Source organism: Rhyacophila brunnea, unplaced genomic scaffold (assembly GCF_057557595.1).
Source record: "Rhyacophila brunnea isolate RB1 unplaced genomic scaffold, BYU_Rbru_1.0 scaffold_14, whole genome shotgun sequence".
Lineage (NCBI taxonomy): Eukaryota > Metazoa > Arthropoda > Insecta > Trichoptera > Rhyacophilidae > Rhyacophila > Rhyacophila brunnea.
The window spans coordinates 32,797,724-32,919,619 of record NW_028232796.1 but is presented as its reverse complement, the minus strand read 5'-3'; the positions used below and the strand labels follow the sequence as shown (position 1 = coordinate 32,919,619).

At 32.5% G+C, this 121,896-nt stretch overlaps 2 protein-coding genes across 3 annotated transcripts; both read right to left on the bottom strand.

The window, feature by feature from the left end:
- Positions 1 to 1,085: 1,085 nt before the first annotated feature.
- Positions 1,086 to 41,823, bottom strand: LOC147075878 (organic cation transporter protein-like). Of its 2 annotated transcripts, none has more exons than XM_085942206.1 (7): positions 41,568 to 41,823; positions 12,902 to 13,103; positions 10,450 to 10,675; positions 7,781 to 8,036; positions 4,967 to 5,629; positions 3,780 to 3,961; positions 1,086 to 2,648 (listed from the first exon to the last, which is right to left on the bottom strand). In XM_085942206.1, the coding sequence occupies exons 2-7, from the start codon at positions 13,072 to 13,074 to the stop codon at positions 2,472 to 2,474; spliced, it is 1,677 nt and encodes a 558-aa protein (XP_085798332.1). In that variant the 5' UTR covers positions 13,075 to 13,103; positions 41,568 to 41,823; the 3' UTR covers positions 1,086 to 2,471. The 2 variants fall into 2 exon arrangements, with proteins under 2 accessions (XP_085798332.1, XP_085798333.1); XM_085942207.1 differs by lacking the exon at positions 41,568 to 41,823 and adding an exon at positions 30,728 to 30,830.
- Positions 41,824 to 52,921: 11,098 nt separating this feature from the next.
- On the bottom strand, positions 52,922 to 80,215 carry LOC147075877 (organic cation transporter protein-like). Its single transcript, XM_085942204.1, has 6 exons — positions 79,894 to 80,215; positions 68,080 to 68,308; positions 59,697 to 59,952; positions 56,131 to 56,793; positions 54,751 to 54,932; positions 52,922 to 53,100 (listed from the first exon to the last, which is right to left on the bottom strand). Exons 1-6 carry the CDS (start codon positions 80,070 to 80,072, stop codon positions 52,936 to 52,938), a joined length of 1,674 nt encoding a protein of 557 aa, XP_085798330.1. The 5' UTR covers positions 80,073 to 80,215; the 3' UTR covers positions 52,922 to 52,935.
- Positions 80,216 to 121,896: the final 41,681 nt, after the last annotated feature.

Genomic DNA, 121,896 nt, shown 5'->3' with positions numbered 1-121,896 from the left:
ATGTTTATTACATAATTATCACAGATATGTTATAAAAACCATAAAAATACTATATTTATAAAAGCTTAAAAAATATCAGAACACATTATATTTCTAAATTTTATACGTCTTATTTACTATAATAAAATTTATATTCCATGGTAAAATGGTAACAGAGCACTTATCTCTGAAGCCTTAGGTGATCGAATTATTATATTTTATTGTATTAATGTCAGTTTGACCAAAAACTATGATACAATACGTCAGTTAAAATAAATGGTTATAATCCATGGACAAAGGGTTATTTTTTGTTGTGGATTTAAACTCCATTCTATAAATTATATGTCCATATGAAGTTTAGTGGTGAAAATAGTAATTTTATTTTTGTCTTACTTACTTAAACCTATTCCATTATTATTAATTTTGTAGATTTTAATATCAATAATGAATTATTATGAAGTATTTAGTTACTTACTACGAATCTCAAAAACAACGATTTCTAGTATATTTTAATAACACTAAAATAACTATTTTTAAATATATATATTTTAATAACAGCTATGAAAGCTTATCATAGCAAAGTAGCTCTATTTCACGTATTATAAAGTTATAATGAATATTTGCTATTTTTTAAATCAAGATTGCAAGAACAATAATTGTTCGAAAAAAATGTTAGAATACCTCCATAGGAGATGACCAAATAATATACCGAATTATTATAAAGCCAATGAAATTAAAATCAAACAATATGTCAAATATTATGTCAATATAATTAAAAATAAAAACATTATATTCAAATATTATGTCATAATTATAACTAAATTAAAAAGAAAACTAGGAAATATATAATTACCTGCATAAAATATATTATGTAATATTTTTAACATAATAAAAAAATGCTGAAGAATACGATATCAAAATTGTCCTAATGTTTACATAACGGACCACATTCCAAGATGTTGACTTACAAATTATGAATCCTATAACTAACCCTATGTAACAAAATAAAATAAAATAAAACAACATAACATGACAACGACACTTTTGGCGAAAGTGTTTTCCATTTTTAAAATTTTGATTTTCCGTAAATTTTTATAATTTTTTTTAACTAAAATAATGTATAATCATAAAATTATGAAAACTGCACAATATAAATTGAATAATACTGAATAAATACATGGGATATGGACAAAACACAATTTTAAACGTGTCAGCTTATACTGATGTGTTAATTCATTAATATTATAGGTTTGTTGCGATAAAATGATGGACATACATTTAAAATTTACAAGAATACATTTAATATTAACTAATTATTTGGGTTTGAATTTAATTGGTAAAATTCCAGGAATTTATTTTTGAGACGAACTTGCTAGAGTGCGAAAATTAAAGGTTGAAGTGTCATGGCCGCCGTCGTGGCACTGCGATGTATTATGAAAGGTTTGTCAGTATTGTAGTTCTCGAAACAGCCACGCTTCACGTTAAACTTGCCGCAGCTGGAAGTGGTGAGCTAGAACTAACTATTGGAATACTGTTGCAAAAGCAGGAAGCCGAAATAACTATTGATTCAAAAACCAATTCGTAATTCTGAATTATAGTTATATTAACATTAACATTTATTATACCATACATAATTTGAAAACAGCTCAGAAAAATACATAACCAGTAGAAAAAATCGGTATAGTTCGGTTTTGAGGAATACAGAGGAAAACACATTTTGAAAATACCCGATATACTGTATTATTTGTTAGTTTAGGTAAGGTTAGGTTGGGTTAGGTTAGGTTATTTTAGGTTTGGTTAGGTTAAACTCACAAACAATCCAGTATGTCAGCTATTTTCAAAATGTGTTTGCCGCTATATCCTCATAACCGAACTGTACCAAAAAATCTTTTTGAAAAAAATACGACGCTCAATGTACCCTGCTACCTAAGCTACATGCGTCATATTTAATTGCCATGAAATTAACTAGCAGTTTTTACACCTCCCTGATGCGCTTTATTAATTGTATTAATTTTGGCATTCTTCGGCTTTTGTATTTTAAATCAAAGTAGGTATAAACCTTTTCTATGCCTTACGATATTACTATGGCAGTATCTGATAAGCCGCAATTTTACCGATAATTTGTGGCTTAGTATTTCATAATTATTCAAACAGATGTCACTGTCTGTTTAATTATTTAGATTACGCAAATCAATATTGTCAGTGGCCAGTAATTTTAGTTTAAAGTCGGACGAGATAACTCGCGAAATTTGTACGTGCGGCCTGTCTTCATAGAGAGGAGCACCGATTAATTAGGTACCTTAATTACTAACCAGTGTCAGGATTTGTCCAAATTCGTTAAATAAAATAATAGTTTATTTATTATACCAATGGTTTTTGTGTGAATTGGCGTAATAGTGTCAAAGATTTTTTTGTACAAATTGGCAGGCACGTAAAAAATCACAATTTTATTATTGTTTATTGAGTGACGTTTTTGGTCACTGATTTTCATTCTACGTAATTGTCATTTCAATAAACTCTTTTTTCTTCAGTGACGACATGTTTTCTGCTTCCTCGATGGTTTCTGGCAACCGGATATTGAGGGTTTCTGGAGAACCGATCATAAGGAGTGCCGAAAAGAAGCACGAAGCCGAAAAGAGGTACGTGGGCAAGTGTTCCATGTACATCGCCTGAAAAAAAAAAAAACAATTTAAGTAATTTTTAGAAGAGATTCAGTATTAACCTCAGAGTAATGATATATAGAGAGCGCATATTTTTCGGCAAAATGAAACCGTGTTTCTTGCGTATAACGCACAGTAGAACTTCGATTTTATTAATATCAACTAAACTATGAAACGTTAAACCATTGTGTTGCTTCTCAGTACGGCTACCAAATTTAAACACAACATAGTTAAAGATATTTTCTACTAAATTAACTAAAAATAATTACCACTAACTTTATAATATTTAACACAAAAATAATAAATTTCAGCAACACGTGCTCGCAGTTGTTAAATAAATGTTATCAGTCAAATCCATATTTACCGGCGACGTTTATAAAAAATATTTTATTCAGCCGTAGAAATTCTATCTTACTCTAACGAGTTTAACGCATAGTACGGAGATATAAACGTGCCGAATGCTTACTCACTCGCACTGATGGTTCGTTTTTGTTCATGTTTTGGTATTAACTATCTGATTAATTCATGATAGAAATAGACGTTATTTTGGTCCTCGTACTTGATAAAGATCACGATGTGAATAAAAAAGTTCCCGCAAAATTTATATATATATATTGTGGTGAATACATGAATAGACAGTAACTTGAAATACCTCGGAATAATAAACAATAGAAAACATACTTAAAAATACCAGGGGTTCAAACCGGAACTGAACCTAAAACCGGAAAAACCGGTATTTTTATCGGAACAAAAACCGAAACCGAACTGAAAAAAAATATCGTTTTTTTCGGTTCGGTATAATATGTCCAAACACGCACGTTAACGTGATATCACTCCCACTTCAGTTGTCGTAGGCGCAACACGTTTTACGTTTTAGGTGTGGAAAATATTTTTTTAAATTAATCACTCAGAGCTGAACCGAAAACCGGAACTGGAACGAAAATCGAAACGAAAAAAAATAACAATTTAAAGACCTGAAAAATACCAGGTGGGACACTATTTCACATCTATCACTTTCCTGACGAGTTTTCTAAATTTTAAACTATATATTATTATCATTCTCAGTATTGAGTATTGAATAAACAAAATATTTATATTAGTTTTGGTAAAATATAGTATAGAAAATCATTTGAAGCTTACCAGAAGTGGAACTTGGGGTGCCATTATTGATCCAAATCTTCCAATCATTGAGCATGTGGCGAATAAGGAGTGGCGAAGTGGAGTAGGAAATAACTCCGTGGTGTAAAGGTAGATCGAACCAAAAGCTATGGCAACGCAATATTTACCCAACAGATACATAGTTAGCGATAGCCAATCCATACCTGTGATGAAAGAAAAATAATAATTAGAAAAAGAAAACAATCAACCCAAACCAACACAGGCAATTCAGCATGAATTATTTAACGTAAGCCGCCACGTCTTTGTATTTTGCAAGGTAATTAAATCTATTAAAGTTTTACATTTTTGACTCTACGATCCTACGTAGATCTGGGCCACTTTAAATACATAGACATTACTTAATAGTTTTTTTTTATTTTTTTTTATTTTTATTTGAAATGAGCGTTAGTCACTTGCTTAATCTATTATCTATGCTCTGACTGCAAATACACATAAATTTGCCAGATCCACTAAAAGCCACGGCGTTATATTGCGGGTATACACTATTATATACACACTCACGCCCACGATGGCTGTGCTGCTTAAGCGTCGGCCTGTAACGTCGTGAGTCCCAAGTATGAATCTTAGGTCTGGAAAATATACATTTTTTTTCAAGTTGTGTTTGAGTCGGAGTATAGACCTAATAGATTGGGCAAGTGACTAACATCCGTTTCTCGTGAATATAAATCTGTTAAAACATACAGTTTTACCCAAATCTATAACTGACATGTTATTGTCTATGCTCGTTTTGAGAGCATATACAATAACGAGACGGAAACGTCAGTTGTCTAGAGAGCTTCAATAGATAGAGTTTACAAGGCACTCATCCTCTCCTAAAATATCAAGTTAAAAGTATCATTATAAACCTGCACGTGTACATCCTAGATTAATATAATTTTGTGCATCTTACCTTGTATTTATCACCAGAAGTGTAATTATCGTGTTTTATACAAAAAACAAAACAATAAAAATGCACAAGCGAGTTTCTTTTTGCAAAGGCCCAGATATTATCACATCTACACATCAAACGCAACCTATAATATTAACAGGAGTAGTTGACAAACATAACAACTACTACACCCCCCAATACCTTCACTCTGTGGGGGCCTATATTTTGATTTGAGGATCGGATATGGTCAAAAAAATAATAATTAATAAAATTTACTTGCCTTTGGGAATAAATGCAAATGACAGCAGACATAGTCCGGCCATGAAGAAAGAAGTGAACATGGTCTTTCTTCTTCCAAAGTACGAGAGGGCGAAATATGCAGAAATGTCTCCTGGTATCTCAATAGTAGCAGCGATCATGAAGTTTCCATAAATATTACCAGCAAGAGCCACAGCATTAATCGCAAGACCATTGAAACAGAATGTGCATGTGCTCCACCATACGGCACATTTCAAAACCCTTATAAGGATTATCTTGCTTTTAACGGCTTGTCTTAGTGGCGATTCTTTTTTCTCTCCTAGATCTTTAGAAGTCTTTTTGTCTGCCCTTTCTATTTCTTTAAACTTTGCAACATTTTTCATGTTGTAATTTAGATCTTCCATTACCACAGCCGGTAGTGTTTTGTTGTTTGTTTTTGCCATCTTTTGTAAGTTGCTTATCACGTCTTTGTATCGCCGCTTTGAAAGAAGCCATCTGTTGCTTTCTTCCGTCACAAAGTAGAGGACGAACATTAATAGAGATGGAGCGTATAAGACTTGGAGCAATGTTCTCCAGTAGGGGAAGAACATGGCGAATCCTCCTAGCATGGCTTGGGCAAAGGAGAAGTATACGTTTATCACTGTAGTTCCGGCTACTCTTGCTGGAGGTAGAAGTAGCTCCAAAGCTGAAAATAAATAAATGAACAATATTTAAAATACTTTCAAATTCCTAAAAACTATAAAATTTAGATCTAAGATAAGTATTTATTAATCTCGGAATTAAACAAAAACTATAGAAATCTCAGAGAGCGGCAAAATGAACACGTATTTCATGCATATAACACACAGTACAACCTCGATTTTCTTATTATCAACTTAACTATGAAACGCTATACCATCGTGTTGCTTTTCAGTACGGCTACCAAATTTAAACACAAAATAGTTAACAATATTATGTTCTTTTAAAATAATTAACTTTACATTTATCAAAAAATAATAAATTCAAGCAACACGTGCTCACTGTTTTTACGTATATTTTCTTGGTGTTTCACGGAAAATCTAAATAAATTGGTTAAGTGAAATGTAGAAGATTAAATGATTACACAAGTAATTAATTTTACTAGATTCTACATTACACTTTCTCAATATTCTGTTATGAAGTAATAATTCATTTTTACCTTTCTTCCAATATTTTTCAAATACATATTTTTATATTAATTTATCAATATTATTTTTGTATATTAAGACAACGAGTCACTCCAAACTTACTATTCAAACATAACATGGTTGCTATGAAAAGAATATCAAAATTTTATGTCGTCTATAATTCTATAATAGTATTTTAAACGTCCATACTATATAATCGAATATAACGATTATTTGAGAGGCAATGTTTACAACCGAAATTATAAACGGGTTTACAAATAAAGGGTTAAATAAAAACAGCTGTATTTAACTTTAAAAAATCATGGAATACAAAATACACCAATAGCGTGCGATGATCTTAACTCATAGCAATGCTATAAACAATCATATTATCTACTTTTAATTTTATAATTAAACATCAGCTATGAACCGCACGCCACTGTTATACATACATACATAATAATATGTTCCTCGATTCTCTAACCCTATATTATCCATAAATCCCATTTATCTACTTGTGGCGAGAGTTTTCATAATTTATATTAAGACTAATCCCGAGATTGGAAACCGTAGGTACTACCAATTTTTATTGTTATTGATTATTATTATCAATAAATTACGAGTTCATGGACATTGACTAATTCCATCAAAAATTTTAATATCAATTTTCAAGGCAATCACGTATAACCAACGTGCTAACATTATTTTTTGAAGAGTGATTACTTCTTTCTGTATGAAAAATACTATGCCAAATCGTTAATTTTTATGATCTTGTTAATGGCGTGAAAGTCGTAATAGGCATAGATTAAAAAACATTTTTTTAGAATTATTTAACTACTGTGAAATGTTAATCTATAAGGAAATGCTCACTCAAATGATAAAAATAATCATATTTTTTTTAGGAACAAAAAGTTTTCATATCAAAGTTGTGTTGCTTATTTCTTCTTCTTTCTTTTAACCATGTCCGATCCTGATAGGATCATATGGGCCTCCACAGAGTGGAGGTTTGTATTAATAGATTTTTTTTACGAGAAATGAATGTCAGCCATTTGCTCAACCTATTGGGACCATTCTCTGATTCATGCACAAATTGAAAAACAATATGTGAACTTGCCAGACCCAGGATTCTAACCTGGGACCCTCGACACTATAGTAAGTATTTAACTATAGTTGCTTATTTACTGGCTGTTTATTCATTGCTGCTTCGTGTCATTGTACCCAGTAACGTTTTTCTTTAACGTAATTGACGCAATCGATTCGTCCGAAGATTTAAAAGAAGACCACGAAATAGTTCAAGACAGTAGCATACAATTATTAGATTATATAAAAATCCTAAAAAGTTGCGTATTTCTCATAAGATGAGTTCAAAATAATACCAAAAGTTTAACGAAATCCCTGCAACTAACATCAAAGAGGCTTATAATAATTCAATCACTCAAACAGATACGTATTATACCACTGACATATTAATATGTGTTATATTGTTCTCTTCAATAATAATTATTTTTGGTAAAAAAATGTTCTTTTCAATTCATTTTTCATTCTTCTTTGCAAACAGTTCCCCATTATTTCAATATAGCGTTGTCAACTTTTAATTTCATGACATCGAGTATTCATGCTTGGGTGCATTACGCATAACCATAATGCATAAGACTAATCTTTATTAAATTACTTAGGAATAATAAATTTACCCAATATGTAGGCCGAACTATGGACTCCCGATCCAAAAGCCGGTTCAATGAATTCCATTGCAGCAAACATGGTATAGTTCACAGATAAAGATTTTATGAGTCCAAGTATCCCTTCGAGCATACCAGTGATGATGAGAGCTGATCGTCTACCGAATCTATCAGACATGATGCCGACGAGTGGAAGTGACAATAGCATGCCTAAACTGTGCATTGTTCCAATTAGGGTTCTTTCCCATTCTCTACAAGGAATTTTCATCTGGAAGTAAAGAAGGCATACAATTAGTGTTATCTTTATTCGCCAGTAAATTAACGTAAATTCCATTAAAAACAAATGTTTTTAGTCTAATAATCAACAAGTTGCCGTGGAGAGGTATTTATTTTAAAAGGATGATTACGCTCTAGTAGTCTAGTGCATTAATTAGGAATGTAAATAAAAAAATGAAGCTGGCACACCATGCCAGGGTTCGACTGACACATTACCTGTAACTTTCAGATAAGCGGCAAGTGACGTCAATATAATAATAACTTTCTCTTTTACCGTCGCTAGCTGAGGTTCCGGGAGATCTTCTCGGAATATTGGTACATTAATGCTTCAAATACATTATCATCACGTTATGTGCTGTCACATGCTGTCACGGCGACAAATTTAGTCGAAGCTTTCGTCATTCCGCAGAATATTTTGAATGATCACTATCTCTATAAATTCAATGATGGAGAGTACCAACTATAATGTAATTGTATTTTGAATTATTATTCATTATTGATGCTAATTTAAATTAATTTTAACAGTTTCTACGTATGCGTACGTTAAAATAACTTACAATATTGCATGCATAAATAAAATTTTAAACAGAAGCCAACCTTTGGACCATAGTTAATAGACGTAAACACCAGACATCGATATTAATAGAAAATCCCCAGAGAAAACCACTAAAAATAAAAAAAAACGACGCGAGTCGAAAAACTGTAGGCCTTCAGCTACTATAAAAAACCGTTCATTGACTAGTGAGATTCATGATGTAGCGCAATACGTGTAAGGTGACCTCATTGTTGTTCTAGCAAATTTCAGCAAATTTTCCTAACTGACAATGTTCGTTTAATTAAAGGTCCAAAATGTGACATGGGATGGGAGCATCAGTCTGATAACATTTTAAATACCAAGAAAAACGACATCACACATTTTCCCCGTAGCGGCAGCTTACTCATTTGAAGCATAACATTCGACTGCACAGGTGTTATTTAATTATAATTTATAATTCTTAAAGCGAATAAAAATATAAATATACATTCAATTTTAATATCAGAATTATTCAATTTAAGCTAACTCCTAGTATAATGTTACCAGAAGTCGGTTCCGGTCTTAATCCCAAAAAATAAGTAGATGTTATACGCTAGTAAATATTATAAAATCTACCTTACTATAAGATTCTTGCATCTTGCATCCATACTAATTAACACATGCACTCAATTCTAAAAATAATTCCGTGTCTGTCACAACAGAACAATTTTCAAACCTCGTAAATGCCAGGAGTCATTGTCATTTTGTGTTAAGAGGTTTTTCTTTGTTTTAGTTATTTGAATTTTTAAATATCGCTTAAAACGAAAATTTGACGGTTTTAACAATCTCCCGGAAGAAGTTGTGTAGGATTTACGAGGCTTACAAAATAGAATGATATATTTCTTTGAATAAGATTGCTGTATATAGAACACCTCAGAAAATTTACTAAAGAAACATCCGGCAAATGTTCTTACTAATTTAGCTAACTTAATTACAACGAAATTAACGATTATTATATACAGCCTGAGCAAAAACAGTGGCTTAAGCGTCGGCCTGCACTACAACGTCGAGGGTTCCAAGTTTGAATCCTGGGTTTGGCAAATACAAATATCGTTTTTAAATTTGTGTTTAAGTCAAAGTATGGACCTAATAGGTTGGGCAAGTGGCTGACATCCATTTCTCGTAAAAACAAAATTATGTTAATAAAAACCTCGGCAATGGTAAAAAAATTTGAAAAAGAAAAAAGAACGCTGGCTATTTACAAGTCGGCCAGGGGCATATATTTGAATCGACGGAAGAATTGAAAGGGGGGCCTCGAAACAGTTCACACCAAAAATAAATTTGTTAAAACAAAAAGGCTGTACAACAGAAGCGCTGATTAAATTGCGTTAATATTGGCAACCGGCTTTTTGTGGTTTAAATCAAGGTATCAGTAATAAGTAAAAAATAGTTTATTGTATTGATTTTTTTTATATCTTGCTAGAAAGAATGTGAACGAATTTATTTCAATAAAAATCTTTGTTCATTATAAGCATGTAAGACTATTTAAAATAAGTTGTCTCTCTAATATCATTTTTTCCGACCATGTCCGATCCTAATAGTATCATATGGGCCTCCACAGAGTAGATGTTTGTACTAACAGATTTTTTTTTTACGAGAAATGGATGTCAGCCACTTGCTCAACCTATTAGGTCCATACCCTGACTCACAAACATATTGAAAAACAATATATTGTGTACTTGCCAGACACATGATTCGAACCTGGGACCCACGGCGTGATAGTCCAACGCTTAAGCCACGCGGCCAGCTTGGGCTCTAATATCATAAGATAGAATAAACACAAAAGATCGGCTATTAAAATAAAATTATTGATGATAGTTAAATTATTTACCTCTTCAACGAAAGTGTGGTTGTTCTGAAATACAAGTTCAGTGCAAGGGATCTTCTTGTTTTTGTCGAACCAGTTTTGTGGACAACTCTCGTAGGTCTCGTGGCCATGCGTTAAGTTAGGTTCTAGGTAAGCATATCTGTAGCACTTGTCCATTTTTGACGTGGCATTTTCCAGCCAATGTGATTCAAATTCATTTCCCCGACCCTCACACTCTGGTATGAAACATCTAGAAAAAATACAAACCATAAATTTTGCAGTAAGAAACGCAGTTTGACAAGGCTATTTTGCAATATAACTGCAAAATGCAGGGTGTGCGGATTGGACTATATGTATGTACTTATTATACCAATTAATTTTACAAATGCCAACATCCCCACAAAAAATCGTGCAGAACACCGAGTTATACAGAAAAATGTTGAACGCATAATATTAATAGTAATGTCGTCACACATTTTTACTCTACAACAAAACGAACCATAAGTACGAGTGACAAGGCATTTGGCATGCTTATATCTCCGCAATATGTATTATAGCATTGATGGGCATAATAATATACATGTTTCATAGACATCGAGTATAGTGAAGGGATTTTCCAACATGCTGTTTTTAAATAAAAACAATTTATTTTAAAAAAGAAAAGGTCTCTCGGGTGAGATGTATGTGATACACAAGTATGAGACAACTATTAGAGGTCTAACTTCTTTTTTCATATTAGAGTGACTATACCATAATTATAATTAGTTGAATTGTAATAGGCTTACTATTCTATGGTAATGACGGCGGTTTTTTAACAGTGTTATTAAAAACCCTTGGTAGGCAAGTTTGTCCATTGCATTATTTTTAAAACAAATGCCATGCTTGTGCATTGGAGTATGAAGGCAAGCAATATATTATTTATATTCTCTTCGAGGAGTACTAATTTGGGCTACATCTGTTTCACCATGCGAATTAAATTAACATTGTTTATAAACATCGCCGGTAAATATTGATTTGTTTGACTACCTACAGTCATTTAAAAACTGCGAGCACGTGTTATTGGAATTTATTGTTTTTGTGTTAAATATAAAGTCAGTTTTAGTTATTTTTAATTAATTTAGTAGAAAATATGGTTATCTATGTTGTGTTTAAATTTAGTAGCCGCACTGAGAAGCAACACGGTGGTAAAGTATAACGTTTCATAGTTAAGTTTATAATATTAAAATTGAGGTTCTACCGCGCGTTATACGCATTTTGCCGAACAATAACCACTCTCTTTATATTATTACTCTGAGGTTATTCCTGTCCCACGGGTTTAAAAAATCGAAAAACAATTGTCAAAATCCCGAAACCGCCTGCTAGACACGTCTCAAAAACTTAGACACGCGACTTTTTGCACCTGTATTTTAATAATAATTGCTTAGAGCGGTTATTTTATTTTAATATTTATATATTATGAGGTTACTTTCTCTTCTTCTTTCTTGTGTTTCATATTGGTTGTTAAGTGATTAAGTAATTTTATTTATTATTTTATAGTGTTTATAATTTTGAATTGTATTTTATTAAGCATTATAGCACATTGGCCAATAGTTGTAATGTCATAATACTCTTATATAATAAATAAAATAATAAGTCACAGCCCGAAATGTAAAGTTCTTAAAATCATTGTGTGAATAAAATAAAATGATGTTTCATCCCTTACGAAAAAGTGGTCGAGAGAATATCTTGTCAATAATTAAATAAACGTTCACCGGTCTTTTTGTTGCTTAAGAAAGGAAATTTCATCTTATATTTAATTGGCATAAATCCATGGTTTTAATTTAGGTCACAACAACCCAGTGGCGAAGGGTAGAGGTAGGCTGTCAAGATCCGCCATAAACAGTGCACACTAAGCTTTATCAGTCATACATATTTGTTTTCATCGAAATGAAACTACAATAATTTACATATGGTCTTGGTTAGATTTTAAAATTTAATTAAACCCTGCGAAAGCCGAGACAGTATACTTAAATAGTCAAAAAATACTCGTCTATCCATAAAATATCTAAAATTATGCAATTAAATCATACATAACTTTAGATCGAATCGACGGGACTTGTAATTAAGTAGGGTGCCTGTAGTTTAATTTGAAAAGCATACTGGCGCAAATCCAGTGACTACAGGTTCAAGTCCCGTCGGGTGTCGTATTTTTTTCTACAAAAAGATATTTACTAGTGTGTATATACATGAGATGTTTTCAAATTATGTATGTTCAATATCTATTTACTTCAAAGATTGAGGACGTCGTCTTCGTATCATATTTTTCAGACTCTTGATTATAAAAACTTGAATTAAAAATTCTATGTTTGCACACGAAACAAAAAATGATACAGAATAGCGATTAGTTCAAGCATAATGGTAGGTATACGAAAAGTTAAAATTTAATAAACCACTATATTTGATGCCCGAATTCAATTATTTGGAAGACAACACTAACCTGTATTTTGCATCCAGCGCAGTAAAGATGTAGTTATCCGAGTGAAGTGATCCCAGCATAACCGGTATCATGATAAACAAATAAAGTTTAAATTGGTATTTTCCGACTTTTCCAATATCTTCCATAATATGATCTAAATCCACATCCCTAGGCTTCAGCGCTGTCTCCTCCATTTTGTTTTTTGTTTATTTCACAGTTGAATCTATAAAAAAAATAAAAACATTTTTATTAGGTACTGGTGACATTTTGATACTTTCCTGTATTCATTTTCTAATTCAAATTTATTTATTTTCATAATTATAGGGAACATTATAAATTCAAAACGTTCACAGCATGAGAAGACAAAATAAATGAATTTAGAGAATTTTTACAGTTTTGCAGTATTAGAAAAACCCTATAAAAAAACTCTACCGAGTAAAATGTGTAAAAATGAACTACGCCGAATGAGTTAACTCATTGCCGACTGAAGTAGAAAGTCGATACATTCACAACGACTGGTCCTACTTTTTCCGCCCCTCCCATTGTTGTCTATGGATGACCTGTCATTGTTCTATAGCGTGCTCATACTGATGCATCTGTCGTGTTCATACAGGGAATGGTTTGATTCGAATAGATAAGTTACATGATAAATAATACACTAGCATTAACACACCTTCATATATCAATGCTACATATTTTTTGGAAATCGATATTACCACCGGTTTTTGAGTGAAGGACTAGTCTGACTTTAACAGTTGATGAATAACATAAATAATTATTTATAAATAACACTGATAGTTAATAATATGTTTGATTTGAGAATTTTTTATAATTTAATTTGAAACGAGAAATTATTATTATTTATTAAACTGGCGCTAGGGGCCGTTCAGGTCCATGGCCGACTGCACAACGTTTCTCCAGGCATCTCTGTCCAGCGCTCTCTCTTCCCAGTTGACTATCCCCAAATGGCGAATCAATATGTCAAGGAATCTGGGATCTGATTTTGACAGCTGAAGAATGGATCACTCGTTGTTTGTGCAAAAAGTTACGCTTAGGCTTTATTAATCTAAAGATGGTGCTTGTTAACTGTAATACCCAATATTAAGAATTTAATAATAACAATATCGATTTGGTGAATACAGCTAATGCCTGCCCGGCGCCCAATTGTCATTAACAATGGCAGGCGAGTTCTACACCCTGGGAGAACAAACACCTGATGTTCCTGATTTTTAAGAAAGTTATCAGGGACACACAGGTCAACGTTACCAATTTCAAATCGGAAAAATTATGTTGCCAAAAAATAGAAATTTTCTGAAAGAAAATGATTCCGATACAGATAGTATCCACACGACATCAAGTAAAAGAGTGTCGATATATTTTGCCTGAATCCTCTCCATCATAAGGTTGTACTTCAACAAATGCTGTACCCAAACAATATACCCACTCTTACAGGTAGTAGGCACGTAATTAGAACTATTCACAACTCTTAGAATGCTACGCAATGATATACCTATCGTTGTTTTTGATAATGGCGAGGAATGCTAACAACGCGCGACCCGAGAACTACAAAGTTCTAAGTGTCGATTTTTGGCCAAACTAAAGTAATGATGAGGCAGTCTTCCAAGTCACATTATCTACATAATATATCGATATGAGGTCAATATTTCTTATATTTTTTCATTAAACCCCAATACTACCGGGTTCTATGTGCACTTTACAAAATATATGTGGTACTACAGAGTTCTATCATAATCTAAAAAGATCCGCCGTTCTACAAAGTTCTATGTGCTTTGACATTTCGTGATTATGAATATATTTAAAGTTGTTAAAATGGTTTAAATTGCAAAATGAAGAGTAAAATGTTGTTGTTTTGTATTTAAAATTTATTATTAAGACTTCATACAGTGTATTTAACAATAAACCACGAGTATTTACATAAACTAATATAGCTTCGAGATACATAACCTCAAAAAAATGTTTCGTGATATTTGATATCAACAGTAAATTGTGAACTCACTAATAGATGAATAATAATATTATGAAACGTAAGTAAGATTTAATTTTACTATCGTTATTTTTTTAAATTTTATTTCGTTACAGTTACATATTCACAAACTGTCAATTTCAATACCTACATAACTGATTATTTTAATAATGTGAATATCGAACGAACATTGTACACTTTATTCTTTAACCTTTTGTTAATAATAATGTCTAAATATTGAGAGTATTTGAAGGCTATTTCATTCATTGATTTCATATTTTAGGTTTAAAAGTCTTCCTGGAAGTGATATAAATATTTGAGATGTTTCAAATCCTCAGTAGATGGGATGAAGAAATGGTTATGTTGTATTCTAAAATCCCTACTCCTGAGAATTCCCACACTATAGAGATTTAGTATATTAATTATACAATATCATTATGATGTTATGATGGATCTGAAAGATATGCCTTCTAAAACTGACGTGAATAATTTAATAGAAGAATTTTTACACAACTTTCCCTCAGCCATTAGTAACAACAAGCCAGTTGAAATTGAACAATAAACACTGGGCTTGTTTCATCAACAATAGTTTTGTATTTTTATTAAATTATATTTTCAACTTAATTTTCATTTTAAAATGGTATTAAACAAAAATTACAAAAAAATATTTGTTTTTCCGAATTTCCCATTTTCCCAACAATTTCCATACATTTTCTCCGGAAAAAAATATTATATTAGATAAGAAGAAGATACTTTCAAGAATTTTATTTATTTTAACATGAAAAGTGAAACTATGTGTCCTGAATCACCAGGATTTCCATACAAATTTCAGTTAGAACCTTGTAGTGAAGGCGATTTGTTTGAGTTTCAGGTGGACAAAGTTCTAACTGAATTTATGATATATAAAATTAACCATTAAAAACTAGTTTTAACGTAGTTTTATTGATAGTTACAATATAGTAGTACCATCATTGATATATTCAACCAAAAAAATAATTGAAAACATTCACAATTAACAAAATACAAGCGTTCAAAACTTCAACAGCCCATAACTTTTTTGCTGCACTTGTTCACTTAGAACCCTGTAGTTCTCGGGTCGCGAACGATCGTCGTTTTGCTTTTGATGCCTGAAATGTTAAGGTTATTTGGGAACATACTACTGCCTCAGTGGTGCGAAGCATTTTTTTTTAAAATATATTTAGTTTTATTGTTGTGTAATTGATCCAAATACACCTCAGAAAATGCTTCTTTGATTTCAGAAATAAACGATAAATAAATTATAGTATAAATAAGGAATTATTTTCACAATAAGATCTTATGGGGTTATTGTAAGCTAACGCAATCAAATGGAATTAAAATAATATTTTGAAGTAACCGATTGTTTCCAATAGCTGGTAAAAATCAAAACTCCGTGTGCGGATGGTTCGTTTCGCTCGCTCACGTGATCGCCCGCATGATAGAGCGAGAAAGAGATGTTCAATTAATTTTAACGGTACATCAAAGCGGGTTATCTAATTGTCTCATTATCATTATCAAAACGATAAATTAATTACGAAAATTGTTTTCATATTATTCCGATTTCAAAAAATCAATTAGAGTGGTAGCATGTCTAAAAATAATACAATATTTTCATTTATTGACAATAATAATTGATCGCAATTCTCGCCCCGATTTTAAAAAACATCGTAGCAGCCAAAGGGTTGCTTATTGTTTTCAGTGAAGCAGTAAAGGGATATTTGTATGGCTCAGTGGCGAAGGGTGGAGGTAGGCAGTTACGATCTGAAATAAATAGTGTATACTAAACTTTGTCAGTCAAACTTATTTGTTTTCATTAAACTAAGACTGCAATGTGTAGCAATAGATAGTATTTGTCAGTTTTTAAAATTCAATTAAACCCTGCCTAACCATTTTATCGATTATGGCTTGGTTATGAAGCACTTCATGACTTTAAATAAAACTAACCCATCATAATGACACCATCTGTAATGTGTATTTTTAATTCGATGTAAGCAAATCAGTATGATTGAAAAAGTGTGTAAGTACTATTTTTGTCGAATCGTCCATAGCATATTAAATTTAAACTATTATGGTAAGATTTAGGCAGGGTTTAATTGAATTTAAAAAAACTAACCAGCACCATCTGCACATTTTATTCTTAGAAAACAAAGAAGTATGACTGAGAAGTTTAATGTGTACTATTTATGTCGAATCTTCACAGCCTACCTCCACCCTTCGCCACTGGATGGTTGCTAATAACACAAAAAAAACGAAACTTTTGAATCAAATGTCGAAATTATATGATAATACCTATATGAATTATTAAAGTATTGTTCAATAATTGACTTACAATGGTAAAAATATGAAACCGCACAATTTGAATAAAATTATATTATAATCTAATAGCTGCTTTATCGGTGGCTTAATAATTGTAAATACACGCACTGCCAATATTCCCAAATAATTTATTTGATGTTTTCTTAAAATGACAACACAGTGTTGTTCGGGAACATCCACTTTAATTAACCATTCTTGCTTACTTGCAAATTATTTATTAATTTTCGGTTGGTGTTTGCGTAGATAGTCAGTACCAATATAACCTTGATTTATTCGAAACTATGTTTAGTATGTATTTATGTTTACACAACGTTATTATTTGACAGTTGCAGTCAGTCTTGTTTCAATATATCGCCGCCTACGGCACCACCCGCTAATAGTGTTACGTTGCTTAGTTACCAGTTATTGTTATTACTTATATATTATTTATCCGACAATTATTGACTGACTAGTACATTAATTATTAGCCAACTTCTTCAATTAATCCTTACAGCGCGAACGCCACAGCTGTTCTGATTAAGGGGCAATTAGATATAATTAGCATGTTATTTAAATTTGGTAGTTAAAAAGTAATTATGTGCTCTGCAGTGAATCGGTACCGCTATGCATAAGGCCACCGCCATATTTAGATTAATAAAGCCTGAGCATAACTTTTTGCACAAGCAACAAGTGGTCGACTGCCATACTGACTGAAGAGTATAAATAAGTTATTAGTTATTGTCGTTTAGAATCGACTGTCACATTGACAAACGTCCTTATATTATTTTACACAGAAGAAGTTTACTAACTTTGGTCGTCACTTCCAATTATTAATAACACATGACTACTACAACAGATGAAATCCAAAGTCTCCAAAATACGTTAAAATAATCTGAATGAAATCTGAAACTAAGAATACTCCGACAAGTGAACACGACAGACGCGTCAATTTGAGCACTATAGACAATGACAGGTCATCCATAGAGAACGGGAGGGGCGCAAAGGTAGGAACAGTCGTGAAATGTATCGGCTTTCCTCTTCAGTCGGCAATGATAAGGCCCTTTGTCAAAACACAACATCGAAGTCTGGTATGAGAATCTCGTAATGTGACGTTGCTTAATAATTAGTCTGTTTATACTGCCTAAATCCGGAGATGTTAACAATCTTATTTCATATTTTCAACTGCAATTAATATGAGTTCACTGGACAACTAATTTGGTAGCTCTTATTGTCGAGATATGAGGTCAATAATAATTAAAGCATTTGAATACAAGTACATACTTGTGTGTCTTTGTTTTTACATAAGGCTATACTTCAGTTGAGGCAAGGTCTAAAAAGATCGTGGCTATGCGACGCATGGGTTGTGAAAATGACGCGTGCCGAACGAAATATAATTTATCATAAAAATCCAACATGCGTCCATTTAATGTTATGTTTATTATTATATTACTAATAATAATAGTATATTCATTCACACGTTTACTTTTTTAAGTACTTACATACGTAAAGTTTTTTAGTCATCTTTACACGATTTAAGAATATTTTCATCCGACGCCATGACAAAACAAATCGACGCGCAGACAGCTCGACTGTCGGTCTCCGATTGGCGACTAGTGAGAAATGTCGTCGCACCTACTGTTGAAAATTATTTGCCGTTTCACTGAAGTACGCTCTTAACATTTTTAAAAGCAAAGTCTTACAGTACTTATATAACATTTTAATTGACTTACGTTTCTTATTTTTCCATTTGAAATATTTTTTTCCGATCCTTTCGTTATTTTTAGTTACTATACGCACTCGTCCATGGCACATGCACACTGACACAGTTAGCTTTTTTATTACCAAGAAAATATTACTAGGTGGATACCTGTAGGCTAAGTATTTTTCGAATAAAATAAATAACTTAAATAATAAATAAGAAAAAGCATGTTAATCAAGTTTTCAGTGAACATTTTCAGACTGATAAATATTGTTAATTGGGTCAGCATTTATATTATTATTGATACAAATATTGTCTTGCGAATATACATGAGTAAATAGAATATATGAGGCGTCTAATTCCAAAACGCGATAAGTCCACATTTGGTCAAAATCGAGAAAACAATACGCACGTATTCTTTGTATAATTTTACACATTATGTATTGATCTATAAATTCCAAAACGCGACATAACCCTTCGAAAAAAAATATTTTAAGTCTCGATTTGTTACAAAAAGCACCAAATCCGTGTTTCATATTATTTAAAGCTTTATTTGATTTCGCGCGTGTTTAAGTCAACCAATAAGGGAACGTTCGATATTGAAAAGGGTGTCTCCCATGCTATAGCATCAGGTAAACTCATGACAGTGCCACGGAAATATGTGCCTTATGCGGAATAATTTAAAATGTGAGGTACAAGTAGCGCTACGTCCAATTTTATTTTGCCTATATTTATTACATTTAAGAATTTATCGGCTAAAACAAATTGCCATTTGGTTCTAATTTCGACATAGAATACAACGGAAAAAATTATCTCACGTTAAAACAAATAATTGAAGCTTGAAACATAAAAACGTTATTTCCCGAAAATATTGAATTGTGGACTTTTTGTAATTAGACGCCTTATATACGTGATGTTGACGATGAAGTCGCGAGTTATCTCGCTTGTGGCTTGAGAGTACGTACTGACACTGTATAAAATGAGAACACCTCACTGCCACACACTTCACGTTCCAGGAGTTCTGGGAGGGTCGAGGAATTAAGCTCACTAATAGTTTTACACGAATTATATATTTATTTTCCTTTTAACTTAAACGTACACATTACTAAACTTAATATAATTCTCGCCATGGCCCATGAGTGACCCGGACTTTTCTTTCTAGCGTCACGAAAGGTACTACCTGCTGAAAATCTTTTTTGAACCGAGGGTCGCTCGCAGTTGGCCGCGTATAGCCCCGATTAGCTGTCACCCTCCCTCTTACAATACTTATTACTTATATCTACTATCTATCTCTTACCCGCATTTTCACCTACGATCTACATCATGTCTGTCTTATTGGTTAAATGCGACCTTTAGCTTTCTCTCGGCCGAAAGGTGGCTTATTATTATTTTTAAATGTATTTCGCCGACTGATCTTCCGATGCAGACCGTAGGATTTACAAAATTTGTAATGCTATAACTAAACAACTTAGAAACGGGCCTGCGCAGAAGCACACGTACTCTCGTGCGCATATAGTAGGTGTGTAAATGCTGCGCCTGGGAGCGTAAACGCTGCGTCTGTGTGTGAAAAGTCTGTTTTACACGATACAATAGTATATTTACAGTTTTAGAATGAATCGATCGGAGTATTACAAAGAACCTTTACCAATACAGGCACGAGAAATTATTGTTTTTAATGTGACAGAATATTTAAAAGTGATCAAAAAACAGTATTTACAATTATAATGATAGGTAGATATATTTTTTTATAGAAAACGATTTTCACAGTATGCGTTTTATAACAGCTTTACTAAAAATACCAATTATTAAGACATTATTTTTTGAAAATTATAAAAAAATGTGATTGGGGCATCCATATATTTTTATGTATACTGTTCACTTCTACTTATTAAATCATAATTTGTGTTCTCCGAATAATTTAATTAATAAATATCTGCAGCAATATAATCACTTAATGTGGGTTTAATGATGTATTTTTTTCGATACTCAATAATTACTCAGTATTAATTAACCTAACTATCATAATACTACAAATAACTAAGAGGTGAAATTATTTTAATTTATTTTTCTATTGTTAATTATTGAATAATAAATAATTGGGCTTCTAAGTGAATTAATTACTGAGAATAAAATTGTTATAAAATAAAAACTTAATTTCCCTGGATTGGTTTTCTCAAAAAAATGCGCACGCGACTAAAGCGACATCGATTATCGCCGAGATCGTGTTGTGGACAGTAGTTTAATAATGTGTCCATATTGAAAATAACTTTGACGATTTTCTACGTGTAATATGGTCTGTTTCCTTCGTAGACAGTCGTGTACTAACAGCAAATAGCCAAACAAAACCGAACATTCAAATGTTCACTGTTAAGTTGTCGGGTTATAGCTAAAAGGTACGGTGTTTGCGAATTTAGAATTTAGTTCAGTTGACTAATAGGCTGAAGGTCGAAGGTTAGATCGTCTAGTGCTCCAGAGGAGTCGTCCACTCCAATTGGTGTTGGTACATACACACTTTGGCGAGTTAACTCGTTCATGGCACTAATTCTCGTTAATATCACCAATATACATAATAAACTAACGTGTAAACTGTATTACTCAACAAAGAATCAAATAGTATGCAAACCTATGTTGGAAACCTAAAGTGTTCAGAAATGTCATAGTAGATAGATAGATAGATACCTACTATCAATACATTCAGCAAACACGTTAAAATATCGAAGTGTTAATGAGAAATTACAATAAATATATTAAATATAAATAAATACACAAGGTTCAACATAAAATCGTAGTTTCGTTTTATTTTTTCAAATATGATTTTTTCTAGTAGGTAGGTATATATCTGAGGTATTTTCAAGTTATTTATGTTCAATATATGGAATGTTGGATTCTCAAACCTTGTGGAATATTCGTTGAATAACAAAATTGGTTTTTTAAAATACAAGGTTTAGTTGAGGCGAAACCTGTGTGGCAAAAAAATGACTGAAAGTCAATAGTACAAAAATTAAATCAATTAGAATTTTAATTCGAGTTCCATCAAGTACCTATCCTCACTCGTAAGTATTTTTTTTTGTATATAGTCACCGCCATCTTTAGATTAATAAAGCCTGAGCATAACTTTTTCACAAGCAACGAGTGCAACAACTGCCATACTATTTATTGATAACGTACTTGCAAGCAGAGTTTGATATTCTATAATGTCTGAAGAGCAGCGCTCGAAATGGAAAAGTTTACAAACCGGAGCGCTTGACAGTTTTCTGAAGATATTTACATAGTTAAGTATCAAATTTTTATGTGTATTTCATAAAAAAATAAGTGTGTTAGATTTTCTATTATATAGCCTATCTAGCTCAGACGGTCAAATTATTTTTTTCCATGAGACGACGCGATAATTTTACCGATTTCACGAACAGGAACGGTGCTCCGGTGCGCTCCGGTCCATTTCGAGCCCTGCTGAAGAGTATAAATAAGTAATTAGTTATTGTCGTTTAGAATTGACTGTCACACTGACAAACGTCCTAGTGTATTATATTATTATACACAGAAGAAGTTTACTAACTTTGGTCGTCACTTCCAATTATTAATAATACATAACTACTAAGTCAGATGAAGTCCAAGGTCTCCAAGATACGTTAAAATAATCTGAAACTAAGAATACTCCGACAGGTGAACACGACAGACCCGGCAGTATGAGTACTCTATAATGGACAATGACCGACAATGACAGGTCATCCATAGACAACGGGAGGGGCGAAAAGTAGGACCAGTCGTGTAATGTATCGGCTTCCTTCTTCAGTGGGCAATGATATAGTATATTAAACAATGAGATGAATAAGCACTTTGTACTATCGGTAGTTAAGTTAACGATTCTCACATGCTTGTGGAGTTTGCTGAAACCAACAATCTTCACATCATGAATTCCTTTTTTCAACATAAACCTACACGTAAATGGACGTGGAGAAGCCCGACAGGAAGGACCAGCGAAATCGATTACATCCTCACTGACAGAAAATATACATTTTCAAACTGTAAGGTGATCAATCAGTTTAACACCGGCAGTGATCACCGGATGGTGAGATGTAAGATAAGATTGAACGTCAAATCAGAAAGATCCAAACTGCAGAAGAAGTCAAATGCTCGCGTATACCTGCAGAACAATACTGAATTCCAAAATGAACTCAAAAATGCACTATCGGCTTTCTTAGATGAGAACGAAACCGTTTCCCTATCCAACGCGGAGGATATAACGAATATTATTCTACAATGTGCAGAAAAAACAGGCGTAAAAAGCTCAGAAGTTACACCTTCCACCAAGCTTTCGAAGGCAACATTGAATCTTATGGAGCAGAGAAGGAAAACCAAGAGCGATAGACAGGCGCAAAACGATATGGAGTTTTCATCACTTTGCAAAACCCTCCGAAGGAAGATTAGAGAAGACCTTCGTAAATTCAATGTAAACCTCATACAAGCAATTGTGAAAGCAGGCAGAAGTTTAAACAAAAACAAGCAATGCTTGTCGATAGGAAAACGTCAAATCACAGCACTAAAAGCAAAAGATGGTTCTATCGTCAGAAATTGGGAACACTTGTTAAGCCGAGTTGAAGAGTTCTACAGCGATCTCTACAGTGATGACACTGACAATACGACTATAGACTTAGATCTTCAGAGAAATGGAAATTCGGAAGACCATACTCCCGAAATTACATCCTGGGAAGTAACCCATGCTTTAAATTACATGAAAAGTGGGAAAGCCCCCGGGGAAGACGGTTTAACGATAGATATCCTCAAAAAAGCAGGAAAGGATGCAAATGAAGTACTTGCACAATTGTTCACAGCCTGCATATGCAAAGAGGATGTCCCAGAGGTATGGAAAAATGCCAGCATTGTCATTCTTCACAAAAAAGGTGACAGAGAAGACCTAGCAAATTATCGTCCAATAAGTCTACTCCCTATTCTCTACAAGACGTTCACAAAAATTCTCTCAAACCGTCTGCAAAATGTACTAGACGAGAACCAACCGAGAGAACAAGCCGGATTTAGAGGAGGATACAGCACTATGGACCATATCCAAGTCGTCAGAGAAATCATAGAGCGGTACCAGGAATACAAACTGCCACTATGCATGGGTTTTATAGACTATGAGAAGGCGTTTGATTCGATAAAGAAATGTTCAATACTCGACGCACTCAGAAAACAAGGAATCCCTGGACGCTATATAAATATTTTCAATAATATATACAGTAGCGCAACAGCATCTGTAAATCTCCATAAACCATCGCGCAGATTTCCTATCAGCAAAGGAGTCCGACAAGGTGATACAATCTCACCTAAACTATTTACAGCTACCCTTGAAGACTTATTCAGGCAACTTGACTGGAATGACAAAGGGATCCCCATAAATGGAGAATACCTGAGTCATCTGCGCTTTGCCGATGACATAGTAATTTTCTCGCAAGACTCAGAAGACCTCCAAAGCAGAATGCAGGAACTCGCTGAAGTAAGCAACAAAGTAGGTTTGAAAATAAATGTAACAAAGACGAAAGTCATGTTCAACTGCTTTGCAGGCCAAAAAGAGATCCTCATCAATGGCACTCAGCTCGAACAGGTGAAAAGCTACATCTATCTGGGACAACAAGTATCTATAGATGGATGTATATTTGATGAAATTGTTCGCAGAGTAAAGCTAGGCTGGAGTGCTTTTGGCCGCCTGAATAATGTCTTCAAAAGTGACCTTCCACTGTGCCTAAAGCGCAAAGTGTTCAACCAGTGTGTGCTTCCAGTGATGACATATGCGTGTGAAACATGGACCCTAAGTAAAAGAGAGATCCAGAAACTTAGAGTAGCACAACGTGGTATGGAGAGGTGCATGCTGGGCATAACGCGAAAGGACAAAAAGAGGAATGAGTGGATAAGGAAGCAGACAAGGGTTTGCGATGTAATAAAGTTTATTAAAAGCCTTAAATGGAGATGGGCTGGACACATAGCTCGAAGAAGAGACAATCGTTGGACAAATCTAGTCATCCAGTGGTATCCAAGAAGTACAAAACGTCCACAAGGTAGACCTAGAGGCCGCTGGATCGATGAAATGATAAAGTTCTGCGGAAGTACGTGGCAACGCAATGCACAGGACCGAGAGAAGTGGAAGCAACTTGAAGAGGCCTTCATCCAGCAGTGGATAGATTCAGGCTGATGATGATGATGATATCAATAATATAAAAGTGTTTTCTTGTATTTTAGTAAGTATGTGAGAAATAATAATTATTGCTTATGCTGCACGTGCTAATTTTATAAGCACTGGGAAATTGTTGAGTAAAAGTATTTCGCACCCACAGTAAAATTCTGTCATGAGTTTGAAATTGTCGTTTTAGAATTATGCATAATATGGTTGGATTTTTCTATTTTAACAAGTTACTTTCGAATCTTAAACACAAATGACGTTTATGAAAAATATTTCATACGGTATGTATATTATAACACTGTCCAATCTAGTAAAATACGAAATCAAAGAAAAAATAATACATAATAATTACAAGATAAAAAGAACTTTTTATATACAACGTTTTTAAATTCTGTTGAACCATATAAACTTGACTTGACTAGCTTAAACGATAAAAAAAATGTACTTGACATGTAATATTGATTTACATAGTAACGTACATTATATATTAATAATTTAGTTGTTAGGACCTTAGACCCCTAGCAACCAATAATGGTGTCAAAATAACTTTTTATATAAAACAGAATTAACTGAAAATTAATTCAATTCTACTTAAAGATGGCTAAAAGTATTTAAAAAATGCATTGGCATCGTGTTATGATTTATTCTAAAAGTTTCAAATGTCTAGCTAGTCGGGAAGTTAGTTAACAATCGATTGAAAGATTTGTACCGGACAAAGAACCTCCAAACAAATAAGAATACGAGCTAAGAAAAACGTTGTAAAATATGAAATCGCTGCCTGAAAGCAATATTGGGATAAGTCAAATTAGATAAAACGCAATTTTTTCTAGTGCTTACTCCACTTTTAATCAATAAATTAGGACTGGTTTCGTCCACAACAAAATAAAAGGATAAGTCAAAAATTGTAAGTACTTTCAAAATATTGAACTTTAATGTTTGTGTTTGTTATACGAACCAAATCGTTTAACTGCTAAATGTTTTTTTTTTCTTCTGTGGTTTATAAAAGATTATAATGGTAAGGTTTTTTTTTGTCTAACCGTGGGTTATTTCAGTTATTCCACTGTTTGAAGTTGTATGATTTTTTAAAGAAAATGCAATATTGTTATTTTTCTTTTAAATTATATTTTTTTAAATGTCAGAGATTCATTAGGTACGTAGGTAAATCTTTCAACAATCGATTGGCATACATATCTTAAAAAAATACGTTTTTCACTCAATGTCAATGTTGCTTTCAAGTAGCGAACAATATATATTTCTATGATGAGAATTGACAACGCATCAAAATGACATAATACACAGTATGAAACCTACAAATAATAATAACTTAGGTATTTAATTAATAAAATAATCATCCATAAAAATCTGCAGGTGAGAACCAGTGTACCTTAAGTCCAAAAACACAACTGTTATTAACAGCTTTGTGGATAGAAGAATTTCAGTTATGAAAAGTAAATTATAAACATATGGATACTGTATAATATTTAAGGCTTAATAAATCAAAAGTTGCGATTTCATAATGAAATCTATTGTCTGAATTACGAAACATACACATCAGTAAATATTAAAATACATTCTAATACAAATATTGACTGGATGTCGTTATAACTATAATAAATAAAAAAAAAAATATATATAGTAAAGATAAAATCAACAAACTGGAGAAAAGCGGAGTTTATAAAATAACACGTGGCACATATGGTCTATGCTACATTGGTCAATCTGAAAGGCCTATAAAAACTCATTTCGATGAACACCTCTGGTCTTTCAGGAATGGTAAAACAGATTCTCAGTTTGCTAAATATTTGATATCAAATTCACATAGCACCAGTAATAACATAAAGCCAGAATGTTTGCATATAATATGTAACAAAGGTCTAAAATTAAATTTACTCGAACAGATAGAGATTAATCGTGAATTATCCAAAAGTAATCACATAATTAATGAAAATTTGGTAATGCATTCGTCGCCACTATTAAATATAATTTAAGCACACAATTATACTTATAATATTTTAATTGATTAATAATGTCAAGAAATAACCAAAGCACTCGAACATTGTACTTTCGATAAATTTTGTGAATTTTGATGTCCATTAAAAAACCCACTTAGGGGTTTCATAGTATTAATAATATTACAATTAATAATAAGTATGCAAAGTTATAATAGTGTTGGAATAAATAAGAAAATGTATTCTGTCTCTATCTATAGTATTTAAGCAAATATCTGAATAGTCTTGATAATGGTGTTACAACCGAAATAGCTATCGACGAAACCTTTTTAAAAACCTGTAGAGTTTAATATATATTATTTTTATATTATATTTTCATTTCTTATTTCAACCACGCTCACTCTATAGTTTGGAAAATTATTTTTAATTATATGTGAATTATAGACATATTTATAATAAGTGGATATCATTGATTATTGTTTGAAGAATATATTATATTATTTTGTTTCTGCACTACACTAAAACCACTAACTTCACTTATATTAAATTAAACAATTTAGTTTTCTTCTTCAAATTTAATTAAACTATCAAAATTGAATATTGTAATACGGTTTACGTCTGAAAATGATATTACCAAATAATATAAAATACACGACAAATCAGTGTTTAATAATAAGTTAAGTTATTTTGTTTTTATAACTTACCAGTTAACTACTGTGCACATAAGTTGGTGGTTAGATACTGTCACATTGTCGCACAAGTATCCGTGAATGAGCATGAGAAAGGCTCTGGATCTTTAATTAATCAATTGGTTGAAATACAATTATTATTCATTCTACATACTTCACTGTTTACACCGAGGCAATTTATATCTTCATTAATATTAATGTGTAAATCTTGTTTTTATAGATTGTATAAAGACTACGCAATATTATCTAATTACTATTAATAATTCGCGTTTATTCATATTTTTCAACTGTAATAATTTATACTACCTATCGGATTGAGAATTTCTGTCAGTACGAAGTCAGTGTTGGATAAACTGTGAAATAATTAGTACAAATCATACTAATTACTAAACCATTAAAAGGTGTTTGTTATTTCAAATGTACATTATAAATAATTAATATTACATCCATACTATATATAGACTATAGAGTATAGGGCAGTGACAAAAGGTGGAGGTTGGCTGTTAAGATCCGCCATAAATAATGCACACTAAACTTTGTCAGTTATACGTATTTGTTTTCATTGAACTAAGACTACAATTTCATTTACAGGTGGTGTTGGTTAGTTTTTAAAATTTAATTAAACTCTGCGAAAACCAAGCCATAATAAATAATAGCCTAAAATACTCGTAAGTATATCAATAAAATATCTAAAATTATTCCATTAAGTCATACATATTTTTGGATATTTTATAGATAGAATAATATTTATATAATTATATAGTTTGGTTTAGGCAAGGCGCAGTGATTTAAAAAAAAACCAATAATATGTATTCTTAATCAAACTAAAATAAACAAGTTTAGTATGACTGAAAAAGTGTGCACAATTTTGTCGTGTTGAAAATTTCACCATGGAGTATATTTGTACGTATGCTACAACATGTGGAGATGTCTTTACTAGGTTATGTTAGGTTAGGTTAGGGTAAATCTTATTGGAACAGTACTATTTGCAAACTATCGCCGAATTTTGTAAGATACGTACAAATGTATTCCACGGTGAAATGTTCAACGAAGAACTCGTCATTTGATAAAATGTTATACGAACTCATGTTTCACGTACTGCGGCGCACGAATAAGTGCCCCACGATGAACTCCATACGTACAACTTACATGTATCCCATAAAAAGTATTATCAAAATAATGCTACAACTAAATCGTGCAACGATTATTACGTAATGTATTCAAACTAAATAAATTTCCATCAATCAATACTACTAACGGTTACGTTAACAAAACTGCGCATTTTGGGGTGGTGTATGAGAAATCGATACATTATGAAAAAGTTAAGGCTTGGCGTAGTTTCTAGGCAGGAGGTATCATCGGGGCGAACTTTTTTGAAAATGCGATTGAAATTGGGCTGATGATTGATGGGAGCCATTACTGTGACAAGATAACATTTTTTACGTGATTTGGACGAAATGAACAATACATGGTTTCAGCAGAATGACAACATGTTTACTGGTTGTATTATTTTCCGTTTTGGAGGCGTTAACTGGCCTCCAAGATCGTGTGATGATTTTATATAGTTGCATTAATTATTCCTCTGGAGTTTTCTTAAAGTCCACGCAACACAGAAATGATTCCTGATGTCTATCATATTATCCAGCACTTTGTCGACAAATCGAGCCGGATTTATGCGGAAAAGTCATGAAAAACGTGACTGAAAGAATGATCATCTGTGAGATGAGCAAATATAGATATTTTAACCATGTTACACACACCATGTTACACACACCATGTTCATAATTCCCACGTATCAATGTTACGAGTATAATAAATTGAAAAATTCACACAATATTCCCGTAAGGTAGTTTACTTTTTATGTAAAAAAAAAAATAGAACAGTTATTATCGAAACACGATGTTCTTAAGGCTATACTTCAGCTGGGGTACGGTCTAAATGACTACGCAACGCACAGATTGTGCAAATGACGCAAGCCGAACGAAATATAATTTGTCATAAAAATTCAACATGCGTCCTTTTAATGTTATGTTTATTATTATATTCGTAATAATAATAGTATATTCATTGACATGTTTTCTTTTTCAAGTACATGCGGAGCGTTTTTTAGTCATCTTTACACGATTTAAGAATATATTCCTTCGACGCCATCACAAAACAAATTGACGTGCGAACAGGTCGACCATCTCTCTCCGACTGGCAACGCGGCCGAAATTACGTCCCACATACTGTTGAAAATTATTTGCCGTTTCACTTATGTACGCTCTTAATGAAATTGGATTGTCTGTCTGTCCATTTTAGTTTGTTCGATTAAAACTCTTAAAAACCCCCTGACCAATATTAATGAAACTTGCACAGCTTATACACTACACTATTGGTACCAATACAGTAAAGTTTTATACAAAAAGCTACAATATAAAAATTCAAAACTAATGCATTAGGTAAAGTGGTCAGTTAGCAGAGGTGGAATAGTAAGGGGGTATGGGTAGAGAAGCACATGCCTACATCGAACCGTTGCCGAATAACGCACTTGCAACAAATTATCACGATTGAGTAAAGTGGTCAGATAGTAGCGGTGAAGTGGTAAGGTATATTGCGAGTAAAGGGATGCGCGCCGACTTCAAACCGTTGTTTATCCCATTCACTTTAAAATTGTATATTACAAGATATTATACGCGGGTGAAGTTGCAGGTTATTGGTAGAATACTATCATACAAATAAAATATGCCTTATTTTACAATAAATAACTGCTAAACAATAGGGAAAAACAAACAGACAAAACACGCTTTTTACATATTATATCAAATAAACATAATTACATTGATTATTAAGCAGTATGTTGGGTATATTTTCGCTGTATATTTGGAGAACCTAGTCACTTTGATGGCAGCTGTATTTTTTATTTAAAAAATGATCTATATTCTTTTTTGAAAATCCTATATTAAATGCCATTCACATATTTGTTTATAATATTTAACTACAACATTTTCAAACAATAAGAAGTGTTTATTTTCACTTTAAATATTTTCCAAACTTACAATATACGGGTAACCCTTTGAAGATACAGATTTCACTAGTGTAACACACGTTTTACAACATTTTTTTAATGTCCTGATAAGGTAATTTAAAACAATTTGGTTTTAGTATGGAAATGCCAGATTAAACTATTTTGAATGTAGGTTAACGCTATATAACATTGCACTTATTGTTCACTTTTTACTATACTAATACACCTCATTGTCTGATTACTTCGCATAAAATTAGATCAAATGATATTCACTTGTATTAATATATTATTATGCAGTAATAAATAAATAAATATATCATAATATATAATAGAACCGGAGTGGAAAGTTACAAAGTGGCAACTTTAGGTACCGTAAGCATTTACGCACGTATAATTTATAATAAAATCGTATATTTTATTATAATACGTTTGCCGACTAGTTTACTAAAAAAAAACAACTCAGAACTCGTAAAAATCTTTCACGTACTACAGTTATATGATAATATATTGAATTATATAAGTAGGTATAGGAAATAATGTTTTATGTCGTAAAATATTGTAGATTAAAAAATACACTTCAAAAGGTTATCAAATAAACTTTTTTTTTATTTGCGATTTTATTACAAATCGACATTAATAAAAAAACGTACTACTAAAGTAATTATAGATGATATTATTAATAAGAATAATATAATATATACAAATACATGAGTAATGTTTACAGTTTTTTGCGAGGTTTCGCGATGCTGGTGCCAATACAAGTGAAAAATATTATATTTAAAAATACGCACTAGTAACCCAGTAACCATGGCAACCGTTCATCAAAACAAAGAAGCAAAATCTGGACTATTAATAGGTACATTTTTGGCGCTTAAAATAACTTCATAAAATATCGGTTGCGTGCCGAGTTGATTTAAATTTAGTAGAATAGCAATTCTAACAAATCCATAGTTTCTTATTCTGGGTAAAATGGATAACACTAAATAAAAATATTTAATGATCTACCACGGAACCATTCATTTTTACTATTTTAATAGTTTGAGACACTTTCGTTTGATTGACATCTTCAGTAATAGTGAGATATTCATTAAAAAATTCTGAAGAAAATTATAAATCCAATGTAAGGTTAGTTCTGCGTTGTTGAGTATTGGATTATGTTCTGGATTTGAATGATCTAGGTACCGATACAACGTTTTGATTTGAATTGCACGCGACATAATACAGATAAAAATAATTCTGACAGCAATAAGGGTTAAACAAGAGAACATCAATTTAAAATTTGGAAGGAATAAACCGGGGAACACAAGGTTAATGTGAATTTGCTTACCCTCTGGGTGTTGTATAACAGAGTACGGATTTCTAGTGTGGAAAAAATATAGAATAAAATTAAACACGTGTTTAAGAGTATGTTATTTTAAATAGTTACACCTGTCTCATAACAAGTCACATTACGAAATGCGTACAATATTTGAGGAAAGTCGCCTTGTGTCCATTTTTATGGCTAAACCTAACGAAATAAAGCAAACCCTGCTCTGTCCTGTTACATGTAAATTTTACGTAAAATATTTCACCGTGGCACAATTCACCGTGAGATTTCTTATCAGAAAGAGATGACCGTATATCAACTAGGTATACGGTCTCCAATTTTATTAGATTCAATTTTCATAGCTAATTTGAATTTTGCTAAATGAATTCAATAATGAAAACCCAACCTAACCTAACAGACAATCCAGTATATCGGCTATTTTCAAAATTTGTTTCCTGCTGGATTCCTGCAGAGTATAAACCGACAAGAACCGTGTTTTATTTAGACACGATTTTTTGTCAGTACTATACAACCCAAAGAGGTTGGACGATCTTTAATATACAGCCATATATTTCCGATACAGCATTTCACGATGAAGTGTGATACGGCGAACTGTATACGAACAAGTTTCCGGACACAGCTCTGTCCATGGTCACTGTCTTTCACAATTTTGTCTTAATACTTTGGATGCTGAAGACGCACCTGGCGCGTAATGACCAGGCGACCGATCGATGTAATTAACGTGCATTTTAAAGGTGGTAATTAAAAAATCATTATCTGGTCAGCAGCGAATGAGTTTAATGTATTCTGTGGAATAATACTATGAAATAGGTACTTTGTGTTTTTTATATATATACTGGGTGGCAAGCCCATCCAATTGTGTATGAAAAAATATCTAATTATTGTTAATTAATAATAACTTTATGCTAGTATTTATAATTTAGGTACCTGTCTCATGTTATATGACAGAAAAATATTAAATGACTGAATGAATGCAATAGTTCAGTGGTAGGTACTCGAGGAATATAAAACGATTTAAAGGTCGCACCAAGATGCTCGATTGATAATATTGTTTCTGGAAGAGCTGAGAGAACTTGAAACCTTCATCCAGCAGTCAATTGAAACAGGTTAATGATGCCGAGAAAGTAAACAATAAACATGTTGTCATGTATGATTTTTTAAATTTCACTGTATACAGATACGTATCGTTCATAATGCATGAAGAATTAACAAATTATTTTTAGTTTTGTAAGTGTCATTAGACTCATTAGTATCACTAAAATATACCTAATACATAATTAGTATAATAACTGTTAGGAGACACTTAAATCCGTCACAAGATTGCATGCACAGAAATGTAGAATAACATATTAAAACTAGGTACAATGCAGTACGTTCAACTATTAATAAAACATAAATTAATTTTAATAATACAAATTATATCCTTTCAAATAGTAATTATCTTAATGCTTAATTGTTTAATCGGTTATTGTATGTTTAATGGAAGCAAGCGGCAAACAAATTATGAAAATAACCGATTTACTGGATTATTAATTGTTAGGTTAGGTTATCATTTTTGAATTCATAAATTTTGCCGAAATCGGCCATGAAATATAGCGCTGTTCCCACTTGACTTCCAGTAAACAGACTTGAACCGTTTAATCTTTTCGAAACTTTTTGAGGTATCAATATGAAACTTTGTTTAATCGATAGCACCATTGTATTAAGTATATAAACTGTGCAACTTTAATCAATATTGATGACGTAGTTTTTTAGTTATAATGAAGTAAATAGAGAGACACAAAAAAAGTACTTAGCTATCATGAAAATAGTCAAAAGTCTAATATTTAAAAATCACATATAATCAATTTGTTATTAGTACTTATAATAATACTAATAAGGGATTTGTTATTTATAAGAAAACATTGCTTACCTTGTGAGTCAATTAAAATATAAAATTTTTAAAATTTAAAACGTGATGTTTTGTAACTTGAAATTTCATTATCACACTAATTAGCCAACGAATGACAGTCACTACTAATACTGAAACAGTCTACGTAACGCGATATATTTATAGAGAGTTCGAAGACAGTAGTAATCCATTATTTATATAAAAACATTTCTTTTCTATTTTTTCGGTTGTGGAGAACAAAAAAAAAAATAAAACTTTCCGTTATCTACGTTATCAAAACGTCTTTCGGGGTTAAAAGTATTTTCAACTCACAACAGCTGATTTAAGGTCAGCTAATAATAAATACTCGCATGTTATTGACTACTAAAACTGCTGCACAGACAGTGAGCTTGACTTTTAAAGCGAATTTAATTCAACGTTGATTCATTCGTTCTCTTGTATAGCAACAGGGCTTATGGGTTTGATATCACCAAAGTATGTCATTTTTGAAGTTATACTTCTTTAGGCGCGTTTGGAAAATCAGATCAGAGTGTATTTTTGGCGTGTTACATGTAACACATAATTGATTTTTTCACACGAAAAAAAACGCACTCGATTGGATTCGAACCACCGATTATTCGGTTATCAGCCGAACGCACTACCTTTACGCCACAATATGATAATGCAATCGTGACGATTATACAGTATAATATTATAGTTTAGAATTGTTTCGTTGCCTAGGCAGCAAATTTATTATTGTCGGCCATTTACAATTCCTTACGTAAACAAACTATTAAACATCATAGTGGCAGTTGTTACTTTAAAAATAAAAACAACGATAAATAATTATACTTATAATTTAGTAATATAAGTTAAAGTGTATAGAAATAAAAACCAACGGCGTTCCAATAAGCGGTCCCTTTTCTTGAGTGTGTAATTTAACAAGATAATTAAGAGCTAGACGAAGAATCTAGGTTTTCACAAGTTTTGTTTTTGTTTTGTTACGCCAAAGAAGTATAACTTCTAACGCGCGTACATAAATAAGTACACACACCGATTTTTTATTTCTCTGATTATTTCTTTGGTCATTGGTAACTGTCTTTCCGGCTGATAGGTATGGTACGCGACAAGAAAGATGTAGAAGATGAATATCTCAATTAAATTATCAGTAGATTGGTCCCGAAATGGGCATTTTTTCGAGAGTTAGTATTAAATTTTTACAACGTTCTTATTAGCTCGTATTCTTGTTTGTCCGGTGGTTGTTTGTCCAGTACAAATCTTGCAATTGATTTTAGACTAACTTCCCGACTAGCTAGACATTTGAAACTTTTAGAATATATCAGAACACGATGTCAATGCATTATTTTAATACTATTAGCCATTGTTAAGCAGAATTGAGTTCATTTTAAATTAATTCTGTTTTGTATGGAAAGTTAGTTCAGAAAAATCCGTAAAAAAGTAAAAGAATATTTTTGGTTGCTAAGGGGGTTGTCCTAGAAAGTAAATTATTAATATATACGTGCGTTACTATGGAAATCAAAATAAAATGCCAAAATGACATTTCAGTATTCTATATTTGTTTGTTTGTTTGTTTTTTATTTACTTCATATCAAGTACAAGTTTGAGCATATTGAGCATAATAATTCAACAGAAAATTTAAAAATGTATATAAAAAGTTCTTTTTATCTAATTATTATTAATTCATGTGAAAAAATTAAATTAATTGGCAATACATGGATAATAAATCAAACTTCATTCAAACCCAGTTTATTTCTAATATGTTATTAAAAGAAATTTATTTTTAATTTTATTTTCCATAAAAAAATCAATCCGAAAGTTTCGGGATTATGTTTACCAATCCCGGGATTCATAGGTATCGAAAATTGTTCGGGATCCCGGGATTGGAATCCCTACTCCTAAGTAAAATAGTGACACAACGATACTCAATAATTGATTCCGCCAGAAAGCGGATATATTCAAATCGGATACATTGTTTCGGTATGCCTATTGCTATCAATATCATCATTAATTATTATGACGGTTATAATAGAAACAATATTTCAGAAGTGAATGCAAATTCATAACCACGTCTTCATTTCTCATACTAGTTGTATTGGACGTTCGCACACACCGCATCGAATACATGTGACTATACTACCCTGCTAATTAAAAAGACAGTGTTTTTGATTTTAGTGAAATAAAAACACAAGTTTTAAACTGCCTTTTCTATTGTATTATGTAAAATTATTGGATATACACAAAAAAATTATACAGTTTAAGAGAAGATGTTATTTAAAACTTCGGTTCTCATACCTATCACAAAAATAAAAAAATCTGTGTGTGTACTTACATACGCGCGTTAGAAATTATACTTATTTGGCGTAACAAAACAAAAACAAAACTTGTGATAAAGTAGATTATTTGACTAGCTTTTAACGGTCCACATGCTCAGCGTAGGTCAAAATGGAGCTTTTATGCTATTTTAAAAGCATGACCCTGGACATTTTTTAACATTGTAGATAATCTATTTTTATAATTTTGAAGCCTTATATCCTTTATATTTATTTTAAACCTTTGATGACTGCATAAAGTATTTTTATTACATACAATAGTATTCTTTTAAACCTCTAGCTCTAATGTTTTAGAATATAGTCATATATCGGTACATCCATGTGCAGAGGTGTATTATATTTTTTAGATTTATTAATTTTTGAACGCATTTACAAAACCATTAGTAAAATTAATGTTACATTATATAGTGACATATTTACGATAAAAAATTATATTTTATAATCTTTGTGATCCCAAATTTGACAAGAATTAGGCATTTTATTATTCAAAAAATAGGCAAGATTTACACATTTGAAGATAATTCTAAAGATACTGATTATAATCTATGTTTTTGACCATTCAAATGTGATAAACATTCTACGAATAATGTTTACTTTATAAAAATTATTGACCTAAGAAGAATAAGGTAGTGTTTTTTTTAAATACGCCATTTCTTTTGGCATTCCCCAGTGGTTAAGCTACAACATACGGCCGTTGCCATAAATTGACAAACTATAAATGAAGTAGAGAGTAAGATCATGGTATCGCGCGTGTTTGAACGTGTACTGTTTTTAAAAAAATGTTTTTTTTCGGTAAAATTACACACTTAAGAAAAAGGACTGCTTATTGGAACGACGTTGGCTTATTTCTATACACTTTAACTTATATTACTAAATTATGTAATGGTTTCTCGTTGTTTTTATTTTTAAAGTACCAACTGCCACTGTGACGTTTAATAGTTTGTTTACGTAAGGAATTGCAAATGGCCGACAATAATAAATTCGCTGCCTAGGCAACGGAACCATTATAAACTATAATATTATACTGTATAGTCGTCACGATTGCAGTATCATACTGTGGCGTAAAGGTAGTGCGTTCGGCTGATTACCGAACAATCGGTGGTTCGAATCCAATCGAGTGCGTTTATTTTTGTGTGAAAAAATTAATTATGTGTTACATGTCACACGCCAAAAATACACTCTGATCTGATTTTCCAAACGCGCCTAAAGAAGTATACCTTCAAAAATACTGTATTTTTACCAAGGCAGTATATAGATAGCTACGTTGGTTTGCACCTAAACAATCATCACTTTGGTGCGAGCAATAAATACGCGAACTTCAATTGTAAATAGTTTACATACCCATGCAGGGGCGGTTCTACCTTAAGGGTTCGTAGGGATCGTCCCCATATTGTAAACGTCTGTATTGTAATGTCAAAAATAAACGTCCGATTTTTTATCATTGACATAATAATATAACTACCTAATCATCATCATCATCATCATCATCATCAGCCTGAATCTATTCACTGCTGGATGAAGGCCTCTTTAAGTTGCTTCCACTTCTCTCGGTCCTGTGCATTGCGTTGCCACGTACTTCCGCAGAACTTTATCATTTCATTGATTCAGCGGCCTCTAGGTCTACCTTGTGGACGTTTTCTACTTCTTGGATACCACTGGATGACTAGATTTGTCCAACGATTGTCTCTTCTTCGAGCTATGTGTCCAGCCCATCTCCATTTAAGGCTTTTAATAAACTCTATTACATCGCAAACCCTTGTCTGCTTCCTTATCCACTCATTCCTCTTTTTGTCCTTTCGCGTTATGCCCAGCATGCACCTCTCCATACCACGTTGTGCTACTCTAAGTTTCTGGATAACTACCTAATAACATAATTTATTTTATCCATCTAAACCCGTCGCAATTCAATAGAGATATTTATTATTATTATACAAATAATAATAAATAAATGATTGTAAATTATGTAATAACATAATGATGAATACGCGGTGTTAAAATAATTAATTAAATTGAATACGCCCTATTTCACGGTGACACCCATGTACAAATTAGGAAAGCTGTGGCGTCTATTTTTCGCTGACTGGGGTCAATCAAGTCCCATCCCGTCGCCGCGGTACAAATCTCATTCTATAAATCCGTTGTCGATGTCGTTGTCGTTGTTCAAAACTGATTAGGGTAAGTCTATAATAATAATTATTATTAATTATTAATATTTTAAGTACGCTTTTTAGATGTGATTGAGTGACTAAGATAATTATATTATGATTTATTTTGAAAAATTACTCATTTCCTCATTAATAAAATCATATTATTATAAGTAGCTTGGTACAATATGAGAAAGTTTTTAGGTATGTACATTTAAATAGCTAAACCCTACCACCTAGAGAGTCGTCGAGCCGTCACTGTATCCATGATGTATAATTATACAAACGATGACATTCTTTGATAGATGTAGATACGTTCGCCTATAGGTCGTCAAGTAGGCACTAAGCTTCCGTGGAATTTTCATCAAATCATCGTTTTTTTTCAATGGTAACATTGGCAACCATCCTTTGCTGGATACATGCTTCTTCAAATATCTTTTTGCGAGTTTTCTTCTCCGTTATAATGTATTCAATTATTCAATACTTTCCATGTTTCAATATCAATAGGAACGGAAGACAAACTAGATTTGATTTATTCATAAAACAGGTTATTTAAATAATTCAGCGGTACATAACCTGCAATTCCATTTATTGCGACATTCTCACTAGATTTTAAGTCAAACGTGATAAATTACTTTCATTCATTAATAATTATAATCTTTGAAGTATATTCTGCTACAACATATATAATTTATATACGTTGTAGTATATACGACGAATGCGCGTTAAATTGTGAATTAAAAAATAATTACAAGATAAAAAGAACTTTTTATATACAACGTTTTTAAATTTTCTGTTGAATCATATAAACTTGACTTGACTAGCTCAAACGATCAAAACAATTTGTACTTGATAGAAATAATACTGAAATGTCATATTGATTTCCATAGTAACGCACGTATATGTTAATATTAATAATTTAGTTGCTAGGACCCACTTAGCAACCAATAATAGTTTTACTTTTTACGGATTTCTTTCGAAATAACTTTTCATACAATACAGAATTAACTGAAAATGAAATCAATTCTACTTAAAGATGCATTGGCATCATGTTCTGATATATTCTAAAAGTTTCAAATGTCTAGCTAGTCGGGAAATTAGTTAACAATCGATTGCAAGATTTGTACCGGACAAATAAGAATACGATCTAAGAAAAACGTTGTAACGTTGTAATAATAAACAGTATTGCCTGATATGTACTGATACTGGGTCCCATTTTCTAAATTCATCTCTACATAATGCAGAGTATTCTGAGTACCTATTTGGTATGTATATATTTAAAACAATTAAATATTATTGTCATTATCCGCAAAATTTGTACCCAACAATTAAGTAGCACAAAAATAAATTAGTTTTATCGATAAAAAGATTGTGCACCACTGAAATAATCCGATTTGTCGATAGCAACGTATTGATAACGTGTTTTAGTTATTATTATTATTATTTAAAAAAAGAGTTAAAAAAACAGGTAAATAAGTAATAAATATTTATGATTACTATTTGCCTTTAATGTTGTTTGAAATACACAGTTTGGCGCCGATCTACAGTGTTGATTGATTTTGAGGTGCGCCTTTCGTACCATAAATTCATTTGGTTATATCAGACATTACAAGTTTAAGACGTTCACAATACGACATTAACGACAAATTACAAATACAATTAAGCACCTAACATGCACCATTCATATACAATTATATTATAATGTACCTACATAATTAAGCATGAGATAAAAAAAAGTATTTTAATAAGTACACGAAAATAAAAAAAGTGCGCTATATAATTATACCCTATCTTCAGCAGTGATAAAATAACGTATACTTAACTTATTCTCACGCCAGTGGCATATATATATATATATTCATATCCAAAGTAATTTCACTGAATACATATTATATTATCCTCTCAATTGGCATCACCGATGGTATGTTAGTTATATATCTTCTAACAACCGAAAACTGTTTTTCGATACTAAGTATCACGAGGAATACGTCACAATATTGAAGATTATGTATTTACTATTTTGAAATCCAATAACAGATATTATTAGTTTTTTTTACCTATAGTGTCACATATTATGAAATCGATTTCTTTTAAATTAACAGTTTAATTACGAATGTTTGTTGTTTCGTTTATTTTACAATAGGCACAGTTATATCAATTCAGAATCAAAAGTAGAACTAACCATAATTCAATATGTGGCGTTGTCAATGAAAAACGTTATAATTCAGTAAACGTGTTTTCTATAGTTTTTGCATTTGCTGACGAGGTGAATAATTCTAAGGTTTTGTTATTGTGCGTGCATATATCGTATTTTAAAGTAGGAAGTAGTAATTATAAATGGGATTAGTAAACAAAATTACGATTACCATGTATTATTTAAATTAACAAAATACGGTAAAAATTATAAATTGATAAAAACACGTAAGATGATTTTATCATTAGCTCAAAATATTATTATTTTAAAGACAGTTCTAATATTATTTATTTTATTAATTTTTTTCCGGCTAAAGTTTTTGTTATTGTTGTGACATATTATACTATGGGCGAAGTGTAAGAAAATTCTTTCGTTCTAAACAGATAAATACACATAATAATGAAAGAGGCGGAAGAATGAACATTTTCTGGATAACGGTAAATTTCCAAAATTGCGTTATTTTATTTAAGTACGTAAATTTTATTGTTTCTTAATTTAAAATTAAAAATAATTTAATTGATTGTAGTATTTTAAAAGTAAATATTGTTATAAATGTATATAGTATGTACTTAAGATGAACTGTACCTACATCGATATAGGGGTGATTCTTGCAGGTTTATGTCAGAAGTTTAAAACCTCTTCTGGAAAAAGTACCCAATTTCTGTTTAATACAATATAATATTTTGCTATAAAAACTACGTGGTTGAATGAATTGATACAAGAAAAAGCATAATTGGAAAAGAGAAAATAATATTTCAATCTACTTATTCTAAATTAATGAATATGTTAGGTTAGAATACTAAACTGTTCTTTTTAACTTAAAATAAACTGGCTCTCATTATGTTTTTACAGCATTTTGGTAGATACGTGTGCTTATATTAGTCAGTTAAAATATTATTCATATATGACATCAAATATCGACAACTTTCTCTAATATATAATAAATTTATTAATGTATGTTAAGAACTCATTTTAAACTAATTACCTTTATTATGTGATGGACCGTTGTCACTTATTGGCAGAGTTCCAAATGAGAATAATCTTCGTCACAAACGATTTCTGCGCACAATGTTTTAATGCTGGCTATAACAAATCAATCAAGTTTCACTGTCCATTCACCATCAATATATAAGTACAGTTTATCACGAAGCAACGTTCAGTACAAGTAAGCGACATGGCGGGCGACGTTAAAACAACTGAAACTCCACCTGACTGTTATTCCTTTGGCACTCTCACAAACTAAAATTTTTAAAATGCTAATCAAATTTATACCAAGTCGTGAAAAGCCCATCGTCGTTTAATGAGAATCAGTGGCTTCTGATAAATCAGTAAAACCTGTTCCCAAACAATATTTCGCTTGTTCTCAAATACGGGCTAAGTATTACATTTCTGTGGACATTTAAAATTTGCACGTCAGTTAACTGGAATCATGCCAAAGCGTTTTGAACGTCACAACAGAACAATCTTACGTATGTGGATTCAATGAGACATAGAAATTAAAAGAAATATTTATATTTTGAAGTGAAAACATAAACAAAAAATAAATTTACGAAATTCAAGATCTAAGGACGTGGTCAAGAGAGACGTAATCGATTATTCAAAATGACATCACCGGTAGAATAACGTCAAAACAAACGTTATCAATAAATATTGGTGTGATCACGTCTCAAAACAATGAGTGCAAAGAATATATACAAATACATTGGAGATGGCGCGTTTAAAAGAGGTAATTGAAATAAATATGTTATTAAAACTAAAACAATAGATTGTATATCTATACAATTCTTCTAGATTTCAGAATTTCAACAGAACTGGTAGAGTAAATGCTTCATTACCTTGCATTCTAGATCTAGGGTAAAAATGATGTATTATAAGTTATAAGTATTAAACAAATATATTTTTTTACATAATATGAGTCGTATATTATCAAAAGTAAAACTGTCGCAAATATATCGAAATTTAACTAAGTATGCCAAATTATTCTTCTGACCATAATGTACGACTAACAATATAATATTCGAATCAAAATCGTATCTGTGTGGTATAAAATTGTGATGGAAAATAGGGCTTGGTATCAGAATCAGAACTGTTCAATACTTTGGAAACAAAAGTAGAAAGAACTGTTGAATTTGAATTTCTAATTTCCAAATGTCTAAAAAAGAAAACACTAAAAAACCCTACAAAACGTTTTTCGTCATTTTCTCGAAATGATAAATAACGCAAAGATCTACTTTTGATACTATACGACTCATAATATATTATTATTTGTTTGTTTTCTTATTACTACACATATTAATACAAGTGAATATCATTTGATCTCATTTTATGCGAGGTAATCAGGCAAAGAGGCGCATCGGTGTAGTAAAAAGTGCAAAGTTATATAAGTATACCCTTATGCTTACATATAAAGAAGTCAATGAATAGTACATGGTGCCACGTGATGCAACGGAAAATCTGAGGTGACACAAGGTCTGAAATAGGATGACAAAAAAGCCTTAATGCTGATTCAAATAGTTAGCTGAGGACATATCACCAGACTATCCTCTCTGAGAAAATATTCTAAATTATTCAATAATGTACTTTAAGTAATAGAATATATGATCTTAACATTATGTGGAACTCCGTAGAAGCCATTAGAGATGTTTTTGACTCAAGAGCCAAAATATTGATGCAGAAGCAAGCCAGTAAGACACCTGGTCAATCAGTCTTCTTAAACTCAGCACAGCAGGTTAAATAGCTTGGTGTATCTAGGATTCATCATCGCCAAGAATAATTAAGAGCTTATTGAAATAGGACAACGTTTGATAGCAGATAATTAAAGTTATTTCTCATTATTGTCCAGGAATAACTGCAGAAGTACTGCAGGAAACGATAGAACAACCAAGAGTTGCATATGGTAGCAAAGCATGTTATAATTTAAGAAAAACAATTTATAATGCAGAAATGTTGGATTTCATTGAAAAACACAGTCTAGAGAATAAAACAAATTTAACCCAGACTATAAATTCATATTAAACTACTGAAGATCAGTGAGGGTCGGATATATCCACCGTATGCTTTAACACATGTGTTCTAAAAATGATTCTCAACAAACACAAACACCTATCTGATAAACAAAAGCGACTCCTCTGGATGGAGTAAAGAATAGCTTGTTGTAGTACAAAACTGGTTATATACTACTGAGTACCGATGGTTCATCATCATCAGGGGCGCGACAAACCGGTGTGGGTCCTGGCCTCTTCCAACAGCTCCCTCCATCTGTCCCTATCCAGTGTGGCCGCTTTCCAATTTGGTACCCCCAGAATACGGCAGTCACTGGCAGCTCCATCCAACCAGCGAATCTTTGGCCTCCCTCTTCTTCTATGTCTTATTGGATTGCTGGACATCACTCTCTTTGCCGGTTCATTGTCATTCATACGGTGCACATGACCTAGCCATCGCAGTCTCCCAATCTTAGTTGATTGAACTGCGCTGCAATCTTCGTACAGCCCGTAGAGCTCAGTATTATATCTTCTTCTCCAATTGCTGCCATCCCTGATCGGTCCATATATACGGCGGAGAATTTTTCTTTCAAAGATGTTCAGGGCTCGTTACATAACACGGTAACATAAGACACTTAGTGTCTTGTAAAGAGTGCTTTTAGTTCGGCGAGATAGTATGCGGGACTTAAAATGTCTTAACAGGCCAAAGTAGCATTTATTCGCAGACATGATTCTCTTGTTGATTTCTTCTGTAATATCATTATGTCGAGTTACAAGAGAACCAAGGTATATGAAACTGTCAACCGTATCAAACTTGTATGCACCAATATCTAACTTTGGTGCGACTTCTCGTGATGTGACATAGACAGCCATGTATTTAGTTATGATGGTTAATAAAGGAAATAATTAAGGATACTCTAGCTAGCATCATTAGAAGGGAGAAAGGATGCGTACAATATGAATCAAGAATATCGGACAGTTTTGAGGATTTTATTTTGATTTTCGTTTACGATTCAATTATACATAAAAGTGGATTGATAGCGAAAACCACACTTTTTTCTACCATTTGGCCCCATCTCTCTTAGCATTCAGTAGAACATAAAGCATATGTCAATAGAAAACCCGTTGTACTCTTAATTTATAAGATCTATCAGAGGAAATTTTCTTCGTCGTTTTCAATTTTCAAACGGACTAAATAAAACGAGTTTTTCCCCTTTATTATTTTATATAATTATATATAGGTTATAATTCCTGTTACCAAAAACTGGTAATCTGACTCACATGTCAAGCTCTCTGTTGATGGACTCTAGCATCATACTTAAAATATGCCTAATTGTTATTGATACTTTCAAACACAAACTTTGTATGCAATTCTGTGTTGAGGTCAAGATATATATAATACATTCAGTGTATTTCTTGCAATGTTTTTTCACGGATGTAAATTTAAACAAAGTAAGCTGGAGTCGAAATAAAAACTATTTGAAATCCTTTGTTTAATTACGTATTAACACCTCGATTATATACCTGTTTGGTGTTTTGTTTGTCTGTTTATTTTATATGATATTCACGCAGAAAGAAAAAAATAGTGTTTTGCATAAATTTGTATTGGAAATAAACGATTAATCTGTCTAAGGCGATTTGTTTTTTCTTCCATAGGTTTTCGAAGAATCTGACGTACCACCGTGCGTCAATCGATTAAATTATTAATTCAATTCATGAGCTTGTAGTATGCTTTTTGAACTTCTGTGAACTGCAACCCATATCAATTTTTGAGAACACATTTTGAAATGTTTTTAAATTTTAAAAACACGTTTGACTCGGTTTGCGAAGAACACAGCCTTCGTGAAATTTTCTCCGAATTTTAAAATGGATATTAAAATGCGTTTACCTTATTATTTTTCATGCCAGTTTTTTTAAACAGTTTTAAGATAAACAGTAGGTATCACCCACGATGGCTGCATGGCTTAAGCGCCAGTCTATAGTGTCGAGGGTCCCAGGTTCGAATCCTGGGTATGGCAAGTATACAATATATTGTTATTCAATTTTGTCTATGGGTCAGAGTATGGACCTAATAGGTTGAGCAAGTGGCTGACATCCATTTCTCGTAAAAATAAAATCGGTTAATACAAACCTCTGCTCCGTGGAAGCCCACATGATCCTATAAGGATCGTGCATGGCCACGTACACATGGCACAAGTTTCCGAACACGATATAGGCCAATACTAGAAAGAGAGAGTGGCATTTTTGGCATTACCTGAATCTCTATAACCTTGTCCAAGAAAAATGTATATCCATGTAGCAAGAATGGACAGTGCTCAACTGCCGAGAGAAATCCTGCCTAGTAGACCAGATGGACGGAGGTTGATTGGTAGGCCCAGACACCGATAGTTGGACGGTGTCAATGGTGAAGCTATAACAGCTGGCATAGCCTCATGAAGGATACTGGGACCTAAGACAGGGAAAATGAAAGAAGTTTTAGGAGGAGACTAGGTAGTAGGCGCGGCGTAAGCGTCGGCCTAGATCATCGTGGGTCCCAGGTTCGAATCCTGGGTCTGACAAAAACACATATTGTTTTTCAATTTGTGTATGAGTTAGAGTATGGACTGACTATAGTGGAGTGGCTAGTGGCACTAGAGTGGCTGACATTCGTTTCTCGTAAAAACAAAATCTGTTGATACCAACCTCCACTCTGTAGAGGACCGTATGATCCTATTAGGATCGGACATGGTCGAAAAGATAGGAGACGCCTTGGGTTGTTGAGCAATTTGTCATTATGAATTTTTATAGTTGATAACATACCTACTAAAATACCTTACTGTTAGTAAAATACGTATTTTTATTTCCATTTTAAATCATTAAAGCTAAAGGCAATCACAATACAAAAAATAATACATATAGGCACAATCTTTCTTTAATGTTTTCTTTAAAAATTTAAGCTAGGTACATACAGACATGCATTAATAATATAACCGGCCATAATTTCTAACATAAATATAATTTGATATATGTACTTACAATAAATATAATATTACGATACTCTTGATAAAATTTATTTCTACTCAAACATAATTATCACATGATACGATCACATTCTTAAAAATATATATATTATTTAATTTTATACAGATTTATTTGTATACTTAGATATATTTATAATTAAAACTATAGTAATACTAAATAATTGATGTTATAAATAATCTAAAAATATTTAAAATAAAAAAGTTTTTCATAATATAGAATATCAAAGCTTAGTTTGTCGCAAAGCTATTGAAGAAAACCGTTCATTTGTTCTTATGGAGCTTTCATATATACGCAATAATTAAAGATTTAAAAAAAGCTTTGTTAATGCTTATCCTTATAATATTTTCCTCATGTATTTTTGATGACTTGGTGACAATACCGCAGTGGCAAACGGTGGAGGTAGGCTGTTAAGATTTGACATAAATAGTGCACACTACACTTTGTCAGTCAAACATATTTGTTATACTTGCGCTTAGACTACAATGTGTAGGAAGGGTTTGTTAGTTTTTTTAAATTCAACTAAACCCTGCCTAATCGAAGCCATAGTTTGTAATATCTAGTCGAAAAATATTCGCTATATGTGTGGCTTAATGGCATAATTTTATAAATGGATGAATATTTTTTATCGATTTTGGTTTGATTTAGGCAGGGCTTAATGAATTTTAAATAGCTTAACCCACACTGTTTGTAATATGTATGTTTAATTCAAGTATTACTGAAAAAAATGTATAATATTTTGTCGGATTGCTCATTTTTTTTCCCCCGACCATGTCCGATACTAATAGGATCATAAATGGGCCTCCACAGGGTAGAGGTTTGTATTAAGAGATTTTTGTTTTTTACGACAAATGGATGTTAGTCACTTGCTAAACCTATTAGGTCCATACCCTGACTCACACACAAATTTAAAAACAATATGTGTACTTGCCAGGCCCAGGATTCAAACCTGAGACCCATGGCGTGATAGTCCAACGCTTAAGCCGCGTGGCCACCGTGGGTGACTGGGCTGGGATTGCTCATAGCATACCTAAACTATTATGGTTTGGTTTAGACAGGGGTTAAATGAATTTTAAAAACTAACCAGAACCAAATGCAAATTGTATTCTAAGTTCAATGAAAACGAATAAATATGAGTGACAAATTTTAGTGTGCACTATTTATGTCGAATCTTCAGTCTACCTCCACCCTTCGCCACAGCTAAATATCATGTAAGAGGGCGTCTAATAATAAATACCAATAAGTCGTAGGTATGGTCTGAATCTAAATCTAACAAAAATACGTATATTATATTCTATGTACAATTTCATAAAATAATATGTACAGACCTACAAACCTATCTTAAGAATGGATGGGGGAACCACAGTCGAAAACTACCCAATCTCACAACTGGACAGAATCTGACATTCGAACGATTTCAAAATAGTGTCCATATGGTAGTTCGTAGTTCCATTTTTGACCGTTTATTAGATAAGTCTGTAGGACTGTAACGGTATAACTAAAACGAGTCAAAATCATACGAAAAAAAAATGATTCACAAAAACCGATTATTTAAAGTGATATACTTACCTAAATCTTAATATAAATTTTAATATTAAGATAGTTACTAGTTACTTAAGTTGATTTGAACTACCTATTTACAAAGAATATATTTGATATGCAGATAGTGAATACCAACTCGATACAAAACCAGTTACTTAAATAATTGTTCATGTTTTTATACGTCATCATCTTTATAAAATAACATAGTACGTCGGCATGTTAAAACACGTGTTTTTATCATAACATAATAATATTTGTAACAACAAAATAAATATTTTATTAACATATACCAAAGTCAAATAAGCGTTAAATATAATTAATGGTTCGAAACAAAAACAATATTATTCCGATTCGACTCATTATTTTTTAATTTTATTAAGTATAATTAAACAAAATACCAAGAAATACATTAGAAACCTAATAATTTGCTGTACTTAAATAAAGTTTTTGTTAAGGCCGTACATCAGTTGAGGCACGCTCTAAAAAGATCGTTGCTAGGCGATGCGCGGATTGCGGGTCGCGGATGGAAATGACGCCTGTCAAACGAAATATTATTTGTCATATAAATCCAACATACGTCCATTTTATGTTCTGTTTATTGTTCTATTAGTAACAATAATAATATATTCATTGACATGTTTTCTTTTTAAAGTAAATGGGTAACGTTTTTAGTCATCTTTACACGATTTAAGAATTAATTGGGCCGTCGCCATCACGAAGCAAAGTGACGTGTTTTTAGATCGACGTTCTCTCACTGAATGCGAGCGAGTCCAAAATTTCGTCGTGCCTACAGTTGAAAATTATTTGCCGTTTCACTGATGCGTCACCTTAACAATACAATAATTTATGAGATATTGATTTTGACAGATACAGTATAGTATCTATAGTGTCTTTTTTTTTAAGAATTATTAATAATCATGTCTTTGATTTTTCGTAAAAGATGGTTGTTAGTAATTTTGAACAATCACAAACACCCAGGCTTTGAGAAAAACACATTAATGTTTTTGTCATGACCGGGAATCGAACCCAAAACTCTCGGGTGGAAGGCCAGCGCCTTACCCACTGCACCGCGAGAGCCCCTGTATATATAGTGCTGGACTATAAAACTATCTTCAGAACGATTTTTCGATTACTAATTAATATATAATTTTTTGCTCAATTAAATAATGTTAAGATACAGTGGGGAAATGCGGAAAACTCGTCGTTTTGTTTGATACCACTATATTTGAGGCTATAAGTTTCATAGTCGGTAACCTCCATATTCCACCATTTTTAGATAATCGCAAAATACCCGTAAAGCACATTTTTTCTCCAAATTGAATATTTTCTTTTTGCAAAAATATTCAAAAACAATTTTAAAACGTGAATTAAAATGTCCGTAATGTTATTAAAATTAATGAAAAGTGATTGTTAAAGTTGGTCGTGAAATATAAAAATGGCCGATGATGAATATAAAAACGACTTAGCAATCAACTTCTGGTGTAATTTTATTTAACTAACAAACTGAGCAGGATTTGATGTAGAAGTGCTAACAGAATCACAATGAATAAAAATATCAAATAAGTAAAAAATCATGTTATCGACTATGCAACCAATAGTCTCATTTCATGGAAGATATTTTAAGTACAATTAAACAACAGATAATAGATAATAGATAACAGATTCTTTTCGTATATAGATTGTACCAAATATGGGGTAGGTTCCTACTATTGGATAAGTATTCGACTTTCTGGAAAATTAGACAATGTTTTCCACTATAGAATAGAGTATAGAAAAGCTTTCCATTTAGTACAAGTAACTAGCACACATTTGGAACATATATAATACTGTCGTGAAAATGGTGACAGGAGATGGTTTAAAGCATTTTTTGTCTAAATAGTGGCTTTTTACATGAAAAGACTTCTATTAGACAATCGATGCCTTCGAAATGTGGCACTGGCACCAAATGTTTCGTATTTATTGGACATAGCATAGAATGAACCAGTCAATAATCAAGAGACACCAGCTAAAGGAACATTTCACGACGGTGTGTCTGCGATGTATTCTGCGTTTTTTGGACATATCGATTGGCTGAAACCAGTTAAGCTGGAAAGTCTGGTGGTTTTTCGTAACTTCTAGGTAAAGTGAAGCAGAGGAAGAGCGTCAGCGTGCTGGAAAGACGAAATGAAGGATCTTACTAGGGGCAGCCTTCATTCTGTCCTGAGAGAAACAGATGATCGTAAAAGTTGGAGAATCATAAAAAGACTTTACGATCCTCAGTCACGACGGAACTACCCAGAAGAGGAAGAGATAAGCGATTATACTATTATTGGATAATGGCTATTAATTGTCTAATACCCATATCCGATATTTTTGCACAAAGGTTTTGTAAAAAATACCATACATCTATGATTCTTGTTCACCATATTTAATTTGTAAAATATATGGAAATTTTAAATGATAAAGAGCCAGTTCAGTTCCCTTGCCATAATTGTAATGTCTCCCATCACTGCTATATAAGTTTAATAAACATAAAACCTGTTACTATCATGCACACAAGAGTTGCCTTGAATCATAACTCACATTTTGCAATTTTGTCATTTTCAAGTTAAATAAAACCTATGTAAACAAAAATAGTTGGCTATCAAAAGTCACTTTAAACCATGTAAAAATCGTCCTCCAACAATCCTCCTTTTTCAATGAATAATAACCTAACCTAACTTAGCCAAACAGAGAGCTATATTTCTCATAGTGGGGTATATGTCTGCAACTTTAGGAGTACCATATATAAATTTAAAAAAAAAATGTAAATCAACTCACTCACTCATTAATGTTCAATGAGTTCAAAACTTTTCTTTTAATTACAAAAAACAGTGCTCTGGTGGTTTTTTGCGATTACCTCAAAGCTAGATTTTTGGAATATGTGAGTTATGACTCTAGACAACTCACATATTATTATCAATATGTGAATAACATGATTTTAATAAAATAACTGATTATAACCAGAGACATATTAACTCAAAGTGACATGTCTTCTTTTTATTCATGGTTGATTTGTTCTACCTATCTTAAAAGCCCATATATTGTTTTATTAATACTATTAAAATGAATATATTAAAACATAAACCTCAAACATAAGTGGCATATAATTATTCTCCTCAGACAATATACAATTAAATTAGATGGGTACTTACGTCAGAATTCAAACCATAGTCATTAATATTGTTTTCCAAGGAATGATTATTATTTTGTAACTATATTTTCAAGCACCTACACACTAGTAAAGTTATTTTAACTATTTTTTAGTTATTCGCAAAAAAATATGTTATTTAATTTTATTCTTATTCAAATAATTATTATTCTATTTTATTGACTATAAGAATTAATAAAAACTATTCAATAAAAATGATTTTGATACCAAAATAAATATATACATATTCCTATTTTTGAATAGTACACAATTAACTTACTCTATTTTATATCGTCTCTGTGCTGGCAGAAACACTAACTGGAGAATACTAGTTTTGAGTAATTTGACTTTGAAGTTGTTAAAATGTTTGAAATGGTCTATCATGTGAGTTTATTAAGTAATCATAAAAAATGACGTTAAAATAAAGACTGTTTATTTATTAAGAAGACTTCCAGACGGTACAGTTTGAAATAATGAACATTTTGGTATAACTAACTCAATATTGTAATTTTTTCGAATCGATGAGGCACCAAGGCCAAATGGCCTTATAATCTCGTTATTTGTAGTACTTCCGTTTGTATACTTATTAACGCATTCGCTGCTGAATAGATAATGAGATTTTAATTGCCCCCTTTAAAATGCACGTTAATTACATCGATCGGCCGCCTGGTCATTACGCGCCGTATGAGTCTTCCGCGTCCAAAGCATTAACGAAGAGCTCATGGCCCTTCGTCGTGGGTCTGAGAGTAGAAAGAAAAAACATAACAGGGGAAAGTATGGGCTATACAGTGGTTTCTCCTTCAAATTGATGGAGTCAGTACCGCAACATATTTTAATTTTATATCTATATAGTGGTGATGAAGGAACTAAATGGCTAATATTTTGTCTCCTACTGTAGAGAAAAAATATATATTTATATAGACTAAGGACACTTTAAGAGCAATATTGCTCATGCACAATAAACATGTTATTTTTCATTAGGTAAAAGATCTGTCGGGATGGTTTATGCTAATATCTATCTATTTTAATTTGAATGGTTCGTAATATTAATTCATCTTTTAATAAGATGTAATTATATTGTATTTAATCGTGGGGTTCCTACCAAAAGTTGGTAAGTCTCGAAATCATGTTATGGAGAAATTGCAATTTGAAAGCTTGACATGCTCTCTAAAATCAGGCACAATGCTAATTTCTTTGTGCTTTGTATGCATGTTTTATAATACATAACGATGACCTTGATTTTTTCTATATCTATAATATAATACTCATAATTCGTTGTTCTGAATACTTAAATTGTCCACTTACCATTTTTTGGCAGAAATCCCACCCCGCATAATATGTAAATTGTTCTGAATTATTAAAAAAATAATGAAAAAGAAATATTTATGAACTTATAATAATATACAGCATATTGAAAAATGTGATAAGTTTCAAATGCAGCTTCTCAAACTCAATTTTTTTTATTAGAATTATTATTATAAGTACTTAATAATAGATATAAATCATAATTAAAGTACCTACTTACTATCTATCAAAATTATTATTATTAAATACAAACGAGTAATACTGTCTCAACGAATTGTCAATTTTTAGTATATTTTACTTAAATCTTATTTCCTATTTTATTTTGGTATGTTACAAAATCACTGTGATTCGCTCTTGATTTTAAGTGACGGTATATCTTCGGCTTCCTGTACAGTTTCTGGTAATCTGATTCCGAGGGTCTCCGGAGACGTCAGCATCAGTAATGCGGATATCAGACAGGTGCTTGCGAATAGGTATGATGGAAGCGCAGTCACATACAATGCCTAAAATTTATAAAAATAACATATCCTACATATTTAAAAAAAAATTTCTTTGTTATTTCTAATAAAATATCATTCCACCAAAAATTATTTGTAAAAATAAATAATGATTCTGACGACATTTAGGGATCAGTTTAAAATACCTTGATTCAAAGATTATTAATTATGTCATTTATGGGATGTTCGTCAATATTAAAGAAAGTTAAAATAACATCTTGGATGCACAGTTGTTAGTTAATTTTGACTTGATTGGTACGGAAAAATTAGTTAATCCTTAAATGCTTAATGGCAATCTTTTAATTTACATAATATTATTAATTGAGTTAGCATTTACTTGGTAGAATTCCATTTTACAAGAAATAAAAATATAATAATATTAAATTCTACAGGTTTTTAAAACGGTGTGTCGATAGCTATTTCGGTTGTAACACCATTATCAAGACTATTCAGATAGGCCGTTTGCTTTTGCTTAAATACAATACGTATAGATAGAGACAGAATACATTTTATTATTCGTTCAAACAATATTATGACTTTGTATACTTATTATTAATTGTAATATTATTAATACTTTGAAAACCCTAAGTGGGTTTTTAATGGATATCAAAATTTATCAAAAGTACAGTGTTCGAGTGCTTTGGTTATTTATTGACATTATTAATCAATTAAAATATTATTAGTATAATTATGTTAATCATGTGTAAATTATATTTAATAGTGGCGACGAATGTATTACCAAATTTTCATTAATGATTATGTGATTACTTTTGGATAATTCGCGATTAATTTCCAACTGTTCGAGTAAATTTAATTTTCAACCTTTGTTACATATATGCAAACATTCTGGCGTTATATTATTACTGATGCTATGCGAATTTGATACCAAATGTTTAGCAAACTGAGAATCTGTTTTACCATTCCTGAAAGACCGGAGGTGTTCTTCGAAACGAGTTTTTATAGGCCTGTCAGATTGACCAATGTAGCATAGACTACATGTGCCACATGTTATTTTATAAACTTTTATAAACTAAAAAAAGTATATTGTAGATCTGGCTAATTTAAATTGTTTTTTATATAATATTTTTTCTACCATGGATGTTGCATATCCATTACTTTAGGTTATTTGTTTAATGAAAGTTAAATTTTGAATTTTTAAAGTTGATAAGTTAAATTTTGTGAACTACGGAGAACTGTAAGTTTTTAAATAAAATTTCATTCAAACAAAAAACAAAAAAATAGTAATACCGTTTGTTGAAAGGCAACACCATGCGATTAATTAATGTTAACGCACATTGGTCAGAATCAGATGAATGTAGGGTAGTGCTATCTCTATGCATATAAGGAGTGTAGCCATTTTATGTTTAGGTTTTATAATAGTTTTGTCAGCGTACATATAGTTTTTTTTATCTATAGAGACACATCCATTATATTTCTCAAATGATTTCTCACATAATATGTCATCCATAAATGTTAAAATATGTAGGCGAGAGTACAAAGCCGTATCGAACACATTGTTTCACTTTAAATATTTGAAACCCGGTGGCCTTTGCTCGTACCAGTGCAGAGATTTGATTTTATAAACTTTTCGTCAGATTAACTATGTGTCTCTGTCAGAATTTGGCATATCTTGTACAATGAAAAAAAAACACTTACCAATAATGGAGTTTGCGGTGCTAATATGGAGCCGATTCTTCCAATCATTGAGCATGCTGCTAGCAATGAGTGGCGCAATGGAGTAGGAAAGAGCTCCGAAGTGTAGAGGTAAACGCATCCGAATGCAGAAACTACGAAGAACTTTCCAAGAAGATATGCTGTCAATGAGAGCCATCTCATACCTAGAATTAATGATTGAAATAATATGGATATTTTGTGTAATTGTACTAGTAATACATTTAACTTATCTTCCTTGATTTTAATCGGATGCGTTTGGAATCAAGTAAGGTTTGTTAACAATTATTGTAGATAACCGCCACGTTTATGGAATTGCTCCAAGTGGTGTCAGTGTTATTTTGGAACAATAAAAATAATGAAAATGTGTTATTGTGTTAATTATTTAAAATAGCTCAACTGAATGGCATTTATTATCAAGTTAATCCAGATGGTTCTCCATCACGCTCTTAGTGTGTATAATATGCATCTTGTTGCAGATTTTTTCCACGTTTATAAAGAATACTGTTTACAAAAAAAAAATATTGTTTGAATGATGAATATTTTAGAACAAAAAGGTTGCGGTGCATCAAACCGCTCTGATGCCACAAGCTAACTAAGCAGTTGCAGCCAGCAAATGATAAACCATATAAATTATACCAGGGTTACCGAACCTTTTTACGTGCGCGTGCCAAAATATCCCACATATTATTTTTCGACTATCTGATGTACCGAGCAGTTTTTCATGGAGAAAAGGGAATTCTATTAAAAATGACGATATTCTAGATACTACTCACAAAACGTAGCACACATAAATTATAGGTTTATCACTTTTTTTCAATTATGCCATACATTTCGGTCCTCCAATTCTGAAACTGTCCGCCAAAATTATTACTACAAGCTCCAAAGTTTTTGTTTCTTATTTGGTACACCCATTTTCTGGGTAGAATTTTTTTATGTTACTGTATTATTTAGTTTGGGTATTTATGCCCAAATTTACATCAGAATGACTCAGATCAGATGAGGCATTCTCTTGCTACAGAGGTCTCAAGAATTACAAATCGATCAAAATCAGAGGTTTGCGGCTAGGCTTTCCCCGCCGTCAGGTGAGGTTAGTGCGATAATATTATTTTTGACGAAAAAAGCATAAGGACCGACCTATGTAATTATGTATTTACAATAAACGTAACAATTATTTTTGAAGAGTATTTGCCTGCTATTTTTTAAACAATGCAATTTGTCATTCATTATTAATTATTATAGGTATATTTTTTCTCTTCAAAAAACACTAGCCTGTTATGCTAAATCGTCTCCATAGGTTTGCCACCACTTTATTATACAATATTGAATAAAAAATACTTATATTGATTCTACAAAAATTCTTACCTTCGGGAATAAAAGCGAATGACAGCAAACATATTCCACCACACAAAAACGCCGTGAAGATAGTTTTTTTTCTTCCAAAATAGCTCATTGTAAAAAGTGCAGTTAAGTGTGCAGGAATATCCACTATTGCGGAGTATATAAAATTGGTATACATATTACCAGCGAGCAGAGATGAGTTTATTGAAAGACCGTAGAAACAGAAAGTACTTGTGATCCACCACACTGAACATTTTAATACTCTCAAAATAAGGATTTTAGATCGTATAACTTGTTGTAGAGGAGATTTTTCTGGTTCTTGCTGTTTTTCAGTATCTTCGTGTTTAACTTCTACATCTTTTTTAAACTGTTCTGCATTATTAGCATTGAAATATAAACTCTCCATTGGCTTTTCTGGTAAAACTCCTCCGTTTATCCGCGCCATCTTTTTCAAGTTGTTGATAACCTCTTGATAGCGATGTTTTGAAAGTAGGAATCTATTACTCTCCTCCATCAGCCAGTGGTATATGAAGAGCATGAGGGCAGGAGCGTACAGGACGATGGCGAGGTGTCTCCAATATGGGACGGCCCATGCTATTAGACCCATCGTTGCTTGACCGGAAGCGAAGAAAACGTGGATGGTAACACCTCCACCTACTCTTGTGCTCGGTAGAAGAAGTTCCAAAGCTAAAAAATAAACAATACAAATTATTCATTAATGACACCGGTATTGCTATGTTATTTATTAACAATATATCTTGAATATTTTCAACATTATTTAAACACATTCAATTAATTTCGACAATCATCTGTACCCTAAAGCAGTGTTTTTCAACCTTTTAACACTTGCGGCCCGGTGAACATAGGAGAAATATTTCGCGGACCAATTTTAACCAGAAATAATAACCATTAAAGATAGAATTTTATTTATTAAATCTTATGTTTTAAAATTACAACTTTTGGTTAGTGCCACACCTGCTGCTGCTTTTTTGTAAGCAAATTTAATTAATATACGTGTTTGCAGCATTGTTTATGAGAGATGAAGCGCTGCATTAACATCGATTCGATTTCCCTGTTTCATTTTAATTACTGATAATATAGATGAAAAATTCTTTTCACATAAATAGGAAGTCGAAAAAATTACCAATAATTTGATCTTTATAATTTAGAAATGGATATACTTTATCATGGGATATTCAAAGTTGAGACAATGATTGCATTTTATGTCTGGATACCAGAGTGACATCAGAAGATAGCTCGATCAGCTTTTATTTCTCATGAGGATCAAGTGCGCATCTTCCAAAAAGGGATTATTAATACAGAGGTTAGAGGTCCGCCTTAACGTAGATCTTAATTTTCAGAGAAATATTTATTAAAGTTTTCAGCTAACGCGTTTAAGTGTTGGCTTATGATGTTGAATATGATTTTCTGGTTAATGTCAGACGCATTCAAAAATTCTCTTAGCATTTCATCTAGTGCAAAATCCCCCGAATCGTGCAGCAATATAGTCGGTTGATACTCGTAGCATGGTGAAAGCTTTCGCGGACAAGTCATAAATTCGTGCGGACCGGCGCCGGTCCGCAGACCACCGGTTGGAGAACACTGCCTTAAAGTATTATTAATATATCATCATTAACATCAACCAAGGTCAATCCAGTGATGAATGAAAGCCTATCCTACATCCATCCACTCTTCCCAGTTCATATTTCTTCGCTGCCACGTACATACAGCATATTTTATGAGTTCGTCTATTTAAGGGTTGTGAGAAGTTTATTGTATGATGGCATTTTTCCAGCGGTTTTCATCTGCTTAGCGACCTCTCTCACATCGCGTATTCTTGTATTCTTGTTCATCGGATTTTTTATGGTATTTCCGCTTTATGCTTAATACGATACTTCAGTGAAACATCAAATAATTTTCAACTATAGGCACGACGAAATTTTGGACTCGCTGGCAATCGGAGAGCGAACGTCGAGGTGTGAATACGTCAATTTGTTTTTTGATGGCGACGGGAGTAGTAATTCTTAAATCGTGTAAAGATGACTAAAAACGTTATCCATTTACTTGAAAAATTATTATTACTAATAGGACAATAAACAGAACATTAAATGGAAGCATGTTGGATTTATATGACAAATTATATTTCGTTCGGCATGCGTCATTTGCGCCCGCGACCCACAATCCGCGCATCGCCTAACCACGATCTTTTTAGACCATGCCTCAACTTTACTGAGGTACGCTTTAACATGCACCTTTCCATGCCACATTGCGCTACATGCAATTTTTGATTTTTCTTACATTAAGAGTCAATGTTTCACACGCATCGTAACCACTGGTACTACACATTGGTTGAACACTTCAAAACGAATGTTTTGGTACGCATTAACAATATTTATTGTATTAAAGTTAAATAAAAAAGAAATACCAGTCCTGTTGGTAAGCAAAAAAAAATTACCAACTAAATGTCAGATATTTACATAATATAAATTCAGGTTTTCAAAAAATTATGTGAATATATTAAATTTGAATTACGTATATATTCATTATCAAAATAAGTAGGTATGCAAAACCAAATTTCTAGTTTTTAGATTTACTGCGAGCAGATTAATTCAAAGTAAGTATGAAAAAACAATTAATATATGAAAAATGAAGCACATAATCAAACCATAAAACATGTCGCCGTATTTAAATTAGTAAGCATAATCTGACAAGAAATTCTTATTCTACGGCACTGTATACTGCTATGCATTCTATTGAGAGATTGTAGAATTATCATAGACTCGACTCGATGACCGCGCGGCTTAAGCGTCGGCCTATAACGTCATGGGTCCCAGGTTCGAATCCTGGGTCTGACAAGTATATATATATTGTTTTTCAATTTGTGTATGAGTCAGAAAATGAATCTAATAGGTTGAGCAAGAGGCTGACATCCATGTGTAGTAAAAATAAAAATTAATGCAAACTTCCACTGTGTGGAGGCCCATATGATCTTATTAGGATCGGACATGGTCGGACAACTCAGTGGTGACTTGCCAAACCTTACTCATTAGAAATCAAGACAAAAGCAAATCGCGCATACGATGTGGCTTTTGGAGACCGCATTTGCCGTTGTTCAATCTATTAAGTTTAAGCACACACTGAAAAACAACATGTAATCTTTTGCCAGACGAATATTCGAACCCAGAACTTATGACATTATGATTATAGGCCGAGACGTTACAGCTCGGCCATAGTGGGAATCTTTTTTTAGTTACCTAAGGATATTATAATCTCGTATAATCATACTGCAGTGGCGAAGGGTGGAGGTAGGCTGTTGAGATCCGACTTAAATAGTGCACATTAAACAATGTCAGTCACACTTATTCGCTTAAGATCGCTTTAGATGGAAGGAGATTGTAGGCAACGCCTGTAATTTCAGTGTTCACCGCCCTCGGTATTAAGGCAAAGGTTATGAAGAAGAGAAATTACTTTATGACAACTTATTTTGTTAATAATACTTTATAATGTTTTTTATATTGTTTCATAGCCTTAAACAGCTATCAAAATCAGAGAGTCATTTATTTCTAACCATAAAATAATATATTTCTTACCCAATATGTAGGCAGACGTATAAACACCCGATCCCAACGTTTGCTCAATCACTTCCAACAAAATGTACATTGGATAATTGATTGAGAACGACTTGATGATGCCAAAGGTTCCTTCAACTATCGCAGAGATGATCAGCGCTGCCCTCCTGCCGTATCTGTCTGAGAACAAACCGACGATCGGAAGCGCCAGGAGTGTTCCGACGCTGTGCATCGTACCAACAAGAGTTCGCTTCCAATCTTCGCAAGGTATCCCGACCTAAAAAATAATTAACTAAATTTAATTAAAAATTAATTAAAAAAAAATTAAAAATTAAAATTAACTAAACATTTGGTGTTCACCTCAAAAACATATGAATTAGATTTTTTTAAATATCGGTACATAGTTTTACTAATTAAAATTAAGTCATTGCTAACATACATAACGATGGTCTAATGTCAATATCCCGTATCTGATCTATATGACGAAAATGACTTTTTGGTGTACTAAAAACAACATAATTACAAGATAAAAATAACTTTTTGCATACGACGTTTTTAAATTTTCTGTTGAATCATATAAACTTGACAAATCTATCTATTAATAAAAACTTTTTATTGTACTTGATAGAAATACTGAATAAATATTATAGAATACAGAAATGTCATTTTGACATTTCATATTGATTTCCATAGTATCGCACGTATATATTAATAATTTAGTTGCTATGACCCACTTAGCAAACAATAACAGTAAGTAGTAAATTTTCCGAAACATACAAAACAGAATTAACTGAAAATGAATTCAATTCTGCAAAGATGGCAAAAAGTATTAAAATAATGCATTGTCGTCGTGTTCTGATATATTCTAAAAGTTTCAAATGTCTAGCTAGTCGGGAAGTTAGTTAAAAATCTTGGACAAACAAGAAAAAAATTGTACTGCACAAGAAAAAATCTGTACCGGACAAACAAGAATACGAGCTAATAAAAACGTGGAAAAAATTACTGCCCATCGACTTGGAAATTCCCATATCTGTAGTTATTTTAACAAAAATGATACAGCCATTTTAGTAATTTCCCGTATCTGAACATTACAGGGAAAAACCTGTTATAAACCGCACCATGCTTCTAAGCTGTCAAGCATGTTGCATGACGTGTGTTGAATTCAGCTTTAAAATGTCACTTATTAGAATTATTTAAAAGGTTAAACAGTAAGTAATATAACGAATTTGGATGTTTTATCTTTATTTATAAGTCACATTTTATTGGATGTTATTATTTTATATTAGGCTTAATTTTGCGTTACCACTTTTTACGTTACGGGTTATTGGCATGCTATGTAGTTACAACATGTGTGAACTAATATTAAATATATAGTTTTTTAGCTTCCTGCACAATTTGTAAAAAATCGGGATATTAACGTTAGGCCATCGATAATCATGACAACAAACCACTATGTGACTTCAAATTCAATCATTTTTTTTAATATTGGTAACCATTATCATATGATAAAAATAAATACTAAACTTGACTAGAATTAAGATAAATCTTATCTTAATTCTAGGCGGTCATTTAATAAAAAAACAAAATATAATAATTATTAATGACCTAAAAGTTTCATTTGAAAGTCTACAATAAATAATGTCGCATTTTTAAATCTTGTATAATATTGTCTTTAATAAAAAAATACGCCATCTAGGAGTCAGAATTAGTACTAAATAGCTTCATTTAAAATAAAATTAATAAAGTTGGTTGCCATTATTGGTGAAATCAAAAATGCGTCAAATGCGTATCCGTCAGAAAATGGCTATATGCAAATTGTACGTAGGTACAATATAGAATTATAGATGTTTATTCAATGATACGTATACTCTGCAAGATTCAACTGATATAATAGAGAGAATATAATTTTATTACTTGATAGTGATTACGGAATAATAATTTTAGATGTATAATTGGTAAATATTATAGTCAAAATAATATTTTCTACTTCGGAAATATTGAATACATCTTTGTATATAAATATATTGATTTATTATGTATGTACTGTTACTTTCGATTTCATGTAATTGTTCATATTATAAATAAATAGTATATGCATAAGACAGTATACATTCATTACGCTGGCATCTTAACGCATGGCATTTTAAATATCTGAGTGCAACTGAGGAAAACAAATCAGCTTGCTTTAAATCATGGGTGGCCAACCTTTTCAGCAGCCGGGCCAGATTCTAAAAATGAGATTTCCTACCGGGCCGCACAACCGATTTTTTTATTATACAAAACAAAAAAGATATATATATCATATTAAGGGTGATCATATATGACAACTGAGAACCTAGCGGAAAAATACGAAGCTTGCAATTTGAGAATTATTTTTGATAATTTACAATTTCAACTGTATTGATTAATAATGTATCTGAAAACATTAAAAAGATTTTTTTAAGTTAAAAATAAACTTACGATTATTGTAAAAAAAATGTGAATTTGTTATTAAATTTTAGTGAGAAGTTTGATTTTGTGTGGCAGAACTAAGTGCATCAATATCGATATCGAGTGAGGTTGTTCCTACACGCAAACAGTTTTCCAAATGCACATCAGTGATTCTTGTTCTCACTCGGGATTTGATATGCTTCATCCGACTAAAAAGCTGTTCACAGGTGTGTTTCCAAATAGCGAAGTCTTCATTAGAGCATGATTGTAAAATGCTGGATATTTCTCCTTGTCCAAATATTATGTTTTGTAAAACTCTTCCAAGCCGAACTAATGGAATGTTCATCGCAACATATTTCACAATGTTCCATTTGTAAATTTCCCGGTAATCAATTCATGTTTACGGAAAATGGCGTTGCAAATGCAGCAAAAAGCACACGGTGCTTTTTAAAATTTTGAGCCAATATCGAATTTCAATTTACGAAATTAGCACATCTAGCGGCAGCATTTGATATTATTTTAATTTTATCATTGCTCTACGGCCCACAAGTTGACACCCAGTGGGCCGCATGCGGCCTGCGGGCCGCGGGTTGGCCACCCATGCTTTAAATGAATCTTCAACACAAAAGGACTTTCAGGTAATTTAACCTTAGTTATGTACCATTTTTCTGCTACAATTTTTTATAATACTATAAACATAAACTATAAAGGACAAAGTTTCTAGTTTTGTCCAAGAAAGTTTTTAATGTAATTCTAAAAAAAACACATACAGAACGACTAATTTTTACCAAAATAATTCTGACGCCCTTTTTTCTTAGCATCCTCTAAATTAAGCCAAAAATATGTGTATTTTTTACATGATGGAAGAGCAAAATGAAATAATAATTTTAATCATCATCATCATCATCATCATCAGCCTGAATCTATCCACTGCTGGATGAAGGCCTCTTCAAGTTGCTTCCACTTCTCTCGGTCCTGTGCATTGCGTTGCCACGTACTTCCGCAGAACTTTATCATTTCATCGATCCAGCGGCCTCTAGGTCTACCTTGTGGACGTTTTGTACTTCTTGGATACCACTGGATGACTAGATTTGTCCAACGATTGTCTCTTCTTCGAGCTATGTGTCCAGCCCATCTCCATTTAAGGCTTTTAATAAACTCTATTACATCGCAAACCCTTGTCTGCTTCCTTATCCACTCATTCCTCTTTTTGTCCTTTCGCGTTATGCCCAGCATGCACCTCTCCATACCACGTTGTGCTACTCTAAGTTTCTGGATCTCTCTTTTACTTAGGGTCCATGTTTCACACGCATATGTCATCACGGGAAGCACACACTGGTTGAACACTTTGCGCTTTAGGCACAGTGGAAGGTCACTTTTGAAGACATTATTCAGCCTAGCTTTACTCTGCGAACAATTTCATCAAATATACATCCATCTATAGATACTTGTTGTCCCAGATAGATGTAGCTTTTCACCTGTTCGAGCTGAGTGCCATTGATGAGGATCTCTTTTTGGCCTGCAAAGCAGTTGAACATGACTTTCGTCTTTGTTACATTTATTTTCAAACCTACTTTGTTGCTTACTTCAGCGAGTTCCTGCATTCTGCTTTGGAGGTCTTCTGAGTCTTGAAAATTACTATGTCATCGGCAAAGCGCAGATGACTCAGGTATTCTCCATTTATGGGGATCCCTTTGTCATTCCAGTCAAGTTGCCTGAATAAGTCTTCAAGGGTAGCTGTAAATAGTTTAGGTGAGATTGTATCACCTTGTCGGACTCCTTTGCTGATAGGAAATCTGCGCGATGGTTTATGGAGATTTACAGATGCTGTTGCGCTACTGTATATATTATTGAAAATATTTATATAGCGTCCAGGGATTCCTTGTTTTCTGAGTGCGTCGAGTATTGAACATTTCTTTATTGAATCAAACGCCTTCTCATAGTCTATAAAACCCATGCATAGTGGCAGTTTGTATTCCTGGTACCGCTCTATGATTTCTCTGACGACTTGGATATGGTCCATAGTGCTGTATCCTCCTCTAAATCCGGCTTGTTCTCTCGGTTGGTTCTCGTCTAGTACATTTTGCAGACGGTTTGAGAGAATTTTTGTGAACGTCTTGTAGAGAATAGGGAGTAGACTTATTGGACGATAATTTGCTAGGTCTTCTCTGTCACCTTTTTTGGGAAGAATGACAATGCTGGCATTTTTCCATACCTCTGGGACATCCTCTTTGTATATGCAGGCTGTGAACAATTGTGCAAGTACTTCATTTACATCCTTTCCTGCTTTTTTGAGGATATCTATCGTTAAACCGTCTTCCCCGGGGGCTTTCCCACTTTTCATGTAATTTAAAGCATGGGTTACTTCCCAGGATGTAATTTCGGGAGTATGGTCTTCCGAATTTCCATTTCTCTGAAGATCTAAGTCTATAGTCGTATTGTCAGTGTCATCACTGTAGAGATCGCTGTAGAACTCTTCAACTCGGCTTAACAAGTGTTCCCAATTTCTGACGATAGAACCATCTTTTGCTTTTAGTGCTGTGATTTGACGTTTTCCTATCGACAAGCATTGCTTGTTTTTGTTTAAACTTCTGCCTGCTTTCACAATTGCTTGTATGAGGTTTACATTGAATTTACGAAGGTCTTCTCTAATCTTCCTTCGGAGGGTTTTGCAAAGTGATGAAAACTCCATATCGTTTTGCGCCTGTCTATCGCTCTTGGTTTTCCTTCTCTGCTCCATAAGATTCAATGTTGCCTTCGAAAGCTTGGTGGAAGGTGTAACTTCTGAGCTTTTTACGCCTGTTTTTTCTGCACATTGTAGAATAATATTCGTTATATCCTCCGCGTTGGATAGGGAAACGGTTTCGTTCTCATCTAAGAAAGCCGATAGTGCATTTTTGAGTTCATTTTGGAATTCAGTATTGTTCTGCAGGTATACGCGAGCATTTGACTTCTTCTGCAGTTTGGATCTTTCTGATTTGACGTTCAATCTTATCTTACATCTCACCATCCGGTGATCACTGCCGGTGTTAAACTGATTGATCACCTTACAGTTTAAAAATGTATATTTTCTGTCAGTGAGGATGTAATCGATTTCGCTGGTCCTTCCTGTCGGGCTTCTCCACGTCCATTTACGTGTAGGTTTATGTTGAAAAAAGGAATTCATGATGTGAAGATTGTTGGTTTCAGCAAACTCCACAAGCATGTCCCCTCTACCATCCCTTGAGCCATGTCCGAAATGTCCGACCGCTACGTCATCTCTTTGGTATGATCCAATACGTGCATTGAAATCTCCCATTATGATGTTGAAGTGGCATTTACTTTTATTTTTCAAGGATGTTATTTCCTCGTAAAACTCTTCCACTTTTTCATCAGGATAGCTCTGTGTCGGAGCATATACTTGCAAAATCTGAATGCGGTACCTAGCATTGATTTTAAGTATCACGCTTGCGACCCTGTCAGAAATGCAGTTGAACTCGACTATGCGGTCCCTCCAGGCTTTGTTGACAACAAATCCAACACCGCTCGTGCGTCCTTCATCGGTTCCTTTGGAGTACAGCACATGTCCGCTTTGTAAAGTAATAATACTCTCACCTTTACGCCTTACTTCGCTGAGTCCGACAACATCCCAGTGGATATTCCGGAGCTCTTCTTGAAACTCTACAAGTTTGGCATCGCTGGACAATGTTCTTGCGTTATATGTAGCAATGGTCATCTGTTGGCAGCCTTTTCCGGGTCTCCGGGGATTTTTAGCACCCTCTGCCTTCCTTCGCTGATCGCTGCCGTGATCAGTATCAGGTTGGCCTCCGGAGAATGAGGGCCGGGTTCTAGAAGTTTTTGTTTTCATATGAAGGTTTTGGACATAACACACCACGCTGTCCAGACGGGTTGGTGTGTGGTTTTTCTGTCTGGGTGATCCTTCCCGTAGCCAAAGGTCTCTCGTTTTAAGGCGCCAGAGTTTCGCCTTGCACCCTTCTCTATTGGCTACAGATATTATGTTGCGTTATACAGCACATTATCTGCATTGCCCGGGGGACGCCACGCGGAGGCTAGAGATAGGATTTGCTGACTTTCTTGGACAGTGGCGTCTCAACATTTTTTAGAAGTATACCTATTGGCATCGGTATACATCATTGAGGCCATAGTCAGCCATATTTCCAAAAATATTTTCCTGTCATAAAAAGTTGTAACTTCATCACAAAATCACTCTTGCTAAGGAAAAATCTGGAAAAAAGAAAAGAGACGTAATTGATATTCGCCAAAAAGACGTATGCGTCAATTTTATCACGTGCGGGAGAACAAAATTAAATAACAATTTTAGTAATTTTGCGTAAATATTTTTATACCAAAAAAATTCTCTTTCTGAGGAAACATATGCAAATACGTGTCCGATAAAATGTACGTATGCAGTTCGCTATATCCTACACCGTGAAATGTTGTATCGGAAATATATGACCGTATATACTGTCAATATACTGGATTATTTTTTAGGTTAGGTTAGATTGGGTTAGGTTTTCATTCTTGAATTCATGAATTTTGCCAAAATCAGCCATCTATCAGAATTAGGGATTCCAATCCCGGGATCCCGAATTCCGGGATCCCGAGCTATTTTCGATACCTATGAATCCCGGAATTGATAAACATAATCCCGGGATTTCGGGATTGATTTTTTTTATCAATTTTTATGGAAAATAAAATAAAAGCGAAAATATAACAGAAAAAATACTTTTAATAAAAAATAACTACATTAGAAATAAACTGAGTTTGAATGAAGTTTGATTTATACCCATGTGTAGGTAGCCGATTCATTTTATTTTGTCACATAAATTATTAATAATGAGAAAGATTGGAAAAAAACAATGCTTCGCACTTTTAACAAAGTAATTCCACCATTATATCATACGTTTTACGGCAGTTTCATATTTGGCTGACTAATTAGATTTATGAAGCGGAAAGACCATAAGTACGCCATGATTATTTGCTTTACTATTTTAAATCTCGCTAATTCATTATGTCTTTACTATCAGAAACAGCAATCTCATATTAAATTCACATTATTATTTATATTACAATATTATTTACTCCATTAAACTTGTGTATTTCCAAGATTGAACGTATACAATATAAATGTCTTAAATATAATAAATTATACTAGATTTATTTTTGACCAATTTTATCAATGTTATTTGTAAATATAAAAATTTTATATTAACAATGGAAAAAAATGCCAATCCCGGGATTGTCAAATTGTAATCCCGAAATCCCGGGATCGGAATTTTGGCTCGGGATTGGATTCCCTAATCAGAATATAATAAAATTTGTGACCGTATAGTACACGGTCATCTCTTTCCGATAAGAAAGCTCACGGCGAACTGTGCTACGGAGAAATGTTTTACGTACAATTTACATGTAACCCTGAAAATAAACAATAGGAAGTAACTCGTATTCGGCGTAATGTCCATTAGGTACGTTCTTTTTACCACGTTTTTATTACCTCGTATTCTTGTTTGTCCAGTACAATTCTTTCAATCGATTCTTAACTAACTTCCCGACTAACTAGACATTTGAAACTGTTAGAATATATCAGAACACGATGCCAATGCATTATTTTAATACTTTTAGCCATCTTTAAGCCGAATTCAATTCATTTTCAGTTAATTCTGTTTTGTATCGAAAAATATTTCGGAAAAAAAATGTAAAAAGTAAAACACTATTATTGGTTGCTAAGGGTGGTCTTAGCAACAAAATTATTAATATATACGTGCGTTACAATGGAAATCGATATGAAATGTCAAAATGACATTTCAGTATTCTATATTTATTCAGTATTTCTATCAAGTACAAAAAAGGTATTTATTAATACATAGAATTGTCAAGTTTATATGATTCAACAGAAAATTTAAAAACGCGGTAAGTGTAATTATGTATTTGTATGTATAGGTACTATCGTCATTTAGGGACATTAAGGGATCACCTCTTCGATGAACGTGTGATTGCGTTCATAAACATAACTCTCGCACGGAATCTTCGTCGTATGATCGAACTCTTCTGCAGAACAGGAAACGGAACCATCGTGTTGAAGAGAATGAGTAACGTTTCTAGCGACAGCGTACCGATAGCACTTATCATTCTTATCGATAGCGTTCTGCATCCATGGACTCTCGTATCCTTGGCCGGGATCTTCACATTCCGGTACGAGGCATCTGAAAAATTAAAAATTACGGTGGATATTATAAATTAAATATATTTTGTATTATTATTTTAGTGAATAATACTTCGAGCAATGTAGAGGATTTAATTACTTCTTATTTACCACATTTAAATATCATCCTAATTATATCTAATGGCCCCCTAATCAGGACACAACAGCTGTGGCGTTCGCGCTGTAAAGATTAAATAATATACCATTCCATTGCCGACTCAAGTAGAAAGCCGAAACATTCACAACGACTGGTCCTAATTTTTCCGCCCCTACCGTTTTTGTCTATAGATGACCTGTTATTGTTCTATAGAGTGCTCATACTCACGCGTCTGTCGTGTTCACACAGGGAATGGTTTGATTCGGATAGATGAGTGATATGATAAATAATACACTAGCGTTAACACACTTTCTACAAATGAAACGGATAGATCAATGCTACATATTCTTTGGAAATCGATATTACCACGGTTTTTGTGTGGAGTGTGTGAAGTCTGACTTTGACAGCTGATGAATAACAAGAATGTATATTATTTATAAATAACACTGATAGTTCATATATTATTTGATTTGAGATTTTTTTATAATTCAATTTGAAACGAGAAAGGGCGAACCAATATGCCAAGCTATCTGGGATCTGATTTTCACAGCTGAAAAGTTGACCACTCGTTGCTTGTGCAAAAATATATGCTCAGGCTTTATTAATCTAAAGATGGCGCTGACCACTATTAATATATGTATATAATATATAATGGAGATTCCAAGTTATGGCAGTGTGCGTACAATTTAATTATTTAAAACAATCAACCGGGGCTAGTAATATAAGTCAAATTCATGTTTACCGATTTCATTATGTCACACACACACACGCCAATGCAACTTTATGTTTAAATAATAACTGATGTATCCGTACACACCAAGTAACACAGGAACCTCATTTATAGTATGAATAAAATTTATTTTACTTTGTAAAATATTTAATTATATGTATAATTTAATATATAATTTTATTTGACCCACGTGAAAAGAAAAGTTGCTTACCGCTGATATAGGGTATATAATTATTATTACCCCACTTAGATGGCAGTGTTAAAAAAATATCCACTTTTAATGTAGTGGTTATTATCAATTAGTTTATGATACAGTTTAGTGTCTACAAATTATGTGCCTAATTAAAATGTATGTTTCCATTCTGAAGTCAATTTGTCGTTTGAAAAGTTATTGTTTAATCTTATCACTGAATCAATACGACTAATACCTACCACTGAACAGTAAGTTATTAACCTGCATGTTTACATTTCTTTATCTCTATGTAGACATATTTATGTGATATGCGCATTACGCTATAAACCAAAGTCATAAAGTTGATAAAAGATGACCGAATTTAATGTTACTGTTTGTAGGAAATTTTATACATTTTGTCCTCCATCTTTGTACTTTATTTATACTAACTTCATTCGGGTTATATCATGGGTGGCCAATCCGCGGCCCGCGGAACGCATGTGGCCCGCTGGGTGTCAACTTATGGCCAGTAAAGCAGTGAGAAAATAAAAATAATATCAAAAAATGCTGCCGCTAGATGTGCTAATTTAGCAAATTGAGATTCGATATTGGCTCAAGATTTTAAAAAGCTCCGTATGCTTTGTGCTGCATTTGCAACGCCATTCTCCGTAGACGTGAATTTATTACCGGGAAATTTACAAATGGAACATTGTGAAAGGAGAAATTTCATCAGGTTGGTTTGGAAGAGTTTTACAAAACATATTTGGACAAGGAGAAATGTCCTGCATTTTACAAACATGCTCTAATGATGACTTCCCTATAAATTAGAAACACTTACACGTGTGAACAGCTTTTTAGTCGGATGAAGCATATCAAATCCCGAGTGAGAACACGCATCACTGATGTACATTTGGAAAACTGTTTGCGCGTAGGAACAACCTCACTCGATATCGATAATTATTCACTTAGATCTACCACACAAAATCAAAACTCCTCACTAATTTTTATCTTTATTTTTTTACTGTTTATTTTTTATTATTAAAAAAAGTCTAATCTAATAAATATGTTTGATTCTCATTTTTTTTTATTTTATTAATATATATTTCTTTTTTGTTTTGTATAATTAAAAAAATCGGTTGTGCTGCCCGGTAGGAAATCTCATTTTTAGAATCTGGGCCAGCTGCTGAAGGTTGGACACCCATGGGTTATATGAAAACCGTTATATGTTAACCGGTGTTTCCAACTGTTATTCACAAAAATATCCCAGATAGTATTTTAAATACGCTATTTTTGGAAACGCTGGTGTAAACTGTTATCTCTTGGTGGAATATACTGAACACAGTATACATTAGGTACTAATTATAATAATTCTATGTATCCATAACTCGCCTCTATATGATTTCTCCTCGATGGCAATAAATTGTCTTTTGTTTAATTCATCGACACCCTAAGTTACTAATTGTGTACCATTTTTAAGAACGGTGTGATTTCGACTATCGCAATGTACCTACTCCATATTATAATATTGATCAACCCCAATTTATCCACCCTATTTAGCTGTGTTACTACACACATATAAACCCCTATACATGAACTAGGCGGCACCAATATTACTTACTTACTATTTCTTTATAAATAACATTATAACACCGTAAGTGATTCTAATATCATTCAACTCGGACCATTCATCTTATTCAAACGTAACTCAGCTCTACTCTCCGAGTTGTTTCACTGTGAATTGAACTCTCCTGGGCTCTTTCCTTTTTATTTTTACACCATGTAACTATACTTTGAGAGCATGATGAATAAGCATCACTGAAGACTAACATCCATCGAGTCTCATTACTGACATACATCTTTCACTGGACCACATGAACAGCGCTCGAAATGGAAAAGTTTACAAACTGGATCGCTCGACAATTTTCTGAAGATATTTATATAGTTATCAAATTGTATGTGTATTTTATAAAAATAAGTGTGTTAGATTTTTTATTATATAACCTATCTAGCTCAGGCGGTCAACATATTTTTTCCACGAGACGGAGCGATAGCATTACCGATTTTACGAGCCGGAACGGCGCTCCGGTGCGCTACGGCCCATTTCGAGCCCTGCACATGAAGGATCGGGGCCCATTGGGATGGATTTCCGTTGCCGAAAATGTAACAATGTTAACCAGGATCGGGTTCTTTCGCTTTAAAGCGATATCATCATCATCAGCCAAGGTCGATCCACTGCTGGATGAAGGCCTTCCCAATCTCTCTTTCACTAGTTCTTTGCACCCACGTACATTCACCGAACTTTATGAGTTCGTCTATGCGATGAATTTAAGGGTGCCCCCGTGGATGCTAATTGCCTCTTTTGTGACTTATGACGGTATTTTTCCTTCGGTTGTCAATTCATCTGCTGAGCGACCTTTATTACGTCGCGTACATACTCTTGTCTGTTTCTTTATTCATTGGTTTATTTTGTGATCTTTTCTCGTTATACGCAACATTTCCTGTCACGTTGTTCTACTCGTAATTTTTTGATTTCGCCTACATCAAGAGACCATGTTGAAGACTTTACGCTTAAGAAATAACGGGAGGTTCTATTTTTTAAGCGTCAAAATGCACTCCATGCCAGTTTGGTTATTCGAGCAATCTCGATACCAACGTCATTGACATCTGTGTTGTCATAAATTATACCTAACATTAGTTAAAACTAATAGTCTTACATTGCTCTAGCTATTAGATATTTACATATTCGTAATGAATTTTGTACGTGTAAATAAAGAAATATTTTAAGTTAGGTATAAGCAGTGTTGCCATATTTTTATATGCTGATTATAGTACAAAGGCGTAAAAGTTATAGTATTTTTGAAAAATATATAGTATAGGAACATTTTTCGTCTTGAATCCTTTAAAATTATAGTATTTTGGTATATTTGGCGTAAAATTATAGTATTTTACAATTTTTTGCGAAATCAAAATTATAGTACGGTTGGCATCACTGGGTATAAGTACTTATATTTGACACGTCATCTCGGGTTATAAAGGTGTGGGTCTCGGGTTCAAATCCCGAGTCTGGCAAATTCACATGTTCTTCGATGCTTTTTTTTTGGATAGACACAGATTTTACACAAGTGGAACCATAACTTGTAAAAACAAAATTGTATTTATACAACCTCCACCGAGTAGAGGTCCATAATATATTTTATATAATATAGAGGAAACCTATATATATTTTTTATTTGTATTTTATAAGAAATTAAATGTTTTATTTATTGTTATTTATAATAACACTTTTTTTTAATTCTTAGTATATTTTTGAATATTTTTTTAAACGTTTTAAATAGATACGTTTATTCGAACATTTTAACCTGAATATTTCACCTATCGATAATTAACAAGTGTTCTAATTAATAAATACCTACGTATATAAAAAACATTTAGAAAAAACATTCCTTAAAAGATCCCATCTTGTTAATACATATTATTTTTTGGTCATGTTTATTATTAAAATTTGGTTTATTAAGTTTTCTCTGCATAATGATAAAAAGATATTAGACAATTTCTTAATTTAAAAATATTTTATATTCATTTAAAAAAATATTGATTTTTATTAAAAATAAAAACGTGTATAACATGAATTCATATCTATCTATTTTATTTTCTATCTATTTACGTTTTTTAAATTGTAAATTTCATATTATTATTTTATCGCTAAAGGCAATGGGCTCGCGATTTAGGGCGGCTGTTACCCTAGAGACATAACTGGATTCGTTCAATATGTGAATAATTGGTATTTTTACGGCGCCGTTCAATGTAAAAGTTTGAAAGCCACTGCTATACACATCAAATGATGTGCACCAATTTTATTTTTCATGGTTAAACGCCATGAACTTGGCTCTGTAAAAACATTATAATTTAAAATAATATGCCCACGAATTGACTTCCGTCCCACGCTAACGTAATTTGCAAGTCATTATCCGAAATCGTCAACAAACATATCGCAGTTAGTGAAATAATTATATGTCATCCTAGTAATAATCCCATATGATTTCGATAAACATATAATTATAATGATAGATAAGCCATCCAATAATATTATTTAAAATCTTCGTGCACCTAGATCAGTGGTTCTTAATCTTTTCGAAGTCACGGTGCACTTTTGATCATAAGAAAAATAATTACAAGATAAAAAGAACTTTTTATATAAGTACAACGTTTTTCAATTTTGAAAAAATAAAAGCGTTGGAGCGGATCCTTTTTTGAGTTGCTCCGCTCCAGCTCTTCTCCAGGACCTAATACTTGCTCCGGCTCCGCTCCAGGGTCTGCTCCGCTCCGGGAATTTTTTTTTAATATTTATTATATGTATACAAATATTAAAAAAATACTAAGTAGTTTTAAAATAATCGTCATTTTCATTATTAATTCTTTAAAAAAAAACCAACAGCAAATCATCTCTCATTATTTGCCTCTTCTGTGTTATTTGTCACAGTGTTGCAAAGTGACAAAATATATCTACTATTTTCATTGGATTTTAGGACGAAAATTTAATAATTAAAAAAAAATAGCCGGAGCAGCGGTGCACTACAAATTTTCGGTGCTCCGGCTCCGCTCCTGCTCCGGGTAAAATCCAATAGCTCCAGTGCTCCGTGCTCATGCTCCAAGCTTCGCTCCAACGCTTTGATTTTTACCATTGCCGATCCTAACAATATTATATGGGCCTCCACAGAGTGGAGGTTTGTATTACTTAACATATTTTAGTTTTTACAAGGAAATGGATTTTAGTCACTAGCTAGGTTGACCTATTAGGTCCATACTTTGACTTCAAACACAAATTGAAAATCGATATGCGGATTTGCTTGACCCAGGATTCGATCCTGGGACCCACGATATTATAAGCCAACGCGTAAGCCGCTAAGTATACGTGTATATTATATTTATGAATGAATATTATAAGTAATGATAAATTTATCGAAGTATCTTGATAATATATACATGATTATGTTCCGTTGAATCCGCAATCTTCCATAATACGTTAGTTATTGAAGTCCATAACAAAAAGCGATTTGACAATTTTATTCATCTCCTATCCGATTATTTTAGGATAAACTTTCTCAGATTTTCACTAATTATATACATCCTGCCAATGCTACCCAATGACAGATAATGTAATGTGTAATACTTCGACAATTTGAATCACAGATAACAATATAATCCGTAATTATCTTGATTGACCCCATTCCTCTCGACATTCTACGATACGCAACGCGTGTGTCAGTAGAAAACCTGTGACACACATTATCGCAACAATCTGGGGCATCTAATTCTGTATGCCTAAAAAACAAGACGGGGCGGATGACACTAACGATCAATAATGATTTTATAAGGTTACGCGTATTCGATAACCACGTGTAAATGCGATAGTTTGCTATAACTCACATGTGAGCACTAATTGTAGTTATGGCTGCAGCTATAGTTGTTATACTCAGGTCCAGACCAGACGACTGCCTTTTGTGTGTGTCCCTATTTGGCTGCATCTTTATATGTGATTTAAACTGTAAAATATTTTGTGCCTGATTCCCCTATGTGAAATTCTAACATTTTAAGCACTGGTGTTAATGCAGTGGCAATACAAATGTTATAATTTGAGTGTATTCCAGCGATATTAACACTTGGTTCACATAAAATGTTATTCCAAAATAATATCTTACCTTTTACTAATAATGCTATCGATATGAAACTCTCATTGGTAAATTCATCGTGGTAGGTTTCCAAATTAAAATAAAGGTTAAATATTTTGCTATAACCGAGACTGATCCACTACGCAAAGAAAAACTCTCATCTATGACGATGGCATATTTAAGATGTGCTTATATTTAAAATGTATCTTAATCTTTATTTATTTAATAAAAAACAAAACATTGTGGACATAACAAATCAAAATTCAGGACGGACAGGAAAACAAGCTGGTTCTTATCAAACAAAGTTAATTAAAAATACACAAGTAGTTGTATAGCAAATACTACCCTCACAATGGAGAAGAAAAAAAAATTAAAAAAAAACAATGCCATACAATAAAATAAAATTTCAAAAACAAAAAACACAGTACATCACTGAAAATGTGTATATCTCTGGGGAGCGCTTTGACTAAGTATTGCACCCCTCGCTAATGGTACCTGATAAACTTGACACGAGGAAATGTTTCTGGCCCAGAATAGGCCATGGCTGTGATCACGTAACATAGACATATAACATTTCCGTCTGTCAAGCAGAGAAGAATTTCTTCAGCGTCTTTGTATTGAATATTTTGTTATTGTTTGGCTTTTATTGTATCGACAATACGTCATGCAAACAAGATACTATTTTTAAAATCTATACTATGTTAAAAAACAACGTTGCAAAAATACCAATGTACTATTTAGAATTGATAAGATTTATCATTTAAAACGCTACCGGATGATAATCCACGCTAAACATCAATTAGCAATGTTTATTCCGGTAATAAAATACCCGCTTGATCATTATTGTACTGTATAAAATATAAAATTTATCGTATAAAAAGTTAGTGTTATTTCACTATAAATAAATCATTGTTATCATCAAGAGGGTAACAACACTGGGTAGTTCCTGACCTCTTCCAACCTGTTCCTATTCATATTGGTCATGTTTCAGTTTGGTAAGTAATGCAAATTGCCATCCACATGAAAAATAGATCTCTCATAGCGAAATTGGATTAACGGCCCGCGTGCGCCACATAAGTCAAAATGGAGTTTTATGGTATTTTCAGAACATAACCTTGGATATTCCTTAAACGTTGTAGATAATCTATTTATATAGTTTTGAAGCCTTATTATTCTTTATATTTATTTTAAACATTTATGACTGCATGAAGTATTTTCATTACATAAAATAGTATTCTTTTAAACCTCTTGATCTAATGTTTTAGAATATAGTCATATTTCAGTACATACATGTGCATTGGTGTTAAGATTTTTTAGATTTATTAATTTTTAAACAAGATACTATTTTTAATCTATACAATGATAAAGAACAACGTTGCAAAAATACGAATGTACTATTTAGAATTTATAAGATATTATCATTTAAAACTACTGATTTAATACACATCGTTGGGTCGTTTTTAAATCTTCCATAGGTTACTAATTTGTTTCTGTTAAATTCAGTACTTACATATATAATAAAAATGTAATAATCTGCCAATACAAATGAAAAAAGCAAAACAACTGTTTCTAACGTATTTATAATGGGTTGTTTCATATTTAAAAAATATTTTAATAATCAGTCAATAAGTTATATCGTCATAATAATGTACCTACTCGGCTTTAATCAAGGATGCAGGGAAAAATGTACAAAAAAATTAAAAATCAGAAGAAAACGCATTTCTTGGGTGAAGAATATGCGTTAAGCGTCAATGACATTGAGCTACTTTACGAGCTGCTTGTTGGCGAATTTAAAATCTGCCTGTAAAGTCGCCCAGTGCGCGTCATCATCGAACAAGCTAACAAGCACATTGTAAAAAGTCTACCGAGAAAAGTTGAAACCCGACAGCGTTTGAAATGGACAATTTTACGAACCGGAGCGCTCGATAATTTTTCGAAAATTATAACATATTTATGTAATAATTTTATGAAAGTATTATACAAAAATAGTGTATGTATTCGATTTTTTGTTATATACCTGCCAAGATTGGACGGTTTAACGGGCCAGTTTTGTGTCATGCGAGATTTGGGTATAATCGGCAAAGTCTGACGACAATAATTGAGGTTTACGTCACGTCATACATATTATTTTTTTAATATGATTCTGATAAGTTTCGTGTAAACTTTAAAGATTATATTTAAATATGTAAATAATTATATTACTTTTTAATAATTCACGAATAATTGTAATGCAACTTTTATTTTTATACAAGACGGAGCGATAATCTCGAGGATTTCACGAACAGGAGCTGTGCTCCGGTGCGTTCCAGTCCATTTCGAGCGCTGAAACCCGGTCAACTTTACACGCTACACGCCGGCATGTGGGCCTACTGCGTCTGCGTAGTAGAGCGATGGTAGCGACCTCCCGGTAAAAAAAATGAACTACTTATTTTGACATTTACCGTTTTGACGTTTTAAAATGGAAACATTATTCGGCAAGCATTTTACGTTCATCTACGTTCCACTTCATAGCGCTAGAGCCCGATAAAAGTAAACAACAACACAATATTATGATTTCAACTCGCTAGCTTGTGTCTATTATCTATGTTTTTTTACGTAAATTATCTATTGTCTATGATCTGAAACTACGTTCTGTCAAAATAGTCGCTGGCTTGTGGCATCTCAGCGAATGGAAAGTTTTGTGTGTCATCATCACAATCGCAGTAGCTGAATCGCCCGCTTTTAAATTCGCCAACAAAGAGCTTGTGAAGTAGCTCAATGTTATTGACGCTTTAGTAAAGTCAGTTTTTAGAGTCGTAATGCATAACAATGATAGTCAAGGAATAACATAAAGAAATACCCATTTATACATATTAAACAAAGAATAATAAATATTGATTTAATGATACTCTTAGATCAACAGAATTATTCTACTGTCATAGTTTGACTTTTGGTACATTCGTAAGATTACTGTTTTATAAAAAGTTTTTATTAGTTTTGTAAATTAGATAGCATTATTTTTTTTTAAAAATAATATCAGCATATATTAATTCACTTCTTGATGAAAGCCTCTCCAAACAATTGTTTCAACTTCGTACTATGTATCAAGTGGAATTTAAATTAAGGTTTTTACGCGTTATGGCCAGTATACATATTTCCATACCACGACTTATTTCTGGACCTCACGTAACAAAACGTTCACTTAACAATATCTTTACGATGCTAATAAATTCCGTCCGTTCTGGTGATGTCACTTTAGGTTACCGTACGAGATTGACAATGTTATAGTATATACAAGAACAATGTCTATTTTGGCAACATAAATAATTCTAATAAGGTTTAATCATCATTATTAAAAAAATTATGTTATTTATAAAATGACTAAACAGTTATCAAAACATAATTATAATCATACATTCTTACAGCCTACAAGTCGTAATACTATCTTGATCTTATCACTTATTTTTAAATCTCTTTCTCACAATAAATTATTGAGTATGTCTCTCTTTGTCACATTTACTTTTAGATCTATATCTTTTGTCCGTAATATAATGCGATGCTCTGTATGCAATGTAGGTACATTTATATTGTATGATAGTTAAATGAAATCTGACACATAGCTATCATTTATATGTAACTTTTAACTGGATAATGCAATCGATTTTTAAAATAATAAAAATGTAATTAGATAGATATAATGTTGATGATTCTAGAAATAGCTGAACTATTAAGATGACGAAGTGCATGTTAACTGAAATATTGGCTGGGTAACCTAAGGTGACATTACAGTAACGCAGTGGCGAAGGGTGGAGGTAGGCTGTTAAGATCCACCATAAATAGTGCACATTAACTTTTTTCAGTCAAATGTATATGTTTTTATTGAAATAAGACTAATGTAGTCTTATTTCAATGAAAAGATGTATTTATGACTGACAAAGTTTAGTGTGCAATATTTATGGCGGATCTTAACAGCCTACCTACTAAAGCTACTTATAATAATATGATTTTATTAATGAGGAAATAAGTCATTTATCAGAATAAATAATATGATTATCAGAGTCGCTACTTAATCACATTTAAAATGCGTCCTGAAAATATTAATTTAATTAATAATAATTATCTTACCATTATTAGTTTTGAACAACGATATACAGAGAGCGCTTTTACTCACCTAGGGGTCATTTGATTCGTTCCCCAGTATGCGTATACTAACGCTAATGCATTCACATCCTTTGTAAAACGAGATTTGTAGCGCAGCGATGGAACTGAGTGACCCCAGCAAAACATAGACGACATAGTTTTCTTAATTAGCACATACTTATCACCGTAAAATAGGGCATATTCAATTTAGTTAATAATTTTAATACCACGTAATCATCATTGCTTTATTTATTTGTACAATATTAAATATGTCTATAAAATTACGACTGGTTTAGATGGATAAGATAACTTAAATAGTACATTTCATCATGTAATTAAGTAGTAGTTCGTCATGTAATTAAGTTATGACGATGATAAAAATATCGGACGTGTATTTTTGACATGATAACAATGTGGGGATGGTCCCTACGAACCCTTAAGGTAGAGCCGCCTCTGTGTGTCTATTCTATACCTATCGACCGCTAAAGTGATAAAGTAATAAATATTATCAAACTAAGGGTAGGTTTGTATCAAAATATTAGCACTTATTGTAACAATTACACGAAGTTGGTTTTTATTCTTGCAATAAGTGCTATATTTTAATAGCACCTATCTTACTGCTGTTAAAATAAAGCACTTATTGCAACAATAAAAACCAACTTCGTGTAATTGTTACAATAAATACTAATATTTTGATACAAACCTACCCTAAGTTCGATACTATTTATCACTTTAGCGTTCGATAAGTATAGAATAGACCCACTGGAAGTGTTAATAAAATAAAGAATGTTCAAATTACCTGTATCTGGTATCCGGGGTTAAGAATATGTAGTTGTTGGCGTGCATCGAGCACAACATCACTGGGATAATCGAAAGTAAAAAATGTCGTATTTGATATTTTCCAACACGACCAACGTTCGACATAATATCGTCCAAATTCACATCCATCGGTTTAACCGTAACACCTGATTCAGCCATCGTAGATTTTTTTAACCGAGATTCACTTAACTTGAAATCACTTATTCAGATCAAATCTTTAATTCAGAGAATCAGATCTTGTCACTGTATTGATAACGTTAGCAATATACTGCATGGCGATACAATGTTTTCTATTGAAGTGCATAAATTTTATATATTGATACAAATTAATAAAAAAAGTCAGAACATTAGGGATTGCAAAAATTCCTAATTTTGATTCCGGGATTGGCAAAAGTATTATGTTAAAAAATTTACACAAAATGTCAAGACGCATGTACTACTAATGAAACATTTAAAGATACACTTTATTATTGTAACTGCTCTGTTAAATAAAAAGACAATGTTTTTGGTTTTAGTGAAATGAGAACCTAAGTTCTATACTAATTTTTATCTTATGTTATGTAAAACTATTGAATTGTTTTGACATAATCTCTAAAAAGAGTGTATTTATGTAGAGATTATGTCAAAAAAATTCAATAACTTTATATAAGATAAGAAAAAGGGTAGTTTAAAACTTGGGTTCTCATTTCACTAAGACTAAAAACACTGTCTTTTTACTTAGCAGTGTGGTATTCTACAGATTCTATTATTATGACGTTTGGCAATAATGGATGTAGTTTTTTTATGAAAATGAAAGTACATGATAGGTGACTTCTGATTCCAAAAACCGATAAGTCCACATAGTTTGGTCAAAATCTAATAAAAAATGCGTCCAATGTAATTTTACATAATGTGTCACATGATCTATAACATCTAAAACTCGCTAAAAGAATAAAAACTGTTAAAAACTTAATAACTGATAAAAAAGAATAAATTAGAATGGTTGCCGATTTGTCAAATTTTATTTAATTGCAAATAAGGGTTGATTGAGAACAAAAATGGGCATATTGTTTTAATTTGAATAATAATGTAATACGATAAAAAAGAAATTATCATTGAAATACTAACAATCTACGTTCGAAACACAAAACTTTGTTTACCAGAAATATTGAATTGTGTCTCCGTTACCCATGGGAACATGGGACTCCGAATAAACGAAAGTGAAACAAAATACATGCCAGTATTCCATAGTGCAACATAACATGATATTAACAGCCTTATCATTGGCACCAATACATTTGAAACTGTGGTTTTATGTGCTTATCTAGGATCCCTTGTCACAAACACTAATAACACAAGCAACAAAGCAAATCGCTGAACCACCCTTGCTAACAGGTGCTATTTTCATCTCCAAATGCTTCTAAAGAACAAGGCACTCTCAAAGAAAACCAAAACAACCTTATATAAAACTCTCCTTCGCCCAGTATCAACGTATGGATCAGAATTCTAGGCACTCAGTAAACAGGATACGATACATATGGATATCTTTGAGAAGAAGGATTTTAGAAAAATCTTTAGGGTTGTTCAATACAGTTGCGTTTGGAGGTCAATGTTTAATGAGGTGCTATACATACTTTATAGGGGCGAAAAAATTGCCCACGTGCATAGAATGCCGGAGGATGTGTCAGTAAGGCGGGCTATTAACCCGACCGAAATTGAGGTGACTGGACTGCGCCATAGGAGATTTTAGGAATGCTCGGTCAAAGCAACTGTATAGAGTCTGCACTGGATTGGTATAGGATGGAGGAAGTTTATAAAAAAGGCCAAGACTTCTTAAATTTTTATAACGATCTATTGAAAAAATAGTATTTTTTTGTTATTAGTTATTTGTTTACACAATGCGTTATATCTGATATTACAATTTTATGGACAAATTGAGTCAGACGATTCTGAAAACCAGTGCTTCAGGATTCGTGATTCTAGAATTGCAAACCCTGTTATACACGTAAGGTCACATGAAAGACAAATAGAATTATTACCAGGAAGCTGTTTTCATTAATATATTTTTGTTTTAAAAAATCATGCTCTAATTTATGAGCTCGTAACGTTATGTAGGAGTTTTAATTGCAGTTTATTGCGTTTCAAGTTTCGTAATAGTTAATATTTTATAAACTACAAATTGTTTTTTCGAATATAAATGATTTTTATCCCGAATAAGGGGTCATGATTATGTAATATTATTATAGTGAGAGGGTGTCTGATATAATGAAAGGGAGATTATATAAAATATGAAGTCATAAAATTAATAAAATTAAAAAGTTATTTTTTCTGAAAATTAAATTAATGACATTCTTCTGAAATCGATAATTTTCGGCAGACTTCCTTTATATAGTTTAAGGACGACTCGTGAGGAACGTAGGGACAATAAACGTATGTGATATTTGGCAAAAAATGTCATAAAAATGGCATGTTTTAGGTGTATTCACAGATCAAGCTGCATATTATAAGAAAGAGTTATGAATATCAACTTTACTATAAGTATAGTCCAGAGTAAACTAACTTGCATGATACCGGGATGTAGAAAACAGAATATAGAAACACGCACTGAAATATTATAAGCATACGTACCTACACATACTGCTGGTAAAACTTTACAAGTAAAAATATTTATACGATATTTGAATATGAGAGATTTTTCAATTATATTTGTACAACTGTCATTTAAATTAAACAATATGTAATTAAAGTAATTATTCAGCATAGTTTAATCCTGATCTGGGCCGATTTCGCCCACTTCAATGAGACATTGACAAATGATAACAATATTCAATTTAATATGTATTTATATAGATCAGAATAAATCGTCAGGTGTTCGAATTTAGAACTAAGACCATCAAATATAAAAAGTATTGAATGATATTATGTCAAATGTTAGCATCTGTCACTAGATATTTAGAGCTTAGAGTATTCATTAAAATATTATAAGGCATACATAAACAATTCGTCTTTATAGAAAATATTATAGACAAAAATTCTGTTATAATGTTTTTATCAGTTGACAATAATTAACTATTCAAACGGACAAAACTGGTACTAATAAACAATGAGACATAAGTACTGATGGATGACGGAATAATTCTGATCTTTCGTTAAATTTATCACTTTCAACTCCTGACTCCTCTGTTTCGGCAGAGTTTCAGTATACGAATACAGAGGACACGAGGGTGCCAAGAAAACTTATTAAACAACATTAAATTGATAATTTTGTTTCAAGAAACTACTTGAAACAATTAAAAAAAGCGAACAGTAAAGCCCTTATTTTCAGCTAATTTTTTATAATTTTTCACTTTCAAGTTAAAATATGGTTAAAACTTTATTTTGATAATAAATTTCTATGCCTATACCCCTTAAAGATAAATGACGGCAGAGCAAGTTAAGATTCTTTTTTTAATTTTTTAAGACTCTTTAAGCACCAAGGTGCATAGTTGCTCATCAGTCCCATGCAGCTTCGTTTCGGGACAAGGAAGTGTGGCACTAAAACCATTTTACTCTGACACGGCTGCATATTTATTTTATACATGGCTGGTGGAGATGGGGTAACTCAAATCATTGTACTAAATAATTGTGTGTTATTTTGATTAATACAATGTCTTTCCATCAGGAATTGACAGTTGACACAAATTAATTTGTAGTGCAATGTTTAAAAAATATCTTTGCTTTAGAAAACAATAGCTTGATCTGTAAACACACATCGCCTTCAAATAAAAAATATTATACAATATATTATTATATCTAATGGAAACACTGGTTTTTATTTTTATTTACGAACAAAACTGTCTATTAAATCACTGTTTTTTTTAATATTATTTTCAATTTATATTATATAATCTATATACACATTATTTTTACACTTTTGTAAACAAACAAAGAATTCCTTTTAACACTACGTTTATTTTATACTTAATAATTAAATTATATTTTCAATAATATAAAAGTAATTTTAACTAGTTATTATTGGGAGCATGTCAACTGCGCGATGCTCAATGGCAGTAGTATTACTATTTACAAATCGATAAGTTGACTCGTTTTAAAAAAACCCATCGAAACAAAATTGTCATACAAATCTGTATTTTGTCAAGATAATAGTATATTATTACACAAAGGCATAATTGGTATTAAGGCAAATTGTTTAACAACTGGGCATGCAATAAAATTAAAGTTTAAAGATTAGTTATTAAAATTGTTATCTCAGTTTGATTTGCTTCTTATTCGATAATCAACTTAAATACACAATGTCCATAAAAAATATCGATTTATTGGTAGTAAAATTGTTTATGGCGCGTTTGTTGCTACTCAATATAGTTTGTGTAGCATTTTTTTCACGACAAAAAATATTTAAATAATTTACACATTAATTTTGTTACTGGCAACACTTTCATTTAATAAAGTACGACTCAAATATATTCATAATAAATTTAGTAACAATAAAAATTGTACTATTCTATACGTAATGATATGCGCACCAAAAAATTATGTACGTAAAAAAATAAGTTTAATCGATTTTAAATTACTGTCAGTTGTAGTTATAGTTTGAAATGGAACCGGAACCGGACGTTGAGTTAATTTTAGACTATTTTTATTACCTTACCTTTAAATTAAAATAAGATAAATTCTACGAGTAACTACCTATAACTAGGTAGATGAGTTATCATCATTTATGGCACTTAATCTTTGGCGTATCTTGGTCAACTACGACAACTTTTTTCATCCTGAACAAACAAAGCCAATGCTTTTCAGGTGCTTTGGCCGAGCAGTTTCAATTTTCCCGTAGTGCATTCCAATTAATTCGGTTTTGGCTGTCCATGTCTTTTCAAGCTTTCAGGTAATGCATAGGTAACTATATAGGTTTATTAAAGAAGAGAAACTGAATATCCGGAACACATGTATCACCCATGTTAAGTGTCTCTTCGTGATTACTGCAATCACTGAGGGCTGCCGTGTCCGCTCATGAGCTCAAATGTTTGTAATGCGGTTAACCAATGTACCCCTAAGCTGTCTTGCACATCTAAACTCGTCTCGTCTGCAACATGTCGAATACGTCACAATATACATGCGATATTTTAGTTTGAAAAAAATATCCAGTGTTGCTAGCAATACGTTGCATACGATTCACGCTGCGAGTCGAAGCCGCCAGTGTTGCGGTCACGCATGCGCACAGGCGACGAGTCGGTCATTTCTATACAGACGTCAAGCTCGCCGGTTACTAGTCATAGTATATTTTGACGTTTTGAGATTTTACGTGCGACAGGTGCATGCTTGCAAATAATCGGTCCCCTGCGGCTCCGTTCGGGACGAAATGTGAGCAATTAAATATTCATTATGTCGCAATACAGTGCTGTGGAAGGCGACCGTGCATAATCCACGGCTGTATAGACACGGCGGGTGGAGGAGGGTGTATTGCCACTAGACGCGTTTGTGCGCGGTTCAATATGAAACATCGGTGCGATGTTCCCATAAGGTTCAATTTATGGCTGTGTAAACGATGTCGAGTTTAGATGTGCGAGCTGAATAAAATTCGGCGGAGACATTTTTAGAGACCTTTGGTAAAATGCCATGTCTCTTAGCGATGGTGCCCACAGAACGCGTCGAGTGGGCGAAGTCGGCGTATTAAATGTTTATTCATTACCATGATCACACCTCTCTCGCCGCGCATTACCCTTCACCTATGTAATAAGCGGCCCAAGCAGCACAAAACAATTATTTTTACAGCGTCTCTCATAACAAAGCAATAAAAATATTATATTATTTCGGGGCTTGTAATAAATACTTACGACGACATTATTCAACCAGCGAAATAAAGGACATGCAATAAAATTAAACAATGCGTTCTCTGTTATTAAATAATGACTTTTCGCCCGTCGATCGACGACGCCGTCCAGAGCGTGATTTTACTCGCTGTGTTCAATGAATGGACTCCATTGTATTTTCTTTCATTCGTATCGCCGAGAAGCGGTGATTCGCGAAAAAACGATGATTCATGCGGCGGGCGCGTATAATGCGTCGCCAAATCCAGTGGGCGCTGGCGTATTTGATTACGTTGTATTTTCGATGATTTACGCGCCACTTGTAGAAATTTTGCGCGAGCGCCGCACTCGCTGCGTCAATGGGCTTTATGCCTTACCTATACAGGAGACGAGCACAGGTATCATGCACGAGTTAAACAAATGAAATTTGCTCCTCAAAAAGTACCTACAGCTACTTCACGATCGCTGCAGGTAGACAGGAAACCCGCAGAGGGGTGTCAGCGCACATGCACGATATATATTATGATGAAACCAATAAACCCAAATTTCAAACAACTCTCCTGTTACGTGGAAAAATATAGTTTAGTAGTTTCAATACTATTATACAATCACAATAAATAGTAATATAGATCCATTTCAGTATCTTTCTTCTCAACCCATCATCTCTTATACTTACGTGGCAGACCCATTGCCATTTTATGGTGTATTTTAGCTTTCCTATTTTATAAATGGTCGCGCGATCCAATAGCCCGTTTCAAATGAACGTAGCGTTGATACAATAGTCATTATGTGTATAAGTACTTAGCCATTTATACGACAGTTACTTGTTCAAGTGATATGCTCTCGGATTTACTGCTCAAGTCCAGTAATAATGTACATAATAATATGACCAACGATAGTTTATGGAGACTGCAACAATATAGGTGATAAACTGATAAATAAGTCATAATATAATAAAAAAAGTTCTCAAGTATTAGCAGGAAAAGTAAAATAATATGGGAGATCTCCCAGTTGCCTAAAATGCAGATACGGCCTTTATGCTTAGTACAGCAGAATATAGTAGCATACAAGTTCTTTGCAATGGTCCCGAAGTGTTTCCTTCGCCGATTTCTAGCGGTATACTAAAATTATTTATCGTTGGAGATACTTTACATGGTGTGATAAAAAAGACCTCGAGGACAATAATTGCAAAAACAAAATAGTATTATTAGGTCGAAGCAAATCTTGCATGGCAAAAAATATGATGTTTTTCATTTCGATTCAGTATTACAAAAAGTGTAATGAACACACAATGTTCTAAAAATTTCCAATGCGTAAGACTTCAATATATTATGGGGAATTTCATTTTCAAATCAATATTTTTATTTTTACTACCATTTAATGATATGATTATTTAGTATTCTTGTATAAGGAATTTCCAACACGTAATTATCTATGCTTGGGCCATTGTTTACATTGAAATTTAATAGGTAATGTAATTTTATCTTTAAGATAATTTGTTAATTTGTGTATAATTTACAGATGAACTAGGAAACTCCAATAATTATTGTAACCTAATAATTTGATTGTGAGAATATATTAAAAAGTTAATTTAAGATACTATTACCTGCAATATTTAAGAAAATTAATAACCACTACAACAATAATATTACATAGCCGGCACCTTACAATTAAGACCGTAAATCCGATATTATGGAAAAATTAAGTTTGACGATAAAATTTAAACAAAAAAACTTTTTAAATCATGATATCAAAACCTCGGTTCTCTAATTCTCTATTTTAAAAACTTGTACGTCTCGTGGTTTCAAACATGGAATTAAAACCTCGTATTCCACTACCAGTGTTGGCAGATTCATCGATTAGAGAGCTAGTCCAGTCAATCTGTACTTTTTGGTTGCAAAGGGTGGGGTAGAAGATTTTTTTTCCTACTTGTATAATATGATAATGAGTAAGAAAAAAACGAGTTTGACAATTTGGATAACTTCGGCACAACTTTTGGCGGGCAGAAAACCGCAAAATTTTGCTTTTTTTTTGGTTTTCCGCTTATACCTCAAAAACGGTCGGTCGTAGCAAAAATATTGTTATGCACAATTTTAAAGCTTATTAAATTTTCTAAAATTTTAACTTAATACGTTTTTTTCTGTACCAATAAACCATACATAATTTTAGATGTTTTATAGATATATTTTTATCGATTATGGTTTGAAGTAGGCATGACTTACTTATGTATTCTTAATTCAACGAAAAACAAATAAGTATAAATAAAAAAGTGTGCACTATTTTGTCCAATCGCCCATAGCATACTTAAACTATTATGGTTTTGTTTACGCAGAGTTTAATTGAGTTTTAAAAACTAACCAGCACGATCTGCAAATTGTTAAATTAAAATAAATGAGTGTGACTGACAAAGTTTAGTGTGCACTATTTATGCCGAATCTTAACAGCGTACCTCCACCATTTGCCATTGCATCATTGCATGTTCTTTAGAAGCTTTTTGAGAACAAAATAGGACCTACTGGTGAGGTGGATCTGGTGATATATTAAATCGCTTACGTTACCTATATTCGTGTTTGTGACAAGGGATATGAGATAAATAAATGACTCCACAGTTTCAAAAGCATCGTAATAATACGATAATGATGATGACCAGTATTTCCTTAAAAATATGTTTAAAAAAATTGATTTTACATTGTACCATTGACATTGATTATTTTGTCATCAGCTGTAAGTTTGTCGGGCAGTGGAATACGCCTCCGTCGTGATGACACATTTGTCATTTGACTTACGTTACGTAAAGAAGAACTGTGCTCTTTATACTTGATATTCCAGCTGAATCTATTATTTTTCTAGATACCTTTATGAATACTTCGCATTTACTATCAAGGTTTCTGTAAGGACTTTGGCACTCTACTTGATGCCAGTCAAATGAAAATTGTGCAGGCTGAGAAAGATACCTTATTGAAAACAATTCGTCTACCCGCATTGGGTATTGCTAATTTGGAAACTACCTTGCAAAAACCCTGGAAAATTCTTTGTAGCCCAAGGCGGTGGTGGTGATTCTGATGAATGTTTTTTTTTTATTAAGCTCCGAAGTCTCAATTGAGTCTTATTCAGCTTTACTTTTTAACATACACTATTAATACATATTATTACAATAATTACTCATACAGTTATTTCAATACAAATTTACAGGAAAGGAAAAAAAAGAAAAATATCAAAAACAGTCTAAACTTGTAGGCCACACTCACTCAGAAACATTTGGACACACTGGAACGCCTTGATATTCGGCCGAGCCAAAAATATCGTGAGAATTGGTACTTTTATTTACTTATATCTTTAAGAAGCCGCTGTCTCTGGGTATCATACATCAAACATTGCCAAACAACGTGGTTAACATCTTCAGTCTCACTTCCGCACCGGCACCCAGGGTCATTTAGTCAAGCGAGCCAGGGATGAGGCAAGGGAAATTCATTGGGAACTGAGAACTGAGATTTATAGCCGAGTTTTTCCCGTGGTAAAAGAAATGTCGCATATGACTGATATTCTGGGCATATTATACTTATCCTAACTTATATTACTGCAATCACTGGATCTGAAAGGCATGAATCATCATTACACGTCAAAGTTTATTATTTGTTTATAGTAATTTGTTAGAGATCTGTCAATATTAAAATCAAGGCGGCAAATAACTGACTATTTATTTATGTTTAAAACCGTAAAATCAATTTTCGACTATCCCGAACTGCTGAATATCATCCAGTTTCATGTCCCTACTAGATAGATAAAAAATTGCGATCCCGTAGATATTTTAATCCCACGTTCATTATTTTTCTAATAAGTACCTAGTTCTTCTATTTACATGTTATTGACTGCATATTTACGCATCGTAACAGATTGTCTTTTTATACAACCTGCAAATTTGAAAAGTCTTTGCAGATGAACCTGCAATGTGAAGTCACGTGCAGCTAACTAACTTAATCAATGGACCAGTAGACCTCTAATAGAATAAAGTTTTTCTACATCTTTGGTATAGACACACTTCATTTTATAAAGTTTCAATGTTTGTTTGATTTTGAATTATAAACTATGAATGTCGTATTATAATCAATTGAAATTACTGTCATCAATTTTTACAAAAATATTTCTTAAACACAATGACTCTCATCATTTTTTTTGGCTGATTTTATCACATTCGATGTACTTATTCATCAATTATGATCAAAAACAAATTATTAACTTGATAATCTGTAGCCTATTGTTAGAAAGATATAAACATAAGATAAATTATTATAATGTATGTATCTACTTATATCAAGTTTTGAAGATAATTTGTTTACTTCCTGTCCATATGTCAAAAATTAAAATTGATGACATTCTTAATGATAAAATCTACTTTTACTGCTGCGCTTATATTATGGGGAAGTACGTTGGATAAAATATCTAAAAATATTTAAGTTTTATTTTCTTTGTTCATGACTTTATAGTTGGAGCATAGGTCCTACGTCACGCGGCGCTTCCAATTAAGAGCATACTTCAGTGAAACGGCAAATAATTTCCAACTATAGGTGCGACGAAATTTTGGACTCGCTGGCAATCGGAGAGCGAAAGTCGAACTGTGCACACGTCAATTTCCTAACAACTCTTATCAGGACTGTGAAACAATATATTATAAATGGAACATGGCCACTCTAGTTATTGTGTTCTTCTTGGAAATGGTCAAAATGATAATCAAAATAAAAACATTTTAAAACTAGCAAATATTACTAGGTGGTAATACCATCTGTAAATATTTTTATACGTCTTCTCCCTGTCTCCTTCTCTCTCATACGTTCTGCCTTATTGTCGTTGGGTGTTTCATCCATTCATGCATTTCTATATTATGTACTTCACTTTCATCCATTTATATACTTCATATCTACTCTAATTTTGACAAAATAGAAAATAAGAGTAACTAAAGCGCCGGCTAGACACTCATGCTTTACCACAAGTAAAATGATATTGACGCGCGTGTTTGAACATGTACCGTTTAAAAAAAAATAAAAAAAAATTCGGTTAGGTACATGTTCAAACACGCGCGTTAACATAATTTTACTCCCTACTTTAATTATAGTTTGCCAATTTATGGCTACGGCCGTATGTTGTAGCTTAACCACTGGGGAATGACAAAAGAAATGGCGTATTTCAAAAAAACACTACCTTATTCTTAGGTCAATAATTATTATAAAGCAATCATTATTCATAAGATGTTTATCACACTTGAATGGTCATAGACATAGCTTATAATAAATATCTTTAGAATTGTCTTCAAATGTGTTAATCTTGCCGATTTTTTGAATAATAAAATGCCTAATTCTTGTCAAATTTGGGATCACAGAGATTATCAATATAAATTTTTATCGTGAATATTTTACAAAAATTATCTCGTAATAAATTATACTAATGGTTTCATAAATGCGTTTAAAAATGAATAAATGTAAAAAATCTTAACACCACTGCACAGTTATGTACCGAAATATGACTATATTCTAAAACATTAGAGCGAGAGGTTTAAAAGAATACTATTTTATGTAACAAAAATACTTTATGCAGTCATCAAATGTTTAAAATAACTATAAAGGATAATAAGGCTTCAAAATTATATAAATAGATTATCTACAACGTTTAAGGAGTGTCCAGTATCATGGTTTGAAAATACAATAAAATCTCAATTTTGACCTTCGACGAGCATGTCCCCCCTTAATGAATTACATCATGATTATCTGTATCTGATAATAAGATATAAAAATATACTAAACGAAACTATATAATCACTCATAATCTATTGGGTGTATCGCAATCAGTGCCTAGGTACTCCACATAGTATGTCAAGCAGTGGCGAAGACTCTTACATTCTTCCTACACGTGCATGGGTTTATTGGTACCAAATAGTGTGTAAATTCAACTATCCCGATAATAACTGTTAACACGTAATAGTGCTGTCTGCCAATGAGATTGGAGAGATAGTCAGCACTTTTGCGTGTAAGTAAACAGTTATTGTCACGATAGTTTAAAATACGCACTATTGCCGCCTGTAAATCCATGCACGGGCTATTATTAATATTTATATGAAATAAAGGTTCGTAATATAGTAGATATAGATAATCGAAAATGATTACTTCCAAAGGAAAACTAGCAAAAACTCGATGTGAATTTACCGAATAATAAATAATGTTTTAAATATTATTATTATTATGTACTAATCAGAATACTTTTTATGTATTTAGTCTCTCGATTATCCGAGTAGTTGCTAATTAAGGTGAACATTAAGCGGGAACTACACCGGAAACTTTTGTCGCCAACCTCATAAAATTTAACGGCTATGTCTCGGAATAGGGTAATAAAATCGAAGGTGTTGCTACTTGTTGAGGTTGCTCGTTTGTCCACACAGAGAGGCAACATGTCGCGGCAACGTCATTTTTTCTTGTAAGCCACGGAACGTTCGCCTGATTATTATTATTTATTCGCATTTGTCGCGAGTGCGGGACACCTGCTATACCTACCTATCAAAACGCGCTCGATATTTGCGGCTGGGACTCATACACACTTTAAAATGTAGGTACATATTACAGTGAAATAAATATTATAGGTACTTATAGCTACCTATATTGCAATCTCAAAGGCGTTGGTGATCTGACACGGCTAACCGAAAATAGGTGGATGTAGGTTAGTACCTACTTAAATTTGGTCGATATAAACCTTAGAGAAAAAAACGACATCCAAATTATTTTACTTTACTATAAATTCTTAATAAAAAGATAAACCATACCAATACGATAATAATCGATATCATTGTCTTAATCATGACATATTATTTTAAATCAAACCTCGATGCAGATGTAGGTAGGTACATGTAACATGATTCTTACCCAATGCCATTGTTCTTACCTATCAAAGAATTATCGTTATATTTTTTATTGCTCGCGTGTCGCGTGTTATAATAATGATGCAATTAGGGATTTCAATACCGGTACATATTTCATAACCGGTATTCAATTATTTATCGATACCGAAATACCAGTTTCAAAAATCCAATATACCGGTATTTTCGGTATTAAGAAACCGTAAGTACACGTTTATGTTTTTCGAAAATGAATGTAATATTATTTTGTCATTACTTACTACTGCATACTATATTAAATTTAATGTATAGGACGACAATGTAGTTAAATAATATTAAAATAAAATCCCTCAATTAATATACTTATATAATTGTCGCGATGAATTAACATATTTCAAAAAAGAAAATATTCATGGTAAATATTTCCAATTATTCTATAACTCTATTGATGCAACGTTGATAGTACATCCAGCAAACGTTGAATTTCAGCAAGGTTTTCTGTACCCGGACTTATGGTATTTGTAAAAATTAGCAGTTCTAAAATATCTATACTAATGATCTATACATTATTACAAAGGTCATCATAATAAAAAAATGTAGTTAGGTTCTTTAGGTTGCTATACAATAGTGTTTTAAATAGATGTTAATAGTTATATTTATTGATAGGTAAGTACTTCTTTATTCTATAATATGTTTTGACGAATACCGGTATTCAATAAGAAATTCTGAAATACCGGTATTGATATATTCATTCGGTAATCCCTAGATGCAATTGATTTCGAAGCACCGCGTGTACACATACAATTTAAGATTTCATTCCACTCATATTTTACGAACGAGAATATGATGACTATCATTAATAATTTATTTAAAGATGTTAAAGCATAAGTTATTGTTATTATTATTAAAATATATTTCGTAATGCGTCAAACATTTTTTTATAAAATCATATGGTACTTATCAAATAATTCATTATATCGGCTATTTTCTAAATGTGTTTGCCGCTGTATTCCCCATAACTAACTTGTACCCATTTTTGTCAATATACTTAGGTACCTACTGATATTTTTTTAAAATATCGAAATATCTACTGAGTTTAGAATCTGGCAACATTGTAACAAATCAGTATTCGTCGTGGTTGGAATTGCGGCACTTGTGATTGGGGTGTTTTGGGAACCCATACACACCTTTCTTCTCTGTAATGTTCAATAGCTGTGATAATTTTATCATTGTCCCAATGTGCCATGATTTACCAGTGTGTAGGTATGTAATATGACTGATATGTAATAACAAAAAAACAAAAGAACCACCGCCGCTGTTTCACGTGTGCACGCAATGAAATATATAAAATGAATGACACTACAATAAAACTAAATCCGTCCAAAAAATATAGATACCTACTTTGTGTACCGATATCGATATATTGCCGGTATGGGCATATATGGCTACGGGATGGGATGTTATCAGTCTGATAACATTTTAAATACCAATAAAAACAACATCATTACATACTTTTTCCCGTAGCGGCAGTTTGCTGTGATCAGTAGAATCAGCAGATACAGTACGTGATCATAATGGATTAATTTGAACCTTTATAGCACCGATTTTCAAACTGGGAGGCGCGGAGTGTTGCAAAAGGAGGCGCGAAAAGTTTAACACAATGTAGCCACAGGTTTGCAGTTTGCAAATGCATAGTTTATAAATCAGCCGCTAGTTATCAACTACATAAAAAACAATCCCATAAAAGGTTGTTTGCAAACCTGTCTGAAAATATGGAGACTAATTTTATAATACCTCACTTCCATACTATTGTGAAGCGCGCTAGCTATATCGTGAAAAAATAAAATAAAAGGATCAAATCATAATGAGGCAATTTTTTAGGAATAACGGACGATAATAAAAAAAATGAGTGAATAAATAAATGCAAGGACCACTAATGCATTCACTGATTTAAAAAGACAAAGTAAAGGCATTCATAAAAAATTGGAGCTTTGGAAATCAAAATTTAAAAAAAAATAAGTTCGTCATGTGGAAACACTTTTAAATGATTTCTTCGCCAGATATATTGAAGCAACAAAAATCTATTTCTTGGTTAGTTTGCAAATGCATGTTTCACATTATTTTATTTATAGTTAAGTGTGCTTTGTATTGCTATAAGTAGTGCTTTGTTTCAGGGCTAATACATATTTTAAATATTTGCTTATGCATTGCAATTTCATGTGATACCTATATGATGATAGATATACTTAAATGATAACTCCCGTGTATAATTTATTAAACACTACATTGGAGCACCATACTACCATAAACCTCAGCGATAGGTAGTTGGGCCCGCCAAAGATCCTGGCCTGAAGGCCCGCTTCAGGATGTGCGGCCCATGATAGAATCCATTTGTCAATGAACGGTGATGAATTCGGATTGACTACTATTGAAATTGATTGTGCTGTTGTGTGTGTAGCACATTCATCGCGTGAAAAACAAATTAATTTAAAAATGAATATAATATACCTAAGTAGTAGTACCTAAAACATTGTTTATTTTTATATTTTTTTTTCATTTTTGTATTGGTACATTGTTGAATATTTAAAAAGGTGTCTGTATTATTTAATGAAATAAAGGCTGGGGCGCCAAGATTGGATTTTTTTAAAGGGAGGCGTAGTAATATGAAGTTTGGAAACCACTGCTTTATAATACGTACGCGTTGTTTCTCAGATTTTTTTTTCGAGATTTCGGAGAGTCCGAAAATACTATTATTTTGATTCTGTAAAAAATGTCACAAAATGCGTAATAAATAATAATCAAAATAAGTGCTAGACATGCTCCAATTGATTGGCAATCGCTACCTACACGGGAGAATAAAGAGTAAAAAATACATAAACATAAATTCCTGTACCTACCTACTTACGTAGCTCTTCGCATTAAAATCAACTGGTATGCGAATTTTATTAACAATAAATTATTAATGATCCTTCATTAAAGTGTGTTGCTAAATCTTTTGAGTTTTACCGCCAGCCTCGAAACAAGTGGTGACTCGTGTCGAGCGACGGAAATTCGATCCTCAATACGATAAAAGCAATTAAAACTTACGGACTAAAGTGATTATTTTTATGATGGCTGACCTCATTTTATAATGTCGCCACAAGTTTCTTTCAGTGAGGACGATGTTGTCAACCCCAACATTTGTCAACTTAGTTCAACAAACGATTAATGTAATTTATGGTCCAATAAAATATGATAATTATCGTTAAATTTTATGAGGTTGACAACACAAGTTTCTGGTCAGGACGGGCCTTTAGGTAGATACTCGAGTATCTAAAAAGTACATTACGTTATCGGAAACATTAGTGCATTATTAATGATTACAAGAATTTGCCATCTAGATAAAAAAAACACACACACAAAAAATATGCACATATGATATACCTAGATGTTCTTCAATAATCAGATAATTATAATGCAAGCAGCATTTTTAAGTGGCATTTTATTGTTACAGGATTACCGTGCAATGACTTTTAATTTGCATCAAATTAAAACGAAATCAATCTTGCGTTCATCTCCATTTTCAACCTTGAGTATTTACAATTTCTGTTCCAACCACAGATTAGTGTTATTTTTAAAAGATAGCAAAAAAAGATTAAACAAATAAAATAATTAAACTAGTCCATATAAGAAGGTTATTTTATTTGACTAATAAAATACGTTAATAATTATAGACGAGCGGTATTTTATTTGATTGCTGCACTGTATTCAAAACTATCAACAAAGAAAATACAGGTTAATATTTAACATTGCGTCATCATAACTATATATACCAGGGTTGGCAAACCTATGGCACGTGAACGATTTACAAATTTAATTTTTTATGTATAGTATTTACTGATTCTTCATTTATATTTCATCTTTCCATACAAAAATATATATTTTTTTAGTATCATTTGATGTTTGTTTTTGGTTACAATAATTATTAGATCCAGCTGACGTTTGCCGTAGCAAGTGTCAGTGAAGACAAGTGCATGCATTTTATTTAATTTAATAAATCCTATTTAACATTCTTGTTCTTCGATGGCGCTACAACTCAAGTCGAGCCCTGGCCTCCTCCACCGCCGGCCTCTAGCCGGGACGGTCCTTCGCACGTCTTTTCCAGTTCCTGATTTTTAGCAGCTGGTTGGGATCTTTTGTAATTTTATCACCCCATCGTGTGCGTGGCTTTCCCATTGGCTTTTTCCCCCCTGGGTTTCCTTCAAGGATCTTTTTCGCTGTCCGTGACTCCATATTTAACAGTAGTGGAAATTAAAAAAAATTTTTTTAGAATCAAACAACAAAGACTTTCAAAGTTGGCTGGGTATGAGTATGGCATGATTAACCAAGGCAATAACGCAGTATGTATTTTGTATTCTGGGACAGTTTTATACAAAACTTCGTCAGTAAAATGGTATTATAAGACAAACCATAAATCACTCCTTGAGAAAATTAAGGATAAACAAAAAATAATTTATTGATCGGACAATTAAAAATAAAAATATTCAACCAACATACTTAATGAAATTTATCGGCAGTCATTCAAATATTATGTACCGTACCGTTTAAAAAAAATAAAAAAAACTCGGTTAGGTAGATGTTCAAACACGCGCGTTAACATGATCTTACTCCCTACTTCATTTATCGTTTGTAAATCTATGGCTACGGCCGTATGTTGTAGCTTAGCCACTGGGAGATGCCAATAGAAATGGCGTATTTCAAAAAAATACTACCTTATTCTTAGATCAATAATTATAATAAAGCAAACATTATTCGTAGAATGTTTATCACATTTGAATGGTTAAAGACATAGCTTATAATCAGTATATTTAGAATTATCTTCAAATGTGTAAATTTTACCCATTTTTTGAATAATAAAATGCATAATTCTTGTCAAATTTGGGATCACAAAGATTATAAAATATCATTTTTTATCGTAAATATGTCACTATATAATGTTAACATTAATTCTACTAATGGTTTTGTAAATGGGTTTAAAAACTAACAAACCTAAAAAATATTAACACCACCACACATGAATGTACCGAAATATGACTATATTCTAAAACATTAGAGGGAGAGGTTTAAAGAATACTATTTTATTTAATAGAAATACTTTATGCAGTCATCAAATGTTTAAAATAAATATATAGGATAATAAGGCTTCAAACTTATATAAATAGATTATCTACAACGTTTAAGGAATGTCCAGGATCATGCTTTAAAAATAGCATAAAAGCTCCATTTTGACCTACGCCGCGCACGTCCCCCTTAAAAGAAAATGTATCGAATGATAAAATTGAAACTGGTATTGTATCAGAAAATAAGTATCAAAACTTTTGAATGTCACAAAATATTAGTATTTTATTGAATAATAATAATCATGATGACGTTTACTAATTTATGTAGTTATTAGGGGTGACTATTCTTATTATATCCCCATTTTATATTAGGCACCCATTAAATCCATACTCTGAATCTAAAAATCACAGGATTTAAAACCTGCTACCTACAGAGTTCGGCGTGATAGTATCGCACCCATTCATAGTAGAAAAAATAATTAATTGTATTTTATTATTTAACTTTTAAAATATGACGTAAGCAGCTTCCACTGTTACGCGTATTACGAGCGCTACATCCTTTTCCGTATTACCGAATATTAGAATTATTCAGGATAAATTAAATATTGAACCATTAATAATTAAATTCGTGTTTTGAAAACCCGATAAGTTCGATTATGTTCCTTCCTGTTTTAAAGTTAAAAATTATTAATTTATGAACACACCGGCTAAGCTCACGATTTTAACGCTGCATCTTTGACCCCCATGCCAGGGGAGTTCAACATGCTTATTACAAACCTACAGCTAATTGTTATCCGGTTTCTAATTATGAAAATATTTTGTCAATGGAATTAGTGATCAATAAATATTGTCTACGTCTATCTTTAGTATCGAATGCTATATTGTATCAGGTACTTATGTTACAGTATATCAGTGGCGAAGGCTCCATACTAAGCGATTATTTAAAGCTTACCTTCTATTTTCAAGTATTTAATTTATATAAATAAATATCTATATTGTAGGACATTGTAGGTTATAATAAAAATATTGATTGCCATCTATCGTCGTTATTTATAAGTAGAGCTTTTAATTTAGTCATGTTTCGAATCAAAAATAAATGACGGAACGTACAACGTGAGTGCTATTTTTAGAATTATTTCAACGATAATCCAAGCCGAATTTTCTACCGAAATTCAGTTGCCAACTTCATGCATGTCTGGGTTTTTGTTCGAGACTCGGAAGCGTTAACAGACAAGCTTATTTGAAATGTTGATTTGCTTATTGTCTTTGCTTATCTTTAAAAGCAAATAATAAATAATAAGGATGATTAAAAAAAATAATAACTATTGTGTTCGATCACATATAATTTATAAATTGTTATTAAAAATAAATATTGTATTAATTCGCGATTATTATTTAGGTTACTTCAGTCATAGACAAACATAACATGCTATTCACAGTTTATGTCATTTTGACATGTAAAAGCGGTGGTAAAGGTTTATTTTATAATACAAAATTCATTGTGTTACTGTGAATGTGGATAAATTATCTCATAGTGTACCGAAATCATTCGCCAGTGCTTTAAATATATAAGTATTTATTAAATTGTGTAGTGTTCCGGTAGAAAATGTGCGAACGATTGCATTTAAAAATTATCAAAGCTTGACCTTCCAAGGGTTCATTTAGATTTGAACACAGCAAAAAAACTTATATTAGACATTTTCACAACAATTTATAAATGATAAATATTTGTTTTTAACTGGCAGTTATAAATTAAACAAACCTTTTTGTTGGCGATGCGTATTGTTTGGTAAAGAAAGTATGCGTGGAATTCTACTGCCATAAGTGATTTAAATAATTTGACAAATTCAGCGGTGAAACCTATGACCAGTGTGTCGTTGTCATTAGTGTGCACCTATTCATCAGTAGTAATATCGTAAGTATTATCTTCTTATTTCCCGTAAGTTACCTGACAAGTGTGCTCTTTTTCTCTGATCTCCACAGCTTACCTCTTTCCAAAAGTCACCCTTCGCCACTGCAGTATATAGATACAATCTTCACAGATACTAATCTAAAACTAATACATTGAATTTACAATAACCTAGATCTAGGACTGATGATATTTCATTGATACATTGTTCCATTAGTTACCTATATTAAATTTTGTAACATGTACCTAACCGATTTTTTTTAAACGGTACACGTACATTAACATAATTTTACTCCTTACTTCAATTATAGTTTGTCAATTTATGGCTACGGCCGTATGTTGTAGCTTAACCACTGGGGAATGCCAAAAGAAAAGGCGTATTTCAAAAAAAACACTACCTTATTATTAGGTCAATAATTATTATAAAGCAATCATTATCCAAAAGGTTTTATCACAATTGAATGGTCAAAAACATAGCTTATAATCAGTATCTTTAGAATTATCTTCAAATGTGTTAATTTTGCCCATTTTTTGAATAATAAAATGCCTGATTCTTGTCAAATTTGGGATCACAGAGATTAAATATTTCACTATAATAATGTCGATATAAATTATACTGATGGTTTTATAAATGCGTTTAAAAATTAATAAATGTAAAAAATCTTAACACCACTGCACATATATGTACTGAAATATGACTATATTCAAAAACATTAGAGCGAGAGGTTTAAAAGAATACTATTTTATGTAATAAAAATACTTTATGCAGTCTTCGAATGTTTATAATAAATATAAAGGATAATAAGGCTTCAAAATTATATAAATAGATTATCTAGAACATTTAAGGAATGTCCAGGATCATGCTTTGAAAATAGATTTTGACCTACGACCTGAGCATATCCCCCCGAATAACTATGAATGATGATTTGTGCATAATTTTGTCGTATCGCCCAAAATATACAAAAACTATTTTTGGTATAGCAGGGTTTAATTGATTTTTACTAACTTACCAATATCATCTGTAAATTGTAGTCTAAGTTCAATAAAAACAAATTCTTATGACTAAGAAAGTTTAAAGTGCACTATTTACGGCTTATTTTAACATCCTACCTCCACCCTTTGCCACTGACAGATAGGTACATAATATATAAAGTGTTTATTATGTAATATGTTAAATCCGTCGAAATATACATTTTAGAAAAATGATAAATAAAATATTAAACCTATGTTCACTGGCCGACTGCTCTAGTCACTGAGTTATCGATTCAAGAACCTATGCAGATTTTGTACAATATGAATGTCTACATAATAATGTCATTTAATTTAAATGTGTAATTCTGTCAACCATTTGCTACAAATTATATAAATTCGCTGCCTGATTTCAAGGTCATATTTTTATGTCACATTTCTATGTCACATTTCTATGTCACATTTCTATGTCACATTTCTATGTCACACTTCTATGTCATTAACAGGATGTTTTTAACAATAATTTCCACATAATTTGACCTATTATTTCGTCATTTATATCCAGGGGCCTCAGAAATAATAATCTGTTCTGTGTTTATATCATATCGAAGTTCTACTGTATTGCTTATTCGAACCTAAGCCGAACCTAACCTAATCGATATATTAGGGTAGTAATATCTCAAAATTTTGACAATAATATGTAAGACTTTTCCAGCGGGTCTATTCTATACAAAAGGCGACTATCGACCGCTAACGTGATAATGTGTTAGTATTTGTTACATACATTTTATATTGAAATATTATAATTGTAATTGTATTGTAATCAGTTAATCAGTCGAAACTGTCTCTCTCTCGCTCTCTCTCTATCGCTCATGCTCTAAATTTTAGCACAGGCAGGGGGCATGCCGTTAAAATATATCATTTATTGCAACAATTAATACCGGCTAATTATAATTGTTACAATACGTGTTAATAATTTGATACAAACATACCCTAGTTAGCGGTTTTAGCGGACGAAAGCAGCCTTTTGTATAGAATAGACCCGCTGGTATCCTGTTTACATACATTATTATTTAATTTTATTTGAACGATTCTTGAATTTTATTTTTAATAAGTATATTATATAATATAAGTATATCGTATAACAATTGGTGGTCAGAAAATAAATTCGCAGACGATGCCACACTAATCACTGCTGATGAAAGAGAACTCACAGAGCTGCTACACCGGGTAGAGGGAGAGAGAGTCGCAAATACGGCCTTATAGGAATAAGACCAAGTTAATGGTTGTTGATCGGGCTAACCTTCTACCAATAGCAAGTACACTCCAAAACCTCGAAACAGTCGACGAGTTTGTATATCTGGGATCGACCATCAGTGGGAACGGCGGATATGAAAATATGAAGGCGCACACAGATTGCAAAAAATGCGATGACACGCCTTACCACTGTATGGAAGGAAGAAAAATGATGCTTGTGCAAACATTAGTGTTCTCGATATTTCTATACGGAGTCGAGTCGTGGACCCTGAAGGCAAGGGAACGGAAAGCAATTAATGCCTTTGAGATGTGGTGTTGCCGACAAATGCTTCGTATTTCTTGAACGGAGCACAGGACGAACCAGTCAATCATCCAGAGACTGAAGATAAAAGAACGACTCTCGACAATATGTCTGAGAAGAATTCTACAGTTTTTTTGGACATATTATCAGGCGCGGACCGGACAACTTGGAAAGACTGGTAGTTTTGGGTGGCCTCCAGGGAAGGCGAAGCAGAGGAAGAGCGTCAGCGTGCTGGAGCGACCAAGTGAAAGAGCTGACTGGGGGCACCATCCATTCTGCCCTGAGAGAAGCGGAAGATCGAGAAGGATGGAAATTCTTAGTCGCTCAAAGGATGGCGAAATTCAAATGCAGTCACGATCCTCAGCCATGAGTGCACGACCAAGAAGAGAAGTATATCATACTTATATTTATAATTTTATTATAGGTATATCAAACCACAATCTAAAACGCAAAAATGTAGACAGTAAAATTAGTTTATTAAACAAAAAAAAAAAACAGTTCATACAGCTCAATAAGTTGACTACACCTTGATGTACCTATAATTTCATGTAAACAAGGCGACTTGACCGATGACCACTGTTCATGACCCAACGAGACAGTGTGAATACGTCTTATTAAAAAAATATATATTACATACCGATTAGATTTTTATACACAAAGAATGTATTAATTACGTGATTTAAGTTAGGTAGGAATTTATTGATTGAAGACTTAATACTATTGAATATTATCTCATGGATTCACCGTCAACACAATGTTTACGTAATAATAATAATATATACTAGGGATTGCAATACCGAATGAATATTTCAATACCGGTATTCGTCAAAACATATTATAGAAAAAAAAGTATTTATCAATTCATTATAGCTATTGAAATCTATTTTAAACAATATTTTATAGCAGCCTTAAGGCCATGCATTAGTTGAGGCACGGTCTAAAAAGATCGTTGCTAGGCGATGTGCGGATTGCGGGTCGCGGGTGCAAAAGACGCCTGTCAAACGAAATATTATTTCTCATATAAATCCAACATACGTCCATTTTATGTTCTGTTTATTATTCTATTAGTAACAATAATAATATATTCATTGACATGTTTTCTTTTTAAAGTAAATGTGTAACGTTTTTAGTCATCTTTACACGATTTTAGAATTAATTGGCCCGTCGCCATCACGCAGCAAAGTGACGTATGTCTGACTCGACGTTCTCTCAATGAATGCGAAGCGAGTACAAAATTTCGTCGCGCGTACAGTTGAAAATTATTTGGCGTTTCACTGATGCGTCACCTTAAGTGCCTTCCCACTAGAGATTGGAAAACTGGTCGATTTTGAAGACTAAGTATACTTACTACCAGTATAAAAAAAATACTTAGTATAGAAACTTGTTCCAAAATACTTGTGTATGCAACAAAAGTTTCATACTCAACTGAAACTAAAACTAACTCCATATTAGTATTTGAAATACGTATCGGCTCAGGGAACTCAGACTGTGTATCGGCATTAATAGAATCGCTAAAAATACGCTGAGCTCCACTTGCCGAAAAGTCCCATTTATTATAAAATTTTAAACACATTTTAAATTTATGAGTTGTTTTTCTGTTAGGTTACAATAATCTTGTTAACAAAAATGAATAACAGTGATTTTTTCATATAACAAGCCTAAGCCCGTGCGTCATCTCACCACTGTGCTGCGACACAAAATTTATAACCTATTATGCATACATTCGAACGCAATAGATTAATAAATTATAATATACCTATATTCGAGTGCTACGTCGTTTGCGTGCATTTAATGTCAATAGTGTTGAAATTCTACCAACTGGCAAGTGCACAGAACAGCGACTCGCGATTATATCATCACTAGTTTTTTGGAATAAGTTTATTGGGCCACACATACTGAGTATGGGTAGTTTCATCCGAAACTTGAGTACACAAACTGGTGACAGTATTTCCAACTCACCTCTACTGCCCACATATTTTATTATGTTTACCTTTATACATAATATGTATATTATCATAATATTTTATATGCAAATTTAATAATATAATCCCAGGTACAGTAAAATCTCTCTCATATTCAACGTTGGTTCAATAATTATAGAATAATTGGAAATATTTGCCACGAATGTTTTCTTTTTCGAAATAATATGCTAATTCATTGCGACAAGTCTCTAAGTATATTTGAGGGATTTTGTTTTAATATTATTTAACTTTTGTTGGTTTCAGTCAATATATTCGCGTTTTGGCAGCATACAACTTAATTATATACCTACTAAATTTATTATATAATACAGTAGTACCTAAATAGTAAACAATGAAAAAATAACATTACATTAATTTAAAAAAAAACGTATACGTGTATGCTTCCTTAATACCGAAAACAACGGTATTTTGGATTTTTGAAACCGGTATTTCGGTATCAATAAATAATTGAATACCAGTTTTGAAATACCGGTATTGCAATCCCTAAATGTTAAGTATGATTTGATTGTATAATTTTAGATTCTTATTTTAGTATTTTTTGACTATTATCTATTATGGTTTGGTTTTTGTAGAGTTTAGTTGAATTTTAAAAACTAACCAACACCATCTATCTGTAAATTGTAGTATTATTTCAATGAAAACAAATACGTATGACTAACAAAGTTTTTTGTGGGGCGGATCTTAACAGCCTACTTCCACCCTTGACAGCATGAATTATATTACTTTATACACCGCTATTCAAAATTAAAATTCCATGGATTAGTTTAATTCTCAAAATTGAAATAACATAATAAATTACAATGGTTAATTTATCGTTAAATACCTACTTAAATAGTATCAAAATATTATCAATAAATATAATATATTGATAAATAGATATTATTAATATGTCAACAATCCCTAATGACGTGAGCGTACTACAGCGATAGTGAACTTTTTTTACGTTACGCTTACTTCCTAACACTTATTATTGAAAAAATAATACAATAAAAAACAGCATTATGTTTATTAGTACTTATTGTCGATTTCAGAAGAAATTCTTGAGACACCTTTACTTGAGGTTGTATGGACACTATCCGTGGCTTTATCCAACTGACTTGCATACTGCAGTCTGCAATTTAGAAGATATCTTTATTTAGCTACGTATTTTTTTGACTCATACGAGGTATAAATGAGAACTCTGCCATTCTGGGCAGTATTGAACTGTGTGTCCCTGATAATTATCTTAGAAATGTAAAGCATCAGTTGTTGTTTATTCTCCCAAGGTGCAGAACCAACCTGCCACTCTTATGCCAATTGGAAGGGCGATAACTATATTTATCCAAATTAGTTCGGATATTGTTGACATATTTCACCTGCGTGAGGATGTGTTAAGGTGGGCATTGTTTTATAAATTCTTAAAACAAGGTCTGCTTAGCTCATTCGATGTACTTCCTTGTATCTAATTTATATATATATATATATATTTCATTGTATTTACAGTTTTATACTGTTTAATAACTTATATATAATAGGAACTGTTTTAATAATATTTCTTTATTTCTAAAGATCATGTATTGTGAACGTCTTAAATTAATAATTTGTAATGTTCACTATATGAAGAGAAAAAAATTGAATTGTGATAAATTTAAAGAAATGTATCACACAAAACGTTGTTTTTCTTAGCGATGATTTTTAAACTAACCCGGGACGAATTGTTATACAGTCGGTCGAATGCCATCCATGGGTTGTCAAATAGGACAATATCATCGGTGTACTCCAACTATCACAGGTTCGCCGTGAGGATGACAACTATGCCTCAGTTGTAGTTAGTCTTCTGTAGTATGAAGTTAAAGAGGATGATGAAAAAAAGTGTAGCAAGGGCACAACCCTGTTTGACTCCGGTGGTTACCCCGAACAATTTTGTGAGTGTCACTAATTTTAATGCGGTGTTAGTTATTCTCGTGAATGGATTTGATTATGTCGACGATCTTGGAAGATATCCCCTATACTTCCTGTATCCTTTAGCTAAAGAACACTTATTGTCAAAAGCCTTATCGTAATCCGCAAACCACCAAGCTAACAGAATTTTTAGATAATAAGGATATTAGAGAAGACATCAAAGGTTGTAGATTTTGTCAGGACACGCTCGCCTGAGTAAGAAGCCGCTCTGGCTTTTTTAAGAGCGTACATAAGTGAAACGGCAAAAAAAATGAACTGTAGGTGGAACGAAATTTTGCAGTCGTCGCCAATCGGAGACTGACAGTCGAGGTGTGAGCATGTCAATTTGTTTTGTGATCGCGTCGGAGGAATATATTCATAAATCGTGTAAAGATTACTGAAAAACATTCCGCATGTACTTAAAAAAGAAAACATGTCAATGAATATACTATTATTATTACGAATATAATAATAAACATAACATTAAAATGACGCATGTTGAATTTTTATGACAAATTATATTTAGTTCGGCTCGCCTTATTTGAACAATCCGCGCATCGCCTTGTCACGATCTTTTTAGACCATGCCTCAGCTGAAGTATAGCCTTAATTTCAAGGAGTTGTTTGCAATATAATAGCATAACCAATATGTATATGCAATGTTTGTTATTATACAATAAATGCAGTGTCATCCCAAGACAAAATGCCGCCCCATTTTTTATACCGTATTTTTTATTATCCTTTAATGACATCAATATCTAAGAAATGTGTTGTATGGATGCATTACTAACACCTACCACTAAATCCATTTCTGCTACAATAGACAAATATTGCGAGTCCACGGTTTCAGATAGGTACATTTTAAAATACATTTAACAACTTATAGAACTCGCGAGTGACCGGCAAAAATATTTGGATACATTTTAAATTAGGTAAGTATGTACCTACCTATAATTTAAATGTAATTCGTAAATCCGCCAGAGATATTTTCGTTATTACTAATTTTAGGTAGCTATTTTTATATATACCTAATAATTCTCCTCGATTTGCCGCCCTTCGGGTAACTGCCGCCCCCAAGCGACGCTCAATCTGCCTACCCCCACGGGACGTCACTGAATAAATGACAACTTCAAAATATTAAAAAAATGTGCGTACTTTTGAGAAAACACTTTTTAGAGCTGGCTCTTTTACGGTATTTCTGGCAAATTCCTTACAAATATTTAATTGATATTGTGGAGTTCGCCACCGCTGGCGCACTAGACTCTTCAGATTATCTTTTAATCTGACATTATGTCAACCTATATAATAAATCTTCAATGACAATGATTAATAGTCTTCTTCGACTACTTAATCCAACGATAGTCACACCTATACAAAACTAATAAATTTTCCACCAACACACCGCACGCGAATCACACTAACACACTAATAACACAATTCTGTTAAAAAAGGAAATTTATTCGTTGTTTTTTTTTTATCTATGTTCAGAATTTTATATATATATTTCTTTTCAAATATATATAGTTTAATAATACGTTCTTTCATTAACGCAATAACTAGTGTGTACCTACCTGAAAGATATTGCACGGCAGGTGATTAGATCGTACCCGTGCTTAGTAGTAGATTTATGCACGCTGATGATGGTGACTCCAAAAATGGTTATTGAGATTTAAAATACAATATTTTATCATTATAAAACAGTATAGCTGTCATTACATTGTGATCACGTCACGTGATGACACGTTCTGACAAGGTGACGAATTTAGTCTATGGTTTCGTCATTCCGAAAAATATTTTGAATGATCACTATCTCTATAAATTAAATGATTGAAGGTACCAACTCTAATGTATTAGTATTTTGAATTATTATTGATCATTCATGATAATTTTGATTAATTATAACAGTTCATACGTGTGCATATATTAAAATAACTTATGATATTGCATCCATAGATAATATAAGTAAACACCAGATATAAATAATAATTTAATATAAAACCCACAGAGAAAACCACAAAAACAAACAACACGCGATTTTGACATGAATCGAAAATGTGTAGGCCTGCAGAAAATCGAGAAAAAAACGTTCACTGACTAATACGGTTCATGATGTAGCGCGATACGTGTGAGGTGACCTCATTGTTGTTCTGACGATTTCCGCAGATTTTTCTAACTGACAATATTTGGTTAAATGTGCAAAATTTGCTACGGGATGGGAGCATCAGTCTGATAACATATTAAATACCAAGAAAAATGACTTTACACATTTCTCCTCGTAGCGACAGCTTACTGTGACAGCATGTGATAGCACCTGACACTAAATAGCGTGATGATAATGTATTTGACGCTTAATTGTCCTCAGTCATTGCCGACTCAAGTAGAAAGCCGATACATTCACAACGACTGGTCCTACTTTTTATGAACTGTCATTGCCTGTCATTGTTATATAGAGTGCTCATACTGAGGCGTCTCTCGTGTTTACACAGGGAATGGTTTGAATTGAATAGATAAGTTAAATGATAAATAATATACTAGCATTAACACACCTTCTACAAATATAATGCATAGATCAATGCTACATATTTTTTGGAAATCGATTTTACCACCGGTTTTTGTATGAAGGACTAGTCTTACTTTGGCAGCTGATGAATAACAGGAATGTATATTATTTATTAATAACACTGATAGTTTTCAATTTGAAACGAGAAACGGCGAATCAATATATCAAGATCTGAGATCTGATTTTGATAGCTGAAATGTCCAACTCACACCTACTTTTCAGAGCCGTAATGAAGTAAATTGAGATTAAAACAATGATAACCAACTTTTGGCATGATTTAAGAAAAAGTGTGACATGTGTAATTGTTATCAATTCAATCAATCATTTTGTTGGTCTTTTTAATACCTGTAATAAATTATCATGTACTGAAATAATTTATAGTAATCCATTTATAATAGTTTGTATCGTATTGTATTTTTATTGTACAGGGATAATGTGATTAATTGCGTAAATTGGCTTGCGCGTATTGAAACCAATTCATCACAATCATTATAAGAAGCAGCAGGTTGGCTAACGTGCTTACAGAGGAAATGCGAAATCGGGCGCGTAATTTTAAAGTTCCTAAACAAAAGATGGTGTTGTCATACCGTCAATGTAAAAATTAAGACAATCACAGTATTACGCCATGTGTCATGATAGGACAGCATGGTTAGAAAATGTCTGTCGTATGTTGTGGAATTTAACTTAAATTAAATAAACATTTTTAAAATCTTGTCACACCTATGCGTACTTCTGGTAAGTGTCGAAATTAATTGAGATTCCTAAGATTATATGAGTTATAGCACCGGTACACGTGCATGGATTTACTTGCACCAATAGCGTGTATGTTAAACTATCGCGATAATAACTGTTTACACGTAAAAGTGCTGACTGTCAATCCAATCTCAGTCTTCAATTCAGGCCGGTTCGGACAGGTTCGGACAAGTTCGTAGATAACCGGTAAACGTCAAAATATTCTGTGCGGTGTAGTTCGTATTTCTTTCGGCAGGTTTGCCACTACCGTTCTACTACGCATGCGCACCGTCATGCAAGTACCAATTATTGAGTGAAAATTTAGAACCTTCTGAACTTTTTTGATTCATGCATGCAATCTTGCAAGTTGCACGATAATACGTATTTACACGTGCGTGTTCTTATTATGACCGCGATAATATGTATCAGCAGTAAATCCATGCACATTTAAATAGGGTATAAGTACAAGTGACATAATATTATTATAATTAAAAAAATAGTTGTCTAAGGTTAAAAGTATTTTTCACATCACCACATACCTTACGGCCGTTATAATATTGAAATAAAAAATATTAGTAAAGTTGTAAAGTATTAAGAGAAACATGTCCGTTCGGTAATGATAAACGTGATGTACCTACTACTATTTATAGAGAATGCGGGATAAGGTGGACTGGCCTATTATAGCGAGATAATTTGCAATTTGGTCGCTAAATGTCATATTATTTATTTCACATTTATTAAAAAAAAGTTTGTTTTATAATATGAAAAAAAAACACCGAAGCAGATGTTAAATAACTCTGTTTTAAAATAAATTGAAACTAAAAAAATATACTCTTAAGATAATAATGAAAGGTATGATGACAATAAATTTTGGTTGAATACTATCAATGATCATGTAAGTATATTAATTTATAGTATATGTGATTTCAAGCACACTGTACTTGCATGTAAAATCATGAGCATATTCATAAGAACCATTGAGTTGTTATGCAAATTTCTTCCCACGAAATAGGTAAACAATGGTTTATATTTTAATACAAAAATATTGCTTAAGTAATGTGGAGTGGTTTATAGGCTACTATGCCAACCTTTTTTATAATTAGAGATATTTTGTTAATATTATCTTAATGTCTTTTAAGGATTTTTTTAACATGTGACCTTGAATAATATTGTCATCATCATTTCCGCCTACCGCTGGGCAGAGACCAGCATGCTGGGTTACTACTAGTAAATAAATACTTCAAAAATTAGACATATGTACTTCAAAGATTATCGTTGTTAGTGTTATTATTAATATATACGATCACAGAAATTAATAAATACCTCAAAAAATAAGTTTTAATGAAAAAATATCACGTGTCTTTGTGTGGGGAGGGGTGTGAATTTACCGCACCGGGTGATGATCCGCACACACAATAGAAAAATTAGAGGGAAAGTTGGTTACTAGTCGGGTATTCATGGGTTTGTACTAGAGGTGAGTTGGAAATACTGTCACTAGTTTGTGTACACAAGTTTCAGATGATACTACCCATACTCAGTATGTGTGGCCCAATAAACTTATTCCAAAAAACTTGTGATGATATAATCGCGAGTCGCGAGTCGAGTTGGTAGACTTTCAACACTATTGACATTAAATGCGCGGGAACGAGATAGTACTTGAATATAGGTATATTTTAATTTTTATAGTCTACTAGCTGAAGTACCCGGCTTCGCACGGGGTCGCTTCGTGGTTATATTTATCTTAGATATTTGAAAAATAATAAGAGGTAATTATTTCTTTAATATTAAAATATCTGTGTAATACAATATGGCAATATGAAAATAATTATAATAGGAGTAAAGGTCAAACATAAGAACACTAAATTAAGATCGAATCCAAAATATGAAAACGTTTTAATGTTATAAATATGTAGTAAAAAAAAAAAATCAAAATTGGATGGAACAAACAAACAACAAACTTTGTATGTTATATAATAATAATTTAGAAACCGCACACAACTGACAAAAGTTTCATCGCAATCGGATGAATGGTATAGGAACGCATACGAATAGTAGAAGAAGATGATTTTCTAATTCAGAAACCTTCGTGGGCATGCGCATGACAACTCACCAAAGTTTCATTGCAATCGGATTAATGGTATAGGAACGCATACGAATAGAAGAAGAAGAAGATGGTTGTACTAATTCAAAAACCTTCGCGGGCTTGCGCACAACAACTGGTCAAAATTTCATCACAATCGGATGAATGGCATAAGAACGCATACAAATAGAAGAAGAAAAAGATGATTGTAGTAATTCAGAAACCTTTGCGGGCAAGGGCACAACAACTCACCAAAGTTTCATTGCAATCGGATGAATGGTATAGGAACGCATACGAATAGAAGAAAAAGAAGATGGTTGTACTAATTCAGAACTCTTCGCGGGCGTGCTCACAACAACTGGTCAAAATTTCATCGCAATCGGATGAATGGTATAAGAACGCATACAAATAGAAGAAGATAGAATAGAAGAAAAAAGAAAATAGTTGTAACAATTCAGAGACCTTTGCGGCGTCAGCACAATAGTTGATCAAAATTTCATTGCAATCGGATGAATGGTATAGGAACGCATACGAATAGAAGATAGAATAGAAGAAGAAGATGGTTGTACCAATTCAGAAACCTTCGCGGGTGTTGGCACAATTACTGACGAAAAATTTGTTGCAATCGGATGAATGGAATAGAAACGCATACGAATAGAAGAATATAGAATAGAAGAAGAAGAAGAAGAAGAAGATAGTTGTACTAATTCAAAAACCATTGCGGGTGTTACCACAACAACTGACGAAGGTTTCATCGCAATCGGATAAATGGTATAGGGACCATACGAATAAAAGAAGATAGAATGAAGAAGAAGAAGAAGAAGAAGAAGATGGTTGTACTAATTCAGAAACCTTCGCGGGTGTAGGCACAATTACTAACGAAAATTTTATTGCAATCGGATGAATGGAATAGGAACACATACGAATAGAAGAATATAGAATAGAAGAAGAAGAAGAAGAAGAAGAAGAAGATGGTTGTACTAATTAAAAAACCATTGCGGGTGTTACCACAACAACTGATGAAGGTTTCATTGCAATCGGATGAATGGTATAGGGACCATACGAATAAAAGAAGATAGAATGAAGATGAAGAAGAAGAAGAAGAAGAAGATAGTTGTACTAATTCAGAAACCTTTGCGGGTGTTGGCACAATTACTGGCGAAAATTTTATTGCAATCGGATGAATGGAATAGGAACGCATACGAATAGAAGAATATAGAATAGAAGAAGAAGAAGAAGAAGAAGATGATGATTTTTCTAATTCAGAAACCTTTATGGGTGTGCATACAACTACTTACCAAAATTTCATTGCAATCGGATGAATGGTATAGGAACCATACGAATAAAAGAAGATAGAATGAAGAAGAAGATGATAATTTTTCTAATTTAGAAACCTTTATGGGTGTGCATACAACTACTTACCAAAATTTCATTGCAATCGGATGAATGGTATAGGAACGCATACGGGACAGACACACAGACAGACAGACATACAGACAGACAGACATTCATTTTTATATATTAGTATAGCCTATACTCTTCTTGCAAGTGCAAGCAATAAGTTTACAAAGTTTTATCGCAATCGGATGAACGGTATGGCTGCGCATTAAATACGAACAAACAAACACACAAACACACAAACACACAAATATTAATTTTTATATATTAGATTGCGTTCGAATGTATGAATAATAGGTCATAAATTTTGTGTCACAGCACAGTGGTGAGATGACGCACAGGCATAGGCTTGTTATACGACCGCTCAAAACATGTTTAAAATTTAAAAAAAATCACCGTTATTCATTTTTGTTAACAAGAATATTGTAACCTAACAGAAAAACAACTCATAAATTTAAAATGTGTTTAAATAATAAATAGAACTTTTCGACAAGCGGAGCTCAGCGTATTTTTAGCGATTCTATTGAAGCCGATACACAGTCTGAGAGCGGCATGCACAATCTAAGATTTCGATCCTAAGGATAAATCGCCGAAAAGGATGACTTAACTATCGACTATACTGAGTATAGAGTTAAGGAATCCTTAACCATAGACAACTTTTGTTATGAACACGCCTCTTTCCGTATTACCATTTTACCACTGACAGCTGCTGTCAAAATAAATTCGCGTGCTATAAAACAGTCCATACACTCATATTCATTTAACAATTTATCAATCATTGATAGTGTTAATTCGTTTCGCATGTACTTGCAGAATATTATTTTACTTTTATACGCCAGCCCGCAGAAAAACAAGATGCAAGATGATAGAATGACACTTGACGCTAGTGTTACCATATTAAAAAAATATCTTGCGGTGTCTGTGGAATCACGTATAATGACTTATAACGGAAACATAAGAGTATTATAATTAAATATTTATATGTATTTATGGTTGTTGCATTTATAAAATGCAGTTCTCATCGTTTAACAATTATAAAATAATTTACCTAAACTATAGGAAAGAGAATTTTTAAATATGGTATTATTTTCAATAGAAATGATCTTAATTAAGGACAATGTTTCTGCATAGTGTTTTCTGCTAAGGAAATTTTAGTTATGACAAATGTTTCTGCATTCCGCTCTGAGTTCCCTGAGCTGATACGTATTTCAAATACTAATATGGAATTGGTTTTAGTTTCAGTTGAGTATGAAACTTTTGTCGCATACGCACGACAAACATTCTATATAGTATTCCAAATACTACTAAGTATTTTTTATACTGGTAGTAAGTATACTTAGTTTTCAAAATCGACCAGTTTTCCCATCTCTAGTTTGTACTGACTTACTAAAAATTATATTATATCTATTGATTTTCAATCAAATATACTCTGCGATTTACTGGACGTGGACTGCACTATTATTATACATAATTTAATTTGATTGCTCACGTTTATTTACTGTATTGGCGAAAAACGTGTAAGTAAATTCCAAGAGTACCTGCCTACTCATATATTATATTTATTAGCCACATCATATATAAATACCTACCTTGTTCGCATTAATTTTTACAATAAGTATTACATTTTAAACGCATGTGACATAATATTACTTACCAATATTACCAATAAAAGCCTATTTTTAAAAATAACGTAGAAATAGAAATGCAAATAACGTCATTTTTATTTATATTGAATCTAATTTTGGTATGGTTACAAACAATGACATTATTAATGGACAACGCACTCAGTACAGTAGCTAGTAAGTAAATTAGCGCATAGCGACATTCGCACATGTATAGGTAGACGTCACGCAATTTCCATTATGCGATATCACGCATCGGGAATTTATAGCAATATCACCTTTATTGTAATGGCGTTAGAACAGTGTTTCTAGTGTCAATGTTGATTTGAGCGTACCCGTTCGAACCGAATCATTCGGCAAACCCGACAAAAAGCATCGGGAATTTATAGCAATATCACCTTTATTGTAATGGCGTTAGAGCAGATTATGCCATTTGGCAGACCCGACAAAAATTAAGTGTCATTTTTTTTCCAGATGCCTCGTCCATATTAATGTCATTGGTCACAACTCACTATATTGAAGCTCGGTTTGACATAAATAAAAAAGATTTAAAGTTATACACATTTTCTTATATACAAATCAAAAGAAAAACTAGAACATTTCTTCAAGAAATATAAAAATATATTAATGCTATCAATTTGTCAAAATCTTTTCAATGCATTAGAGAATTTATCAATAAGTTTAAAAATTTTCCGCTAGGTGCCTTTGCTAGATGGAAACCTTTGGCAGGGAGGAAGGGGTAGACCACGACGTATAATAAGGCAAATATACATACATACAGATATGTCATGACATGTCGTATCGAAAGAAAACCAACTATATTTTTCGGTAAGTATATTGCATTGGAAGAACTTAATGTATCGCAATATTGGGTCTAGGACGATTTGGCGCCGGAACAACTGGACGCCACGCAATTCTAAAATAAATAGACGTTAGATACTTATAGGTACTTTTAAAAAAAACTATTTAATATTATTATTTATTTTTAAATTATTATATCATGATTTAATACTTGGTGAGAATTTAAATATGCATTCGTAAGTAATGATTTAATCGTGCATATGTTTAAGTTCCAACGAAAAAAGAGTTTTTTATTTTATATAAAGCCTTAGGGATGGTAATTCTCAATCCGTAATAAAAAAAAAACATTATGTTAAGAGTAAAATGAATTAAAACTACTAAGTAGTAGATAGAAACTGATTAAAATTCTTCGTCTACGTTCTGTATACGTGTCTACGACAGTGCGGTGTCCAATTGTCCTAGCATCCAGTTGTCCCATTCCCACAATATCGGACAAAGTTTATATTGTATAAATACTGTTTTTAGCTTTATACATCAGATGGGCACCGTAATAACTATACTTCTATCATAGAAAGTCTATGTATGTTCACAGTTAATTATTAGAAGTAGATTATTGTAGAATTGATACAATTACAAAACGTTGCGTGTTTTTGTGTACTTTAACCATCTATTTTTATGAAAATGTTACACGGATTCAAATCGTATCACAAAGTTTCATAAGATTTCGTCTCTATATTATTGGAAAATTTAAAAAATACTACAATAATTCGTTTATATCGTGAGGTTATGGCCTATTGCACAGAAGGTCGTTATCAAATAACACAGGAAGTGAATTTCTTCGTAATCATAAGAAGGTTGGTACTTATTCCGAGCGTTACCCGCATTTAACTGTCATGGCGGACTTTCTCTCTAAACGATATTGTAGTCTGAGATTTAAACCAGCGAGGAAATACAATACTAGAGTAATGCGAATTCTTTAAAGTTTTGAAAAAGGCTTAGATCGCTTATCAATCATCATACATTATAATATCCTAAGATTTTAACATTTTTCATGAAGAAATTCCGGGTGCGTTTAATGGATTGCATGACCCAATTAAAATTCATGAGGATAATATTATTATACTCGCTGGCAAAAGGGTACGTTTCACGGATGCCGTCTGATTCTCGGTGTGGTCACAATTCATACTTTTATTATATATTTATTATATTATGTCATTTTCTCGGATGCTGGACGATATCTCGAAGGTGAAAATCTCGAAAAATAACATAATGATTAAATTTATTCTCTGTAAATAAGTAAGAATCATTAATTTACAATGTTAACTTTGGTGGAGATAGGAGATATTAAAAAGGTTATCTAACGGACCTCGTAATCCAATTACAGTTAGGTTACAAAACATATTTATATAACCTAATATGTGAATTCCTCAACCCTGGGAGTTTTTCTACTGCAATTATTGGGCGTCATAGCCTGTAGTGATGTATAATAAAGAAACAAATAAATAATTAAAATAAATATAGGGTATACAAATCACAATTTTTAAAACGTCATAACAGTCATTTTTTTGATTCCCACCAAAATTGGCATTAATTGTATTCAGTATTATTTGGCAAATCATAATGGAAAGATACAAAGTTTTACAGAGTATATAAATTGTTATAATTTGTTATAACAATATATTTTCGGGCATTACGTGAAATTTATGGTCAAAATAATCGATCTACAAAGCTTATTCGTAATTTAATTGGAAACTTCGAGTAATGATTGTGATGTTAAGAATCCAACCCGTCAAAAACGTGAACGTACTGCTGAACATATCGATGTTGTTTAGTTACTTTACAACTATCTCCAAATAGCTTGTTCCATTACTGACCTCTTTATGTCCTTTGCCCCATATGATATTGTTTTATATGCATTTTATTCATTATAATATGATAATATGTATTTTTTTCGGTATTCTAGGCATCAGAATTCATGGAATATTTAATACTTCTTCGACGCTATGATACTGGTATTCCACGATTCTTTATAATCATTAAATTCACAACCAAGAAAATGTAAAATCGTTTTATTTATTCACAGAGAAGTCGCGAAACGTGACCGCTAGGAGGCGTCACGATCCAATAGAATTGACAGAGATAATGCAGGCAGCGACATTATCTTTGAACTTTTTAAATTACTTTCCCATTAGGAGATTGTATACACAGGTTAATTATGTCCAAAGCAATCTGCTCAACATTGTCTTTTGGATAACTCTATTAGTCTATTAACAAATTGGTTGTATTATAAGTGGTCAAGCAGAGTAGCTTCTCCTAGATTTAACGTTATTTATTATCATAATTTATTTTACCCACTGGCAATTTAATAAATCATTTTTGTATTGTTTATTATTGACGAAGCAATGTTAACAAACTGTATAGCATTTTATGTGGTTAAATTAGTAGGTTGGTTACCAGTTATTTAGTATAAATAGATCGCATTTTTATTTATACTAACAAACTTATAGATTAAAATTATTTTTTATAGAACACGTAGGTGACGTAGGTATAACTAGTAATTAAAGTTGTTAAAGAATGAAAATCACTAACCAATTTATACAGATCCTGGTTGTTATTGTGTTATGGTGAAGCACGAACACTCATGTTATGTTGCCTAGGGACATCAATGACTATACAATATTAATGTTTTTAAGAAATTTTATAACTGTACTAGCTGAAGTACCCAGCTTCGCACAGGGTCACTTCGTGGTTATATTTATCTCAAATATAAATTCAGAGCAATATTAGTTAATACATTTATATAAATACAATTAGTAATACAATAAGAAAATAAATAAAATAACATAAATAAAAGTAGACGGAAGCACACAGAGTGGACTATTCATGGACACTATCTTAAAAACTTATAAAACAACGTCCACCTAAATTTACCTCACGTAAGTGGAATATATCAATTTCCGAAGCGATTTCATTAAACATGGTTATTGCCCTCCAAGTTGGCATCACTAATGACAAGTTAGTTCTGCACCTTGGGAAACAAACAAAGCACATGGGTGCCTTCGATTCAAAGATAATTATCAGAGACACACAAGCCTATACCACCAAGAATGGCAGAATTTCCATTTACGCCGCGTATAAGTCGGAAAAATATGTAGCTAAATAAAGATCCCTTCATCAATAACTATATTACTCTATAAATAATTGAAACTCTCGAAACATTCCATCCACTACGACTTAATCTCCATCTTATCATCATCCCCACACTGGTATCAAATAAGAAATAACGGTATCTATCTATATTTTCATTCGGTATTGCAATCCACAATAAGAAGGTCTTCTTTAGTGTTTTATGGTTAAAGTAATACATATGACAATTTCAATCCCATGTTTCTTGATAAATCAGAATATAGATGTATATTTATAATAAAAATATGCTTAACCCATTAAATGCAATTATCATAATATATTATACGTATTGTAGAGACAGGTCACTTTCTCTCTCACAAAAATCTCGTTTGGTGACCTTTTAAAGAAGTTCGTGAAATGCATCTTAAGCACTCATACTGATCCATTATAATAAATACTATATGATTGTTAAAGCATTATGAAATAATTTAAACAAGTTAGTAGGTATGTAGTTATAATATATTTATACTTATTCAAATAAAAGGTTAGAAAAGTAGATTTTTATCATATTGATTATAGACGAATGTGAAATTGGATATTTGCCGGTCATCGATTTTAAATTACATATTACATGTCAGTATTAAAAGATTATTGTTTAGTTTACACCTGCAGAAGAGTCAAATATATGTGTTTATATGGGAGCGAGTTGATTGTTTTTAGAGACTGGGCAAAATGCTGTGCTACGATAGTATCTCTACTTAGTGGTATTATTCAGTGATAGAAGACAAAACGTGCAATTTCGATATGAAAAATAAATTATTAACAATTTAAAAAAAAGTTATAAAAACATTTGATTTTTATTATAGGTAGGTAGAAACAGTGATCCATTGTTATTTTATTTTTAAGTTTTTAATATAAATATTTTTGAATGATTTATAATTTTCAAAGTTGGTTTATATTAAGAGAAAACGATGTATTTATCTAAAAAAAATACTCGAAACCTTTATTAATAATTATATGGCATCAATCTTTGGTACTGTGACTATACCAATGCTAGATTTTATATAAATAAAAATATTTGGAGTTGTGCACATTGTTATTAATATCTACTAGAAAATATTATCAGGTGGCAGTATAAACTGTCAACAATCTCAAACGTCTTGTCAAACTGTCTCATATGTTATGAGTAAAATGAATTAAAACTACTAAAGTGTAGATAGAAACTGATTAAAATTCCTCGTCTACGTTCTGTATACGTGTCTACGACAGTGCGGCGTCCAATTGTCCTGGCGCCCAGTTGTCGTCCCATTCTCCTATTTTTTTTATCTCAACGCCACTTTGTTGATTTTTTAACACATTAAATTCGATGTATCCATTCCCAAAATCTCTTCAATTCGAATTGAGTATATTTGTATATTGACATTTTCAAAGGATATAATATCATTTTAAAAATCGTGTTTCCTATGTACCATGTTCATTTCACCGTGTATTTTATACCTTTCCGCCAATCTGTCATAAATTAATTATTGTAACATTGCCGTTTAATACTTCCGGTATACTTTTCTTTGACGACCCAATTGAAATAAACGATTTCTTTTTATGGATATGTTTAATGCGTCTCCCTCTCTCGTTATTTCTTACTTTCATACTTATTTATCATGTGATACAGATATCTAACTATTACTTATGCGTCAATTACATTGAGCTACTTTACGAGCTGCTTGTTGGCGAATTTACAATCTGTCTGTAAAGTCGCCCAGTGTCAGCATCGAACAAACTAACAAGCAGATTGTAAACAATCAACCGAGAAAAATTGAAAGCCGGTCAACTTTACACGCTACGCGCCGGCGTGTGGGCCTGCTGCGTTTGCGCAGTAGAGCGTAGTAGCAACCTGCCGGTAAAAAACGAACTACGTTCTGTCAAAATAGTCGCTAGCTTGTTGGCTTCTCAGCGAATGGAAAGTTTTGTGAGTCATCATCACAATCGCAGTAGCTGAATCACCCGCTTTTAAATTCGCCAACAAACAGCTCGTAAAGTAGCGCAATGTAATTGACGCATTGTTTAATATAAAAGTTTCAAGAGCTGTGTTGATTTTTTTCTTCAAACTTTGCGAATTTATGACATTATAATAAACTATTATGTACCTACATAAATTTGAACTTAAAATAAATATAAAATTATGTTGCATGCCAGAAAGATGCAATCTCATATAGGTAGGTCTTAATTGGTATTATTTCAATTTAATTCGGTATATCTGAATGATTTCATGATAGGTAATATTTTAACTGCTTGATTTGATTTAAAAGGTACCAGAGTTGGTAACTATGTAATATTATTATTGTATAATGAAGATTTGGATGTAAAACAATCATAATACTCGTAGTATGTTTGTCAGATAGGTACATTATTGCAGCTTATCGGTATATCATTGATCGGGAATCGAGATAGCAGAATAGTGCAGGCCAGTGGGTTAATTTGAATTTGTAACACGTCAGAGAGAGAGGTCAAACACGCCCGAGTTGTTTAAAAGAAAGTTAGCAGATACAATCATATTCGCGGGTCAAATGTTCACACCAATTCGTTAACAATGATAGATTTATTATTACAAAATCTATATTATAATCCAGGTACGTCCAACGCGTCGATCGCGGGATGAATTTTGGTGAATCGCACCATCATGGCCCTCGTATCCTGAAGCAGGCCCTCGATCTATCACTAAGATTAAGGTCAGTGTAATGTTCCCCAAATGGTATTCCGCGGAACTCCAGGGTTTCATGTAAAATAAAAAGTATTCCGGTATTTTTTAGCAATTTTTAAATAGCCAAGTAACAAGCTACCCTTCGCCATATTGGATAAATAGTAATTGTTATCAGTCAGGAAACACTAAATATAATTCTAAAATATAATTTTACATGCGAAATAGCTCCGCAGGCGACTTTTTACTATTAGGGTTTTTATTAAGTTTGTGGTGTGTTTAACTTGTCGACCCGCCACGCCAGGTCCCCAGGCTAGATCCCTGTCAGCCCTCCCTTGTGAGGGCCTTGCGCATTAAAGACCCAATAGAAAATTGAGTCGTGAAAAAACGTATATAATATCATTTCTTTGAGATTTTGAAGGGGAAACATTAACTTCATAATCGTATTTTCTTAATTTGTTTTCAAATTATGCACGAGGATACCCTCGTGACCTAGTCATATCATAGGGAACACAGAATTAATGGTAACTGAAATTGCTCATTCAATATTGGTGTATTTGAAGGTTTCAACACAAACTATTTTACGTCTATAATGTGTGGTTCATTTTCATAGGACACTCACACATTCAAAACTCCTTCATGTATTTTCAAATGTATGTTCAAAATGTAGTGTATTGTGGTAAAGTCTATCTATGTATTAATCTATTCTGTATCGTATCACCTGATTTGTATTGTATCAGAAGTGTTGCCAAGTCAAAATTTAAAAATCAGTAGATAGACATGGCAACACTGACTATGCGATCAACCCAGTGTTGCCAAGTCAAAATTTAAAATTTCAGTAGATTTTGACAAAAAATTCAGTAGATTTCATAA

Coding starts and splice junctions, on each gene's coding strand:
- LOC147075877 (XM_085942204.1), bottom strand. CDS start 80,072: ATGGCTGAATCAGGTGTTACGGTTAAACCGATGGATGTGAATTTGGAC. Junction 59,953..68,079: donor ATCACACGTTCATCGAAGAG/GTGATCCCTTAA, acceptor ATTATTTTTTAG/GTCGGGATACCTTGCGAAGA. Junction 54,933..56,130: donor ATTCGCTTTTATTCCCGAAG/GTAAGAATTTTT, acceptor CATTAATTCTAG/GTATGAGATGGCTCTCATTG.
- LOC147075878 (XM_085942206.1), bottom strand. CDS start 13,074: ATGGAGGAGACAGCGCTGAAGCCTAGGGATGTGGATTTAGATCATATT. Junction 5,630..7,780: donor TAGTTCGGCCTACATATTGG/GTAAATTTATTA, acceptor ATTTATTTTCAG/CTTTGGAGCTACTTCTACCT. Junction 3,962..4,966: donor ATTTGCATTTATTCCCAAAG/GCAAGTAAATTT, acceptor CTTTCATCACAG/GTATGGATTGGCTATCGCTA.